Genomic DNA, 142,025 nt, shown 5'->3' with positions numbered 1-142,025 from the left:
TATAATTGCAAATGAATTTTGATGTAAAAATATTCTTATAAATAGTAGATGTTTTTCTCCAGAAGTTGCAGAGTTGTTTTTCAGAGACTTAAAATGTTAATTCCAAACATGACGGTATTCCCAACAGAAATGTGAACTAGTTGAATTTGTTGAGTTGTGTTGTGTTTACCATCATCCACTGAGGCTGCTCTGATAAATATGGAAATGTACCAAAGATTATAATGCACTTGGCACTTCATCACTTGGTGATTGGAAAATGGCAGGTTTTGTCTTAATTTTTCATATGAATTACCTAAACTAAAGCAATGCAATTTCTCATGTAAGGTGTCTGAATGGTTTTTGTGAAAAATAAAGATAGACTGTACATTTAACATTTATAAACAGACTACAGGCATTTGACAAATGGCTTTTAACACACCATAACACTCTTTCGTGTAGTTGTAAATAAATATGAGATTATTTTTTGCAGCGCACTCTAATGCCAGATACATTGAGAGGGCCAGTAAAAATGTTATGGATTTTTATGATGGTCCAACAGCCCACCGGGATTTGTCCCAGTATGTCTGATGATCAATCTTATTATAGCACAGGGGAAGTGGACGAGGGACCAAAGAATGCATTTCCTTGTTTCTTGCAATAGGGGTGGACACCCCAGCGTTCCGGTAGTATGCTGCCCCCTCTTTGTTTGGAGTATGAATTCGACAGCTGGCCAATTCTTACACATTGAACAATGTTAGCTGATTATACCTACATTGCTGTGTGTTATAAATCATTTATCAAGTGTTAATAAACTGCTTATAAATGCTAAACAGGAGGGTTAAAAACGGCACCGTTAACGGCATATCTTATATTCAAAACAATGTCAAGCAAACCTCAACATTTCAAGCTTCATAACAAACTCATGCTGACTCTGCCATCACACATTCTCCTATCTGGACCAGGGTCAAACAAGTCCTCCCAGAGTGAGCAGCAGGTCAGAGCAGGGTAAGTTATGTATGAGCTAGGAACATACCGAGGGAGAGAGCAGCAGCTGCATGGCACATCTCTCCAGGAAGTAACCTTGATGAAAAATTCAGTTGTTTGCAGCTCCTGGCGTCCCTCAGGCATGAATAAAGTGAGGCCCAGACAGAGAGAAAAGACCTGGGCTCAGCTTGAAACTACTCACCGACCCACTGCTTAGGAGCACACACACTGGCTAGCATTAGGAGATGGGCACGAATTAAAGTTTAATCACGCCTCAAATAGATTAAGCGACAGGAGCCGAGTCAGCATTTCCAAGGCCTTGCTCTGCCTCTGTTGACCATCCTCCTTTGAACTCCTGCTAAATTAAATACCCACAAGTTTCAGTTTCTCTGCACCTCAGATTAGCTTCTAGGCAAAAGAGGTACTTGAGATAAACCTGGGGTAGAAAATAAAACCTGCACAGCAGCCCAGTCCTTTATGGGATATTACACATTAGTCATCTCATTAAATGGCTGTTCCACTCGTTCATTATTGTATTTCCATGAAGTTGGGGGACTTGCAAGGGAGATATTTTTAAAAGAATTGTCAAAATCAGTTCAGCAGATATTCTGACTTCATAGTACGTGTTCAGTTGCAAAAACACTGACTTTTTCAAAAAATCTACTGGTTACAATATAAACACTTAGACCACCACAATTTGAGCGCTGGATCACTCTACAGACCCAAACTGTGTTTTTGTAAGAAACCTTGTGACTGAATCTGATATTTCGACCAGCAAATGTTTAGTTTAGCAAGTGTATAGTTACATTTCAAAACATGACTTATTAATTTGACCTCCCGCACAGCTCTGTTCAAAGCTCAACAAACTACATCAACACAAGACAATCACGGCTCACCACGTACACTATAATGGAGACGAAAAACTATTTTTCCATGTTAATGCGAATAAGGCATTAGAAAGATCTTTCCAGCGACACAGAAAACAACTGTTTTAACAGGCTGAGGAGTACTGCTCAAGAGTAAGTGGATCTTTATGAGTAAAACTGGTGTAGTGCCCCTTTAATTTAGGCCTGGCAGTGATCATGATGACAGTTTTCACACTAACCATTTGTTCCCAGTGCAGCTTCCCTTGTTTCAGTAATTTTCTAGAAATGACTCACTGCTTTAAATGACTCATTGCTTAATTCTTTTTTTGAAAATGTATTCTGGAAAATTTTTCTTGTTTACAAAAGATACTTTTTTCTTAAAAACAAGTGAACTAATGTTGCCTCTGTTTTTGTGCCTTTGTTTAAGAAGATAACATTTTAGGGCTCGAGCACAGGCAGGTTAGGATGGAGATTTTATTTGGTGTTTCCTTGTTATTTGGCGTAAACAGATCTCTGCCTCTAACACGGCAGGATTCAGATGTATCTTGTAGCTAATGATCATTTTTAGTGTGGAGGAGCTGGATGGGTCTTTGTGCAGCTGAGGCTGGGTCAGGGTGAAGGGTGACTGATATGAAGGGGTTGACCTGTCACATAGCATTTGACTTACTATCCTTGGAACAGGATAAAAGGGGAACCAAATGTCAAGTGATACAAGTGACGCATCCTCATACACACACATCCACACCGAGAGGGATGGGGAGATGAATGTTTTATAATAAAACCTCAAACCCACCAGCCATTCTGTGGATGGCATGTAAAAACAGTAAGCTTATCATTTTCATGAAAATAATAGTCACTGGTGGCACTCGCTGTGCGTGTCAGCCACAGGATTTCCATGCCCTTTTCCATGAGTGTGTCTGTTCTTGCTGTAGGGCCCCTGTAAGCCCTTAGACCTCTTGGCAAAGCGTGGGATGCGCCTGGTAGGGGGAGATGTGACGGATGCCGGAGCCTCGGAGCCCGCTAGCTGCTCTGTGAATTTTCCCAGACTCATTTGCATTCATAAAGAGCCTACTCCTTGTCACAGAGTGTTTTCTTTTTTAGTCTGCCTCCAAAAATCCCGTGCGACTCCTGGTGGGAGTGCGCCGGGAAAATCCAACTGTCAAAGACGACAAGATGAATGAATCCCTGTGTCAGACGCGTGTGGCTTCAACGATGACAGATGGAGGAGAGCTGTCCCTCCGTCGATCGGCAGGCTTCATTTTGGAATAAATAAATCTGAATTTCACCCCCTCCCATAATTACAAGTGGTGCTTTATTTGACAGCTCTGTGTTTGTTGATGGGAGTGTGTCCGTGGATGTGAGTCTGTGTGTGTGTGTGTGTGTTTGGTGGGTGGTGGCACTGACCAGGTGACAGCTTGATTTAATTTGACATGGGCATGACTGCATTGTGGTGCAGTGGATTTCAATTCTGACTTTTCATTCTAGCTTTCTAATGAAGCACCAGTGTCCACCTGGAACAGCAGGTGAACGTAAACACGCAATTAAACACAATTAATTTCCAGACTCTCCTCTCTCCCCACACATCTGCTCTGCTCAAGTGTCCTTCCACCTTTAGTGAGGTTGTTCAGTGTGCAACCCTGCACTCTGACCTCTTGTGAAGGAAAGGGCAGGGATATCACGAGGAATTCTTGGGCCCCTGAAGGAATATTACCCTGGGTCCCCACTTCCTTAATAAATTAATCCTAGTGGACTTTTTGTGTATTTCCAGCTGTGGTTCCCTGGAGTCATCACCACCTTTCACCTCACTGGCAACAAGCACTCAAGATTGGGGATGGGAGTTTTAAGTGGCTAATAAGATAGTAAACAGTTGCTTATTTACACATCCAGCAGTTATGGAGCAATGTTATTTGGAGTCGTGTTTCTGAACACTTGGCAAATATAAGTACTATAATCATCATTTTGTTTATTCTACCAACATCTCAAGGAAACATCATCATGGCCGTACAGCTAAACAATGAGCTGAAAGCCACTATAAAGGTTGAAAGCTGGATTCTCGGTCAGCAAACAATTTGTTTACATTTCCAAGACTGTGGTTGTGCTCTGATTTCTCTCTTATCTTCCCCTCTGCCAACAGTTTGAATTGGTAAGTATTCCCAAAGCCACACTGCCCACTCCACCCCACCCCTCAAATCCCCTTTTAAACGGTCCAATCAAATGTTAAGGACCTGATTTAAACCCCTCTTTTATTTTATATGCTACCTATATATTCCATTTCACTTGCAAATACAGTACGTTATATTACAGAAGATAAAAATGCTCTAAATTCCTTTTATTGGGACAGTAAACAAATTACCCACTGTTCTGTTTAATGTTTTGCGTATAATGTTGTTTTTTTTTACATAATTGGTTTATTGTGTAAATTTGGTGGAGAGTCATTCAATTAATTATTATAGCATAAGTGCAATTTGTTTATTTTACCACAAGAAGAGTAGATACTGCAAGGAGATTTACGGATGGGTGTCCAAATAAAAAATAATACTATATCTTTTTTCCTCAAAAAACATAAATAAAAAGACAACAAACTGCCGCTACTGGAGGACCTGAAACATTAATTTCACAGATTTTTTTTTATGTAAAAAAAAAAAAAAAAAAGAAAGAGCTTGTCGCTTTCCCACAAAACAGCAGAAAACAACAGAGCAAGTTGAATGTGAGCGACACAGATTCCCTAAACCTCAAAGAACACGGTGCAAGTGGAGGATGATAAAAAAGGAGAACATCTGGTGAGCTGAGCTCGGTGCCAGGACAAGACAAAGCCATGTGTCTGGCAAACACATACCTACACACGTACCTTAACACACACAAATGCACACACACACACCCAAACATTTATTCATGCATGCACACTCAAACCTGCCTGCCCCCGAACTTGCAAACAAGCAAAAAAAAAAAAAAAAAATCCCCCCTACACACACACTTACAATCACTCACACACACACACGCACATTGCATTCATTGTGCTTGCACTCACACACAGCAGGGCGCAGTTAGAGAGAAAGAAAAAAGAAAAAGCTAAAGTAGGATGTGATTGGAGAGTCCACTGTTCAGACAAGACTAATCTGCATACTCAGAGGCTTAGAAGTGAATATGCATGAGAGAATAAAACGATATGCCTTCGAGCAGACCACCCGCTCTCTTTGGATTACTGTACCCACCTCCGAGCCTTTTATCTTCTTGTTGGCATGCAATCAAGCTGATTTCGTGTGCACTGGCTGACGGTTTCACACAATGAATTGGACTTAAGAGATGTTAACCTGTTGAGAAAGACAAAAAGAAAACACTGTCACAGAAGCAAAAGGAAAAACTGAAAAAGGGTGATTTATGTTTAAAATTTCACCGAAAATATGCACCCGAATTATCTTAGAAGGTGTTTTCGTGCATGTTTTTTAAGCCTGATTTGCTTTGCTGTAAGTAGATCTAACCAGCTGAAGATGGAGAAGCACAACAGAGAGAGAATGAATATTTGGAAGAACTGTGCAGTATTAGACACAGAGCTCTGATGACCCATCAAATATTGAAGAAATGTCTGCTGGAACCATGAATTCACATTTCAGACAGACTTCCTCTAAGACTGTCCTCACCAATGAATGAATATTTCATTTCAGAAAATAGAGTGGCCCTGAAAGGCACCATTACCAAACCCTAATGTCAGGAGGAAAACATTCTCCACATTTAGTTGAAAGTTAGGGTGGAATGATAAGAGCCGCCCATGCGTAACACAATCTGATGGGGTAATGCATTGGCATCACATTAGCATGACTGTATTTGACTGCATGGCAGAGTGTGTGTGTAGGTTTTCCCAAATGACTAAAATGAGAAACTGGGGAACTTGAAGCACAAGGTTTTCAATTTATCATCTTGCTCATCTGGTGAGAAGGAACAAAACTCAACTCACACGCACTCAGTGCATTTACATATGGAGCAGCATTTAGGTAATAATCTAATTTTAGGTAGTAATGTGATTTCAAGAGTGATTTTTTTTTTTTGTTACCTTTTTTTGTTACCTTTCAAGAATCTCAGTGAGAACCCAGCCAAATGTAAGAACACACGTTTATTGCAGGTTGCATGAGAAATGCAAGTGAAGAACCACACTTAGGCTTAGGTTCAGAGTTATCAGCAACACTAATCCAAGGGTGGAGTAGAGCATGTCTAGGAGGCAGGTAAACCAGAGGTTACTGTACTGTATGGCTAATACTGCAAAACAATGTGCATGTGCTTGAGTTTGCAAATAAAGGTATAAAGAAAATTTCTTGAAAAATAAATGCACAAAAAATACAAACTTTTTCTTTCAAACTTCAGAACTAATAGAAGAAATACAGAGCACTGTACAGGTAAAGGCTAGAGATGTTACTACAGTGGGTTATCCCCCTTCTTAGTTAAGTTCACCAAGAGGAAATTTTTGCCAGCTATTTGACAAAACATATCTCTTACTAACTTTTTGCAGAACATTAATCTATATCTCACGATCTTTATCAGTGGATGGAGTATGATAAGTTGTCATGGAGATGGTTCAGTTTACCAGACATGCTAAAAAAGAAGTTAATAAAAAATAATAATAAATAATATATTTATTTATATATATATAAAAAAAAAACATTGGATTACAACCACTCCAAGGGTTTGATTGCAATCTATGTGCAATTACACATTAGAAAATGGAAAGATGTCACATACAGTAAACTTTATGTTAGCAATAAATTTGTAGTGGGAAGGGACATTTAAAAAAATTAATTGGAGGATAATATTTTGTTCCATGTCTCTTTCTAGACTTTGTAACTAAACATTTTCTTCGAAAAGTTAGAAAAATGGTTAAAATGTTATCTAGTATTATAACTAAAAAATGTATATACATTCTAAATCCATCATTATGTCTCCATCAACTTTGGTTAGGTTTGCAAACTAGGTAGCTACACAGAATACAAACTGATGTTACAACAAGGACGAGTGACAATGTGATACTGAATGACTCATTTATGTTTTCATCTGCAGTGAGCTTGCACCACAGAGCTCTCTAAATCTGTGCTTGTTTACTCTCTCTACTGGATGGGATCAAACTATTAAAAAAAAAAATTAGTTTCAGCTTTGTTATTACAAACCATGATGTTGGAAGAGATATTTTAGCTTTCCTGAAAGGGTAGGGTTAATAACCATGTCATCTATATGTGTAAATGTTGATCTAAATGCAGCCAAAACGTGTTTCTGTCTAAAATGTCTCAAAATTGGGATTTTAGAGTAACCAGACTTATGTGACCAGGAGAGGTCAGAGAGTGACAACACCTGCAAAATCTGCTTCTCATCCATTCTTGAAATTTCTCTGCACATAAAGAAAGACAAAGAGAGGGCAAGAACGACAGACAGAGATGTCTGTGGTGTGGAAATAGTTAAAGCCATAAAGACGTACAGTACCTCAGCCCTGACCCCGTGCCCTCCTAGGTATCCCCCTGCGCAGAATTCTTATTCCCTACCAAACTGACAAAGTGTTTTTAATCTTTTCTTTCCCTCTCTCCTGGAGATTGGGGAAACAAAAATCAATAGCTCCTGGCAGGCGATCTAGCAGGCTGGTGAATTACAGGGTCTGCGCTGCAACCAGAGCGCTGCATCACACGGGCCTTGGAATGAGAGACCTTGGAAGAGGCATCAGAGACACGGAGGTTGCGGGGTCACTCTGGGTCCGCAGTCTGAGGAGCAGGGTATTTACTGCCTCGGCCAGCTCGCTGCGATGAAAAATAACTGCCACACAGCACAGAGAGAAGGATGGCTGGGGCGAGAAAGATGGCGAGGGAGACAGACACAGAGATAAGACAGACTGAGAGGAAAGCTGGTGGTGTGTATACGAGCAGCTGAGGTCTTGGGAGAGTTTGCTGTGATTTGTGTGTACTCACATCATGTGCTGTGTGCAGTACAGGTATGATGTCAAGCAGAAGACTAATGCTTTTTTCCTTCTCTTTCCCAAATGGGAAATGATTCATTAGCGTTTGGTGATTTAGAACGTGGCAGCACTGGCCGATCAATATGCATGGGCCCATCTGTCAATACGTGATTTCTGCTGGTAATTAGCTGATGTGGGCCAGTGGTTGTGAATATTGCCTGGCAACTGACAGCCTGGTTGTTTCTGTCATCACTGGGGGGTGCACAGGTGGTAGTAGCTCATTGCTGATCGATAAAATGCCGGGCTTCAAGTCCCAAACCAGGTTCATAAAGACATTCTCCATGATAAAATATGGGGTAAAGAGGCATTTCTAAATTTTCAGGCATTTCCAAGAAGGGTTTAAATTTATACTCAAAGAACAAACTCGTTCAATCATGAATCATAAATAATAACAAGGAAAGTCGTAGTTTTGCATAAACCTATAAACTAAACAGCCATTTTTTGTGAACATGCATTTGCTCCAGAGGTGGAGGCTGCATCTCAGGCACTATTGAGAGAATGTGTCAGATCACTCAATTACAACAACTCGAGACAGCTGGCAGCGAGACAATTAGGAGTGTGAAGATGATAATGATGATTATGATGAACAAAGTTTTTAATTGCTTTGTTTTCAAAGCAAGCAGATATGTATATGCTTTAGAGTGCAACCTTTTGTCTGTTTCTGGCTAATGGGAATTTCAGCTTTAGCTTACCATTAACTACAGTAATTTCAACAATGATCAAATCATCACTGCTGATAAAAAGCCACATGTCTCAAAATTTGGACATGTAAAAAAAAAAAAAAAAAAATCAGATAAACTGAACAATGAAATGTTCCTTTATGAGTCGTGAAGATTATCCTACTTGAGAAGCAAAACAAACTGTTTAAATATGAGAATCATCTAAAAAATATATTGTCACCATGGATGGATTACTGAGCAGGCCTACTGAGCAGAAGCCCTGAGGCCTGAGGGGTCACAGGGGTCAGGGAGCACCTGGGCAAGAGTCTCTGTTTGAGGCAACAGTTAACATTGCTTGGTGGAAAGTCAATCCAACATTTGGGCTACAAAGAGACATAAAACAACTAGAAACATACACAGAATGGCCACATGGAGACACAACATGGAGGGGTAAGGAGGCTTTTACACTACTGTCTTATAAACCATCCATGATTGTCACAAAGCTGAAAACAGGATAGTTTTTCCTTATTCAGGGAATATCTGCTTTTAAAAGGACAACAAGGCTGCGGAGTTTGCAGCCTAAGAACAACAGCAAATCACAGATGATCATAAAATTCACACAGTTCTTTTTCAGAAACTACAGAAACCACCACTATCAGGCAGACACACCAGAAACATTTGAATCCTTTGAGCTCCTTCCATTTAATCAACAAAATCTAGCTGGCAATTTATACGTATTGACTTTGTCTTGGTTTCTATTTGCTCCATTACACTAGTAGCAGCTCTCTGCGGAGATTTTTTTAAACTGCACTGTCTCATGTCAATAAAACAATGCCATTCATTAAACTCTGCACATTAAATCCGGTTGCCTTTGCTCTCGAACAATTTTTCTTCAGTGCATCACCTGAGCTGTGACATGTCTTTATTATTATATATATTCACTCATTTTATTCACACAATGTGTGTCCAAGTTCATAAGTTCACTCTCACAGAGAGAAAAGCCAACAAGCAGAGGTGGTGTAAACCCCTGCAGAAGGATGCCTCTCTGTCTCTCACTGGCATTTGCATATTAGAGTGTTTTCTGGGGAAAATGAGCTGTAGAAATTAATTCAGGATTAATTGGTGCCTTTATCTCGTTAGGACAATCTAATTTAGGGGATGATGGAATTGTTTAGACTCCCTTTTGCATAATTGGATTGCGGTGAATGGCTGTCATTACCGTCTTTTTAGCATCGTCTGTGGGTCCCCTCTCTCTCTTGCAGGCCCCAGCCTCATAAAAGGCGATCATGTGTTACGCCAGTGTTTTGCTAACCCCTGGAACACACCAACCATGCTGCAAGAGGCAAGCATGTGGCTAACCGCGCAGCAGTGATTAACTCTCTTTTCAGAGCCATTAGCATCACAGCAAACAGCACGGCGTTGAGGAGATTTCACATGAACACATGAGCATGTGGCTAACAGCACAGCGATCATCGACTGTTAGAGACAGCAATTAGTTTTTGGTCTGTCACGGTTCGTGGTTTGTAGTTCTGACAGGATTACTTGACCCCCTCCACCAACATGACATCACAAAAACTCTTCAGTGCTTTTTAAGAGGCTTTTCTTTTCTTTTCTTTTCTTTTCTTTCCTTTTCTTTTCTTTTCTTGTCCAGCACATTTCCGACATATTTCGCCCTTTCATTACTTCCACAATATCTCTGAGACAGTTTGGAGTAGTCTTTTTTTTTTTCTTTTTTTTTTTTTTCCTTTAACGTGGGATGAAAATCAATAGGAGCGAAGCAAAGCTCATGTAAAGGATCACTCACTGGAATACCTGATCTTCTCACTTCAACAACATTGATGTAACTATGGAAACAAGTTCCCCAGATGAACAGGGATATGCCTATCTCCTGACTAAAGGCTTTTTTTTATATATATCTCTCCCAGCCGGTTACCCTATACCACAACACAGGAGAAGCTTATATCTGCTGTTCCCCACTATGATATCATCATCATTTTTCTGAAAGCACAAATTGTATAGATATTATTCTGTGGGCCGCTCTCTGGTAAACAAGGCAGAGTGAAATCTAATCTATGGTGCTGATACTCAGGCTGTGCCAGGCTAATTGAGTTGATGTAGTCTGTCCCCGGAGGAGCTGGACATACAGTAAAGACAGACTCTATCAAGTCATATAGCTCATGTACTGTACTTACTGGAAGTGACTTGTTTTCATAGGGACACAGTTGTCAGTGATCACCATTCACATAAAGCTACTTGTTTTCTAGTTAACTACAATCTGACTATTTGCATGCTGTTAAATAAACTGCAGAAAAGAAACAACAAGCTATGTCTGTCGTCATTCTCTATGCCCCCCCGTGATGCATACTGTGTCATGCTTTTGATGCATTTTAGCCCCCATCTCCCCGTCTAGTGCCATTTCCATTCTTTGCATAAATGCAGTCTAACAGTATTAAGTATTCATGCGTGTTGGGGAAGGTGGTGCCTGTCCTTCAGGGTAAGTGTCAGGCCTGCGTGCGGCACAAGAAAAACCCCGGGGAGAGGAGAACATTAGGATCCATCAGCCTGACAGACAAATCATTCTCTCATGTAAACATAAATATGAGGGTATGTTTCCACCGCCATCCCACTATCTGTTGCTAGGCTACCTTGCATTAAGCAGTGTAGCTGTCCCTGTTCATTTTGCTCCAGGGATTCCAGCAATACCATCATATAACCTGCTGAGTCTTAATGAGAAGGCCTGCTCATATGAGTGGATATGAACATGGTGAGATGTGAAATTTATTCAAAACACAGGAATTCAGCTGTCTGTCAGCGTAGTAGTGGCACGGAAATGTTTATGAATTTGAAGTGTTTTGGAAAAAGAAGCTTTGAGGGAAATATTTCTCTGCACAAACACACCTGACACAAGAAAAGGTCACAATGGATCAACACACTCACACACACACACACACACACACAGGTGCATGCATGCACTGATGCAATGTACAAAGACTCACACACACACATGCATACACACTCACACAACAAACAATATGTGACGCCGAGCTCTATAAAGGTCATTTGTTGTTGAGAAATCACTGATCCCCAAATGCATTAACAAAGTCAATTAACTATTCTCCAACAAAGAAGAAAGGAACCCATCTCCAATAAAAATAGAGCACTGAGCAGCGTCCAAGCACCCCCACAATTACAACAACTGCGTCCCCAGATAATTATGTGAGCCATAAATGGAGAGAGAAAGACAGTAGAAGGCAATGGTCACTGAGAAGAAAGAGCAGGGAGATGAGGGAAAGGAGCGCCAACAGCTGGTTTGAATAGATTGTGTGTGGGATGAATTAAAAAGTTGAACCTTTCCTTGGCCGTATTCAGATGTCTGCCTCTGGGTGATTAATCATGGCCGTCAGGACCTGTAATCCTTTTCAATGGGAAACAAATGCAGCCACTGTCCTCTCTTCTCCAAAGCGCCCAGGGCCCAGGGCCACCAGCCCGCCTGCCTGGTCACAATACCTGAACCACAGAGAAGGCACCCTGGGGAGCGAGGATGTGTGGACACACTGTAATCTGCTCCAAACATGATAGGATGAACAAAAATGCCGGATTTCAACAAAATTGTATGGCACCCTTTATTGGTTTTGTGCATCCTTTTTGTATCTCACAGTCAATAGTTGAGGCAGGTGGCACAACTACAGGCCCAGTTGGTGAAACGTAAATGAAGCAGCTATAATACCACACACACACACACACACACACACACACACACACACACACACACACACACACACACACACACACACACACACACACACACACAGACACAGACACAGACACACACACACACACACACACACACACACACACACACACACATACACACACACACACACACCTTTTGAGCTACAGAAAAAAAAGGATTTAAAGAAGCTTGTGACTGTGTTTCAGATGACAGTGGAGTTTTGTGTGTGTGACTGATATCAGTCCTTTCTGCTTGCAGCTGCTTTAGTCAGAGAACTTCCTGTCACGTTCCTACATGGTGGTAAACAGCTGATCTAGTTTAGAAAAGACAGTGAGAAAGTCAAGAGCCAGCAACGCTGAGAGCCCGGGAGAAGAAAGTGTGTCATCAGCATAAAAATAGAAGCCCGCTAACGAATTCCTAATCATATCCCCCATTTCCTCGAGGGGCTATGCTAAAGAGGTTAAAACACCAGCCGGTAGATGAGAATATGTGGTGCATTAGCTCTAGAGATTATTTCTTGGCATTCCAAAGATTTTTCAGTGTTATTGATTGTTAAATTCACCATTATCTCCCCCGAACTACAACACATGACTATTCTCTGTGCAGCTATGTATCCTTTCTGCAAATGTTAAAAGCGCAATAATGGGGAGTAATTTCTCCTCAATTTCTAACAGTAGTGAGGGTATCAGGGCTGCTTTGTGCCTATGCTGTCAATCAATCAGGTGAAAATAATATCTTAAAAGCGAAATGCACCACTTGCACATCAAAGGCAGTGGAAAAGCATCAATCTTGACTTAAGCTTGACTGAATCAAGTAATGCCTGTGTGGCTTTTACGAGTGAATAAACTGAATGCCCTTCAAAATAGCGCCCCCATACTGATTCTAATGGTGTATATGACCTCAGACTAATCACCTAAAAAAAACTTAGTATTAAAAAATCCTTTGTATCCAACAAAAGACAAATGTCAGTGTTCCCACTGAGTGAAAGAGCGTATATGTGTGAAAGGTTGTGAGGGTAGTAATTCAGCGCGGCTGCAGAAGGTGGTGTATGTTGGCAGCATGGCAGACTGTGGAGAATGGGCCACGGCCAGCCGTTTCCAGAGCCTTTGTGTGTCTCTGTTTGACCAGGCGTCTCCTGGTCCACAGGAGCACAGCTTCAACACATCTAGCAAAGGAACAAAGCAGCCATTATCAGCTCTATCTCATCCCCACCCTGCCTCGACTCACTGACACCCTGGGACAAACAGTGGCAGGGCCCAGCCGTTCAGTTTTGCTGGGGGACTCTGACGCGGACACTGAAGCGGACTGGGAGGTCCATTAAACACATAGGCGACACCTTAGCTGTGGACAAACATCAACACAATAGCATGCAGCGCTGGTTGCCACGGAGATGGGAGAAAACAGAGTACAGCGCCAGCGGTGACAAAGAAAGGGAGGGGTCAGGCATCATGGGCCACTGGCAAGTGAAAAGGCTCTGCAAACTGCCCTGAGAAACACAACACCCTTTCTAGCTTGTGTCACAAACACTGTATACTTAAAGCATCCATTCAGTGACATGTAGAGAATAACATTAAGAACAAGTCTGCTGTGTACAGGTCTTCATTATTCTGGTGTAATGTGAGCTGTTAGCTAATAAGAGTAGAAAACAGAAAGAAAAGAAAACAGACATATTAGCAGCTTGGAGTTGATAAAGTTTTAGTTTAAAAGCATCATCATGAGAAGGTAGAAGTAAAACCAAAACTTTAAACTGCTCATGAGTCAGTCTTTTTGTTTGTTTATTTGTTTGTGTTTTTGAGATAACCCTCTTATGAGATATGGTCCAAATATCAGTGGCTTTCTGTTTGCTAATAAACATTGCACAGCAAATGAAAACAGGCTGCGCTGTGTAGCAGACCTGCTATAAACCAGTTGACCACTCATTCAAATACAAGAGTGACACCTAAAACACTACACATGTATCCATGCATGTTGAGAAATGTATGACCCTTGGTTCTCTTCTTCCTCACTCACTGGTCACAAAAAACAAGTATTTATATTTATATTCACATTACATTATTTATAAGTTAACATAAGTAAAAATGAATGTACTAGCTCCATGTCCAAGTCAAATGGATTTTCATCTGAGCATGACGATTGTGCTCTCACAAAGGACTACACGGTGGAGAGTTTAGACACTAAAGTAAGTTTCTGCAATGGAGGTAAGTGTATAGATGCTTTGATTTTTCCCTTTTTGAGTGGAGAAAATTCTCCTTCTCCTTATGCTAACAGACTGTATTCAAAGAAATGCACTATTGTCTTAAAACCTCAACAAGGCTTTTTTATTTTCTTCCTGAAAAGCTGGTATTCTGGAAATACAGGATGTCACAATCACACATGCTAAGGTTGTGTTATCAATCTGTTAACGGGAGCTGTTTTTGTTTATTAATGATGAATGTCTCACGTTGCCAAATGGTCTGACTTTGGTAATGACCACAGGTCGGTGTGTGACCACGTTTCTGATTTTATGCATAAATTGTGACAGTACAAATGAGGGTAGTGGAGAGAGAGAGATGAGTGAAAAAGTCAAAGCCGTGGCATAAAAATGTGTGTATGCATTCATACACTCAAAGAAGAGTTTACATGTGTCTGTCAGTACCTTTAGTGGATGCTGATGTGAATGAGGGAAATCCAGATCACTGAATTACAAAGCCTATTATTTTCACAAACCCCAAGTGAACTGGTGTTATAACATTGTGCAGCTGCTTAGCATATCAGAGTGTGATGTTTCTGAGGCTGAGACGTTTACAACTTACCAGTTATACGTTGGGTATCTGCCTCAGATTTCATATACATTAAATTATTATATCCTCTTGCTGGCATGCTACAGTTAAGTACTCTATGTCTAAATCTAGAAATGCCAATTTTTACAAACACAAATCATAATCATAAAGTAATTCCAAATGTGTGGAGTTGAGGTTTTGCCTTGAGATGATGATTCCATGTGTAAATCCAATTCAAAACAACATGGGCCAAATTAAATTGGACATGTTAGCTGAGTGTATGAATACACTTGAGTTTATTGAGAGTATAGGAAAATTGGCCACATATTCAGCGGCTATTCTTGCTTTAATTCAGTTTTCATTCAGCACAAACTGTATGTGGTGATTTATGGTGCTTTTCTGCATCACAAGCTCTTGCTGTTCAAGCCTGCTTTCCGTCTCTTTTTCACTTATGACTGGCGAATAAAACCTGTCGATACAATCATCCCCTCTGACCTCTGAATCTGACAGCATGTCTGCTAAACACTTCAAGTATAAGACTCAGAGAAGCAAGTCAGTTTTCCCCTCTCTCCCTCCCTCCCTCTTTCCTTCCCTCTCTTCTTCTCCTGTATTGCTTGTGTGCACAGCTCTTCCTTCTCTCCACCTGCCTGAGCTGCTGTGGCCTTGTCTGAATCCTCTGAATTCCCAGTCCACTGCAGTGTATCCGCCTGGAAACACCACAGATGCCAGCACTTGGTAAGTTGCAAAAAAAAAAGAATAGAAAAAAAAACATGAGGAAAGTGATGGGATGAAGATGTCAGTTATGGCAAATAGAACTCTGTCACACTCCTATAACATCTCTGTCACTGATTATCAGACCGGAGAGTCGAACACACACACAGTCATACACATACACAAACAATGTCAGCGTGATGATCATAAGCACAAGAGAAGCTCTAATAACACTGAAGGCACCAGACAGCACAGATTTGGAAATTAAATAGGATGTTTTACTGAAGAGACAGGGGTGTCACTGTGAAAGGGAACAGTGGAACTAAGTTAAATTTAAAAATTAAAAAAAATAAATATGCAGCATCGCATCCCTAAAACACTGTCAGACTCATAATCGACAATTTAAAAGAACAAAGGATCAAAATCAGTCCTTCATAACCAGTGGTATTACTTTCTATATTTCACACATTGTTCTTCTTTGTCAAAACCTGGAGCCTCAGGTATGTTATACTAGTAGTGGGCTCATATTACCTTGACCGGCTAGCTTGCAGCAGAGATCTGAGATCAGAGATTGCTACAGAGGTCTGGCAAACTCATTTCTTTTTTAATCCACGGCCCCATATTTTTTTATTTTCAAATTCAGTCTTCAGACCCAAGAGATTCAGCGTCAAGTGACATCACTTGAGTCAGTTTATCCGATTTTGTGCAGCTGCCTCTGAAGCAAAAAGAGGCTTCATACAATGTTTTTCACATGTGAACTAGTGCTCCTGGAGACCTGTAAACAGACATTGCTGTCTTTCAACTGTTTAATTTCATGGACAAGAATTGTTTGACTTTATTTCCAATTGTATTTTATTTTCACTTGTAAAGCAGTTGCAGGTTTGGTTTTCCTGTGAGCCACACTGCTGAATCACTATGGCTTTTGCTGTACTGTTAATATTGTCATTTGAACATGATCCAGTGGCTCATGGTTTGAAATCTGTGGTTGAAAACAGGCAAGGCCTCAGCATGGATTTCATATCTAATTTATTTCTGTCCAGACAGCGGTCTGAGTGAAGGGAGGGTCTTAAAGCACTTGGTTTGTTTTTCTTTGGTCCTTTGGATTGGGAAAGAAGGATCACGGGGTGAGGAGTCAAGGGGAGGACAAGGTGACTGATTGAGCCGAGGCATTAGGTCAGAGTCGAGCAGCCGCATCAAACCGCACTAAGACTCTTCTCACAACTAACTATGATCAAATACATCATCCGGCTCTGTCAACACATGTCTCCAGCTGGACGCTATATCACTTCCACATGTGCATATGGGCCTGGCTACACAGCAACACACATTAACGGTCTTATCAGCACGCAGCTCACAGAGGACCGCTGACAAAAGCAGCGTTTCAGCGGAATAATGGATGCATGAAATCAATCTGTGAGTTTCAAAAGGTCATCATGTGCAAGGGAAACCATATCATCTCTAAAAGGGTCCACAAAAAGAGATTCAACAACAGGACATTAATTGAAAACGGGTGAACACGAGTTGAGTTGTTTTAAAATTCGAAACATGTGTGCTTTATACATTAGCCAGAAATTAATGCCGCAATCATCACTAGTCGCTATTGGGATGAGAATTAATCTACACCAATCGCTCCATTTCAAAGAAAAGTATCACAAAGTACATGATTCTTTTCAGTATTCTCCCAACATTCATCCACAGTATTTTCAATACAGAATTCAATTATGCAGAACACCTGAACAAACAATATCTCACAGCCAATTATTCAGCACCTTGGAAACCATTGGCAAACAAATTAGCAATGTTAATGTGAGAGAGTGTCTTGATATTTTTGGCTCTGTGTGCGCTCACAAAGGCAGCAACCCCCCCCTCCCCCTCCTCCAATCTGTTAAACATATTGGACTTGATTTGCGAATAAAAAAGAAAATTTCAGGTGTCAGTGTGCCCCCTCTTCCTCAGACGAGAGTCATCTTCAGACTGCGATTGCCAATTTCTACGTTCATTACAGTCAGATGCTTCTAGATCATAAGAACTGATGTTTTTGACTACAGACAGCCGTATTTCAGCTTCAGTTTGAGTAGTGCTATTCTGGTTGACATTTCAGCTTCCAGACAGAACAATGAAAAGCTACCATGAGATATCTTGGCAAGGCTACTGCCCTGTGTATTGATTGGGCAAAGGCCCAACTTCCCCTCACTAAAAAGAGATTAAAATATCAGACTTGTCTAAGACATTTATGGAGTCTGTGACCTCAGCCAATGCTAAAGTGGAGTACATACATCATAGTCCATCTCTGTGAACGGCACTGAGGCCTGAGAAGCACTGACAGAGAGAGGAAAGAGCCTGAACATTCAACTACACCTTCATGGGCTGATGCAGAGGGGATTTAGCTACAAGTCGTGGGTGTAAATCAACTTAGTTGCTGTTTCATTAAAAATTCACACCACGTTGTTGCATGTAAATGTTTAACACTGTGAGTGTTGTCTAGGTTGCTTCTCTTACACCTTTTTTTTTTTTGTTAAAATGGATGAGATAGATTCTGTGGGAAAGGCAGGGAGACAAAAGCGTGAAAGATGTGTGTATCCATTCACAGCTCCAGAGGACCTTCATTATAGAGCGAGCAGGTCCTGTCAACGTCTTTTCATTACATGGTCCCATATATCCACCCCTGGTGTCCAAACGGTCCGCTCTGTCGCCTGTCAAGAAAAGGCACTCTCGGGGAAAGTCCTCTCCCCGATCCCCCTCACCACGCCTGATTCCAGACTGCGAGGCGGGAGAGGCCAGGCAGAAAGGGAGGAATCGTGTTTGCCATCAACAGCTCAAGAGAGTAGCATGGCAGCAAGATTGATGACACCCTCCCTGAAAGTAACAAAAGAACTCCTGTGCACGAGGGCCCGCTTATGGGGCTTGATAGAGTTGTCATCCTCTTAATAAACAGCTCTGATATGTCAGTGGCAGTGGCAGCAGGGACTATACCACACTCACCCATCAAGCCATGGGCAGGACCACCTACTGGCATCACAGCACTCACACCCGTGGGCGATCTCTCCATATGGAGGCCCGTGTGGGCGTGAGCAGGGCGATTACTGGAGAAGAATAAATAAATGACAAAACAACGCGTGCAAAATTGAGGACGTAGTTGAAAAATACTGTGCAACTACTGTAAACAACTACTTTCAATGGAAAGAAGTCAGTAAACGCTGTTTATGATACATATACACATATTCATGATGTCATCAAATTCCTAATATAAAGCTGTTCTCATTTACATGTTTTTATGTTTCTGTTGCCAGACAACAGCACAAATATGAAATGAAATGCGGCCCAGTAAGACTGCATGTTAACCAGGGGTCACTGCCATGCTATTTCCAGTCTAAGTTAAAAACAACAGCTGTTCTGCAATTTCGATTATATTTACAATTATCACTCAGAGAGAAAGTCTGAGGTGCACCTGCACAGGGAAAGCCCGACTTTGCATTTGCGGGGCAATACTGGCAACTCTCCTCTATGGAAAGTAGCTAAGGTTTATCCGAAAAGTTGTTAAGTTTGTCACCAGGAGGTACTTCATAAAAAAAAGTGTGTGTGGGGGGTCTGAAAATTTAAAAACTCAAGCTACAAAGGCACTAAGTTGGTAACACTGCCTGTGAACACTCCTGAATGATGTAGTAGAAACTGCTTGTGCCAATTCAAATTTCATTTCAAAAGAGCAAAAGCCAATGGGGAAACTCCTACACTCAACCGGGCCAACCAGTGGTGTAACCTCTTCACTCAGTCAGTCAATAAGCAACAGACACTCACGTGTATAGGGGCTTTCCGTGCTGCTGTGGGCCAGCCAAACATCTCCTCAGTCAGTGTGAAGATGGTTAGCATTGTTTAGCTTAGAATTAAACCCAAAAACAAATTTAGCAGAAGAGTGTAACCATATACAATTTACGAATGCAGGTAAAAACCATAAATAAAACTAACACTGTAAAACATAGAATATCAGCTATTATAATAAAGCATGATACAACCATTAGCACTTAAAACTGCAGTTCACGGGAGCATGAATTCTGTCTTCACTGTGTAGGATACAAGACCAAATTGAAAAACTGAAAAACAAAATAAAGGCAGCCAAGTTTTATCAGCTGTGGCCATCCCACGTGAATTTGAGAGACCAGGATGACAAACACACAAATTCATGCCAAGAAAATGGAGCAAAAAATCATTTTATATAGTCTGCCACTTACAATTTTCACTTATTTTTCACCAGAAACGTTGTTGTCTCTGTCACGATTCAATCTGCAGCACACTCCCCACACGCTGTATAATACCTAGTTAAAGCCAGCAGGGTGTGAAATGGTATTTGGAAATAAATGAAACTGACTATGAAACAGTGGAGTTGGGAGATATTGCCATGTCAAGATGACAGACAAGTCCTGGAATGGAGCAAAAAAGTTATTATCCCACAGAAGAGCCAGGCTGGATTAAATATAACCCATGATGCCTCACGCTGCTCTGCCTTCATCCTCGCAGAAACTGGAGAGAGAATATAGACAAAAATCACACAAAGGCAACGGTCTCAGTGGTGCCTCGTGCTCCTGTTGATTTTCATTTGAACAATCGATAGTATTTCATGCTGCTGCGCCAATAAGTGTTATTGCAAAGTGTTTGGTTATTGATGCTCCATATAAAGTGTTTTGAAGGAGCTTTAGAGGAACACAGTCCCTCAGGGCTCCTCCTGGCCTGATTTACAGCTGAACTGATGAGTCACAGAGGACATGCTGGGCATTGAAATAGCGACAAGTATGTTGTCAGCCTTATTAATTTTTAAGGTAGAGTGTTGTCCTGTGGTTTGTAGAGGACATGAAGATATATGATGTCCAAGGGATCGTAGGGGTTAGGGCCTAATTGTAAAAAGGCTGAATGGGGTGAAGGTGTAAGATTAGCGGATGGATATTCATCAACCTCTGTGCTGAGTGACGAACTTGCAAACCAGGCAGGGAGTTTTAAAGTGTGGAGAGAAAGTTTGAGGTGCACTTCACTCAAAATCCATTTCTGAAAATATGCACCTGTAAATTACATTTCCACAGCAAGAGTCACATAGTCAAAACATCCTTAATTTGTATCTCTGACTTTAGAAATATCCCCTCAATACGTTATATTGACATTGGGGGTAAAAAAAAAAAAAAAAAAAAGGAGCACCTGTCTTGTCTGTTCAATAGTCTCCATAGAGGTGTCCGGTTATATTTTGACAGCCAGATAACATTACATCATGCAAGATCTGACACGTGATCATTTTTTATCAAAGTTAAGAGAACATTAAACATTGTAAAAACTGGTTTTGATTGAATGCATGGGTTGTCTACAAAAGAAAAATGTACAGGTTAAGGTTAAAAAGCCACTGGCACAATGACTCAAAATAGAAACCATGGACCACAGTTCTGCCAGATGAAGTATTATATTGGTGGCTGCTGCCCTCTGCTGGTACATCATGTGATTCTCCAAAAGAAAGAAACCTCAGTGTTTTGTTTTGTCACACTACTCTTCACTCCTAATCTTTCAAATTCACAGGCGTTTGCATGTTTGATTAAACATTAAACTGGTTTAAAGAATTATGAACCTGTTTCCAACAGTAGAGAGGAACCTGAAGACGATGGCCTCACATTAGAGAACGATATGGCATCAGACCTGTTTAAGAAGAAAGAATTATACTACACAGGCCAAATTCACAAATCCTGTAAATTATTTTAATTACTATGTTCTCTAAAAAAAATCTAAAAAAAAAAGTGACATTTGGGATATCTCCTACTGTCTACTGTTATGATTCAATTTATTATTTTTTGGTTTGGTTCTTGGCTAAAGTTATGACATTTAATTTTACTATTACTATTTTACTGCTTTTTGTTCTGATATAGACAAAGCAAAGGAGTTGGTGATGAGAACAAGTTGAAAGAAACATCTACTCTATTTCTTAAAATTGGCATATTGGTCCAAATGGCAAACAGCTGACAGTAATGGGGAAAATAAAACCCTGAAACAGAGACAGAATTGTTGTTCTCTATTTACTGTATGGCAAAATGCTAATTTTTGAGCTGTGAAAAGCCATTGTTTTTACATAAAATTTCAATGCAACTATTTAAACTATTGCAACTATCTTTTTTTCACATATTCTCACAAGGGTATTCTAAAATAAATCAAAATCAGAGATGAGAAAAATTAGGACAACCCTCTCTTCAGCAAAAAATAAAAATAAAATAAAAATTTACAACCATTTTCTGAACCATCTAATAACCTAATACTTTTTGTATAGTCCCTTACTTTTCAGTACTTCTTCTCTACTTCTTAGGACAAACATGAAATACCTGTGCCCAGATTGTCTACTTTGATGGACTGTGACAGTACCAGGGAGGAAAAGAGTCCAGTAATTATTATTTTTTCAAGACAATGTCTTGCATCTTGCATTTTACAGATACATTAGAACAAATAAAACCAAACTAAGAAGAGAAGGAGTCAAAGTCAAAGAAAGTAAACAGTTGTCAGTGCTTTAGGTCACACATTTTCATATAAGAGGAGGTGTCTTTATCAGCACCCAAGTATCACCCCACAGTACAGGTGGAGAAATAAGTTTGGCAGCATTTGACGTAGCACCAACATGTATCCTCACACTTCAAGTGAAATTGTTGAAGGACATACAAACAGCAAGAGTTAGGCCAGAGATTCCCAGAAAACTCACAACAGACTGGTGGAGCAGCTTGCACTGTGCCCTCAGGCAAATATGACAATGATTAAGCTGTGAAAACTCGACATGTTTTGCCTGAGAACGGCACACATTTCTTAAACATGGGCTGTCATTTCATCATTCACTGCAGGCACAACCTGAATCTTTGGGAACCTACAGTCACAACAGTTACTTGAGAGTATTTCACAGTTTTCTGAAAGCTATGATGGGAACTGTGATAGGCTGACAACAGTTTGACAGGTTCACCTCCTTTACCACAACCTTAGGGTACATCTGACCCAGTTTTGAAAGGAAGGTCATAATAATAAAAAACATTATATTTTAGAATTACAGCTCAGATAAGACCTAATATGATAATTTGTGGACTTCTCATGACATCGTATTTTGACCATTTTATAATCCAAATTATTAACTTTAAACAAACCATATTTAAAAACAATGTGAAAAAGAGGTGAGTTATTTAAGTTCTTATCTACATATGTGAAGATTTGTCTAATGTAATGTAAACATTCATTTGACAAAAATCTTGTCTCAGAGTGAACTTGCTAGCTTTTTATCCAGAGCTTTCAGCAACATCTCACCAAACATGGAACCGTGGTCACATGACAGCAGGTGGTCATAGATGGAGGGGAGATTGTAATCCCTGTTTCTGTTCAAGGTTTGTAGGTCTTTGGTGTCAGACAATCTCCATGACACCTGAGCAAAATCCACCCACCGTTGAAGATGTGGTTAAAAGCTCTTGGTAAAGCCAGTAAGTAACCTTTGAGAAAATTATTTTTTCAGACAACTGTTTCCAACATTAAAAGTGAACTTTTGTGCTCATTAATTATTATATGTGTAGTATTTTACATGTGACTTTGTATACATTTGCAGTATAGTAATATCGATGATGGAAAAATATTCGTATTAATATATTTGGAATTTCTCTGCCTTATACAGAATGAATATAAATATTTCTACAAATTGTATGATTCCTAAAGAAAACCAATGAACCACATTTTGTCTTTTAGACTCACTGACCTTAACATAGTGCAGACACAGGGAACTTCCCCCTCTCAGGTCCTCCAGAGGTAAGAAAACCCAGGTCTCTTGAGGGGGATTCAGTCAGTGTCACCTGCTCTGGAGATCTGAGTCCACCAGGTGGTGCTGTGCACTCACTGAGCTGCAAAACTGAACAGACAAACATAGCAGAGGTTTACATAGGATAATGATTTTATAATGTGTCTATTTTTTCAGTACATTGCTGTTACAGGTTTAAGTGACAATTTTGATTGATTTTTTTTGTCTTTGTTATCTGAAAAAATATAAAAGGAAGCCAGAAGCTATTCAAACTCAGAACAAATGTTTGAAGAGCATAAGAACGGATTTATTCACAGTGGATGCCACAGGAAGGAAATGTAATTCATGTTCAACATTTATTCATGTTAATATTAATGCTGTTTTGTGACCAAATTCACTTGGCACACATCATGTTCACCAGTTTAAATCCAGGGCATCACTTGCTAGAGGGCTGCAGGCTGATAAGATGCATGTTTGCAGACGTGGTGCGCTTCTGTCTCTAATGACAACACAGAGATAGACTGCAACAACATTCATGCCCAGAACCTGCTGCAGGGCTTTGATGGGGGCATCCTGTGTCTTTAGAAGCAGCAGGTTCAAAGAAGTGTCCAGCTGTTGCTACAGCCACAGGTGGTGCAGTGTGGTATTTTTGCCCTAGGTCCACATAAAGTCCTCATAAGGACCTTGAGCCATTGTATAAACAGACCAGACTGGGAAAAAGTGTTCATCATGTCAAAGTCTGATCTGGGGAAAAAAGGAAAAAGGGAATGACAATGATGGAACAAAGATGATACAACTGTCTGTAAGGAAATTAGTATAATGTTTTTCACTACTTCATCTCAAGGCTGGGCAAAATTTGGAATATAAAAGTGGGCAGGAAGATTTCTCAGCTCTCATTCAGAAACTCTGTGAGAGCAGTGTGTTTTCATGGGCATGCCGGCATCAACTGTCCCATCATCATTTATTCATCGGATGTTCAGAAGTAGCCACTGTCAGTGTTTTCCTCCTCAGATCTGCTTCTGGTGTACACTTTGTATTGTGAGTGGTTATGACAGATATGTACACTGTCTCCTCATCCCTGGTCTAGACTGACCACAACAGCACCCTAGAGTCAAGCTTAATGCCATAAGGTCTGGAGGTTTCTTGAGGAATGAGGCCTGAAGTGACTCCTTTGTGCTCTTTGGCAAAGAGGGAGGAGCCATTTCAGGTTGCTTTTCAGCCACAGAAGGTATCCAATAGGACCTGGGGCTATGAGCTAGAACTATGAATCTCCTCTGGAAACTGAAAACTATTTGTCCCCTCAGTGGGAAGTGTCAATACAAATTAGTAATTAGTTATTCTGAGTGATCACCTTCATTCTGTGATAAAATATGGTTCTGCTGACAGAAGTGGTCTCTTTCAGGATGACACTGTCCATGTCAACAGGGGGACGCAGGGTCACTGAATACTTTGAGGAGTATGAAAATAATGTGAATCATATGCTATGGTTTTCAGAGTCACCAGATCTCAACCCAGCTGAACACATATGGGTAGTTTTGTACCTCTGTTTTGAACAGTGCTCTCCACCACCATCATCATCAAAACACCAAGTGAGGGAATATCTTTTGGGAGAACGTTTCATCCCTCCTGTAGAGTACAGAGAGTTGGAATCATTACAAAGAAGCATTTAAGCTGTTTTGGAGGCTTGCGGTGTCCCAGCAGCTCACTAACACACACTTATTTTCCTTTAATTTGTCACCCATATGTACTGTGTTTTAAATCCAAAGAGCATTGAGTACAGTACACATTCAGTCAAAATTGAGTTAAGACCAGACAGATCTGCCTCTTTTAAATTTGTTTAACCATATAAAATATTATTATGCCACATGCTGAACATCTGAACAGCATGTAATATTTGCATAGGTATGAAACGCAGCTAAAACCAACTATGTTAAAGTTAAACTAGTTGGTGAATTAGCCACAGCTAGCACTGGCTAAAGTTAAATTTTCCCTAACAGCATCTAAACTACCTAACTAAACTCAGCCCCAGACCCCCTTAAAAGGTTTGGTGGGTTTGTTTCCTACATCCTTAAAATTTATAAACAAAGAGTTAAAAACAAAACTCTCTTTATGTTCTTTTAGCTACTCTGATCTCTACTGTCAGTGATTTTCTGGCCTGTTTGTGCAGGGTTCTATGCCCATTTCTAAAACTTAGGCAATTAGACCAATAAACTATGGCAATTATGCAGTTTATAAACAAAAAACACCAACAACCACATTTTATACTTCAAACTCCTCACTATTCAGTTGATAAATAATAAATACAATTAATTTAATACAGAGAAGACAGAAGAAGTTAACAGCTTTGATAAAACAATCTGCATTTTTATCGTTTGTTTTAATGGCGATTGTTATGGATGCATTTCTCACGTAAATCTGGGCATCCTGTGCAAACCCAGACAGTGATTGCTCTTAGTGGGATTACATAATCTCTTCCATTAAAACCAGTATAATCTTGCAGTAAGTGATTCATACCACACGGTGGCACCTTGGACAAAGAACTACCTGGTTGTTTTGCGCTGAGGGGGACGCTGGTGTACATTTTGTCCCACACACGGTTGAGTCCGTCTCCGGTAAAGAAGCACGTTTTCACCGAAGCGCTCGGCCTCCGTCTGAGGCCCCGTTCACACTTTAATTCCTCTGATCATGTCTTAGTGTGAGGATCGGTAAGATGCCCACACACGCGTACACACACACGCGCACACACGCACAGTGTAGGGTCACGCACTATAACACGCGGCAAAGTTCCTGCTAGAGGGCGTTTGTAACTCCCCCGTTTCCAGCCTGTCCAATGACCGGGCTGCGTGTGCCTTCAATCACCCTGGGGAGTAAACGCGCTGCAGTCCCTCCGACCAATCAAAGACGCGACGTCCCAGTTCTGCTGTTATAAATGTGGCCTGATCCGGACCGCAGGTACCGGAGAATGAGAGAGGCACTAGTGAGACATCACACGACAAGACATTGGACCTGTCAGTCCTTTAGTTTTTATTTCAATTTCCTCGTTTCTCCAGGTAATTGCTTGCTCGTTTGCTTGTTTCCTGTTTTACTCAGTCTCGGTGGGGAAGTCAGCCTCTACCTTTTTTTTTCTTGTACAAGCTTTTTATATTTTTATTGTTACAGATTTAAAAGATTTAATTCTTATTTTACATATATCTCACTTCAGTGGTTTCAGCTTGTGATTTCGTCTGTTCAGATGTTTGGTTATTGTTTAGACAAGGTTTTTATTTGTAGGTAGGTAATGAATTTCAAAGAGGAAGCTCATCTAACTCTGATCGTGCGCTATGGTAACCGAGACTACAACAACAGGCGTATTGTCAACAGGATGTACAGTAGAGATGCGTTCAGGCTTAAGTTTATCACATTGTGTGTTATTTGGGGGGTGGGGAGGATTTTCTTTGTGGTTTTCCATGAGCCATCCTATGTGAGCTGACTTGTAGTGTTTAAATCAGCCAAAATAGTCATGCACATGAGGTGGATTTTTTTTTCTTTCTTCGTCACTCAAAGTGAGGAAAATGATGGAAATGTGCCGCGCTTTTTTTTTTTTTTACATCCTCAACGCGTTTTTCACCCTTTCTCCCTTCTGGAAGAAAAGACAATGGTGGTGTGTTTTTGTTTTTGCGCCCCCCTCCACCCCAGCCCCCCCAAACCCGGTTACGCAACATGTGATTCAGAGAGATTCGCGGTCTTATACCTGCTCTCCTCTTCTTATCCTCAGGTGTGTTATAGTAGTAGGAAATAAGATGGCTACGTCCGCCAGCTCCAGCTTGAGTAAAGCTGTCAAGCAGCAGTACATGGAGCTCCCTCAGGGGGATAAAGTCCAGGTCATGTACATTTGGATTGATGGAACTGGAGAGGGGGTCCGATGCAAAACCAGGACGCTGGATTTTGAGCCCAAGACCATCGAAGGTAAGCAGCCTCCTGGGTCTTCCAAGAATGTCTCACTAAAGAAGATGATGCTTTGTAATATATGCATATGCATTGTAATATAGCTCCTTCATCCTCCTCCTCTTGTAGATCTCCCTGAGTGGAACTTTGATGGCTCCAGTACCTACCAGTCTGAGGGCTCAAACAGCGACATGTATCTGATCCCTGCTGCCATGTTCCGTGATCCATTCCGCAAAGACCCCAACAAGCTGGTCCTGTGTGAAGTGCTGAAGTACAACCGCAAACCTGCAGGTAACCAAGAAGCTTGGTCTCTGTGAAGTTGATTGTTTATGAGTTTACATAACCTGCTATAATGCAGCAACATTTCAAACTCTTGAGAGTTAAATAGTAAAAAAAAATACTGTAACTGTAGCAGTGGGTCTACTTGACAATAAGCAGTTACTTGATTGGTCTGACAGTGTGAGGTGGGTGTGGCATTACTATATAGGGAGAATAATGAAGACCACTGCTTGTTTTGGATTTAAAAATATCTCTACTCAAGGGTTTCTTAAGGTATCGTTTCATCTTGGATACAACAATCATGTAAGCATATACACATTCGTGTGAACAAGTGTGCACACATTTGCATGATCAGACACAGATGCACTCATTTGTGTTTGCATACACCATCATCTCACTGATGCATTTGAAAGTTGAGGTTTGTACATGCAGAAGTGACAGATGGACCAGTAAATATAGCTTAAATAAGTTATTGCAGATTTTGGAAAAAAACAAAACAAAACAAACAAGAAAATAAAAGAGAGGTAACCAAAATTAAACTATAAATGCACAGTTTCTATTTTAATTTGTTTTGTCTTGGAGTGGGGCATCTCACATAATGTGAAAATCTGGGACCCCAAACCAATTCTTCAGTTGTTGCATAACTTCCATGATGGAGACCAAAGTGTCTGTAAATTATTTGGAAGTCTTGTACAAATTGCATGGCTATTTTGAACAGTGATTTGCAAACTGGCCCAGGTAACTGGACTTGACTGTGCTGGCATTGGTCTTCTAACCTGAAAGTTTTTCTCTCTGCAGAAACCAACCTTCGAATTACATGTAAGAAGGTGATGGAGATGGTGGAAGACCAGCATCCTTGGTTTGGCATGGAGCAGGAGTACACCATTCTGGGCACAGACGGACACCCATTTGGCTGGCCATCTAATGGTTTCCCTGGACCACAAGGTAAGCAGCTAGTCTAAAGGTCACACCTTGTCTTAAAGGTGTTCCCTCTATGGGAACACGAATCAAAGTCTGGATAGTTTTAACAACTTTCATATTTGCAGGTCCATACTATTGCGGAGTGGGAGCTGACAAAGCCTATGGCAGAGATATAGTGGAAGCCCATTACAGAGCTTGTCTCTATGCTGGAGTCCAGATTTGTGGCACCAATGCGGAAGTGATGCCTGCTCAGGTAATGACAATAGAAATCCAATCATGTTCAGACTTTGCACACCTTTTTATTGTTACAGTCAGTTAAAAATTGAACTTATAATGATGATGATGAACTTATGTGTGTGTTCAGTGGGAGTTCCAGATTGGACCTTGTGAAGGGATCAATATGGGTGACCATCTCTGGGTGGCGCGTTTCATCCTGCACCGTGTTTGTGAAGATTTTGGCGTTGTCGCCTCATTTGACCCCAAGCCAATTCCCGGTAACTGGAACGGTGCTGGCTGCCATACAAACTTCAGCACAAAAGACATGAGGGAAGAAGGTGGATTAAAGTGAGTGTCAAAGGCTTTTCTGGGTTTGACTTGACAGCTTTGCTAATGTGGTGAGTTGCATGAATAATTTTAATGTTTCTGATGGGAGTCTTTGTGATTTTTGCTTTCAGATCCATTGAAGATGCTATTGAGAAGCTTGGGAAGAGGCACCGCTATCACATTCGTGCCTATGACCCCAAAGGGGGGCTTGACAACGCCCGCCGTCTTACTGGCCACCATGAAACCTCAAACATCGACGAGTTCTCCGCAGGTGTGGCTAACCGTGGTGCCAGCATCCGCATTCCCCGTAATGTCGGCCAGGAGAAGAAAGGCTACTTTGAGGACCGCCGCCCATCGGCCAACTGTGACCCGTATGGTGTGATCGAGGCCCTCATCCGCACCTGTTTGCTGAACGAGGAGGGAGACGAACCTGCGGATTACTAAATCCACAACTCATGGACTGCCTCCCACTGCCCTCCTGACTTTCTTTTCTTTTAAACTAGTACTGTATTTTTTTTTTCTCCCATTGAGATGATTTTAACCTGCATTTTAATGGCTTAAAGTTGGCTGGTCAACTTAAAACATGACAAGGTAAAGAGATCCTTGGTAGTTATGAGCAGGTAATGGCAGGGTATGTCTTTCCCTCGGCTTTTGAAGGGATCGGCTTTTGTAACACGGTTTTATAGCCCATGTCATCTTTCCCTTTTTGTCTGTAACTAAAAGAACTAAAGCACATGGACACTGAACAGTAGAGCTGCTAAGGCTGGACAGCATGTCTAACTTAATAAATCTGACTAGTTCATGTTCTGTTAATGTATGTTGACCTGCCTTTTCAACTATCCAGTCTTTGATGTTACTAATTCATTGATTTTATGAAGTGTCTATTTTTAAATGGCAACGTTTGATGTCATCAGATTTTCACACACTGGGTCAACTTGTATGGTACACTTTGTAGATGTCTATACCCAGACGTATGTTGTTCAAATGTGGTGGATCTGTCCATAATGCCATTTGTAGATTTCCTCAAGGAGTTTTATCCTTTTGTTAACTGCGATATTGTAATGCACCTGATTTGGTAAAACATCAAGTTTACTGAACCTGGTGTTTTTTATTGATTACATTTAAAACTTTTATTTTTATCACAACATGGCTGTATGACTCGTGACTTTAATATTAAAGAGATAGTTCAACATTTTGGGGAAATATGCTTCTTTGCTATCTTGCCAGGAGTTAGGTGAGAAGCTTGATACCACTCTAATGCCTGTATGGTCAGCCAGTTTAGCGGAAAGAGTGGAAACACTGGGGAACTGCAAGCCTGGATCTGCCCAAAGGCCTTTAAGGATTCCTAATTAATGCACTGTAGATAAATTTTGTTACCTTTGGGCAGAGCCAAGCTAACCAGCTGCTAGCTGTGGCCTAATATCCATTATCAGATGAGTGGTCTTGATGATCTAATCCAACTCTCAGCAAGAAATTGAATAAGCTTATTTCCCAAAATGTCAAAACAAGAGCTTTAACATGGTAATAGGATGGGACTGCACTTTCCATCTGCAAGGTGAAAACATTAGCCTGTCACTGGTTTAGCTCAGTGTAGACTGAGTGATTCATATAACTCCACACTCAGGAGTCAACACTGGATTGATAATGATAGAGCAGACATCCCATAAAACAGTGGTGCTAAGGTCATCTTGTGAACACTATAATAGATGCAGAAGAACTTAGCCTTTTCTAGTTGACTGCAATCGATTCTGGCCTCCAGTCTGAAATGTAAATGTTTCACGTTTAAAAGTTGTTTAAACAGTTTGTAACACAGTATTTTCTTATGAGCAGTACACAGAAAAAGTAAAACAAAATGTACCAAGAGGTAATTCTAGTAAAGGCTCTCTGGCTGTGCTTTTGTTTTGCCAAGTGTTCAGATATTTCAGTCTGACTTACAATCTTGGCAGAAGTTCAACAGCTGCTTGGTTCTGGCTGGTGTTTTTTAGGACCTTGTGGGACGTAACTGGAAACCGATTTACTCACGAGACAGTTCTTAGGCTGCATCAGCCTGAAGCCAATATTCCCTGAACCGCTTTGTCATAAACAACTACACAGCCCCACAAACTGTTGTGCCTGAGAACTAGACTTACCTTGTCTTGATTCTGTTATTTACTAAAAAAAAATAACAGGAAAGCATATTGTCAAAACTTAGTTACAACTGTAAGGTCAATCTCTTTTAGCTGGATTACATATATGTATTATCCAAATATGGACAAAATGTAACTCTAAAACTGTAAATTTCCTTTCCTTAATACTTCAGCACATTTATAGTGTCTGCACATGATGTTTTTGGCCATGCCTCTGGAGAACATACCTGCTGAGTCAGCAGTATTTTAAGTCAAAGTCTTCTTTACTAAAGAGCTGGGAGTCAGAACTTCACAGTTATAAACAGGGTGATTTTTTTGTTTCCTTGCCAACAGAACAGAGAGACGTTTCAGCCACACTTCACAAAATGCACGTGACATAAACATTTACTTCTGGTGTGCTCTCCCCGCTTGGGGGAAGGGAAACAAAGTTTGCTTTGAGACCTTTCCCCCACATCCTCAGTGCCCTCACAACAGAGTGTTACTCAGCTCACTGATTGGCTTTGCTAGGAACAAGTTAACCAATCATAAAGCTGAGGGCAAGATCAATCTTGCTTTAGAGGATGTTGCTTGGCCTGAAGCCAACACATGTACTCTAACTTTGTTTTGGTCTGGGGCTTTTTTTCCCCCCCAGATGTGAAATCACTCTGCCCTTTAAACTTTGTTTTGTGCATACCTTTGCAGGTTTCTGAGAATTTGTGTCATCTTTTCAAGTAAAAACTTGTGTCACAGAATGCAAAGTTTGGGGGTAAAAAACAGCTTAAAATGTGGATGTGTTATGTTTGTTCTAGTACTTTATATGGAACAAACATAATTCCAAAATAACTCATAATTACAATGGGGATCATCTGGAACCAAGATATTTCTGTTTCTGCCTACATTCATGTTGTTGCCGCTGTGCAGAACAGCTAGAAAACTGTGGAGGATAATAGGGGAAATGTTAAAGTTCCTCCCACACACGTGCACTTATTTTTGCCAAGATGACGCAAACCTAAACCCAAGAACCTCATCCCCTGAATGCCACACACAATTGCAGTGGAATTAAATTGACCCACATATTGCATTACAGTCCATTATTTCCAGTAAAACTTCCTACATTCCCAGAGGCAGACAGGGACACCATGTTCTTTTCCCTAACCCACCCACTGTGGCAAAATTTTTTTTGTATCCCTTTCAACACGTGGATAGTCAGAGCATGACAAAAGGCATATGTTTGACACAGGAGCTGCATGGAGCTGTTGAATGCAGCTCTTCATTGGGTGCTGACTTCCTCTTCTTTATCACTTGAAATTTGTAATGCCATCTCAGGAGGTGGGGAGTTTACCACCTCGCTACGATGTGTGAAAGCCACCCCATGACATTCAGTTACCATCTAAACATCTCTTCCGCTTCCTCGTTTCGAGGCTCAGTTAGGGGGGTTCGATTTGCATGCAGGACCCAAACCACCTTCTGCCTGGGAAGCCCAAACGATGGGGGAGACACCGGACAAAGGATGGAGAGGAATGATGCCCTGTTGCTATGACAACCACCGGAATGTACAGGCTGGATCGAGGTGGTTCTTGTGTGGAGCGGGAGAAAAAAAAAACACATCCATGTTATGTAAGGAAGGAAAAAAAAACATGAAATGGGGTCTTATAAATGGGGCTGCACAATAGCCCCCTGGCCAAACACAGCTTTAAGATGCTAGTCATTTAGCATGCACTCACACTATGGCAGTAGGGTGTGCAAATACACACCAACTTGGTGCAATTTTTGCATCTTATTAAAAACTGTGGTGGGCATTTTGGTCATCTAACATATAATAACACATGGAAGTGCAACAAAAACAGCATGTGCACTTTGCATCCATCAGTTTTAAAGGTTACGACTTTTCTGTCAGTGCATGTACAGTATGATTGTCCTCACTTGTGCTGCGTTGTGTAACCCATCATACTAGTTCAAACCAGTACTAGCTCTTCTTTCCACAATGTGCAAGAGAGGAAGGGAACTCTGCATTAAAGCCACGCTTTAGGGAGGACGAGACAATGATGAAATGAAACAGCTTAGTTTGGAAAACTGCAGCTTGTTGTCTTTTTGCTGTATATTTTGGAAGCATATTTCCCCAAAATGTTGCTGCATAAGAAATTTGTGGGACATAAAGAGGAAATGTCAGTGACAATACTGTGTCATGGCACATTTCTTGGCAAGAAGCATGTATAATCCTGTTAAAGAGAAAAAGAGACATGAGACATGGATGAGTTTCTGAATGCTTGAGATTTTTTTTGTTTTTTAGATAACAACAGTGTCAAAAAATATAGTTGTTTATGTGAATGTGATTTGATATGTAGCTGAATCTCGTTTTCTGGGAATAGCTTTAACCTTTTTTGCAGATCCATCTCCCACACAGAACATTCACTCTCACATGCATTTTCACAAAACGATCACACGTGCTCACATCAACTCTTGGAAACATGAGCTAACTCAGTCCTGTCTGCGGGGGCAGAGAAAACAAGCTGCTGCATGTTTACATCCACGGCACAGTCACACATTCACACGGTTTGTATTTCACACAGACAGATGCTGTGCTGTGACTAGAAGCATCCTGACTGGCTGAGTGCTGTGGTGTGATTGGGCTGATGCTAGATCAGTTTCAGCCACCAAAGCTTACCTGCGCCCTGATTGGTCACATCGTTGCGTATGACACAGTGACACAGTTTTGACTGTACTGCTGCAGCACAGACACAGTTAGTCTGCCTTCATTTCTTAAAGACAGAAGAGGCATAGTAGTAATGATCACTGATTCTACTGCTTAAAATGGTTTTTTTTGTTTTTGTTTTTTGTGCAGTTGTGCAAATACCAGTGACGTTACCAGAAAAGGGAAGGAAAGGTTGATAGGAAACAATGACGCAGTATGTGACATCTGTTCAGATATTACTAACCAAAGTAATTTACACATCTGCATTTAAATTCTTTGCACTTGAGTAAACATTTCTTTTGCATTCTTTTCTTTTGCATAGCTCCATTGTACCAAATTGTCTCTTAAAGCATTGGTCATCCACTCTCATTTGCCACTTCTGTGAGGAAAACAAGTGGTGAATTTATAATTAACCAAGTGTCTCTTTAGCGCTTTAGTTCACAAACTGTTGCAGTCACAAAAACAGGTCTGCGCAGTTTCACTAAAATTCAAACAGTCCACACGTTCATGACTGAATAGCTGGCCAGATGCCAGTACTCTTCCGTCCCCAAATTCACAAGAAGCACTCCCCTCCCCCCAAAGCCTCCTGCTGATTTATCTGAAGGGGTTGTGCCTCCTTTAGCCCGAGAAACAATGGCTGACCTACACCCCCACAAGTCCACTTTTAAAGAGAGGCAGGGAGGCAAAAACACCAATGTTCAGACAGAAATTTTAGCATAGTGACAACAGCTTTTGCTTGAACATTTTGTTCTCATGTTTGTCCGGGAAAACTGCTCCACTTCATCCTTAAAAACTGATGTAAAATGAAACTTGATTGCTTTATGTGGGGACAATTGCCACTGCCACAGTAGACAGTACAAATATAAAATAACAAAGAACAGAAATTGGAAACAAGGGTCATGAAAAAGAACATTAAAATTCACAAATTATGAAAATCCATTTTAAAAACACTCATTTACGATTATACAAATATATCACAGATTTTTAGATATTTGAAAAAGTAAATAATTGTTCAAAATGAGGATCCTTGATTTCCTTCACAGGCATCATAACATTAGTCAATGAAAACAAAAACCTCAAATATGAATCAAGCAAATCCAGAAATGTAGTAATATGATCCTGTAGCATTCATGTGTGAGGGTACAATACTGGTTTTCAGCTCTACAGAGAAGTTATGTTTACACCATGTGATGCCAACAGCTCCCTTTCACGTGGCAGCCATTATACTAAGCCTGTTTGCTTAAAACACCTACCCACAAACAGGTCAACGTTTCAGGCCAGCTCCAGCAGTGAAGGGACGCTTCTGCCAAACAGATGCTTAATGAACAACAGCACCTTAAGATGATTCAGCCATAAATTCCGCCACAACTGAAACACCCACACCAACCCTCAGCATTAGTCACAATTGTACACACCTAGTGTAAATTAAAAGCTGACATCACACGTAAGTATTGCACTTAGCTCTTTGTGCGTCATGTAAAAAGCATGAGAACCACTGGTTTAAGCTTTTAAAATATATTCTATTGCTAAAAGTGTTTCATATTTTTGGATGTAAAAATGAATGAATAACTATACTATAACTGTCAGACAAATGTTGTGGAATGAAAAGTACAATATTTGCTCCCAAAATGTGGTGGAATATAAAGGAACATAAAAGAAAGGAGCTTGAGTAAAGTACAAATACCTCAAAACAGTAATTAAGTACAGTACTCAAGTAAATATACTTCTTTCCACAACTGGAGAAGGGTGAATCACTAAAACCACAGTAACATATTTGTCTAGTATCATCAGGTATGACTAAAGGCTGGGTGAGACACAGGCAGAGAGTGAAACTTGATTAAAAATGATTGGCATGGTTGTTTGTATGGAGGAAGAGAGTTTTTGTAACAATAAAGGAACATGCACAAACTTCTGTATTTGCCGTAAGACAGATTTCCACACTTGGAAAGCAGCATTTTGCTTTTAGACAAATGTGGTTATTCATCTCAGCTCCTTCAGATGTCATATGATGAACTTAAACTGATTCAGATCCTGATTACAGGTCACTATCTGATGAAGTGTGATACGAAACATGTTTTCTTTTGTGCTGTACGCTGACTTTTTTGTCTACTACGTCAGCAAATAAAAAATACCCTTGACGAGCTAATGATAATTATCTACGTGGGATTTTTTCTGATCCTGGCATTTGCTTTCGCACTTCCTTGTTTGCTCTTTGCTGGCTGGCTGATCTTGCCTGTCAGTATGTGCTGCTGAGCAAACAATAAGAGCAATAAAGTTATGACTAATATTGAAAAAGGAGTGCATACAGGGGAGTGTGTGGTTTAGTCAACAATTTTTAATTGTCCACTTGTTTTGGGAAAAAGTAAATGGCTCAGGTGAAATATTAGACAAGATCTGGGCACAGTTACTCAGGGCTTATAAGAAATCAGTGAAATCTGATAACTTCTGCAGGGACTTTCTTCATTTTCCACTGCTCAAGATCAAATGTTGACTCTTTTCATATTTCTCGGTCAGACAGAAGAGGCATATTTCTCGGGCTATATTTGGTTATCTACACAGGCTGACCAAACGTACCTGCTAAGCCAGAAATCTTTACTGTCTTCTCTCTCTTCATGTTTAAAGACAATCTGATACACCGGTTCCTCCAGCTGCAGCTTCAATCAGGTGCATCAGTTTTAGAAGTGACAGCAATTGTATCCAGACAAGATGCGTAAGTACCATCATGTTTGAACACACAGGCGAATCTGATCTAAATATAATATAAACATCGGTTAATAACATGTTCATTTGGATGACAAAAAATATAGCTATCTTTAGTCACTCTCTGGCCCTCCCTTGCTTCCTAGCATGTTTACTTCTCTTCCATTTCCAGTATCTCAAAGTTGATTTGTTCCACACAGGTTTTTAATTCATCAAAACCAAAGCCTGGAGAGAATTTGGGTCAGTGCTTGCAGTCAAGAGCAAGATATAAATAACAAAGAAAAACACACACACACACACAGACAAAACAAGTGTAAGTAAACTGAATACAACTCAGTAACAAACTAAAGTAGATATACGTGTGGTAGTGCTTTCTAAAAAGAGGTGAATGAAAAAGTGTCAGAAGTGTCAACATATAAACCTCATTTTCTGAGGTGATGTCTGATGGTTGTCTACTCATTTAAAACCACAAACAAGACTAGGTCAAAACCTAGTATATGGTTGGACTGTGTATGGTCCAAACTCACTAAATGATGTAAAATGTTAATGGGCAAGCTGATGATGTTGTTGCATCATATTTACACTCATGCCTCATGCAGTTTCAGTCCTTTATCTGTTTGCTTCTGTCCTACTCTCTGTGCTCATATAAACAGTCCTTTAACACAGCCAAACTGCCAATAAAGATTTTCTGCTTTACATGTTTTTCTGTTTCACTTAGAAAGTGGGGAAACTCCAACATTCAGACGGCCGTCCAGTGGTGGAAGTTCATCAGTCAGCTAGTCATCGACATTCTGGTTCACAGGGCTGTTTAACAGTGTGTTAAACGTTCACTTGTTCACTCATTCACTCATTCAGTATTTCCTCTAAAACAGATCTGTAGTGGTTTGTTCTATAATATTCACACCCAGGATCCGGACACTCATAAAACTGCAGATAGGAAATATAGTTAACTGTATAATAAAAAGACTGCGATTTCAAACAGAGCTTTAGTGTTTTTGATCAATTAAAAAGTTAGACAACTTCAGACAAAAGTGCTGTTGTACAATATTTGCAGTATCTTCACACTTAACTACAGTTTAAAAAAAAGCTATGACTAAGCTATAAAATACTTCCTGATATTTGAATGCTCTGCTCTTGGCTCATAATTCGTGGTAATTCTATGGTAATTCTACTGACGCTTATCAAAGCTTTATGAGCAAACAAAAGCAATCAAAATGTTTCTGTAGCAACAAGGAAACCAGCGAGACAAAGAGAAAGAATCTGGGAGCTGATGACGTAATTTATAGACACTTGCTAAAAACCATGAACCTATTCTTTTTTTCTTCATTCTTTCAGCCAATAAAATCAAAACTGTCAGATTTCTTGCATAATCACTTCTTTCCAACTGAGGGTAAAGTCCATTGTTAGTTATGGTGAACAGGCACTTCCTAAGGTCCAGAGAATGGCAGTGGTGGGACAGAGAGTAAAAGCACAACTGCTTTGTCTTTCTTTGTTCATCCATCCATATGGTTCTAGTCCTGACCAGCAAAGACAGGAGAAGCGCCCGTCTGTCAGTTTCCCTATTGAACACCTCTCACTATTGTTTATAGACATAACAAAGGGAATGCCTTGACCTGTTTTTCACCTCCCCCTTAAGCACAAGCATACGTATAAATTGATACCATCGTGCTCACACGTCTCTGGCTATGTTAGGTCCAGCCATACTGAAGTGTGTTTATAAAGTCAGCTCATTAAAGGTGCTAAAAACTACAGGGGCACACCACAATGTCAAAGTGTTTCTTCATCATTATGAAAATAAATAACATTATCCTGTATGCCTGACCTGAGTCTTGATAAGGTACATCGCAGTTGGATAGACAACAAGAGAGATTATACATTATATTGCTTTAATCTTCATTCTGTTTGTTCTGGCTTTAAGGCGGCGATATGAAAAGTTGTGTTAAGCAAGATGACGAGGTGACGGGGTGAGGCAGAGAAGTATGACGTTACTTTGTCATGGTAAAACAATTAAATGTTCCTTGAAGTAGCTGCTTACTGGCAAAAATTAGCCAGTTAATGTGAGAATTTTGTAGGCCATTGATATACTTCTGCATCTAGGAAAAGTCTTGAAACATTCTGGTTTGTTTTGGATGGATACATTTTTTAAAGTATTTAGATCTTTCTCTAAAGTAAAAGTAAAAATACCACAATGTAAACATGCTACATTTTTTAGATAAAAATACATAAATATTAGCAACACAACATGTAACCATCATATTCATGCTGTAAGTGGACAAACTAGAGCCAGTTTTAATTACTTTAGATGCTCTTGGGTATTTTAATCCATAATGGATGAAATTTTGTACAGGCATTCCATGGTCCCCAGAGGATGAATCCTAATAAAATTTCTGATCCTCTGGCTTTTTATCTACTGCCACAACTCAGTTTTATTCAGGTCAGTTTTGTTTATATTGCCCAAAATCACAAATCTGCCTGTGAGCGTGTAGTTGAAAACCTCACAAAGATGCTAGCATGGCTGTAGACACAAAAGAAATATCCAATATTTCCTTCTATAATGTGTTGAAGTACAAGTATAAAGGATTTTAAAAAGATTTTAAATGCTCCATCACAAGTACGTCAAAACTGCACTGAAGTACTGTAAGACACACCCCTGTTTAAGAGGTAAGGCTTGTTTTGTGTAATTTGTCACCTAATATGAAGACAAACTTCCCTTATGTTTTTCATTCTTCCATTGGATAAACATAGAACAGAGCAGTTGAGCCATGAAGAAACATAAGCCATGACGGAGGGCCAGCAGGGTTCCTCCCCAGTTAAACATGCTGGGGCGGATGTTTCAAGAAAGTACACCACTCCTGAGTCATGTCAACCGGCTCAACAAGGCTAACGAACACAGGCGATCCGAGGACAACCTATGGTGAGAACAGTTGAAAGACTAAGGGTCTAACCTCAGATAACCCTGTGGTGTAAACAGGCGATAAAATGAAATCTGCAATGGTGAGATTAGAAACGATAACAGAAGTAAAGTGAGATATTTTGAAACATGCTCTTTCTGCTTTGCACCTGCGTTAACTTTCTGCCTGCCATGAGTGCTGGTGACCTATACTGTGATTATGTAATCTACAAGATGTATAGCCTGCATGTGTGTGTGCGTGAGTGAGTGTACTGCAACACATGAGCAGATTTTATAAACATGATTAGGCATGCAAAACACACTGACCCTCTGTCTACAGCTGCTGGATTGTGTACCCCTTCACATAATTGTCATGTGCTCTGCCATTCATGTTAACATAATGTAAAACAAAATCTCAACTGTTGTGCTACTCATGAGTGAAATGACAGACATCATGGTCATAATTTCATGATTACATAACAATTGTGACAACAGCACATAATTAGTTCCTTAGTTACTGTCAGTGTACTTGTCATATATTTTCGGTGTTTTGGTTTTTGTAAATATGCTGACCAAATATGAATCCGAGTTTCTATTTGATACAATTTACTTCAACTTTTAAGGGAAATTCCTCCGATTTTACGCATAAAGTCAGTTTACTAGTTACGGAGAGTATTAGTCAGGTTTTGAATAAAATTGTGTAATGTCCTCTGTGCCCATGGAGGAGTTTTGTTATTTGCCGAAAATAATCACAGCTTGTGCTTGGAGAAAACTGTTTTTTTAGCCATAGCTGTCAGGATGGATTGCAAAGCAATTTGGTAAAGGCATTCATGGTCCCCAGAGGATGTAGCCTACTACTTTTGTGATCTCCTGACTTTGTTTTTTTTTACTTTGATTTATGACCAAATGCCTGCAAATTCAAAGACATTTCCATCAGGCTCAAGTGAACTTTGTGTTTAATGGTAATGCGCAAGCTTTTGCCTTTGGGTTATGGCATGAACATGTGTCTGAACATGTATTTACTGGATTCATGGGTTTTCACAGAAAAAAAGGTGAATTGGAAAATTAAAAAAATCTAAAAGTTTTTTTTAAACTAATAGTTTTTAAACTAATTTGCATTCATAGTTTTGTCAATAATTTTTGATTATTTTTATTTCTTGTTCTTTTTCTCGTTCTTATTCTCGTTCTCCAGTAGTGACACAGTTGGTGTGAAAATCCACCAGACTCACTAATCTTTGTTCCTATCAGGCGCTGATTCAAATCACAGAAACAGAGTGGTTGCTGTTGTTGCATAATTGCCAACAGCATGTCAGGATTAGGAAGCCATCACAGACAGACAAAAGCTCCACACAAATGGACAAATACACACACGCACACAGATGCAAGTTGCATGCAAGTTTCTAAATCCATTGTTGGACCCTTGCAATCTGTCTGAACTGCATTTGTCTCATTGTTTACTTGATTTGAATTGCTACAATGAAAGAATTCAATATTCTCTGAAAATGTAAAGATGACGACAACAGCAGCAGATAAATCACTTGCTGAACACTTAAGGCCTCCCTCCAACCTAGAGATTTAAAAATGATTACACGAAAGCAGTGCCCTTTCCATCCCCCACACCCCTTTGAGCTCCAGTAAGATTAAAGGCTGATCATGTATCTGATGGTGCCACAGCAAGTTTCTTACTGCCATTAGTCTGTTGCAAGGGCCTAATCCCAGCAAATCCGTTATTTTCCTCAGTACATCCAACACACACTACAGCCAGCCTTGACTGAGTCACAACAAGTAGGGTAAATGAGCGAAGTAGGAGCAAAGAATAAAAACTGCTGTGTTACTATTCAAGGGATTGTCATCATGGCGAATCAGTTTTCTTCTAATCCACAGTCAGTAATCAAAATAGAACGATGCACAGCAGACGGGAATGACGCATTTTCCTATAAGGCTCAGTTCTTGGTGTCCGTCTGCAACCTGTTCAGAGTAATAGGATCACTGCAGTGGAGGGCAGAGGTTTTAGGGCGGTCATGAAGCAGTGGGGGGTGCAGCATGCTGCTGAGAGACCAGTGATTGGACAGATGCATGTCTAGTCCTCTTTGAAGTCAAAAAACGTGCCTCAAAGCATGTGTGTAGAGAACAGTGCGGAGAAAACACTGAAGCCACATTCTGACAAGGTGAGTTTCAATGAGGCTGCTTTTTGCAACACACAACTGTTTGGATGTGCTAAATTACAATTAACACAGTCTGCAAGTAACAGAAGTAGTAATAATAAATAATCTTACTGAACATATTGATCACTTTATTAGTTATAATAACAAATAAGTCATGATAAGTTATGTCAACATCTATTATTATAATTATCATAATTATTTGGTACAAGTTTTTATGGAACCTTCATATTATGATAATAACTGTGGTATCTTTGCGGATAGCTAAACAACCATAAGGGATCATTGCTGTCATCTTTCCTCTTCTTCATCAAGGTCAGTTTTCAAGCCACTTACTTTTCCTTCAAGTAAAGTACTAACCTTGAGGGCTCCTCTGAACGTGCTGTACAGATTCGAGCCGAGTCTTTGCAAACTAAACAAAGCAAGTACATATCACATTGATAATCAGTCTTGTGAAAAGCCAGGCAGAGCAGCTGTCTCTGCAAGACAGCCTACGTCAGCATCAAGGTGAAACAACTGAGATTACAGGGTGGGTAGACGGACCATAATCGTTCCCACGTCCCATGTTTGACTTTTACCAGCTTAAACAACACACTAAGGAGACAGGGTCATGCAGCTCTGCCCTTTCAATAAAGACCTCTTATCAGTTTATCGGTTTCATAACAAAATTATAATAAGTTTTGTGGTAATTACTCCAGAGAGTCCCCAGTTGCCGACACTACCAAATTTGTTTATGCTGTTGTAACGAATTTGTTACAACAGACCAAAAACTCTCACACTGAGAGCTGCTCGGAGGCTGAGGACTGATAAACATGAAGAGCGAAGGCTTGTTGAATCTCTTATTTACTCTTCCAGAGGAGGTTATGTTATTGCACCTGTTAGCTTGTTGTTCTGTCAACAGGAGATCTCCAAAACTTTCCATAACATTTGCTGGACAGACTCTACCGAGAGACAAAAAGAGTCAAATTTTGAGGTTTTGTGATTTGCATTTCCAACAACTGAGGTGGACACGAATGGACATGATTATGCATATTGAAGATATACTTTAAGGGTAAATAAATCAATACAATATTAAATTTAAATAGTTGAATGGATATATTTTTAGATGTAAGAGATATTTAGGGCATTGTTCAGTATTAGCAAAGGGTCTTTGCCTCCTGAATGCATCCCCAATCCCAAAGCATTAGATCAAATGGAGTTGTGATTATGTGGCAGGATCCTAAACATCATCAATGTCATTCAACAATCTGTGTCAGTAACATGAACAGTTCATTACATAAAAACACTATGTGCAAGAAGCAGTGCACTCACTTAGCAAGTATTCAGGCCAAAATCAGTGAAACCATGTAAAGAGCTGCATTGGGCGAGGTATGCTGCTTCAGATACCGAAAGAAATACAGTTTGAGTGAAAGATCTGTGACTTTTCAGATGCCAAAACCCTGCAAAGCAATTTTTTTTCTTGCAGAGCTAAGCTCAGTGTGAACGCAGCCATGCTCACAATCTCAACAGAAATAGTTTATTTAGTCATACTTTGTAAAAAATGTGCAGTCTGGAATGTACTGAGCACACAAATGGACTTTGGAGAAGTACATCATGCTCCATAAGTTATTTAAAAAGTTCCTTTGACATATTCATACCGTGTCACATTGTCACCATTGATGTCAGTGTAACAACCTCTGCTCTCAGTGACGTAGGAAACTACACCCTTTTTGCACCTGCTTTTCACATGCAAGGACTGAGTGTGACACTCAAAAGATTTTATTTTGAGTATCACTTCATAAAAACTTACTGACTGGTCTGGATGCTTAAAAATGCTAAATGGGGGGCTTAAAGTAAAGTGTTGCCTTATCATGCCGTGCATGACTGCATGCTGACAACATCATCAGCCATAATGTTTTAAATTTATCAACCCATTTCAGGCTAGGTATGTTAATGTGCTTATTTGAATGATGAGAAATGTGTAAGTAGTGGGGCAGAGAAGAAATTGTAAACCTTTAGAGAAAATTTAACTTGTGGCACTGATATAAGTGAATTACAGCGGCAGTGATCTAGTTTACTGAAAAGAGCTGTTTGCCACAAAACATCCAGCATACTTGGCATGTTTTCTTATTAAAGTAACTGATAATGATTAGAAAATACAAAAAAAAAAAAACACACATTTAATTCAGAACTTAAGCTATTTGTCTTGTTCAGCTCTAGTATCTGATATGCACAACTTGAGGTTTAAAGGTTCAAAAGCCAGTTAATCCACTGTGAACTCTGAAGCTAGGGATTGCCCTCCAGTGGCCGGAGGAGAGGAGATTTGCAGAAAGAAGGTATAACCTCAAACCAGCATTGCTCAGTGATATAATGCATAAAGGGCCGAACAGTATATTTGCATTCACTCATTTGGCAGATGCTTTTATACAAAACGACTTACAAGTGAGGGACAACACTGAAGCTCCAGTACAGTAGGAGACTTTGGAGAGTGCTGAGAACTAAAACTACTCTGTAAGACAAGGTGCAGGGAGATCAGGGGGGTAAAAAGGCACAGTAAGTACCAGTTAGGCATGTTAGGACAGTAGAGGTGTTAAAGAGGAGGTGCTCTCAGAATAAGTGGTCTTCAAGAGAGTTCTGAAGATAGAGAGGGACACTCCTGCTCTGATAACATTTGGTAGCATATATCTTCCTACAACAGCATAAACAATTACATCGTTGCAAACTTTAGCAACAGCATTGCAGTTATGTTTGGCCTAACTGTGATTAAAACACATAGCTGTTCTGCACTGTAACAAACAACGAACATACAGTGTAACTCTGAAAGAGTGCAAGAGAAAACTTGACAACCCGTCGGCAAACCATCTGAACTTTTACTCTGAAAACATCAGCAGTTTGGTACAACTTACACGTCGGTATCTTTTCTGTGGTATGACACAGAATGTCATTTCTACTTCTATATAACTCTATTATGAACCTAATATTTATAAATCTATAACAAAAGACTGTCTGAGTCAGCATGAAATGGTTCACAAATACCTCCAAAATAAAGTTGCCAGATGGGAAATTCTTCATTTTCAAAATACGAAGAGCCTGGAAACATATTTTAGGAGAAACACACACCTTGAGTGTCCTGTTTCTCTCTTTTTTTCTTGTCTGGGCCAACTTCCTTTGCAGCATTTTCACATCTTCTTTGTCATTTTGGTTCCTCATGGTTGTCAAAAGAGCTTGCCAAAATGTCCATTCACTCCTGCCTATTAAAGCCTCACCCATGTTTTGAACTCTCATAGTGGCATTTTTAAAAAGGCATAATTGTCTGCTTTTTATTTTTCATCTAAAACACATCCCTGTCCTCTGGGTGACACAAACAGACACTCCGGTAAACACACACCAGCGCTTTCTTACAGCGTGAACCACACAGTCTGTCCCAGGTTGCCCAGCGTACCGTGGGAACTGTGTCTGTGGAGACCAGCACATTGTGGCACAGGAGCTGTCAGGAGGGACAGCGGGATAAAACAGGAATTGTCCTTCGTCATGGACCCAATTCATCCAGTTGGCACACAACGTCCTGTTCGTGTAACATCACCCGACTCGACCCAAACCGAGTCAGGCTAGAGGGATCTGATTGTTCCCCTCTGGGGTGCAACAGTGAGTACAGACTGAAGGCCCTATTATTCAACCTACCCTGTTTCAATGTAGCACATGCACACACTGACAGAGACGTTTAGCTGAGGCATCTTAATTAAAGTTTAAACATAAAGACAACAAATGTCCTCTTTATGTTCCCAGAGCAGTAAACGAAATGCTCCTGAACAGGAGTCACGATCAGGTTAAAGTTCATGCTGTCACCTGCCTTCTGTGGCAGGTGACAGAGCGTTTTCAGTCTTTTCCTGTACTAGAAATTAAACTGGAGAATAAAGCACTCTATTATATTTTAAGCCTGGATCTATGGGTACAAAAGCAGCCTTGTTTTCAGTTTCCTTTTTACTGTCAGCTTTCTACTCTCATTATGTTATGATGATGATAAACTTTATGGAAACTAATTCTGAGTTTTCATAAAGGAGACAATTCTGTATCATTGATGGACATCATAAAGTACTGGTACATTTTGAAGTATAACTTTTATTAAAAGAGAGAAAACCAGTTCATTAATCCATAAATCAAAATTATTCAGCAGCTTTGTTTAATCCAGTAAAAATGGTTCTAGCCTTCTCATACTGGGTTTAATCTAAATGATTTTAGATTAAATATCTTTAGATCTTGGCTAGTTGAACATTTGAAGACACCACTATGAATTCCCATAATGTTTTTGTCATAACAATTTTCTCTATTTTTATTTTTTTTTTTTTACATTTTAAAGACAAAACAGTCAATCCATCAGTAGAAAACAGTCCATACATTAATCAAAAGTAATAAAAATAATAATCATTACTTGCAGCCCTACCTATATGTTACTCATCATTTGACAATTGCTAGACTCAATTATTACATATAATTTTTATTCAATTCCCATTTATTCTCTCAAGGAACCATTTCTTATGTAAAAAGGTCCGAAAACTGTGAAAAATTATTATTTATCAAAATTGTTGCCGATTAATCTTTGGTCGATCAGCTAATCTATTAATTTAGCCCTAGTTGAATTTAAACAGTTTACCTTTGTCCTCATTTGATTGTGTGCACCCTGGTTGATGTGTTATGAGGTTAAGGAGAGGTCAGGGCTAACATAGAGGAACCTAATCAATAACTTTGTTCTTGGACTACTGACCTAAGTGTTACCTGCAAGAGTAATGACCACAAATGGCAAGGAATAATGACCTTGTGGTCGCTGTACTGTAAGACAGCGCAGGGCGGTACATCTATGTGCCTTAAAAACCCTTAAAATCGGAAATACTTTCAAATCAGATCAATACTTTTTAATCCTATTGCTTTTCAGTACAGCATATGTACTTCCTCACAGAGGGATATCATGTGCAGCTATGATTTCATGATTGTATCACGCTGCAGTGAAAGACAGGGAGATGTCACTAAATGTCCACACCCATCATCAGACAAAGTCCAAACCAATTCTGACACCATGAAATTTAACTCGGAAGCCCATTGTTTGTGGCTGTATGATAATTAGAGCTGGCCTTGCTAGCTGTTTATGTAAGAGGGGCCTGTTTATTCATAGTGGGTTCAGTTTGTGCGAAAGCCCCTTTGGATCTCAATGGCTCCATTATTCGGAGAGTGGTTAAAGCCTCTTTCAAACTTCAAACATAAGAAGCCTCCTACTCAGGCAAACTGGCTTGGTGATCTGCAAAAACTGAAATGTAATCACTACGCATATGCAGCTATGTGCAGAGCACAGGGAAAATCGAAATCTGTGAGGCCTCTATTATTGTGTCCTAAACTGTTACGCAAGTTCTGTTCTCCATTGAATAATCAGTGAAACACCTGAGAACGCAATGTTCCTGATGTAGTCTGTGCAGTAAATAACATGCAGCCTTGATTCATCTGTGGCCATCACACAGAAAATATAAATACGACCGGCTGAGGACTCATTACATTTCCACTGACCTGTTAACAGAGCTTTCCATATGTTATACGACACCAAAGAGAAAATGGCCACGCACAGCTGGGCCATTGTTTGTAACAGTGGACCTGAAGTGTGCAAAGCCTCATTAAGAGCGGATGGCTATAAGCCTCTTTGACTGTGCTCTCTGCGCCGGCAGACACTGAACCAGGTAGAGTGGAGCAAGCACAAGCTGCACGGTAAAACCAGAAAATTGCGTGTTCAAATCCTGGTTTGGGGGCGAAACAACTCCGTACGGATATGACCGAAATCTGTGGTACTACACATCCCAACACCAGATCAATATACAGTGTGAGCTTTATTGTTACACTGTGTATGGAGAGGCCAATGCCTATCCCCCATTCACTGTAGTGAGAGCTGGTTGAGGATTAGCTTTCTGAGGAAATTTGAAAATAGAACAAGTGCCCTTCTTCTACCCAAACTCCTTGTGCACACTCCTCTCCACAAAGGCCACTTCCATCCTGTTTCCCTGTGCACAGAGTGAACTTGTTCCAAGTGGAGTCAGCTAAATGCCAAAAAAAAGTACATAATCCTCTTCTGAGCCGCTCAGAAATCTCTTTGTTCTAACAGTTTTATTTTCTTTGGTATAGCAGATGTATGAATCTCTTTCTTATCATTGCTGGTGTAATGCATTAAATAAAAGCTCATGATATTGTCAAGTTGTTTGCTTTGTAATATTGTATCAGTTGCCAGAGGAGCCACAGATCTGAATGATGAAAAGACAGCAGTCATTCATTGCCTGGCTGTGTGAAAGTAGTGTCTCTTTATGGCTTCTTGATTACGCTGATCTCACCATCATGCTGTCTGTGTCACATGGCGAACCATATGCCAGCCATTGGGTAAGTGACACAGAGACCAGGCGCAGTTATCCCAGCATCTCACAAAGCTTCTGAGCTCAACTGAGAAGGAAACTCAGTAGCAGCATGCAAAGCAGTTCTTCTCAGTGTCCTGAATGACTAGCATTGGTTCTTCAAAAAAATTTGTTTGGTGATTGGCTGCAGCTCTGTCTGCGTAGTCCCACTCACTGAAGTAACACTGAGGCCAAACATTCTGTACTTCTGGAACAGGAAGTACTGTCAGTTTGGCAAACACACCAAACTCTGTTTAAAATTGTTGATAGTTGATTAATTTGCTAGTTGAATATCAGAGATGAACACTGGTTTTTGAGTTCTACACATCGGCATTACTCTTGTTGGAAATGATTTTGGTTTGAGCCTCTAACTATCAATCAGGGCTCATGTTCACTGTGTAGTACATTCAGTGAACGAGTCACTGAACATGCACCGATCCCTCGCAGTGAAAGGATCTGAGATCTCAGGAACTGCTGAGTATCTCTGAGTTTTTTTCGGTTTTTGCCTTTTTTTGCTCACTATTCATGTTGTGTTCTGCCATCCATATATTCATTGCCATGGATATATTCAATATATTTATATCTCGTTCCCTGTCACCCTCTAGTCTAGATTCAAATGTTCAATTTCTGTGTAAATTCAACATGTCAAAACTCAAAGTCCCACCTTTCTTCCCTTCCCCTTTTTGGAAAAGTCACTGTAAAGTAATGACATCTACAAACATGTAAAAGTAAAAACCACCTCCTCCAGTGTCTTCGCAGTCAGACTAATAAGTAAGCAGTATGTGAGCATTATGCAAAGGAGGCGACTTTGCTCTTCATGAGTCAGCTGTGTCGAGTCTGGAGTCAGGAAAAGTTGAGGAAACAGCTGTTTCCTTGTGTCGCCTGACTTTTTTATTTCCACTGTGAACCAGTAAACCTGACTACCTTTTAGTGTAGTTGTAAAGCTGTAAGCACACACTTTCTGTTCAGCAGGGTCTGCCATATAGCCATCCACATATATAATGTCATGCGTCACGTTATGAATTATTCAGAGGCAGTCGGATCTCCAAAAAGGAAAAACAGTAAAGAATTTGGTTTGACCTCTGAATGACCAGGTGTTATAACAATAGTCCCTTTAGGTTGTCTGTCTGGATTTTGATGTGTTTTCCTTTGCCGTATCAGTTACACCTCCTAATGTCTGGTTTTCAATTTCACGCATTTCTTTCTTTCCTTCTTTCTCTCAGCCTTTCTACAGTACGGTGAATACACGTAATCAGATCAGGAAGAAAGGAGGACTTGTTCAAATTTGGACAGGAACAGCACAATAACTGGTCTGGCCAGGGAATTGATTTCAGAGCCTGTTGTTCAGGGATAAACTTATCAACTCTCAAGGACATCTCTTCTTTTAGTCCCTGTTGTTTGCGTTCCCTACCAACCACTGCCAATGAGAACGAGATACCTGTGACCATCAGAGAAACATCATGCACGAAATAATGAAATACACATTTGTGTGTAGCCGCCCGGTTAGCTCAGTTTAGTAGAGCACAATACTCAATCTCTTGGAGTCATGGGTTTGAGCCCCACTCTGGGTGGCACCGCCTCCCATAGGCCCACTACCTTTGGGAGGTGCTGTGGGACTTTGGTGCATTGTGGACTGGGCAGCAGTCGCCCCTGCGACCTGGACCCAGATAAGTGGCAGATGATGACGTGATGACATGATGACATTTGTGTGTCCTTTACGGGTATATTTCTTTGCACATAAAAGAAGACATTTTGTCACGGGGGGAGGCAAGGACTTGGACCCAAATGCAAAAAAAAACTCAAAGAAAAGCAGAATCAGAGAACTAAAAGTCTTTTAATAAACCAAAAATCATCCACATGGGAGAAACAAAACCTCAGGAACAAAACTAAACAACAAAAGTCCTTACTTGAAACAAAACTAAGGTAAGTCCATGAGGGGGAAAAGGCAAGACACAGGAACATGAACAAACACAACATGAACAGACTCGAGCACAGACACTGACATGGAAACACGCATGGAAACGACGAACCAACAAGAACAAAGGGAAACGACGAGACTTAAATACACAAGGCAATGGGCAGCAGGTGAAACCAATTAGGGCTGGACAGACAATCACCAATGGAGGGAAACAAGACAAAGACAGGTGAAATGATGCAAAAAGCACAAGATGTATAAGTGAAATGACTTAAGGAACTTGGCATGTTACTCATATGACATTTGGAGAGACCAGGCTGGAATGTCATTAGTTTTATTCATAGTCATAGGTGTTTATTTATAAATTAAACTATTGGCTAAACAGATACATAGATTTAACTGAAAGTAACTTAATAAAAAAAAGAATAATTAAGAATTAATTCTGCAATTAAATGAAATACGTACATAGTTAATCATTTCATCATGCTGCCATTCAATCTTATTTGTAATCCTTTTTATTCAGGGATAAAAAGGTGCTTTAGGCAGATAACAGGGTAATGTTCAGGACAAGTCACCTGTCAATCACAGGTTTTCAGATAACAGCTTTAAACGCACAACACAAGATTAAATGACCTGGTTATGTAGCAGTAGATATAAGGTGGTGCTTTGTGTGTAGATTTTCAGTATTTGAATACAATGCTGGAAATTGTATATCGCTGTTGTTTCATGGAAAAGGTTACACAGTACACATGCTTAACATTCAGACCCCCCGATTGGTTATAATACAAACAGACTCACACACAACAGGTTCAGTGAGGATTTACAGCTACAGCCTGGAATATATTTTATTACACACGCCACCACTAGCTGTAATCCTCTTTAACAGGGTCCTGTTTGCTGACACTTGGCAGATAGGACATACAACTGAGAGAGAGAATTATTCCCTCAGTCATGGCTAAAATTAGCATAGTTAACCTGTGAAACATTGACCCTGCATCAGCTATGATGACAATTTTAATGACATTTTCATGCTGAATCACCAGCAGTGCTGGAGCTGTCACTTCTCAAACCAGGTGTTTAACAGTTGAATAAACAACAAAACAAGCCTCTGTTTTCCTGCTGTCTTCCCTCTTTTACATCTTATTTGGACACAGATTGTGGAATTGTTTGCAATTAAGTCCTTATCTTTTCAATCCAAAAAAAACTTCCTCATAAAGTTGATGCCTTGTAATTGTGCAGAACGAATAAATGCTTTTAAATGCTGATGAATCGATGAATGAATGACTGATCGTACTAAAGAAGGCAGGTTTGAATAATTTAGAGGAAATGTGAAACATTTTAATAAAGATCAGATCAAATATTGTCCACGGACAGCAACATGATAATCTTCATAAAGTCTCAAGATTAAAGTTGGAGAACGAAACCAACCGTGCACAGCACTCCACTTCATACATCTCAGCAGTTACATAACTAGCTTCGAAACCAGCATTTGTCTTGTGGTGCTGACGTGTGGATTGTGTTTAATGTTAAGTTTGGAGCAACAATTGTTTACATTACTTTCCTGTTTCCATTTAGTAGACCTGTGTATGTGGGTTTGCTTGCAGCATTACACCGGCAGTGTCAGACTGTGGTAATCATCCATTTGTTCTTCTGTCAACAGTCAACTCCAACAAAACAGAAGCTTTTTAAAGGATTATTTGCTTTCATAAACCTGCCAACAGAAGATCTAAACAAGAACAAGTACCTGGAAAAAGACTTATTAAATTACATGAGAGAACACATTGCCTCATCTGTTTGCTTTAAACTGGATGTCCACTGGTTGGTGGGTCAGAGTCTGGTGGGTGAAGTAGATGCACAAACCCTAATTTGGGTTGTGTGGGTGTCTCAACGTGACCATGTGTTGGATCCAAAGGAACAATCAAACTGGGATAAGGGAGGGTGACTGTGGGGACAATGCTAAGGCTGTCCGCTGTAGGCCCCATGCCACATAAAGAACTGATTATACCCCCCTATTGGCTGGCCTTGCCGAGTGGACAGACAGTGGACTCAGTATTTCCCTTCCTCTGTTGAGCAGTGGGGACTCTCCTCCAGTCTCAGCCAGGGCAAAGCAATTTAAGGGGAACTGTTGTTTTGGAGAGCCACTGTGGGAAAGTCATTAAAGTGTAAAGCATCTCTCTTTTATTTCTTTCTAAAGGACTCCTGGAAGAGGCATCCACTAAGGCGGTGGATGGTAATGAGTGCTGACACAGACCGGCCACCCCCACCGTGCCGTGTGTGCAGATAGCCGCTGCCATGGCAAACTGGTTGTCTGCTAAAAAACAGGCCTGTCGGACGCACACCGAGAAGAGCTTCCTCTCTTCCACAGGTGGCCAGTGTCTACAAGCAAACTACTAAATCAGGTCTTTTCTTCCAACAGGAAAAGGACTTTCACTCACTTTGGTGGCTGCTGGTGGTGTGTTGGTGTGGTGGGTATTCTGTCATGTTCTCCTTACATTGGCCTGTCATTATTTATTCAAAGGGGACTTGGTGAATACCTGATACGCAACACATGGCCCTTAGAGGTGCTGAGATAAGGCCTTTAATTTAATCAAGGGTCATTCCTCGACGGTCTCCTCTTACTGATCATATCATTATTATACCATGCAGTATATGTTTAAGTGGTGAACTGCACAGTGCACAGGTGAGTACAAAACTACCTATCATCCTTTCTCACACTGACATGACCCACATGGCAGGCTATTATCATGGCATTACAAAACCACAAAAGCAGACGTAACAGCACCCTGGGACAAAGGTACAATAAGTAGCTATCTGCTCTGCATTGTAATGACAGAATATTGCCTTTTCTGCAAAAGCACATCATTGGAGTTCCCTTTGTGCAAGTTGAACTGCTGCATATAAAACAGTCAGGGTTGAATCAGCAGGTGAACTGCGTGCAGTAAAATGATGGCAGACACAGAAAGAGCTGACAAAGGTCTAATGTTGAATTTCAGAGTATGACAACCTCCCTTAAAACTGGAGCACAGAAACCGGTCTGAAGCAGTCTGCTGAGGAGAAGTGTTTTTCATTCATTGTCCTAGACTTTCTTTGAAAAAGGGGGGCCTCTGCTGGAAACCAGTGGTACCACATGTTGTTTACCAACCCATTTGCACTGCAGGACATCCCAAAACAGTATTCATTTGGCTCATTTTGCTCTGTAACTATAGCATGCAGTTTTCTCATGAAACATAATCCATACAAACATTCTGTACTGCACATAGTATCCTAATGTTACCCCACAGATGAAATGTGTAAGTCCCCTCAGGAAGACTTACAACGCAGTCCACTCACCACGAAATGTTATTTTGGCTTTCTGGACTCACGAGTTAAATATTTGACCAGTAGTCACCCTTAAATATTAGCACACCAGTGTTCTATTTTCAGTCTGTCTATTGATTAGTCTGGTCAAACAGTGGGCCACATGCAAAAGGATAACAGTCACAGAACAGGTCAAAGACATGCGGCCGAGGTGAAGCGAAACAAGCGTAACTGTCCACACTGTGGTGCATGGTAGTATGACGGAAGCAACTGAAAGCAACATTGATCAGCTTGGCTGATGGCTGCATATAGGAAAGGGTGACTGATTTGAAGGCCTCTGCATTAATGCCACTGACACAAAGCTAGATCCTGGTGGTCACACTGTTATTTGCAAAGTTTTCTTGTGCTTTTATATTTTCCCCGGAACTGCACTGGGATTCTGTGTCTGTACACTACTGAGTACGTTTCCTTCTCCCAGGGCCCACATATAAACTTGTGAAAAGCGAGGTTATGCAACAGCCCGGCCACTTGAATAAACTGCCATTTACTGTGGGTGAATGGAGGAGTTAAGAATGGTGAGGGACCCATTGTCAGCGGTCATTGGTATGCAGAGCACTGCAGCATCACGATTAGGACCCTCGTTGGTTTTAATCGAAGTCCACTGTATCTTTACCCCTGATCTGTGAGGCGCTTTCTTCTCCATGTCGCTCCCAGACTGCTGCTGTCACAGAGACCAACAGAAAGAGCCCAGCAGTCACGAGGCCCGCCCATGCACGGCACATGGACAACCAAAACACCCCTGTCAAAAATGAAGCCAACTTTGTCTGATATGTTTTCCGACCAAATCATGTGTTCAAAGGTACTCAGAGACCAATCTTGAGTAAACACTTCACTTGCAGGGTTGCAGGGGGGGGGTGACTAAAGTATGTTGCTGTGCTCACCAGTACAATGAAGCAATAACCAAAGGTGGACACTTAGTCAATAACAACCCAAATCAATAGAATTTTCTCCTGCACTAAATAAGTCAGTGCTTTTAATCTAACAAAGCAATCTATAATCTCTTTGTTGATCCCGGAGAAACAGTGCTTGAATAAGAATTCAGCACCTATTGTCATCTGAGCCAACAGAGCATGCAGATAACCAATGGCCTGGTTCATTTCAGTCTAAACACAAGGATGCACCCCAGTTCAGTAAATCCTCCTTCTCCTCCCTCCCAGCCTGTCTTTGGAAATGGAGTGAACTGGGTTAGAGTTATATAACCAGTGTCTGCTCTCATAGATCCTCAGCAGCTCGTCTTCCCCTAATCTTTTCAGCTTGATTACACCCTCCATCCCCCCTCCTCTGCCGACTCATTCAACTGAATGTTCTCACACACACAAACACATCCACACAGCAGCACATGAACAGAGCGTCGGGATCCGCCATGCACCGGTTTAGAGCGGATGGAATGCTTCTGATTGCAGGTGTGAGTGTGTGTGTGTGAGTGTGTGTGTGTGTGTGTGTGTGTGTGTGTGTGTGTGTGTGTGTGTGTGTGTGTGTGTGTGTGTGTGTGTGTGTGTGTGTGTGTGGCTGCAGCAGTGTTCTGTCAGCGTGCAGCATCTCGTCATGACAAACAAGAAGACGATGATGAGGTGACTGCATCCGAGGTTAGCTGTGCATGTTCGCCAGGCTTACGCCTGAAATTTCCAGACCTTTCCGGTTGTTTGCACTGCATCTCAGCATCACGAGCAATCTGTATCAGTCATTACTGCAGAACAATCTACTTCAAGATGTCAACAAAAAGAGAATGTACTCTGATAATATTTGACATGTTGACTGCCTCTGCCTTGTCAGTGGTTTTGTAACATGCAGCGACGCTGAAAGGAGGCTGCTGATATCGTCAGTATGGATGCAACATACAAATAGAGCTTTATGAAAGCGTGTCAGCATTTACTTCTGCTGGTTTACAGTGTGTCTCTGGCCCTTTAAATGATTTTTCTCTTTGATTTTCTGACAGAAATTCAAATATTGCTCTGTTCTTATTGTTTGCTAAACAACAAAAGCCAACATTTTGCAGTCACGGGGCATATTTGATCGCTGCAGTGATAAAAAGGAAAGCCGGGTCAAAGGATTAGACAGTGTGTCGGCCAAACAAGAATTGTAATTTAATTTTAGCAATAAGGAAGTCTGCATGCTTATACAGTGGCACTGTAAAAGAGCCATTTGGACATTGCATAAAAGGATTATAAAGGCAAATCTTTTTGTTTTTTACTTACAGTGCTTATAAAAATGGATTTTAAAAGTAGTCTGAGGTTCAAAGGGCAGAGGTTGATTTCCATTTCGTCCTTTTTTTTTTGTGACAAGTAAGCTAAACTGCAGCTTTAAACCATGACCCTTCTCCCTGACCTTTGCTCACCAAGAGCATAAACATGTAAATGTGCTCCTCAGGCTGCAGCTTACCTGCAAACCTGTTCACCTCCACAGGGCAGTAAATCTTCCAGTCTCCAGCTGGCTAAACATTTAATATGTTTTATGAGCCTCTTCAGTCAAGGCCAACAGGCAGAAGATGCAGGAAGTGGGCATGTTTGACAGTGGCCCCATGGGAAATGTTTTGTGTAATGCAACAGAAACCTGGAAGCAGTTGAAATTTGGAGAGGAGGGGTGGGTGAGTGGAAGAGGGGGTCAGTAGTTTTCATGTTTTCCCACAATATTAACTTTACTGGTGAAGGCTTAATCACAGAAAATCCCATTATTTTCTGTTGATATATGACAGCCTCCGTGTCTTGGCTGAGTTCCCTGCCTGGCTCATCCAGTAACGGTGACCATCCCCAACCCGCCATCTGCTGCTAGAAACTCTTACTGACAGTTTTTTTTTTTTCTCATCCTTACTGTAAACTTTCGTCAAAATCCACCAGGAACCCAATCAGACACAATCTTGTTGTGTTTTCATATTACAAAACTGAAGTAAACAGGATTTGTAAATAAATCAATACACCTAAAAACATACAATACATCTACAGCCTTTTATCTGTAGCATTTCATGTTTTCATATGGTCAACCAAGACTCAGTAGATGTAAAACTCACACTGATACTCAAGTGTTTTTCCTTTATCAAAAATTCAGCTCTGAAATTGAATGTCTGTAGTTCTTGGAGCCTCTCAAAAAAAAAAAAAAGGTCCTGAGTCAGTTTTGTCATCTGTGAGCTGCCTCAGAAAGTAGGACACCCCAGATCTGTGCCTTCATCATTTCATGAGCACAAGGGAGCTTTATCAGCATCGCGGATTTTGAAAACGATTCTCTCATAACATTGACGTAATTAGTGCTATCAGCTGACATTGCCAAGCACAACCAAGTGTCATATTTTCAAGCAGTGATAAGAAATCTTCAAGAAATATGATGTGGACAATCAACACTTTTATCTTGCAGACTTCACAAAGCAATGCTTTATGAAAACAGCAAACAAATTTTAATGATTCTTATTAACACCAATAATCTGTCATTGTGGTTTGCAATATCATCAGAATCATTTGAATATAATCTACTACACCGTTTGTTTTCTGACAGGCTAAACAATAGCCATCAGGAACTTGTTGTGATCTACTGACATCTGTTGGTTTGATGTAAAATGACATTTTACATAACTTTGCCTAAAGTCATACATGTGGATCTAGCGCCCTCCAGTGGCAACAGCTATAAACTCACACATAAGCACTGGTAGAAGAGCCAGATGGAGCTCATATTGAGTTCTTTACTCAAGGCCATCTTGATGTGATGGGACAACATTTTCTGTTCTTCACACCAGAAAATGTGTGAACTAGCCCACCTTACATTTTAACAGGAAAGTGGATGTATCCAGCGCTGAGACAATCAATCGACTATTCGATTAGTCAAATGACTTTTTCTTTTTCAGACAAAACAAGTAAACTGAACATCTCTGGGACTGTGTGGCATGTTTCACAATTTCACCATCTGACATTTAATAAACGAAAAAACCCAATTATGAATATAATAGCTGATTGTTTTGTTTGTTTTTCTGCCATCTTTCTGCCATCATGGGAACCATTCACTTTTTATGTGTTGTTGTTTTCCCTCAAACTGCTCTGAAATAATCTTTTTAGACTAATTTTTGGAATAAACTGATTTAAAGATAATCAAGCCCCAAAAAACGACTCTTATCCTACAAGATCACACTGAACTTGTCTGAAATGTTAGTACATAATAACTCCAGTTGGGCATTTGTATTCATTTCACTTCATGATGACACAAAACGCAATGTAGCAAGTACATGGTGTCAAGCCACACATACATAATGAGCAACCTCATGTTCTACTGAAAGAGTTTTTTTTTTTATTTATCTTTTGAGGGATTCACATTTGGATCAGTTACTTTCAAAATAAACAAAATTATAATCTTCACAAAAATATTTTATCATTTACATTTTACAGATTTTTGTATAAGTGCTACACAAATTAAAATACACAGATAACACCAATAGTTCACAACCAACAGGGTGTTTGCATTTCCATAATTCAGTTCTCTGAACATGCAGAATTAAGCTCAGCACTCTAATTTGGCTTGAGAAGCAGAGCTTAGACAGAGGAACTGGTCCTTTTGAAGAGCTGTGTCACAGATAATCAAGGATAATACAGTGTAAGGGAATGCTCTGGTCAGTGGCTGTATGTCTGCGGGAGCTCATGCTCCTGCTACATCATATAAGTTTCTGAGATGGAACATTTATAAGCCATTTGCATGCATTTGTTGTATCCACAAAAACAGAAACCTGTTGAGGCTTTCCTAACAATATGGAGTAGAAATCCAGAGCCAAACAAAGGCTTTCTGAAGAAAACTGCTGTTGTGCACTTTTATATAGCCCTCATTAGTTTGATCCTGATATTCTCAGTCTAAGGCAAATTTCCTTTCAAAGGAAATCAGGCTTTGAATGTCTTTTTTTTTTCACCAGTCAGGTTTTCTGACAAGAAGACATCACAGTGATGGGGAACAAATATTTTTTAGAACAATCTGAATATCTAAACTCTGTCTTGGCTTCCCCATATAGTGTATACTATGTCAAGTCGAGGTTAACTTCTGCTGAATATCAAGGTAATGTTTGTCATATCAGACATGAAAAAATGACAATTCACATGTTCACATTTGTGTGAACTGTGACAATACGCTGTTTTTGTGTCAGACCACACTGTGAATTCATCATCATGACACATTTTTATACCTTACAGTGAAGTAAGTCTCTATTCCACCTGGATTATGACCTCAACTGAATTACACTGTATAGGAACTGCTGAACAAACTCTGATGAATGCTACCTTAAACCTGCGATTTAAGTTGCAGCTACCTTCAATAACAAAGCGCATGTGAAATCAAAACTGTCAAGACTGCAGCGGGAAACAAAAATATTCACAGTGTTATGTTTGTGTGATGACAAAAGTTTGTCAAACTACAAGAATAATGCTCCCACAAGCCAACATTGTACATAGTTACATGTAAACTATACTGTAACACACTTTTCCATATGCACCATTGGTCATTAAAAATGCACTGGCTGTAGACAAGTAGTGTGTAATCACTGACTTAAAATGCCAAGAATTTAAGGTGAGACAATATTGCTTTGGGACCCCTGTGACCTATAATATTTCATGCCCCCAAAACAAGCTTAGCACTGAAAATGACAAATGCCAAATGTCACTACTCAGGAACCTGTACAGTTCAACTCTGGTTTTCACTATCGACCTTTCACATGTAATCTTTAAATGTTTCAGAACAAATCAACAATACATTTTTTCAGGAGAGCCCTCTCAAACCACTGCTGACAGCTGAGGTTTCCAATAGCCAGAGTAACAGTGACAGATAAATGCTTATGGTTTTAGTTTGATTTCTACAGGAAAACTGTTCATAATGCCCCACGTTAAAAAACAAAAGACCTGGAGGAAAACAGCACAAGAGAGGTAGGAATTTGAATTCCAAAACCTATTACCCACAAATACTTGGACGTTTCATTAATTTTGCATGCTAATTACCAGTTGGCTGCACAGCAAGAGAAATCAAAAGCATACTGTTGAGAACTTGTCACAATCAGAAATATGGCACTATGTAAACTAGAGGACACAATCACACTCAGCAAGCCCTCGACCCAGAAGGATATTTACACTGCTAGCACTCTGGCCTTGGAAGAGTTTCTGCTCTGCTAGGTGACCACTTCTTCACGTGGCAGGTAGAGCCTCACCTCCCCTCCTGCTGCTGTGGAGGCTGAGTAGGTTGCAGTAGCGGAAACTGAAGAAGGGCCGTTGGTCTCCATGGTGAGGAGCTTGCAGGAGCCCGGTAGGGCCGCGTCAGGAGCTTCCTTTTCAGGGCTGGATGCCCGGGATGATCCAGGGGAAGATGTGGGGCTGAGCTGCACAGCTGTAGTATCCTGCAGCGTGTGCTCACTGGTCTCAATTTCAAATGCTGCCCCACCAGTTAGCCCACCATGTCCCATCAATCCTGTGCCCCGCCCGCCCACCTTAGACCTCCGTGAACTGTGGGGAGGGGGAAGGCGACTGCACACACAACAGGCCCCGAAAAATGAAAAGGCCACCAGCAGTAGGATAGGTCCGATGATGATAGGGGGGTTGGCAGAAGGCACCAGTGTCCTGAAGGCGAATGCCCCCACCAGAGTGATGTTGAGTCCTGCCAGCATGATGCATAGTCCACAGGCACAGCAGAGTGCCGGAGAGGGCAGGCCATGAGGGCGAGACTTCCTCCTCTTCTTCTTCTGCTGCTCCTTTTTAGGTACAGGGGTGCCGGTGTTTCTGTCAGTGATGACCATGTCTTCACCTCTCTCTCGCTTCCTCAGTGTTATTATAGCTCCCGGTGTTTCAGTCCGAATTCTTCCCCATGGCAATGTTTAAATAAACTGTGTCCAATTCACAGCATGGAAACATCTTTGTCTGTAAATGACAACACATTACAGGTGTAAGATTTTTTATTTTTTTTTTAGATAAACACATTGATAACAAACTGTACCACTGATAAGTGCACTCATTACACTGCTCTTGCTCTGTGGACTAGTAACACTGGACGGCTATCACTGATGATCATTGTGGGCACAGTGGAGTGTCCTCCCTGAGTGAGTCTGTATAATCCGTCAATGAGCTCTGCACATTCATCACTCTGTCCTGCTACTCCTCTAAATTACAAATATCTGGAGTGGCTGTGGCCTGACATATAATGATAAATATCTGATAAACTACAGGTAGAAACCACTGGTCACCGTGTCAGTTAGACCTAGCATTTGAAGGACACTTATAATATACCTGTGTTCCATACTGGTGACACCTGAAGCCTTGCCACATGATCTTAAACCACTGCTGAATATTGAAATTGAAAAATAATCTTAGCTTCAATATCTATTTTACATTGATAAAGATATATAAAGATGAAATTAAACAATAGTAGTAGCACAGTTTAGAGGCACTGGTGGGATCATGGATCACTGTTTACACTGTAGCATAATAAAGAATTCACATTAACTAAGCCTCTGTATAAATGAGATCCATGCACCCTGTGACTCTTGCAGCACCATTTCTAAAAAGTCCTCTGCATGACTTATAATTTAACATGACTGATCAGAACTCCTATTTATTTTTCTCTTGATGTGTGAATTAAAATGTGTGCAGTGCCACTGCAGCTGCTTCATTCATGCCAGCTAGGCCACTAGGGAATAACATTTGATTATTTAGTTGCAATCAAATCAGTCCTTTCAGTACTGCATGCACCCATTCAAGATCATGCAGTGCCAATGAAGAGAGAGGATGAGGAGGAAAGATGATTTTTTTTTTCTGTAAATGCGTGTGTGTCAGTAAATCTATGATCTTGACCATATCAAGATCAGTACGTTTTAATGAACTGGGTTTTGCTCAAAACAGATTTAAATGCATGCTCACTGCACTAACATTGCATTCCTGTAAAATGAAAACGTAAAATCATCTTACCCTGTCGATTTACTGAAGGTCTTTCCATTGTTTAATCAGTAAATTTTCAACGCGATTCTCAGCCTAATTACTGGGTGTAATTGCTGAGAGGTTGAAGGACACATCAACACCAAACGGGGGGTTTTCATCCTGTTTTCGTAGCTTTACGGTCCTGGGGGCACAAGTCATGACAGTCATTCAATCAGTGGCCACAGAAACGCAAGGCAGTCAGACCCACTGAGGAATATAAAATCCGAGAGCGGAGAGAAGATCACTTAGGTGAGATGGCATTTCTTCTGAGTTCACACACGGACGCAACACCGCGCGCTGCTCCTGATATGGAGCGAGAGACGCACGTAGCACCTGACAGGTCATTCTGCAACGGAGATGAGGGGGGGGGGCGGAGCTAATGTATGCAAAACATCTCTCCGGCGGTCGGTGTGAAGTCGTCCTATTTCATTATTTCATACTGGATCAGCCGCGCAGATCCAGCCCTCCTATATGGACCTCTGGATGTGCTGTCTCCCCCTCATCCATCCTGTCTCCCCTTCACCCAACCCTCCTTTACCACTGTTCAACCTGGTGTGTGTGTGTGTGTGTGTGTGTGTGTGTGTGTGTGTGTGTGTGTGTGTGTGTGTGTGTAGAGGGTGATAAAGGTGAAAGCTGTTACTTTCATTTTACTTGTTGCTTACTTTTCAAGAACAACACGCAGAATTCGACTTTATTTCTTTTGAAAACCTCGATTTCCCCTTTGAAATATTTTTTTTTTAAATATATTTTATTTTTGATCACTGTCAGGCTACAGTTCCCTGATCAAGCCTTTGATGTATATTTGTGTGGCTGGACACCATAAGGGATGATTGGGGAGGTGTATTTTTGGTGATTTGGATGAATTGACCCTTTAAATGTTACTGGTTTCAAGGGGAGATGTGGCTACTCGCTTGAAAAAAACGTGAAATTGTTTATACCTTCTGGTTTTCATTTGGGCTTTTGCTTCGATGATTTTGTAAAACCATATATATTCACGTGGTTTCCATTGCCAATCACTTAAACCCATTCTGGATGATGTTCAATTAAACGTTCATTATGTGTCCCTCCACTGTTTAACTCCATGCAGATGCAGAGGGATTGTGGAGAGGCATTGTGATTTGAGGCCTGACAATCAAACTGCTGGTTGTCATCAAGGCACCGCAGACTCCTCGGGCTCCTGTTGCTGAGACCCATCAACACAGCCCGGCATTATTCAGCCTCACAGCACGTCACACTTTTTGTCAGAGCACCACGTCCTTCCCCATGCCACTTCTCATGCAGCAGCCATTCTGCCTGTGTTGTCCTGAATATCAATGTATTATGTTTCACTGCAGGGGTGCAGTCCACTGTGTGCATGCATGCTATTTGTGTGTCTGTACACATGCATTTGTTTTGCTCATGACAAATACAAGCCAGGGAACCTGGGCTAAATTGTGTACAAGCCCCATCATCACATAACAACTATAATAATTTCTTAATTTGTGGCTGAGAATATTGTGTGATGATGAGATGAGCTGAAGGCAAGTGGGACTACTGCACTTAATTTGCTTCACTCACTGTCAGGAAGAATGCATTTGCTTCACCAACAATCACAATTGAATCCTTGGATATGTTTATCAGACCACATAAGTACAATATCATGAGATGATCTCTACAAATAGGACAATTCACAGAACAATTCTACACAAAATAAAACCCACAATGAATCAGAATAAACCAAATGATAAAGATTAGTGGGTCAGTCAGATCATGTGATGACGTCAAGGCAGGTCTTGATCAGAAGGCGACTGCTTTAGCTTCCGTCTAGATAAGACGTCTGGCATGTCTGAAGACGTTCTGCAACAGACCAAAGTATGAATCACATAAGTAATACTGGATGTCCTCCTTCCATTTGAGACAGCCTATATTACTTTATTCCCTCAAGTCATCCAATGGTTGATACAGAGTGAAATTTCAATAACTCTGCATCAGGCATTTTACAAAACTATGAAATGACTGAACTCTATATATAAATAGCATATTAAAGCATTTTCTGGCTAATTTTGATAGTTTAACTTAGGACTATACTGTCTAAAGCCTGACCTGAACTGACCTATTAAACTATGAGGATTTTAAACTATGACGCATTAAATTTCAGTGGCTATTTTCAAGTACATTCAGGTTGAGCTGTTGTTTTATTCAAAAGCTAGAGAGCACTAGTAGAAACTGTCTAGAGCATTTATTTATTCCATGAATGTAATGATCTGGATGATTCCCCAAACTTTAAAATGTACTTTTCCAGCTTTCAAAACATCAAGCATTAAAAAAAGGCTTTCTTATAACAAGTGTCACTCAAGGATTTGTGAAAATGGTTAGTTGTGAAGTCCAATGTCTATACATATATCGTGTTTGGTGTCACACTCCACAACACGTGCCGCACATGGTTGATGAATGAACTAATCAGACATGAGTGAAATCTATCCGGAATCTGGGTTACCACAGCAACAGCATCCAAAGTTTGACTATTGTTTGGCTATGAAAAGGAGGTGATACCTTGTAAGGTTTGCTATTGAAAGTCCCTCTTTTCTCCTGCAAATGGCTTGTACAGGCAACAAAAAAGCACATGCTCTTATGTAAGGTGTTTTGTTGGCTATTCTACAATTTTGTTATGATTAAAAACTTAAATAAATAAAATATGAAAATAAATAAATAAAAATAAAAAGTTTACCAACAACCTGTCCTCAGATCAACTATAAACAAAAAAAGTGCTGCAGATACAAAAATGCTGAGGTGCGATTCACTTCCTCAAAGAGAATACTATTTTTTTTTTTCATTAAATGAACATCATGTCATTTATAATGAGCAATTAACTATTTTGTCCATGAATCAGCGTAACAGCTTAATCTTGTCAAATTATGTTTTTGGCACATCATCATATTCTAAGTCAGCAAATCACATTTTCTATCGTACTATGGCATAAAATACATTATTACTGGACATACCAATAAAGGAGCAACACAGAACAAGAATAATTTGAAACCAAATCATGTCAATCAGTCCACTTTAACGCCCGCCTTGCAGTGCCTGCCTCAAACCAAAAATTACCTTTGTGAGATGAAAGAAGATGCACATCTAAACAGTGCAGTATCGTCTGGATCTGTTTGTCAGTGACCTCCAAAAATGATTCATGCGACAGTTCTTTTTTTTTTCATGTGTCACTGCAGTGATTAAAGGTTGGTGAAGTTGAGGATACTGAAAAAGGAGCTACTTGGTTAAGGTCAGGGAAAGACAAGAAAACAGTGTTAACTGCTGGTAAGAAATGGAAGAGTGGTCTCCTGTCACATTATAGCATTACCAATGTTGATTTGATGACAGATTGCTTTATGGATCAAAGCTAAAGTTAATGTGTATTCTGCATAAGTTGGAAACTGATATTGTAAGTGAGAATTAGAGGTTTCCAAGAGGCAATATGTAAATTCTGAATACAACTGACTGACAAATATTATGTTTTCATCAACAAATCAACAAAACACTGACAGTTAAAGCACTTTGAGATTAGGGAAACATTGCGATCTTTAAGGTTAGCGCTTGGAACAAATGAGATGGCATGAATCTTGAAGGAACCAGTGCTGAAGTCAGCTGTATCACTGTCCACCACCCCATCCTTCTCATCCTAACCTTTTCTGTACTATATGAATGTCTCACCACTGCTGGCTGTAGTATGTAAATGACTAATCCACAGCTACATGGTTCGAATATGATTCGAAAGAGACAGACACTGTTGGCTTCAATCTCATACCCCTCATCTGGGTTGGTCTCAGCCATTGGTCCGCCCTCCACAAAGGTTCCCATACGACTCTTAGAACGTTCCAGATTTAGCTGACTCTGAGTTCCTGCAAGGCCACAAGAGAACAGATAAACACACAGCAGCAGGCAATATAACATGTTCATCTGTTGAAATCTGGATCATAATGTCAAGTAAAAAGGCACACACATACTTGGACTGCCCATTATCTAAAGCTGATTACAAGCTGTTTAAGTACATTGAAAGAAAGTTTTTGTTGAATTTACTCAATTTTAATGTTGAAAGTGGTTGCACGCGATACATTCATCTAAATCCAGACATGTTTTTTAAGTTGGCTGTACTAGTAATTTCAAATTAATTATATAAGCACTTTCGGCACTAAAATTCTGAGCATTTGTTATTTTTTTGTATTTCCTTAGTAATGCTAACTAAACCCATGTTTAATTTACTTAAATTCATTGTGTAATTCATATATTGTGGTTACATAATTTGATATTGTGCTTTAAAATAAATTGTTTTATTCTACATCATTTAAATAATCAATTCACAATTTTATTTCAAGCAATCAAAATGCATATGTACATGTGAGGGTGGCTGAGAAACCCGGTATACAACAATGAGTTGTAGCAGTCTGGAGCAATTTCCCAATTCCATTTTATCTGACAAAATTAGAGTCTTGTTCAAAAACTCCACAGTAAAAAATGCACATTGGTCCAACCAGAAAGATAAAAGTAAGCAAAAAGGGGGGAAAAAATTCTCAAGAGCACTTCTCAAGAAGAATCAAAATAATTAAATTGTTTTATGCTACTGTCACAGGGAGACCCTGTGCACTAAAGTGAGGCACATGTGCTACACATGTGCCTTACATGTGCTCTTTCTCAGGTAGATTTTATCAGAATGTTGATCCTGGTGTGCTGGTGGTGATGTGTGTGGTATGAACATTTGGAGGAGGGAGTGAAGGAGAGAAGTCACACTGTGATCGTGTATTTGATTTATTGAATTTAAATTTTGTTGACCTGTCTCCTTTGTTGCACTTCTTCCTCTGTCAGACCAGGAACAGCCAAACCTGAGCTGGAGCGGTCCATTTGGTTAAATAGGGGGGTTCACAGGGGAAGAAACCAACTGTGGTAGAGTGGGAAGGGTGTTTTGTCTTTTGTGGTGAAATGACCTGTATAAGTATCTTGTTTAAAAAGAAATATGTGTGTTAAGTAAGTTTAACTGAACTTCTATTTGATAATATGTTATTTAGTATGGGATTATTGTAAGTATTGTAAGTAACTTACTTTTATCTTTCTGGTTGGCCCAATGTGCATTTTTTTACTGTGGAGTTTTTGAACAAGACTCCATTTTATTTTGTCAAATAAAATGGAATTGGCAATTGCTCCACACTGCCACAACTCATTGTTGTTTACCGGGTTTCTCAGCCACCCCCACATCTACATATGCATTTTGATTGTTTTAAATAAAATTGTGAATTGAATTAAAATATTTTAAATTATGTAGAATAAAACAATTTAATTTAAAACACAATAACAAATTAGCAAACCACAATATATGAATTACATAATGAATTTAAGTAAATTAAACATGGGCTTAGTTAGAATTACTAAGGAAATCAGAGTAACAAATACTCAGAATTTTTGTGCTGAAACTGCTTACATAATTTAATTGAAATTACTCAAAAATATTAAGTACAGCCAACTTAAAAAAATATGTCTGGATTTAGATGAATGTATTGTGTGCAACCACTTTCGACATTAAAATTGAGTAAATTCAACGAAACATTTTTTTCAGTGTATATAAGTACCCATCCAGTGAATTCTAACAGAAATTTTTTGAGTTTCATTTACAGTTTTTAATTTGAATATACACATTATTTTTATGTTAGCCTACTTTTTTCTTTTCATTAGAACCCAAACATGTAGGTCATCCTTTGAAACCTCATTAATATATTCCTTATGGCTGGCTGCTCAGCACAAAAACAGCATCTCATGATTTGTAATTATAGTGCGTTGCTGTACGATGAAAATATACAGTACGGTAGTCCATGAATTTTGATGAGGATTCATACAAAATGTTTACAAGATGTCACAAGTAAAATTTCATTCAAATTCTCTCAGAACAGTTTATGTTCTCTCTCTTATATCTTTCCTTGATCTCACAGTATTTTCTATTTGGGTCAAGAAAAAGTGATTATGAAAGAAGAAAGCATTTTTTTTTTTTTTACTATTCAGCTGAGCCCCATGAGATTTTTAAGAGATGTCTGATGCTCTGCAATAACCACCTTGTCACAGCATCTTTCTCACTGGTGTTAGCTATTAGCTCTCCGGTGTACAGACAAGTGTCAGATTTGTTATCAACAAATATCAGACACAGGCACGATGGCTCGGTATCAACTAGCTGAACACTATCCCTTTGAATGTTATGTGATCGCAGTATAGATTAGTGGCTTTTTGGTTTCAGGAAAGGCTGGCTCAGATGCTCATTCTCACCTTCTCGTCTGAGCGTTTCTGTGGGTTGTTCAGGAGCAGGATTGGCGGCCGCGGGGTGAACTCTGAAGTTTCCTGAGAAGTTAAGAAATACTGTGAGCCGAAATGTTTCTTGTATAGAACAAATTGTTCCTTAAACAATGAAGTGAACAAAGTTAGGCTGACATCACAGCATGGCTCATGTGACGGAGCAACAAGATGTTGAAGTGCAACTCAATTTAAAAGTCTTTGAACTGAATTTTCAAAGAATGACTAAAAAAATATCAGACAACCCACCAAAGGATGGCAGAATGTGGTTGATGTTCAGCCAGGCTTTTATGAAGGGGTAGATCGATATGAGCAGGCCTGGAAAGCAGAAGCCATGATTAATTTGATAAATTATACATTTATACTGGTCTTACTATAGTGCTGTCATCATTATTGGTGGGATAAATGCTCAGTAACAGACTGATTGCAGTATTCATGTGAATACTTGTCACAATCTTTGGTTCCAATGAAATAATAATTACATTTATTTCTGGCGATGTGTGCTATAGTCAATGGAAAAGAAGCCAGGAGTGGAAGAAAATATTGTGAACTGCAGGCTCTGAGAAAAATCTCATTATTGAGGGATATCAAATGTCAGCATGATATATTAGCATGAATCTAATCACTTGCACATTCTAGTTTATAGCAATCTGCTAATTTCCAAGTGCTAAGTGCTTTCCAAGTGCTATTAATGCCTGTGAGCCACACCAGGAGGTGAAAAAACTCTTTTCCCTTTTTCATAGAAGTTCTCATACTTGTAGATGTCACGACCAACAATAAGATTGTGTGATGAGATATCTATTGCCAAACTGTAATTGCCTTGGCATAGCTTTCAGATTAGTTTTACTGTTTCAGATACAGCTTGTGATGTTTCTTCCCGTTCAACTCCAAGCATACAGTAATATCTGAACCGCAGGGCTTGTGTGCCTCTCAGTGGCACTCTGCTCCAATTCAGCACCGTTATTGATTTCCCTTATAAGCCAGAAGAGCTGGCATTAAAGCCTAGCAGGTCCTGAGGGTGGCTGTGATGCATGTCAGTGCCTAAAATGTCATGAAACTGCAGAAGGAGTGAAAAGAATCTGCCGAGAACACTCTGTTCATACTCATTAGTCAGCCTATGTGTTGGAGGAGGCATCATGGCACACAAGCCCCAAAACACATAATTAGATGCTACTTAGCTGCACAAGTGCTGCCAGAGTTAATGTCGCTGTCAAACTGCTGCACTCAGTTTTGATTTGCCAAATTCTTGTGCACATTAGAAAGTTTAATTAATTATTGAATGCTGGCCAAATCATCAGCGAGAATGTACATCACATTAGCCATAAGTGTTGATGTTGTCTTCCAGAGATCAAAAGCCCTGTCCTTTACTCTTTCTCTCCAGGAAAGCAGTTAAGGCACTCCTTTATCTTGGCAGTGCAAGTCCTCCGGCTATCAGCTGGCTCCAGTTACACTGTTGTATCAGATGATGACATGGTGTGTTTTTCAAGAATGGTGGATGGAAAATGTCACAGACCACAGATCTTTCTTTCTCTTTTCTTTTTTTTTTGTAGCAAACTATCCATCAGTTTGTCTGATGGACGAGTGTGTCCTCCACTGAAGGTTTTTATAACCCTTGAGTGAAATTGACACTATCTTCACTTCCTAATTGAGCATATATATATATGTGTGTGTGTGTGTGTGTGTGTGTATACACACACACACACACACACACACATATATACATATATATACACATATATATATACATATACATACATACATACATACATACACATACACATATACATATACATATATATATACACACACACCTAATTAATAATGCAGAATGTAGTTAAGTAGTCAGAACATTACAGTTAATCCGCTATCACACTGGCAAATCTTCTATCAATATTCAGTTAAAGTTACTTGTGAAAAAAATGGGATCAGAGGATAAAAGCAAAAAGCAGTCAAGACAGCCAGTAACTTTAACGATTTAATACCTTTCCCAAAACTGGGTCAGTGGTTCCCCAAAAAAAAGAGAGTTTCACACACACACACACACACTCACCGAGGCCTCCTGCTCCCAGGAAGATACCTCCTACAGCATCAGCGTCACACTCCCTGGATACCCCAATGATAATGCAGCCCGCCACGATGCTGAGCAGGGCCGAGCCCACCCGTAGCCCATGGTACTCCCCGATGCTGACGGGGTTCATTCAGTAGGTGGAGAAGCCCCACCTGCCCCACACACACTCACACACAGTGACCAGTTCTGACACTGAACTCTGCTTCGACTTGCACCCTCACCACCACTGGCAACGTTACTGTCATCTGCATGAGTCTCGCCCCTCCCTTGTTTCACCGTGTCTCTGACACAGAAACACTTTCTCTGGCTAAGCCTCCATCTCTATTCTCTGCTCAAGACGTCTCATGCATCTTTAAAGATGGAGCTCTGGTTTCCATTGCCACCGAAAATTAGAAAGCTTGGAGCACTGACTCTTATGACAGCGATACGCATTCTACAAATCTGATCACAGCCCTCTTCCTACCAGCACTGGCATCCAGTATCAGTGAATGCCTAGAGTCTAATTTAAAAAAAAAAAAACTGAACACAACAAACAGCTGTGCTGCTGTCTCAGGACACATGCAGTGCGTCAGGGAGTTAAAAGAAAGACACAGTAGTATGACTACAAGGGCAAAGCAGCAGAGAAAGAAAAAGGAGAAGGGGGAGGGCAGAAATGGGGTGATAGTTAGAAACAGAGTTAGAGTATGTGCTACTTGCGTGATTTGCCTGCGAGCTTGAAGGGAATGTATAATGAAAGGTTCTGAGAGTCCTCTACGGTGGGGGCCCGAGGCCATCCACAAAGGCCTGCAGTTGCCATAGGAATAGCATATCCATGGCAACAGAGGGAAAAAAGGGTAAGCAGGATTAACACCGGTGAATAGGATAACAAATGAACTTACTGGGTAGAGAAGAAACAGTGACATATTTCCTGTTCAACAAGTAAACCCCTTTCATGTTTCTCTGGAGCCACATCTATTGTTAATCAGGGCTGGTAATATGGAGTCTGTCTGTGTGTGTCATAAATGCAGTCCATTCCCCTTGAGTTATGATAGTTATGGTAGTTTTTGTGGCTTGTGACTCTTGAACACAAAAGTGTATCACACAAAGTGTGTTCTTTGATGCTTCAGAAAAAGGTATGGTCTTTCTGACAAGTCAGTTGATGGGATAAAACCTGAACTGCACATCCAGTACTCTACAGTGGTCCTGCTTTTTATTACGTTCTTATATGTTCTCTGCTGTCTATGAGAAAGTCGAGCACAACTCCCCTAAGGCATTTAGACAACTATATTATCTTGAAGGAAAAGTGGTGTTATGAGAAATTCTGGGAAACTAAAAAGAAATATGTGGCCTTGTACTCTGGGAGGGAACACAGCAATATGAAATGGGCATTTAGTTATTACAGGTCTTGCTGTCTTGTACTGAAGTTACATTCTATCGCCAGCGTTCACACAATGAACACAATAAATGGCTCATTACCCTCAATCACCACAGAAATTAGAAATAATAACAAACATTCATTTTTGAAAATTAAGGCAGATAATGCAGTAACAACCATCTAACGGTGCAAAAATTGCAATATTAGCAGGTACTTGTTATTTTTATGTTTTTGAAAAAATAATTGTAATTATAGGCATTTTACTTTCCAAATTAGCATTGCACTATTTCCTAGTGCATTAAAATGTATGTACACAGGATGTGATTAACTATACAAACCCATGAGCAGGTTTAATGGTGCCCCTTTTGGTAAGACCACCTTTTACAATGCAACTCCTTTAAAGTTACAAGACATTATTATTAACAGCAAAAGTACTGCATACACAGCGTTAGCGTAAAATTGCACAAGAAATAAGAGAGAAGAGGGAAAAAAAATCAGATGCGTTGGCCGGGAATCGAACCCGGGTCAACTGCTTGGAAGGCAGCTATGCTAACCACTATACCACCAACGCCATGCGAAAGCAACGGGGGGAAGGCCCGTAGTTCACAATCACTACTTTTCAGTATAATACAAATATACCTTAAATAGCAGGTTCTTGTTGTGAAAAAACCCATACATAGATGAATGTGAGAAATGCATATGACCTGATACAAACCATTTCAGATCATATGACTTTGGAGAATTAGTCCACATAAAAGAAGTGGCCCGTACGGGGATCGAACCCGCGACCTTGGCGTTATTAGCACCACGCTCTAACCAACTGAGCTAACCGGCCATACATATTGAAGTCACAATTATTACATATATCCCCTTACTCCATATGTCACAAACTGTATTGTTACAACACAACAAATGCACAATAAGTATTGGTTTCTGTAGTTCCTGGCATCCTTATGTCCAATAGATAAACAAATAAAAAGAAACCATGATGGCCGTTGCCAGGTTTTTCTACCCCATTATTCAACCGTATATCTCAGACCTCGTGGCGCAACGGTAGCGCGTCTGACTCCAGATCAGAAGGTTGCGTGTTCAAATCACGTCGGGGTCAAATTTTTTTTTTTTTTTCATTGATTTTACACTGCCTTCATAAAGTGTATCATTTTGGACATGCATTTCTTCTACGATATAATCTTGTTAAATAATTTCAATTACTTTTCAACAATTGTGGTGAACCATTTTATCGTTCATACCTTTTGTTAAAGACAGGCAGTCATTTCAAAGATTCACATGAAAATTAACATTTTTTGCGAGGTTTAATGAGGTTTTTCTGTTCTGCATTGACTCATGAGTCTAAACACTCAAGGATAGACACAGGAAAGTGAGAAACAAAAAACTAAGGGCTCGTCCGGGATTTGAACCCGGGACCTCTCGCACCCTAAGCGAGAATCATACCCCTAGACCAACGAGCCAGCTGGAAAACATCATCACTGAGAGTCTTCAGAAAATTCCCAAATGCTAATAAGTTCAGCTTTTATGTAAAATGTTTTATGGTGAGGTTCTTAAACAAACAAATAAACAAACAAACAAACACAGAACTCAAATCACTGTCTCCAAGAACCTCCAGTAATTGCTACCTAAACCTTGTTAGTGTTTCCATGAAATGCTTCTGACTTATTTACCTGTCAGCGCAGAAACTGACACAATAAATAAATAACTTATTTTAAAAGCTATGTAAAGAGTATGGAGAATGTTTGTTTTGCTTAAGATTCAATCATTGCAATCAGTTTTTATTGTAGTATTTTATACAGTTATTCTGTGGAGAGGCATTTACACATTCACAGGGCGCATATGTGTAGGGAAAGCTTACATTACTGTGTACATTGGCTTCTTGGGGGGAGGGTGGGGGTGGTTTGTATATCCCTTCCTGAATACTTTGTATGTGTGCAAAAACAAAGTAATGCTCGGTTTAATTAAATCGTATTTCATGCGACATGCCTGATGTGCCCGTGTGTCCTGTCCGCAGCGTATAACGCGTATAACATGAGAATGATCAATACCTCGCTCATATTCACCTCGTTATCTGGTGAATACGTACCAGTCAGCAAATCTTACCACGGCATACGGGTTTTATCTGCTGTCATGTGACCCACACTCAGCCATCTTGTGGAAAACGAAGAGAGAGAGAGAGAGAGCCCAGAGAGAGCCACACAACTCGCATACAAACCTTGTGCTGTCAGAACAAGCAGAGGTAAGACAGCCAAAGTTTAATACACTAGCAAAGGAAAAATAGTACATTTAAGTAAAGTGCCATGTCAGGGAGTTATATTCTGACGATCTGACTCGTGCTTGGGACTGTTGTTAAACCACCATGTTTACTTGGCCTTGCAGCACCGGGCTCCAGTGTCTGTGTGTGCGTGTCCGGGCCGTGTGAAGTGCGGGACGGCCTGACAAGGAAATTTTGTTGTGGATCCAGGCTGCTCAGCAGGCCGCGTGTAGCTAGGTAGCTAACCTGTTAGCGCGTCAGCTGTAAGTGTTGAGGATAGGGATCTACCAGTGGTAGAGTAGTGTTACGATTGTAAAGTAGAATAAATGAAAAGACCCGTCCTCCTGTGGGAAACTAAATTAGTGTCAACACGTGTATACCTTGAGGTACGTCAGAGATACTCGAGCAACGTTGTCGATAAACGCTGCTAGCTAGCTAACGCGCTGGCAGAACCACCGTTGGCTCGCTAGTTGAAGAAAATACCCTGGTGTGGCACCAGCAGGTAGCACTCAAACTACACATATGTTGCCAAATTTCAACATAACTATAACCAAACTGTGATTTTTTACCCGTTAGGAGATATGCTGGCTAATGTCAGTTACTAGTATCTTGTGATTTGTCCATGTTAGCTGTTTATTTGACTGGTTAGCCTGCTGCGTTAGCTAAGGCAGTGTTGTTAACCGGCGTTGATTTCCACATAACCTTCCCGAGTGATCGTCGCGACTCGAAGGGTGGAATTGTAAGCCATCTTTTAGCATGATTCAGTAATATAACCAACGCCAACGTTAGCTTCAGGAAGGGCCGGCCTGATCATGCTGCGGTAGCTATGAGCTGCTCCTTTCCTCATACTAGCGTTAACACTACGTGGTTAACTCAGCTTTTTTTAAAAAATATAAGGTAACAATCCGGACAACTTTACAAGAAGTTATTGTTCAGACATTTTTTACACTGACTTTAGCTGAGAATCATCTTATCAAAACTGTAAAATTTACTTAACCAAACCGGTAAAAGTTGTGTTGTTTGGAACAGATTGGCCAGTTGGCGAACACTGGCTCTTTAATCGTTGCAGACAACTCATAGCATTATGTAAACTCAGCCAGGCGTTTGGCTTTCACTTTATTTTAACACTGGAAAACGTGCAAAACTTCCAGGAGAGTTGTTAGAGATGTTACTGTCTTCAGTTGAGTTTACTTTAACTACCAACTTACACGTGGCTTACCCTGACTTCCATATGGTCAGTGGTATTGTGAGTCTACTGTCGCCTTTTGAGCCCGATATTTGCGAAATCCTGACCGTGTAATAAATCCTTGCTTTCAAGCCTGAGGGTAAGGTAAAGTCGTGGCAGTGAAGACACCACGTAAATAAACCACTAATCCTGTTGACATAGGATAATTATTTTTGATCATCTTATTTACTGCACTAAAGACTATCTCCGTTGTCAATTACAGGTGTCTGACATTCCCTCTTTGCAGGCTAGGAGACTTCCTAAAATAGCTTTAGCAGATTGAAATTGTACACTGGTTGTGTGCTAGTGGGATGGGCTATATATTCTGAGGAGTTGGAGTACATTAAAATGGCTAACAAAAACTTCAGTGTTTTACCAAATTCTGTCCAGCAGAATTTGGCACGTATGTGCTGTGGTAGATGTAGTATGTCAGTGAAATTTAAAAAAAAAAAAATTAAGTAACAATATCTTGATATAAGTTGATTTCTGATGTATTTGAGATTATTCAGTCTCTAACAGTCTCTGATTGCAGTTTCTCAGGTGTGAGGATTTGCTGCTGTTCTGTGTGTGGTGTTATTTTAAATTGACAGTCTTCTGGTTTGGACTGTTTTGGTTGCACAAAACAAGACGTTTTGAGTTGTCACCATGGCTCAGAACTTTTAAAGGGCATTAATCAGTTTTAAAAAATAGTCCATGATAGACCATTAAACCAAAGATATTAATCAGTATTTGGTATGAAAATGGGCACAATAAGTATGTAGGATTTTTCTTTGTAGTGTAAATTGTAAAATAAATTACAACATAATGATGCTTCATTTATGTCTTAAAGGTGTCGATTGAGTGATTCTAATCCTTTCTCTCACTTTTCTTATTTGTAGAACTTCAAGGAAGAATGACCGAAACCCAGACACTTAACTTTGGACCAGAATGGTAATTGGACCTGCATGAATTCATCATTAGTCTCTTTGAAGAGATTTGTAGGTTGTGAAACTGGTTTTCTCTTTGGGGCCTAAAGCAGCTTTTCCATACATGTTCAGACATTCCAATTGCCATCTTGGCTTTAGTGTTGTCTCTTCTTCTTATGTCCCTTCTGTGTTTACTATCCTTTCTCTCTCTGAAGGCTCCGTGCCCTGTCTGGAGGTGGTGGCAGCAGTGGCGGTGGAAGCAGCAGCACTGTTGCCTCTCCACCCCTCTCACCTGCATTGCCAAAGTATAAACTTGCAGACTATCGCTACGGGAGAGAAGAAATGTTAGCACTTTATGTAAAGGATAACAAGGTGGGTGTAACATCTATATCCTAGCTGTTGTTGATTTGCATACAGATGATGGTACTGCCAAGATTAGATTTACATCTTCCTTTTTTTGGTGTGTTGTAGCACATTCTGTCAAAGCCTCATGCATTTTAACATTGAAGCCTGTGACTGTTTATTTTTCTTCTGCAGATCCCTATAGACCTACATGATAAGGAGTTCCTGCCCATATTACAAGAGGAGCCCTTGCCACCTCTTGCACTTGTGTCTTTTACAGAGGAGGAACAGGTAGGAGAACTTGTCATAATATCTGGTCACTATTTTGATGAGAAATGCCAAGATCAGAAATTGTTTCTGACTTAGGCCAGTTGGCTTATATTCCCGTTTCTTACTGGAAATGGGAATTACTCTTGGTAGTTAGACTATCAGATACAGAACAGGTGCCAAGAAGAGGGCTGAGAGCTGGCCGTTCATCCTCTCTTTCCCCTCCCCCTTTTGTATTTGCAGAGAAATTTTTCCATGTCTGTAAACAGTGCAGCTGTACTTCGGCTGACAGGCCGAGGAGGCGGTCCGATAGCAGGGGCACCAAGAGGCCGAAGTACCTCAAGGGGTAGAGGTAAGAATTTAAATAAGTTCATACATGGATGTGTCACGTTGCCTTTCTCATGTCACGGATAAATAGCTGCAGGTGGAGTTTAATCTGTGGAGTCAATATGGTGGATTTCATTTGTCAAATAAGCCTGTTTTAGCTAAGTAGATATTCTGTCTATGCAGTGTCAGAGTCACAACAACTGCAGATAGTTAGGATGCCTTTGAAGAATCCTACGAATTCGGCCACAGCTTGGGACAAGGGATGTAATATTAGCGCTCTGTAGGTGCTCTGCTCACTCAGCATACTTTGACCCCAGCAGCCTAAACTCATTATTGATGTGCCTTAAACATAGAAACCCCTGTTTAAAATCAGAGTGCTATTTTTCATGAACACACCCAGACACTTGTTTGTTTGCCAGCTGACAAGAAGAGAATAAGAAGACATAAGACTATACTACAGTCAAACTTCCTTATCACTGCTGGAAGATAGTGTCTGTGAATCATGGGGAGGGCTGATGAATTAAAAACCACAAGAACTGGTTTGTCGTACATCTTCTGGATGAAAAAGGAAAGGGAGGCCACAGCATCATGATTCAGCAGATCATGTGCAGTGGCTGGCGGTAGATCATTAATACTTGTGTGTTCGAAAAAAAATGTGAACCATTTAAAATGCAGCCGATTTACTCACCTAGGCAGCCATGACTCCTAGTTACAGGAGGTGGGTATAGCCTTTCTGATCATCTGTTACTGCCATTAGTTGAACCACATTTGGTCCTTTGATCGTAATATTAAATATTGCATCGATTGTGTACTTTGTGCTATGCAGTTGCACTCAGTCATGAGCAGCTAGATCTTATCGGGTCTCATTAGGTCTCTTCAATTTGTGATTGCTTTCAGGCCGGGGGAGAGGAGATGGAGGGTTTTACCAAAGAAGTTTTGATGATGTGGAAGGTTTTGGTCGTGGAGGGAGAGAGATGCATCGCTCCCAAAGCTGGGAAGAAAGGTAATTAAAGACCCATTTGTGACGTAAAATTCTGGCCATGCACAGATGACGAGTTTTGCTCTGAAGCAGTTAAACATCATTTTAGGCATGACTTAACATAATGGGTGCTTTTTTTTCCCTCTCCAGGGGGGACAGAAGGTTTGAAAAGCCAGGTCGAAAAGACCCAGGTTGGTGTTACATTTTGTTGCTCAAATAATCAATACATGATGTACTCTGCACTGGCTTACTACTGCTACTTGTTCCTCTCTGTGAAACTGACAGACGCTGCTCCAGGGCATTTTCAGATGAATCACAGTAAGTTTGTTTAGTTACTTACTGTATGAAGTTCAGATTTTTTTGTGTTAATTAGACAAATGGCAGTTTTTGTTTTAGTTGACCGTATTAACCGTATTAAGCGAGTTTGTTAATCTGGACTAAATTTTGCTTTTGTTAATGGAATTTATGATTGCTGCGCATTTAATCACCCTACCCTGCCCACTACTCTTTACAGTCCGAGGAAACTACGAGGACGGCGTGACAGGCCTACCAAGGAAGCACGACTTCACACGTTCAGAGAGTGAGAACTGGCGTACTTCTCGCGATGAACAGAATGGTGAGGATGATGAGGGGGGCTGGCGACTGGCAGGTTCTCGACGGGACAGTGACCGGTGGTGCCCCCCAAGCCCAGGTGGGCACTGCACTGACCACGTTACTGATACATTTATCTTTGATAAATGTATTTGTGGTGTACTGCCATGTTTGTTGTATGGCCTGTTTCTGAATGTGGTGCGTTTGTGTGTCACAGCCTGTAAACTGTTGTGGGGTTTATTTTTTTTCCATTGTAGTGAACAGGAGAGTAGAAATTTTACCATACGGCCATCTTGAATTAAGAGGTCTTCTCCAGCTCTGCGTTTTCTGTCTGGTTTGTGGTTATCAGAATATTATGACATATAACAGGTACTTATTAATGGCACATGTTTTATGTGAGAGGGATAATTCAGTGGTACACTGGTGTCGTCTTTTTCTTTTTACTTGCACATGTTCAAAAACCATACTATTACTCTGTGTGGATAAGATAAGATACACCTTGCACTGTGTTCAGTTGCATTACTAGTGGCTGGTAAAAGTTGTCTGTCAGTCTTACTGAAACTCTATCATGTGATTAAGACTGGCTGTACAATCCTAATTATTTTCCTATTTTCTCCAGACGGGCCTCGGTCTGCAGGGTGGCGGGAACACCCAGACCAGCGTCGCCGCTTCCCGTTTGATGCGAGAGAAGATGAGCGTGGATACAGAAGGCCACGGTCAGGCAGCGGCAGCCTGGAAGATGAGAGGGACAGCCTGCCAGAGTGGTGTCTGGAGGACGCAGACGAGGAGGCAGGCACCTTCGACTCGTCAGGAGCCTTTCTCTCTCTCAAGGTAAGAGGAGAGTTTTTAATAAATCTTTGAAATTAAGTATTTATGTGCCATTTATGTATGTAAATTGCTCCTTTTCCCTAGATATTCTATAACTTATAATATATATTATAGTTATAATTATATAACTTCATAAATAAATCATGGGATGATACCATTGTCAGATTTCTGGAGTATTGTTCTTTGTTATTTTTATCAGAAAGCCTCCAAGGAGCCAATCCTGGAAGAAGCAGAGCTCGACTTCAAGCCCCTGGAAGAGTGTGAAGAGGGCCTGGAGGAGGAGGACAGTCAGCCCAAGGAGACCAAAGAAACAGAAACAGAGGCCAAGAGAGAGGCTGACCGGAAAGGTCAGTCACTTCCATAGTTAAAAAAAAAACAGTTACTAGCATTCACAGGCTTGGATATGAAAGGATATTGGCTATGAAATATTGATTATAATCTCATCTCATGACTTTAAAACTGTTTTAGAGTTGCTCAGAGTGGCAGAAGAGGCTCCACCTGTTGCTCCACCTGTTGCTCCCCCAGTCTCAGAGCCTCAGGCCCCTGTTCAGTCTTTGCCCCCAAGCCAGCCCAGCAGAACAGAAGAGACTGAGAGGCCAGCTGAACGGCAGCCACCCCTAGAGCTCCCGCCAGAGCCCTGCAAAGTCCCCCTGCACGTCCCCATGTCTAACAGCATGCTGGAGTCCCTACCCATGACCCACATTTCTACTACCCTTGCAGGTGGGGTTTGGTTCTTCGATTTTTCAGTAAATAGAAGAACTTGTCTAGCATTTGGCTCTACATACCATGCAACCCAACTAATATTTGCTATTCACATTTCCTGTTCTGCAGAAGTATCTGCTCCATCGCCCAGCATCCAGCTACCACAGCAAAAGCCCATGGAGGTTGCTGTGGCGATGAACAATCCTTTGCCTTTCCCTTCGAATATAATGGCACCTATTGGCAGGCCCGCCACTGTGCCACATGACACAGATGAAGATGAGGGACTGAAACACTTTGAGCAGGTAAATTAGTAGACTTTTTACATGAAACTGGCAGTGGGCCGTGGGGGTGCTGTCCTCAACCGTTGATCTACCAAGATAAATTTGACTGATTTGTAAGGACCTCTTAAAAAGGACCATAAAACACATTGTCAAAGAAATTCTGTCCTTTAAACCCCCAACAGTCAGGTAGTTCATTTATTAATCAATTAGTATCAGCCAAGAAAAGACAGGCGTGTTGTGTTAGGCTGAATTGATTTAAACAGGGTTATGAGTAATGTATAACATTTTAAAATTCTTCTCCAGGAGGCAGAAAAGATGGTAGCGTACCTACAAGATGGTGTGTTAGATGATGACAGACTTGCAGCAAAGGCTTCAGAGAAACCCAAGCCTGCAGGCCTGCCACTCACCCACGAAGCTGCTCTCAAGTGGTTCTACAAAGACCCCCAGGGGGAGATACAGGGTGAGACTGGAAGAAATTTTATGTGCTCAAAGTGGGACTTAAATGCATTTATTTTTTTAAAAGTGCTGCTGTTTCCTTTGAACCTCCAATGCTCTTTTTGTGCTCCTTCAGGTCCATTCAGTAACCAGGAGATGACTGAGTGGTTTCAGGCTGGTTACTTCACAGTGTCTCTGTTAGTCAAAAGAGGGTGCGATGAAGTATTTCAACCACTGGGAGAGATCATGAAGATCTGGGGGAGGGTACCATTCACTCCAGGCCCTGCACCTCCACCTCTACAGGTGTGTGTTTGCCTCATTTCTTACATCCAGAGGTTTGCTTTGTAAATCAGCACTAGCAATGACCTGTAGGTGGTGTCATAATCCACTGTTTTTACCAGTGTGGTTTATCAAACGAATCCTTCATGAATCAGCTGCTCAGTGTTTCAGGGACCTTCTTCTCCCTGACTTAACAGACTATATGGAGGTTTCTCATGTGGTAAATGCAATTTTTCATCAAAATTGTGTTTATATATTTGGCATTTCCTATCTTAATAATAAATGCTCAGAGACTGAGTAAAACAGTAGTCTTTATGTCCAGACTCTTCCTCAAAGCTGCCATCAGCCCTACAAAGACATGTATTTGTAGCTCCCTTTTTGCTTGTTTGACCGTTACTATTTATTCTGACTGTGTATCTCTTGATGTGATGCAGGGTGATGGTGATCAGGAGAGGTTGAAGAGGCAGCAGGAGCTCACTGCTCTCAACCTTTACCAGTTACAGCAGCTCCAATATCAATACCTCCTCAGGTACGCCAGACCCAGATCTGACACTTTGATTAAGTGACACTACTTGAGGCAGTTTATCACATTTCACTCAGCTCTCTCTGGAGCAACCGAAGTTGGAGTATGTATTGATGGGGTGGGATTTAAATGTCCAGTAGTGAGTGTACATAACTGATGGGTTAATATTCATTAAAGCTTAAGTTTCCCTTTCCTCTTTTCCTCTAATTTCTCTTATCCCCTTGTCCTCCCCCTTTCAGGCAGCAGTATGCTCAGGCCCTGGCCCAGCAGAAAGCTGCTGCACTTAGCTCAGCTCCTCTTCAGCAGCAGCAGCAACACCAACAGCAGATCAACCTGCTACTACAGCAATACCAGGCTCTCAAGATAAGGTTGATACTCTCATTATTGCATAACTCTGCCTTCCTACCTGTAAATCTACATCTGCCTGTCTAGAAATCTTGCCTTACATTTACATGGAGCGAGCATTGCATTTATGAGTGTTTATTTGCTTATATAATTATAGAGCGTCTGAGAGCCTCCTACCTCCTGTTACCCGGTCCCTGTCTGTACCAGACTCTGGTTCTGTGTGGGAAATGCAGAACCCATCCTCTCAGGCTTCCTGCACACCAAACCTCCAACAGGCTGCTCCAAGCAGTGAGTCTCAGCCATCAGTGTCCAGCAGCTTTGGTTTCTTCTTGAATGACATGAAAGCAAAAGAAAAAGAAACATATCATGTTATAACAGGTGTAATGCATCATACTCTGTCGTTCTCAACAGCGTGGGATGGCAGCAGCGTGTGGGATTTACCCATAGACTCCATGGCACAGGCTCCAACCATCGAGCAGATGCAACAGTTAGAGAAGTCTAAGGCTGCAAAGGTAAGCAGTGTTTTATTTGTCTTAGTGGAACTACGTCTTTCATTTTTCCTTCAGTATAGATAATAACAAGAGCGCGTTTTTATTCTCATCATCCAACAGTTGGAGCTGGAGAGGCGTGAGGCAGAAATGAGAGCCAAAAGGGAGGAAGAGGAAAGGAAACGTTTGGAGGAGGCCCTGAGGGCTCGACAGGAGGAGGAACGCAAACGCTTGGAAGAAGAGGAGCTGGCACGGCAAAAACAGGTTGAGCGTTTGAACAATATCAATCCAAAGCACTTGAAGATTTGAGCTGCTGTTCTGCTGTGAGTGACTTTTCTTTGATGGCACTGAGACTGACCCAGTGTTGTAATCCTTTAGGAGGAGGCTTTGAGGCGGCAGCGCGAGCAAGAAGAGGCACATCGCAGGCAAAAAGAAGAAGAGGAGAGACTGGCACAGGAGGAAGCTCTCCGAAGATTAGAGGAGAGACGGAGGGAAGAGGAGGAGAGAAAGAAACGGGAAGAGTTCCTTCGCAAACAGGCAAGCTAAGAAAAACATGTCCTGTACTTCAATGTTCTTTCTGGACCTGTGAAGTGTCTCCTTAATTTGCAGTGTTGTCTCTCTACCTCACCAGGAAGAGGAACGCAGAAAGCAGGAGGAACTTGAAGCATTGAGGAGGCGTGAAGAGGAGAAGCGAGCGGAGGAGGAGGCTGCAGCTGCTGCAGCAGCAGCAGCAGCTGCAGCTGCTCTCGCCCAGCAGCAACAGGAGGAGCAGAAAAGGAGAGAGCAGGAGGCCCAAAGACAGCAGGAGCTGCAAAGACAGAGGCAGCAGCAACAAGAGGCCCTCAGGAGACTTCAACAACAGCAGCAGCAGCAGCAGCTTGCACAAATGAAGGTAAGGAAACAGGATTAGTCAATAAAAATTTGACATTGTAAAATATAGGTGAAGTTCACAAACCTCTGTTTTGTAGCTTCCATCCTCTTCTAAGTGGGGCCAGCAGTCAACCAACACTTTAAACCAGGCTCAGAACGCCTTGTCTCTGGCTGAGATCCAGAAACTGGAAGAGGAGAGAGAACGACAGGCACGAGAGGAGGTAAGAACAGCTTTTTATTATCATTATTATCATTTTGTAATTGCACCAAATGGCTCTACGCTATCTAGTTCCCATCCTGCCTGATCCTCCTTTTCCCTCCTTGACCCACAGCAGCGACGTCAGCAGCAAGAGCTCCTGAAGCTGCAGCAGCAGCAAGCCCTGCAACAGGCTCAGCAGCCTCAGGCCAAGCTGTCTGGTTGGGGTAATGTGGCCAAGCAGCCGGTTATTACTAAGTCTTTGCTGGAGATTCAGAGAGAGGAAGCCCAGCAGATGAAGCGAAAGGAGCACCACCAGCAACAGCAGCAGCAGCAACAACAACAGCACCCCACCGTCACCCAACAAACCCGGAATCAAAACAGAACTGTACGTGACATATATGATTCTAAGTTTCCTGTTGGCTAAAAGCTACAAGCCTCTGTAGAGCTGCATGTGGATTTTAAGGGAATTCAGCACCACAAGCAACATTTTGACATTAGAAATTTAAAAATTAGAAATTATTGCTTAATTCAGTTTTCATTTTGTTTTCAGTATGAAAGCTTAATTATTCTGGGCAGTTTATAAACATGAGGGATAGTTTCTTGACAGTGTGTGAGAACAGGCTTTGTTTTCCTGGCTCTAAACAGTTTCACTTCACAAATCTTTTAAAAATGTAAATAATCATGTAAATAGAAAACAAAGCCTTAGTGATCTTTGGGGAAAGAAAAGCTGAAACCAAAAGTGCATTATTCACTTTGTCGTTTGAGACAAAATGAATCAGTAACTAATTTGATAATCGATTGTTTCAGCCACTTTTTAAGCACAATGACAGAATGTTCTCTAGCTCCAGCATTTCAGTTTCTGTGGATTTATTATGTGATAATTAGCTGAACAGCTTTAGGCTTTCAACAGTCCAAAGGAAATTGTGATGAGCATTTGTGTCCATTGTCTGACATTGTATAGACCAAACAGTCAACAGAGTAATAGGCAATTTAATTGTTAAATAAGTGTCCCTTGTTGCCCTAGAAACAAGTGTCATGCCAATAATAGTATCTCGCTCTCTTCACAGACATCTCTGAGTAACTCAGTGTGGGGGTCCGTGAACACCAGCACCTGCACTAACTGGGGCTCGGACTCCAGCAGTATCTGGGGTGACACCCACAACTCTAACATGGGCTTCTGGGATGAGGCTGTGAAGGAGGCTGTTCAGCAACCTCCTCAAACCAGGAAAGGCAGCACGCAGAAGAACAACAAAGGCAACGCCAACCTCAGGTATTTATTAAGAATGTCTTAGTCACAACTTCGGATGAAAAGCATGACTTTACCAGATGAAGGATATGAGTAATTCACGGCTCTCAGTTAATTTAAAGAGAATCTTTTTTATCTTCATCCTGCTTTTGTTTGTGCATGTAAAGTAACTCTTTGAGTGGGCGAGCCAATAAGAAGGTAGAGGAGGAGGAGAAGCTGCTAAAGTTGTTCCAGGGGGTCAATAAGAGCCAGCAGGACACCTTCATGCAATGGTGTGAGCAAACCCTGCACACCCTCAACACAGCCAACAATCTGGATGGTACGTCTTTAAAAATATGTTTTGCAAAGGCACTCCACCCACCACTATTGATGGCCCATTTCTGGAAGCCAGACTAAAATATTCTCCATCTGTTTCCCTGCCAGTTCCTACGTTTGCTTCCTTCCTGAAAGAAGTGGACTCTCCATACGAGGTGCACGACTACATCAGGGCCTATCTGGGGGACACTCCCGAGGCCAAGGACTTTGCCAAGCAGTTCCTGGAACGTCGTGCCAAACAGAACGCTAACCAACAGAAACAGGCACCGCAAAACCAACAGCAAGCCCTCAAACAGCAGCAGGTGAGCAGTTATTTAAAGGCTCAGCGCGTGGATACCAAATGGTTTGGTCCCATTTGCCTTGTGAAGCTATGCGAGTCTTGTAATGTGATCAAAAAGAGAGACGTCTGTCCCTTTTGCTCCCCTGAAATAGTCTGCGCTCTGAGGTATTTCTGCCTCTCATGTTAAAACCAATCAGAGCAAGTCATCTGACATAATCAGTGCGGTCATATTCCATCACCGCCACTGTTATTTACATTTATGGTCTATCTTGCGTCACTCCTTTGGATCAGCCCCAAAAGAAGTCATCGCAGTGCTTATTCCTCATTTCCTCATGAGGATGAAGACTATATTCATCCATATGATCCTCTTGCAAAAAATAGTTGTTTACAACACAGTGCAGCTCCACAACCTTTTTCAATTATGTTCTAAATTTTGCTCATTGACCGCACATGGTTCGCTATTGACCTGACCTGTCATTGACTAAATGATTAATCAGGGGAAAAAAATGATTTCAAGAGTAATCAATAATAAAAACAATCATGAGTTGCAGCCCTAATTGAATGTTACAGCTGATCTTTGTTCAGTTGTGTAGATGTTTTTCTTTCATTGTACCAGAAAATCACTTTCAGAGTAACATTGAATAATCATGAACTGAGCTCCAGCTTTGCACAGTTTGGAAAAAAGTGATTTGTATAACATCAGTGTTGGTAATACTTTGAATTTTCTGATGTCAAAGACCAGAGCTTCACAGAGTGGCTTTTAAATCCACGTTTTTTCTTCCCTAGGATTCTGTATGGGGTGGAACAGGATCTTCGTCACTCTACCAGTCCAACCATACGAGTGGCCAGCAGCAGCGCTTCGAGACCGTCACCTCAGGGAAGAAGAAAAAGAAGCAGAAGATGGTCCGCGCAGACCCCAGCCTTCTAGGTAAGAGAAAACGCCCATCTGGTAAATCTGGGTTATTCTGCAGCGATGTATCATTACAGCTCATCTGCTAATTGGATCTTTGCACCTTTTAATTTTCAGGTTTTTCTGTGAATGCATCATCTGAGAGATTGAATATGGGAGAGATTGAGACTTTGGAGGACTTTTAAGGGACTGCAGCCAAGTAAAACCCCACTGACTGTATCCGATTTGAACAGCAGCTGTTTTACCCAAACTCCTGCCCCGGCCCCCGACTGCTTCCACAACTTTCACCTTTTATTTTCAGTTTCTCATTTATAAGACATACTCTGGTATCCGCCCCACATAAATTCTAAATTGTGAATAAACAGGGATCTCTGAGGCAGGGTGTGTTTTCCTGTTGCTAAAGGACCGATATCCTGAGAAAAACCCTTGAGAGAAATGGACTGGAGCAAACTGGCAAGTGGAACATCCAGCCAGAACGTCCAGGAGAGCAGTCCCCAAATGAACGCAAGTTTCTGGACAGAGTCTGCAGAGGCTTTGACGTTGGTTGGACATCAGCTGCTCGGCCTCAAACCATATCCTGTTGTAGAAATTTACAGTGACAGCAGATTTCAAAATTTGGCCTCAGTTGTATGGGATTGTTTTGGGGTTTTTTTGTTTTTTAAAGTGTGGATATATGGGGGGGGGTTTTGGGGGTATTATGGGAAGGGTTAGAGAGATTATATCCATTGTTTTTGTTTTATTTATTGAAAGTTTTCCCCTTACACTTTAAATCCTCCCCCCTTCTCTTTCCCCTCCCTGTTTTCTGCTGGGTGTTCATGGATAAATACGGCAAAGTAGAGCCCAAGGATTCGTGCCCACTTATGTCCTGTTTTAAGGACATGGTCAAAAGTTCCAAGTAGTTATCTATTTCTTGTAAAATACTAGGCTGTTTAAAGAATAAACTTTCAACTCTGCATCTGTATTATAATATATGAAAATGATCCGCTGGAGTCATACTTTTTTATTGCGGTATGAAATAATAAAACAGTCTGATGTGTGGGCTGTTCACACCTGTGTCTGAACCATTCAGAAAAACTACAAATGTGCAAAATTCATTGGCTCTGCATTCATTCAAGCAGTCACACTACACTAAATCTCATTTTAGAGATCCTATTAAGAGCTGGAAACGTACAGATGAAAATTAAATGTTGCCAGGTGTTTGAGAGAACAAGAGAGTGAAGCCAGCGATCAGGATTTGTAATGTAATTAAACTAAAGAGCATTTTTAAAACCTCTAAGCGTGAGAATTTAGTTCCAAAACTGAAAATGAGTGATTGTGTCACATGCCTTTTTGCCACTAATCTGCTGCGTATTGCTCTTTTTTTTTTCCCCCCCGATCATATGTTTTGTCAGTTTGTGCCATGGTGAAATAAGTGTCCAAATTTGAAACTAACCGTTAATTTTGTTATCCCTCAAAAACACGACTCTGGTGACTTTTCAGGAAGTAGAAGCTCATCCTCTCACCACTCTTACTGTAGTGCATACCTACCAAAAAATTAGTCATGTTTTTTTAAATCCACAAAGAAGAACTGAAACCCAACAATTCCTTCTAATGAAAGGCAACATCATATTTCTAAGCACGCACGAAGATGGTCAAGTCATCGTAGGTTGACTCACAGAACCAAAAGCTCTGAAATTGACATTTCTTTGATCAAAGTGAAAAACCCTGAGTTCATTTCTCTCTCCAGCTGCTACAGCAGCTTTCATGTCAACTGAAAACAACCTTGGTGGCACTGATAGGTCAAGGCAAAAAACCTTTTGCTTCTAATAATTCTATGCTTCTGTTTAAGGAGGCAGGACATGTAATGAATTTATTTTTACACTGCGATATTTGCACTTTTGCTCAACTAAAAGATCACAATACTTGGACCATCACTGGTGTCTCAAGCTTTTGAAAATGAATCTCTTTGCTGTCAGATATCAGATATTCCCTTCAAAAGTAAAGCCATAAAATGTCCAGCGGAGATCTTCATGATGCAACTTGGCCAAGGTCAGCGGCTTCCCAATGTTTACCCCTCACACCCAACTATGTGGCTGGAAGAGTTTGGAGTGGGTGGGCCCTGCGATGATGTGCTCACAAAGTCTACACTGTCCAAACAATCCTGTGCGCACCTAGTCCCACCCCTTCTCTCACCCCTCAGCTGCCTACCTTTCCCCCTCCTGTGCTCCCCTGTACTCTTCCCCTGCTCCTCTGCCAGGCTGAGTTACTGAAGCCACCACTCGAGGAGTTTCAGAGACGTTTTGCCCTGTCTGACCGTGATCCCTCTCAGCCACCATGGTTCGCAGCGGCAGCAGTATCTGCAGAGTCCTCCTGCTCATGCTCCTTGGCCTTTTGGTAGCCTTTGTACATACAGGTAAACTTCCTGTCGAGTCTGACTGATATTTTTGTCTCACTTTTGTGGTTTCCTGATGCTTTTGCAATTTAGCTTTCCTGCATGCACAAAAAGCACAGTCTGTTAGGCCTGGCTGTTACATTTTAAATGGATGATGTGAGGGAAGTAGTTTCTTTAAACCAATGCAGTGACAGCAAACTATCAGGAGTGCTCCTGAATCAAGTCACTAGCTTGTTATAGAAGAAAAGCTCTTTTTAAATCATTGCTGATTTTGTCTGCACCGCAACACGGTGTCCTTAGATTTGTGGAGCATTTCAGAATGTGGTGGTTTAATATTTTATATTCTGAATGCTTATGAGTATTTGCTTATCAGCTGATAATCAATGCGATGTTGAGTCCTGCATAGGTTATGAAATCAAAAGTGTGTGTGTACGTGTCATTTTTGCCCTCTTTCACACACACACACACACACACTGAGGCTTGGATGTGTGGGCCTGCAGCCTAATGTAAATGATGCAGTTGTTGAAGCTGTGCGAGCTGTGAAAGCTGCTCTTTGACAAACAGGATGACTCAGTTGCTTTCATGATGTCTGCTGTTTGTACGAAACTGAAAACCCACTGACTCGAGCTAGGCTGAAGTGATTCTGAGTAGTATTGGTTTGGGTTTGAGGTAGTGAAACGTTCACAGGTGCTTCATATGTGTGAAGAGATTTTTGGAGTTGGTGGTAAAGAAGCAAGCACAGATTAAATTATTCTGTCTTTATATATATATGTATATATATATATTTGTGATGTAGAGTGTTTTTATACCCAGCATCTCTGTGCTATTTAAATGATGACTCATCAGGACACTCTCTGGTCTTTCACTTTCACTTACTTTTGTCTTCTACATCTCTGGTGCACAGTTCTTTTTTCACACCTCTCAAATCGTCCTGGAAAAAAATGTCTGGTCACAGCTCTCAGGCCAGAGATCGGAGTAGAGGTCAAGATGGCAGTGGGAATATAACCAGTCGACGAGCCTATCCTGTGGGGGGAAAAAAAAAAGAGAAGGCTGTGACCCAAAAACCATGGCATGGTTTCTAACACTGTGGTGCTATGACCTGCGTACACCATCTTAAAAATATCTCCTTCCTCTTCTTGCTCTGAATTGTACAATTTTAAAGTACAAACATATTTTAATGCCTCAAAACACTTAGAAATACCTGTTTTTGTTTTTGAAATGTTTAACTATCTGGATGGACCCTAGAGGAGATTTTTTTTTTAGATCATCTAAACAAGACCAATAATCTGGAAAATACTTCACAATTATATAAAGTTTAAACACACTGCACACTCAGTACCCACTCTGCAGCCTCATCTTATCACAGTTGTCTGTTGTGACTGATGTGGTTGCCGTGTGCGGGATGTTTTTCAGGCAGTGCCAAAGCCTTCATTGCAACACCGACCCAGAGACTGAAACAGCATGACATACAGCTAAACTGGTTGATTCACCATGGGAAAAAAAATGACATGTGTCAAAGTTTAAGCAACAGTGTGATAGTTACTCACACAACCACTCTTTGGTCTTCCTCAAAATAACTGATCTGACAGTGTGAGAGTAAAAGACTCAGAGCCTTGTTCTTCAAAACAGAAAAGCTTTGTAACTAATCACGAAGACCATTTCTAGCAACCGAACCCTGATGCCAGACATGTTGATTTTGCTATGGAAAACGAGGCCGCACACATGTTGAAGTTACATGTTGAAGCAGGGACACAAAACGTCACAGATGTCATGTTTGGTCTGCATCGTTTGCAGTTTCAATGCTTGGCCAGGTTGTTTTTCACACACACCTGTCCATGCGCTTTGTCATCTCTCTGGTCGGTGTGAATTCCTGACCAAAGAGGTTTGAAGTACAAATAAATGGCCCTCTGTGTTTTTAGAGTCTGAAATCAACCTTCCTTACAGTCTGCCAGGCGTTTATGAGCCTGGATTTGAGTGGTGTAAGAGAAGGAAAGTTCATGATTGACATCTGTGACCTGGTGCCATGATTCCCGACCAGGGGTACAAGACTGTAATAATAATAACAAATTAACTCAACTGTGTGTGTGTGTTTTGAAATGGACAAACAATTAAAGTAGTTAGCTGAAACTAAAGAATTAACAGCTAGCTGAAAGTAATAAACAGTTAAAACAGTTAAACATAATTTAAACATTTAAACATCCAGGTTTTGTCACTCCAAACTTGGCCAAAGACACCTGAACAATGGAAATTCAGTTGCATGAAAAAAATACTGCTAAAATAAAATAAAAGATAAATAAAATCCAGATTATATAATTCATTCATAAGAGCATATGTGGTACATGAAGGGTGGTGCTGATGGAGGAACACAGTGGATAAGGATAATGGTTTTTATGGAGGCTTCAGTTATGTTAATTGCACGTAACAGAAATCACAAGCTTGAGTAAACCCCTCTTTGTGGAAACAAACACCAACGGAAAACATCATGTTATTATTTTTTGCCTTCTTATTAAATCAAGCCGTCCATAAGGCGCAGCCTTTTACACACAGGGACTATTTAATAAACAAGTTTGTTTGACATCCAGTGCCCAGTCGATGCCTGGTTTGGGCCTGGCCGGTTGTTACTGGTTGTAGCCCGCCGCCCTGCGTGACCGCACAAGCTGCCTTTTGTGCCCCTCGGCTGAAGGCCTCATTGATGGCTGAGCTGGCCAAAGGCCCGCGCCTCCAAACCTTCAGCCAGCTACAGGACAGGAAGCTGCACACGACTCTGAGTCAACACAGCAGCATCAAAATACAGAAGAAGTGCGTATCAGAATTTTTGAAGATACCACAACTAAGAAGCTGACAGTAAAGATCTGAGAGCATACCACGTGCATTGGTTTATTAGTAATCGCGTCATGTTTTCCTCTTCTCTAGAGACAATAAAATGAGGCTTCTTTAGTAATCACAGAGAAATGATGTGAAACAGGGTTACAGAGTTTACCGAGGGCGTCAGAGGCTACAAAGTAAATACGTAGCGTCAAATAAGCTGAGTGTAAATATGTTTGGATTATGGTTTTGTTGGTATGCGCAGAGCTGAGGATAGGATAAGAGAATCAGTGAGTGCGTGAATGGGTGGGCTTGTGAGTGAAGAGTTTGTTTTTTCAGGGGAGACTAAGATCAGATTTTCCCCTGTTCCTCTGGATTTCAAAGGAAAAGGTGTGCAGCTGTTCAATTAGCAGAGAGACAGCAGCAACGGCAATCACAAAGACGTTTTGGTGCTTTCAAATCAGCATTTCCAGAGGTTAGAGTTGTGTTAGGAAACACAGAACTGTGGCCCTGAGAGAGACCTTTCTTTTCTGGCTAATGTAGAGGTGTGAAAAGTCTCAGGGTAACTTCATGCTCAGATGAGAGAAATGTCAGAGGACAATTTGGGATGGAAAGAGAACAGACGACTGAACAGCAGAAGACAAGAGAGCAGAGAGTGGTACAGAAACTGAGCTTCATAAACAGTCAGCAAATCACTGCCTCCCCTAAAGCTGTTTGTGCTAAAGCATAAAATATCTACTGCTCCATGGAAATAATCCATGACCAAACACTGGTTGTAGGAGTGTTTTTTTTTTTAGGTAGTAGACAAGCTTGGTTGTACCCTTGTGGAAAAGAGAAGCATGTCTAGAGAGGCTACTTGTAGCTCAAATGGACAAAATGTTCATCCTTTACAAAGACACCCTTATGCCCAGGTCTGAGCCGTTAACCTAGTGAGACAAGAGAGAGGCTGTTGGAGTCACTACAGACGGGGCCATGTACACAGCTATGCCTTGCTATTCCTAAGCCCTAAGTATCCAGAGAAAAGTCACACTCCTTGTCAGTGAAATTACGACCTTAAGAAAACATACAGTAAGTCGATATTGCACTGCAAGCGATCATTGTCAATACAGGGATTATGTCGTTTTATGTCCACGTTAAACAGAAGCACAAGCGGTGAGTTGTTTTTTTCTTGTTCTGCAGAGACAGTTGCAGACCCTGCCTCAACAACCAGGGACAACCAGGACACCATGTCTGGAGAGGCACCCAATGACATCACCACCAAAGATCCTATCCAGGACATGACAGAGCAGTCCTTCACCAGTGACTACGAGGACACCACACCCCAGGCCATGGACGAGGAGGAAGGTGAGGCTAACACAAATGATCTACCAAGTACAACCACTAATTTTTTGAAATATGTATTCAGGTTATTAAAACTATATTTCTGTGCATGTACAGGGGTTCTGGGGCCAGGGGCCATCACAGCCATCGTTATAGCAGTCTTCCTGGGAGCGTCTGTCCTCCTCGCCCTCATCGTCATCACACTTAGAAAGTTCACCGCATCCTAGAGTGAATGCATCCCATATCGTGTCTGTATGGATGTGTAGGTGTTTGTCCAGCATGAGTGTTTGTGTGTTTTGCGCCTCTCGGTCTCAATCTTTGGACTCTCAACTCTCTCCTCATCTTCCTTTCAAAGATAGGTTGTGTTATGTGCTTCGCCGTAGATGCTGAAAACTGTGGCAGGTCCCCTGACTATTTACGGATTTACTCCTGTAAACACACCCCAACTGTTGCTCAGCATGCCCACTTATTCCTGAAGGTATAATGTTAGAAACTGGCTGGCTCTTCCAGTGGAAATCATAGCATGTCCATGACATTTTTATTTTCTTCCGTTTTTTTCTTTGCTAAGCTCTTACATGCATGTTCTAAAGGGTGTTAATGTTTGTGAGCTGTTTTCTTGTCTTGAGAGTTGGTGTGAAATACATGAACTGTGTGTGTGGGGGGTGGCGTTTTCGTAGTCTGTCTCTTACTTTTTCTATTCAGTAAGAAAGATGTTTGAGTTTTATGTGCCTACATATGAGGTTTTTATTAGTCTTTCACAATGATTCCACCTTGCTCCAAAATAATTTCTAAAATATTCCCTTGGTGTCACCCATGTAGAAGTTTTGAAGTTTGAATTGCACCATTTACAAACATTTGTAGAGTCAAAATAAGAAGAAACTTTTTTTTTTTTTAAAGGTTCCTTCAATGAATGTAAACAAGGTAACTGGGTTGTTTGTTTTACCTGCAGAGCAAATATGAAGTTAGAGAGTGGATGAATGTCTGTTGTGCACTCAAGTGAGTGTTTGTAGTTTTTTGTTGTTGTTTTATTCACAGGAGGAAGATTATTTTAGTAAAAACATTTTATCCTTTTCTATTTGCCTCAGAGGCCCCATGCCATATGGCTGGATGTTGCCATAGTAATTTCACTGCCCAGTATTTTTATATGGTTTTATTTTTGAGATTTAAATTGAATAAATTAATCCAACAAATCAGGTGCTAAATGTCTGTGACTATAAATAAATTTCTTACTGTAAAAGGTTTAGTGTGTCATAAATAACTTAAAAAAAAAAACTCTCATAGCCCATACACGCACTTGTGGTCCCAAAACACTGAGGAAAATGTCATTTTAAATTAGACATTATCCATAGATACCTCTGATCCTTACTTCATTTGCAACAGTAGGTGGCAGTGTGGCTAGCGTCTTCATGTGCATTTACAAAGGAAGCAAGGGTTTTTCCAAAAATGAAAGCAACATCACATTATTGTACACTAAACCTTTTTGGCCTATTCCAGTTCAAAAATATGCCCCTGCTGACTGACAAGGATAAATTCAAATTGTTCTCGTCATATATTTTGCATTTTATGTCCGATAAAAGGGGGAAAAAACATCTTCTCACAGTTTAAATATGACTCAGTCATCTCAGCACCTGAAACCAGGAAACCCTCAGATATAATCACTGTCAAAATCTGCCTCTGTAGATTCACGCAGAATTCAAAGGCTGAATGCTTGAAACGCCTCAGCTTTCAGTCTTTTTGAGACAGGAAGACCAGTCTCCAGAGACTCAGACTTGCTGTACTAGTTACAGCAACAATGTTGAAATCATAGTACTGCAGACATCAGGCTTCATCAGTGATCACTGCAAGATTCATACTTGATAAGGAAATGGAAACCAACTATAAACAAACCAGACTTTGATATAAAAACTAGGAAGTAAAGGCACCTGATCCATGCCTTGTCTTCACACGTTTCAACATCAGGAGACATTATTTTTTTCCAAATATCCTGGATGTGGTGACAAGCATTGAAATGCTTAATTCACATGGTGCAGTGAAGACTCAAACCTAAGTGACTTTGTTTTTATACAGTGATGGAAATTCCAGTCATAGGAAACATATACCACAGGCTTACAGAAATGCAGACCTATGGTGTTAGCCAATACTGCAGTTTCCTCAATTTTATTCCATTTTACAGGGTTTAAAGTTGTGTCCGTGATAGTTGTGCCAATCTCTTTTTAGTCTCTTCCGTCTCTCCCTTCAGTCTTAGCCATGTTAGCACCATGGTGCCATGTTGGTCAGTTGGTCTGTCGGTTTACCACTTTGGTCTAAACTGAGACTCAAGACGACATTAGTGGTTTTAGAAAACAGGCATTTAGTAATTTAGCCATTAGCGTTTCAGTGCTTATATACTTTGGTATATGACCAAATACTTTATGCTTTGTAAACTATTGACATTCCTATCAGCCTCTCCTGTACTTTGTGTTTAGTGCTCATTAGCAAAGGTTAGCATGCTAAAAACACTAATGGTGAACATGGTAAGCACTGTACCTGCTAAACATCAGAATGTTAGCATTATCACTGTTGATGCATGATTTTGTTAGCGTTAACCTCAAAGCACCACTGTGCCAAAGTACAGCCTACAGTTGCTAACATGGCTGTAAATCTTAAGAGCTGCTTGTCCAATAATTCTTGTCGAGTTTTGTAAGTATCCTTTTTTAAAAATCTTTTGTTTTCATTTTATTCCCAAGGCTGCAGCAAGTAATTATTTTCATTATTGGTTAGTTTGCCAATTGTGTTGGGATTAATCAATTAGTTCTTTAGTCACGAAATGTCAAAACATAGTAAAGGATGCACATTACAATTTCTCAGAGCCCAAGGTGACACTGGGTCTGTTTTGTTTTGTCCAAGCAGCAGCTCCAATGATACTCACTTTGCAATGATATGAGACAGCGGGGAGGAGCAAATCACATTTAATTCCTCAATTAATAAACTGCTTGTATCATCTGCATTGTTCATTTTATGAGGTGAAACATCTCTTAGCGCTTCACTGTCACTATGAGTATTACCTACATGCTGTTCATTTTTTCAGAAATTTACAAATGAAATCTACTGTTACAGCAGTTTGCAGTGACCATGCATGCCCTTATCTTCAAAAAGCACATAAGAGCAATAAGATGGATAACAGTAAAACTGGCTGGACAAGTTCACCTCTGTTTTGATTTTAAACGGCTGTATTGCATATCTGAACACACATGCATGATGTGTGGCATGGCTCAGGAAGTGGTGATGAAACAACAAAGGTAGAAAAGCAGAACTACGTCTGGCACAGTCAGTCTGGCAGACACTCTGAACGTTCAGTGGAGAGACTGGCATCTATGAGGTAAAGACACGACTACATTTCATATTTTCTGCTGCACTGGATATTTTCTGCTGCACTGGATACCGACTGTTAAACAGCACCAGGTTAGACTTTTAAAACATTAGTGGCGAAGCAAATACGAGTGTAACCATTTTATCAAGACACTTAAATAACAAACCAGACTTTCAGTGAAAAAGAAGGGGTTTGAAAATATTTAAGACTTTTTCTTTTACTGGAGATGACTTTAACTGGAAAGGGCCTGCGCCCTTTTTGATCACTCTATAGCCAACAACACAATAAATATACTGTACATGCCAGTCACGTTTAGCATGCAATACGTCTGGTAGACTATGTTGAAAACTGAGCTGTTAGGATCGCACCCTAACAGCTCAGAGATATATCTCTGAGCATATCTCTGAGAAGTTCATTCTGACACCTGCCTCGAGTGACGACTGTAGAGTAACTCGGAGTAAGAGCTGAATTTTTGTATTTGTACAAACTTTGTACAAAACATTCAGATCCCTATGGGACTATTCTGTAGCATTTAATCAAAGACAGGTGCACTGAAAATCGGCCAAATAACCAAATATGTTAAAATGTGCAGTGAAACCACTACATTGGTGCAAGTGCCTCATTTGACAGATCAGGAGTCAAGATCATGCTATTTCTCTCCAGATCTTGGCAAATTCCAATTACATTAACTGTCCAAATAATTAACTAATTTAGAGCATGCGATTTAATGTAATACATCAAATACATGTTATCTTGTTGTCTTAGGCCTTTACATCAGAAAGTAGAAACACAAAACAAGTTCACAGCTCTTGTACCCACACAACTAAAAGGTTTCAAGAGGCTTTGTACAGTGACACATCGTCTGTGTGAGAACACAGAAATGCATCACAGGAAATTAAGCTTCAATTCTCAGACATTTTCAGGAAGATGTTGTATTCATATCAAACCAATTATTTTCCTGCAGTGACACCATGACAACCAACTGTTCATTTAATGAGGTGGACAACCTGATGAAATCTTTAGAGCTTGCCATCTACATACCCATATTCGTCTTTGGTCTGATCCTGAATGTTGCAGCGCTGTTTGTGTTCTGCATCCTTTTGCGAAAATGGACGGAGTCAACTATCTACATGACCAGCTTGGCTCTGATGGATCTGCTCCTCCTCTTCCCTCTTCCCTTCAAAATGCATGCGACCAATCAATGGTGGCCTGGCAACCTTCAACCTCTCTGTTCAGCCTTGGAAAGCCTGTACTTTGTTGGAATATATGGCAGCATCTACACCATCGTGTGTATTGCTGTGGACAGGTGGATGGCTATCTGTCACCCATTCAAAGCTAAGCAGATGCGTTCACCCAAAGTAGCTCTGGGCACCTGCGTGTTGGTGTGGGTGCTGGTGCTGGCAGTGATCTTTCCAACCATGTCCAGCTTCAGGGATGAACAGAAGGAAAACTTTCACTGCTTCCACGGGTTTTCAAAGAATGGCTGGCGCCCTGGAGTGATCATCTGTTTGCAGGTGTTTGGGTTTCTGGTGCCTGCACTGGTGGTCATTTACTGTTCGACCCAGACCATCCTGGCACTTCGGCAATCTGGCCAGCACAGCCGTCAGAGCCGGGCCTGCGTGAAGATTATCTGCAGCAGTCTGTGTGCCTTCCTGATGCCTTTCACCCCGAGCCACCTCGGTATCCTTCTGCAGTTCCTGGTGAGAGAAATTGCAAGTTCATTTTAAGTAAACTGACCTTTGAAGTGAAAAGAGTGAAACAGGTTAAATTACATAACAAATAAAGGTGATCAAACAATCTCACCTCAAGGTCCATTTCGTAAGTGTTCTGGAGCTTTCGGTGATATTACATAATCTTAATTAGAAGATAGGCTTTGTACAGTTGTCATGAAATTGTAGATGTTTGAATTTCTATTTTTTTCTGACCACGTAGGGGGTCAGAATCCCCCCCAGCTCAACAAATGAAGGGTTTCATTCCAAAATACAGTAGATCCATTAAAAATATATTGAACAGTGTCTAAAAATCCAAATAACAAATGATCTAAATTACTGTTTTAAATTAGGTCAACAAACAAGGGAATGAATTCCCAAAAAATGTCACCTGAGCAGTGTACCTTCATTTTTTTTTTTTCCTATTGGACAGTATTTGTCAACCTGTGCTCCAGGTGCTCCTGCTTTATGCTAAATCACTGTCAGATCCAAGTAGTGCTTCCTCCCTTGTTTTTTATACTGAATAAAACAAACTCCTTAACTTTTATGGCAACAGGCAGATGCGACAAGGCCGTAACCAGGATTTTAGAAATACTGAGGTCTTTTATGACTGATGCGTATTTTTGGCCTGGTTTGGCTAAAAAAATGGCAAACCAGTACACCATACTATTTGATCATTTTTAGACACATTTTAGATTCAAGATCTTATTGTTCATTTTAATTAAAAAATGATGGAGGAAAAGCCAAACAGATGGTAAAGTATATAATCAGTTTGTATTTTTTATTTGTTCTTTTGTTTTTTGTTTTTTTATTAGACAAATGTGGCATCTGTCAATCTGTGATTTTATTTCAGCCACAAAAAAGGCTATATAATTCTATATAGTTTTCCGAGGCGTGAATAAATAATACAATCAGACTAATCACTTTTTTTAGCATATTTTTGTCACCAGAACTGAAAGCGACAGCGGTTGTTTAAGCCCTGATATCTCTGTGTCCTCAGTACTTGCAGACCTGACACTGAGATGTGGGGTGTGATTTTTATTCAAAAGTTAGACCTCTCATTTTGAAATGAAAGTATTACAGCAGAGTCTGACATGACAATATGTAATAGCGGTGCATGGAGAGAACATCTTCCAAAAAGCCTGATGAGAAACACACCACTGTGCTACCTCTGGTGTTATTGTAAGATTTTCAAAACCATTATTCTCATACATATATGCAGGATGTACTAATGTTCCTCTAATCCTTCACACAATCCCAGGTGCACCAAGACGTGATTCAGGAATGTTCCACCAAGACCAGCATCAGCCTGTTCATACAGGTAGCTATGTGTCTGTCCAACATCACCTGCTGTCTGGACGCTCTATGCTACTACTTCATCGCCCATGAGGTGAGGAGCCCCAGACACTCATTCAGGATGTCAAGGACCAGCCAAAGAAGAGCCACTTTCAGCACATCAGAGGTTTGAACATGAGACAATGACAGTTCAAGTTAAAATATAATTTGTCCTCAAAGGACCACTGGTAGTGAATGCAAGATCTGGCTTCTTGAGTTTTAGGAGGACAATAAAACAAGGGAAGAACCAGTACCTGATAGGCAATGCACTAAGAGAAATGGGTGGCAGTGAAGCAGGTCAGAGTGCAATCTTAATTAAGCACAGAGCTGAGAATAAGGCTAACCTGTTGTGTAGGAAAAGATCTGACAAGCAATGATATATATTTTGGTCCGGTGGCAGGAAGCCAGTAGGCACTTCTGTAACCTCAAAGAGCTCCAATACCCAAATGTAGGGTTGCAAAAAGAAACTCCTGTAACAACACAATGTTTTTCTAGAACAAGCTTGTGAAATGGCTCAAAACACGGCAGGCCGTCCTCAGTCCTACACACCCACAATGAGAAACTGATGTGGGCTATGATTAATTTTGAAGCACTGGCATATGTTTTCACAAAGTCAGACACAGAGTATGTAAACTGCGCTTTTACTGAAGATCTCATTAAAAGACAAGATCAATCACGTAAGATAAGAGCAGATACATTTTGGACCAATTTGGTTCTATAGATACCGTTCGTAAATTATGAAACGTCTTATAAGACACAGATAATATCATATTTATGTAGTATTGATATATCATCTCTCATACAAAACACAGATGTACATAAAAAGTCAACTAGAAACAAATAAAGAATTAAAACTGACAAGAGTAACTACATTATTAACAATGACATATTCATTTAATTATTAATTTCCATACTCCATTATCTAGCATATGAATTATTCATAATCCATAAATCTCACAAACAACATCACCCAGCTGTGATCTTGTGTGTTGAAACACAAGAACTGAATTCATTATTATCATTTAATTATCTTTGATCACTTGTTTAATAACAGCTGATTTTATAAACCTTAAATGATACTTAAAAACATTTTATTTTAATTGTTAACTTTTTCTTGGTTTGTTCTTTGGCACATTGTGACTTCTTTCTTGTAGCACAAGTAGCCTTATCTATCACTGATTAATAAGTAACTGTAATTATAGTATCAGAAATATATTTAATACATACAAATTTAATCTTTAGAATTTGATGCAGAGAGAAGTTACATTTATGGATCCATCTTGTTAATCACTGTATATAAATAAGGTCCACGGCTGCCCTGACCTTATTAATGCAAACAAAAAAAAATATTCTGGAGGATTATATTTATCAAATAATCCTGACATAAATGATGAGGCAAATAAGTGAGTCTGCTAAAAGTTTTATGAATAGAAACTGACTGTTTTGTTTAGATATTTATTTTCTTTATGTCCACATGTACTTTTTGTTTGAATTTCTTTTTTTAATCTTTGTAACATACTGTAGCTTCATACATGTGAACTAGTCTAATGTGAAATCATGCAAGGCAGCTGTTAATTATAGTCGGCCTGAGCTGTATATTTCAAAACTGCTGATAGGACTGTTAAGATATTAGTATGTTTACGAGGGGGTGTAATTTACATGAACGCTCCCAAAGCTAAACCCCTGTTGGGAAGTTGTGCATTGAGTCGACTGCAGCCTTATCTTGCTCACGTTGAACAGAGTCACCATGTGATAACAGTGAAAGATTTGGGGGATTTACAGTACATTAATGCCGTTTTTATGATATAGTATAATCTGTGAAACGATCTCCTCTAAAACCAGAAGCAAGACGTGAATCTGTCATGAGCTGATACTTTCATTTTTGCACCAGCCTCCTCTTTGTTAAGTTTCACTGTTATTTGTTGGCAACCAGTTCTGTTTAGTTTCTGTTACTGTGATATATACATACTTCTTTTCAAAAAAAAAATTTTTTGAGTGAAATTTATTTTAGTGACGTCATGGAGCTTCCTCAGCTGACCTGCACAGTTTGTGTGGTTTGGTTTTGTTTTCTTCTCTCTAGTCTAGTTAACTGATGTAAACCCAGACAAAACACAGTGATGTAAACGTAAACTCAATGCTTATCACTGACAGGAGGACAGTGTAGATTCTATTTGTATTTTAACACAATAAGCTTTGCTGATATGGCTTATATTATTTCTGTTCTGGCTCAAACGTTATGACATGACTCATGGATCACTTTGGCCTTTGAAGAAAATTACAATAGTAATATCTCTACTTCTCAACTTTTATTTTTGCACCTAGTTGCATTAATTTTGAAACGGAAGAGGGCAATTTGAGTTCTCTTCCTTTTTTAAAGTGAAACATGACTAACCACAAAACGTTAATCAAGTGATACTTTTACCACGATGACGCTGCATTTTTTCTGTTCTGTATTTGAAAACATGCTGCATATCCTGGCTGAACTGATCAAAACTGTGTGTTTGTTTCAGTGACATTATGTCTATACTTGCTGTGAGGAAGTTGACAGAGGAAAAATAAAAGTCTTTGTTTCCCTTTCTAGCCAAGACTAGGTCCCTTTTTACATTGTTTATGCTGGAGTGTTGTTGGTACAATCCCCAATTATTATGACGCCTAATAATCAGATTTATCATGTGTACGTTGTACTGTGTGTGTTGCTGATTAACATACAAAAGACAAAACTAAAGTTTGATCATTTATTCTTAAAGCAGCAAGATATTACAAGAAAAATCGACTGTACAGCCAAATTAAGTATCCAAGACGATGAAATATGAGCACATATCACAGGACCCTCTCAACAGACTGATTTGCTCCAGGTTGCACATTAGAAAGACACCCCAAATCTTTTTTAAATTGGGACAAATCAACATTGTAGAGATAATAATGGCAAGATAGGAAAGATAGGGAACCGGCAAGAGCTGAAGACAACAGGCAAATCCAAGAGAAGAGGAGGAAGAAAGTTTTAGCCTTTGATATCATCTACAGTAAGTGATCTAGACTATAAAGCATTCTTACTAAATATTTCATATATCCATAACACTAAGCATAGCATCGCTGACTGCAGACTTCCTTTGGTTCCTTTTGTCCCTCTGAAGCACTGCTACTAATTACAGTCTAAAGCCATTTATATCCAAGGAGTAGGAAAGTGTGATACCAAAGGAAATATAGAGACAAACCATTAAGAAATGATCATTCGCAAAACAAGTCGATTTCAGATAAAAATCTATGCATGTAACAATATGAAATCCAGAAGAAAATCAATTTACAGTATATATTGCTTAGGAACAATCAAAGTTATATACACCATTCATTAATGATAAAAACCAGCAAAGAAACATCTAAACTACATGAGGTATGTTTTGCCATTTTCTGACCTTCAAACAAAATAAATTAACAAACAAAAAATAAATATTCATACAAGTGCACAGTGAAAGCAGCTTCCAAGTTTCCTTTCCATCACCCATAGTGCACTGGGTTACTAAATAACAATAAAGACAAGTCTAAAATTAAATCAACTCCTCTGATGAAAATATCACAAACTGACAAACATTAACTTTGTCTGCACGACATGACAAGCTACAGGTATATCCAAACACATTTATAACATCATCCAAATATACAGACTATCTGAATAAAAAAGACTAACATTGTACATGAACAATAAAAGAGTATTCCAACTTGAGACAAAAAACAAAAACAAACAAACATTAAAATTGAAACTGTTGGACAAATACTTGCTCTTAAAGTGCAGTTAAAAGCCTAAATAATTTAAGAGGTATGGTTTGAAATTGGCTTCAGTGTTGGATGGCTGTGATTTCCGCCTCAGATTTAGACCCTGTTGCAGATGACGGTCTCAACCACAAAAGTGTTCTCGAAGTGGCGAATGCTATGGCACTTCTTTGTCTCACGCCTCTCAATACCTGGAAGAGAGAACACATTTAGAAAATCTGTTCAGTACTGAGGTTTGCAGTGTTCATATTATCTCTGCAGCAACCATGCTTACACTGAACATTTTGAATCAGCAGAAGTGATTCCCTCAGCGCACATCCATATATGTACTCAGGGGAAGTTTGTTGCATCATTTCTGAAGCTCTCACACCAATCAAAGGAGGCAACGACACAGATATCACTCATACGCATCGCTACCGCCTCCACAGTATGTGGATGTGTCCACAGTACTACAAGTGACTCACATAGCAGGAAGTTCCCAGGCAGTGCCCACACACGCGCGCACACACACACAGATATAATCAGCCTGACAGGCTGTTAGAGTAGGATTTTACACTGCAGACACACTGTGTGAAATTTTCACTCGGAACCCCCTATTTGGTTCTGGTGGTATTTGTTTTCTGCATGGTCATTCTCAGTTTGCACCTACACACTAAAACCGATTCCCTGTGACTCACTGGAGGAATACTTTCCTTCATGGGTACAGAGAGATCACAGTGACACAGCAAACATCACATGACTCAACATCTCACAAGAGTTGGTGTGAAAGAGGGTGATAAGTTAGCGGAAGTTATCAAGCACTCATCACTCATCATTTAGCATCTTGTAATGAATACTGTAATGAATGTATACTCACGTCGGTGCTGGTTACGGCGTCTGAGGCGGTAGGTTTCTTTGCCATAGCAGAGCCTGTGGATGAATGGGCCCAGCTGTCTCATGTTCCTCACCCTCCCTGTCACCACCATCTCCTCCTGGATGATGTAAGTCTGAGGAAGGTACGTCCCTCTCTGTGGCAAAGAGAGACACATGAATCACTCAGTCGATCTGTCTGTGGGAGGAACACTGCAGGCAGGAAGATGGGAACATGCTGTCCTTCGCTCTCTCAGACAGCCATTTATCTCTAACAATGCTTTTACAATAGCTTCACCAGTGACATTAACATTGAATGTAGTGAGCGAGCGAGTGCCTTACCTTGACATTGACAAGCAGCTCCCACAGGTTGCGTGGAGGCATCACCAAGGTTGTGTTCAACTCGGTGATGTAGCATTTGTCCAGAGCAATGTCATGATAGGCTGTGAGGCCCTGGAACAAATAAAGAAATGGTTAAAACTTGAGCCATACAAGGAAATGCAAAGAGAGTAAACCATATAACATACAGATGCCTTAACCTACCCTCTGAAAGTCGTGGATGATATCAGCGGGGTCACTGCCTCCAAAGTGTGGCACAGGTACACTGATCTGTTCATAGTTATCATCAAGGTAGATGCCGACGTTCTCCTCGAGTTCTTGCCGCCCCCTCAGAGGAGCATACACAGAGTCCTCATAGACAACCCGGCAGTGGAACAAGCTGTCCTCCGGGATCTGCTAATGGGACACAGCGGAGCTGAGTTAGAATGTGTAAACAGCTTTTTATATTTTGTACTGTTCTTAAAATACAAAGGGGGATGTAGACTGAACTGACCTGAGGTATAAAGTAGTAGCGATAGATGTAGACAGAGGCTAGCACCAGCCCTGACATGAAAACCACCAGGCCAAAGGTGAGGCAGCACAGGCCAGTTGGAAATGGCTTCTTGGGCCTGACAGGAAGAACCAGCTGCTCCTGTAAAGGGAAAAAACTGTTTGGTTAGAGGACAAGTCAGGGTCAACAGGGTAATATGAGCTTGTTAGCCAGGAGACTGTGGTGAGAACTTAACCTGGACATTTTGGCATAGTATTGCATAGTATTTTGTTAAAATATTCAGTTTTATTTTCAATTCTAGGACTTGCTGGATTTTCCATTTCATATAATGATGCAGACAAATTTGGGAGAAAAATCGGTAACACGGTTTAGTAGTTAATTAGAAATGAATCATATCCCTATGATAGAGGACCAGTGGACGTAATATCCTCTCATACTGGCATGCTTTCCTGTACAAAGTCCAAATCGTAACAGAGTTAATTCTGAAGAGAGGGATTTGCCAAATCGTTAGTCAAGTGAGGAGATCTGGTAGACGTAGGATGGACTGGAGTGAGGCATGCCAGATGCCCACCCACAGTCTCTCAGTCAATCTGCTGCCTCTCCCTACTACTGTTGCTATGGAGAGCGGAAGCAGGGAGAGCAGATTGTGCCAGGCTCTGACGAAGATGCTGGCACGTGGCCGTCTGGGTCTATTCTTAGAGGCCTATTTCCACCGTCCATATTTGCAGTTAGTTCTCTCGCGCCCGAAGTGGGAGTCAAAATGAGAACAACTACGTGGAGCAGGAGTCCCTCAGCAGAGGCAGGCATATTAATAGATCTACACACATTGGCTCTGACGCCTAGCCTACTGTCACAGCCAATCAGAATCCACACAGCCTTTGAGATCATGTGTTATACTTATGTTGACGTAACAAATAGGTGAAAAATGTGTTTGCAGAGGTGATGGATGCGTCATTAAGTGGTATTCATTGTGTACAGAGAGATAGGAAAAAGGATGAGGCTTAGACAAGCATGCATCCATGCCAGATATCTAATTATGTATAACTCCTGGGAGGTGGCCCAGAAATGAGGCTAGAAAAGCTGGACTTCCTAAATAGTTAAAACTTTTAACGGTTGATTCAGGTTTAAGCCATTCTACAAATCCAACTCAGAAACAAAGTAAAGTCAAGATAACATCATATACAAGCTAACTACTCTACCTATCCATCTATCTACCTACCTATCTTCCTGCCTGTCTATCTACTTTAAAGCACAGATTCAGGTCCTGCAGGTAGCGCCTCTCAGGCGCTACCTGCAGGATTCACGTGGTATAACACGCCGTGACGTCACTGACTGCAGCAGTGACCCCATCTGACAGCTTTGTTGTTGTCTCATTTCAACAAAAACGGGGAGGGGGGAACTGAGGCTATTTCCACACCTGCCACTTACACTGAGTAAAGGGGAGCGTTTTCTTTTCTATATGAATACTTTATAAACCAGTAAAGAGTGATGGTGTCATATTCTGCTGAGGGCACACGCTGGACAGCCATCTGCAGTGTGTCCTCGGCCAAACAAGGTGACGTAATGTCAACATCCCCAGGCTGGGCTGGGGTGATCTGCAATGTTGGGTCTGTTCCCTTGTCATTATAACATTACTGCACTGTAAGATTTTTTTCTTTCTGTCAGAAATACTGTCCAATTAAGCGCACCAGCAATAAGCAGGATAATACACTACAGTATTGACGTGATTTTCATTCAATCATTTGCATAGCTTTTGTCCATATGTAAGTTTTTTTACATAAATAAAACGACCATATCTTACCGGTGTAAAATGAAATCGTGGTGATGGATGAACAGACAAATATCACAGGTAAGAGTAAAATAGTTTAGCTATAACCTATGCAAAACGAGAAAAGGCTACTACATTGTACTGAGACACAAGACAAATGGCACATCGCGAAATAAAGAAAGACAAAGTGTGCAAACTCACGTGAGCCTGAGGTATAATGATCTTGTCTCCATCGTTCTCTTTTTCAGGCTTCTGCGCCGAAACTGGCTGGAAAGTGATCTTCACCATGTTTGTATGTTCAATGTATATTTGTTTGTTTCTCGTTTCTGATTCAGTGCGCTGGTTTCATCCACCGAGCCGGGAAGATTATATAGCGCCGGACCAGTCTCGCCCCCGGGACTCAGTGACCTCAGAACAGCGTCTTCTCTGACGATCAAGCACTGTGTGGGTCTGAAGGAAAAGCCGCCTCGCCGCTGTCAAAATAAGAGTTCCGGGACGGCTGAAACGCTTAGATTTGACGCGAAATGCACAGCTTGTGGGTTCTTTGGTTCACAGATAAACATACTTAAATGTTTAAAGCTACCTTTGACGGGAAATTCCCGTTTTATCTCTCGTTTTATTGATAGTAGAATATACTATGCCCTTATTGCGAAGGCAAGTGCCAGATATGGTAATGCTTTCCGTATTTTATTTAAAGCTGCATCTCCTTTTTTCAACAGTGTTCTCAACACTATCATCCGGAAATGTAGGGATGTTTCAAACTCTTATCTAGCTATACCGCAAAAAAGTTAGCAGTAGGTCACTACTACTGCTACTAATGATGATGTTAATAATAATGTTAATTTATTTATGAGCTCGTAAGGCATGTAATGCATACAGTTTTGCACAGTAATATGAATTATCTGTGCTGAAATTTGAGCATGTTGTATAATATCAATCTGTAAGTGGACATCACATCTTACATTTATTAAATCGGCCATTGGCCGTGGGTACAAAGTGGGGTTTTAAGACTGTAGATAATTTACAGATTTAAGAATCTTTGTCATGGTTAAATGATCAGATGTAATTATTAATTTTTTCACTAACTAAACTAAAACCTTACAGCCACCTTCATTCCCTAACACCCATCAGCAGTGTACTGTACAACTGTAAATGGAAATCACTACAAACCAAACTACATGTACTAGTGCATATTCCCCCTCCAAATGCAAATTACACAACACATGCAAATTTGCACAGACATACACAGCTCTCGTCACCATATGTGAATAGTCATGACAGTGTGTCTATATGACTCACCACAGTCAATGCTCACTACAGACAAAAGCCACACTGTTGAATTTGGACAATAAAGGACACCTGAGTTGATGATATAATAACATTTTTTGTTATTTTTTGTAAAGTGCTACTTACAAATGAAAAGAGGCAATGGAAATGTGCGCTGAAACGTTCTAAAAATGCCACTGCAGTAGACCCAGCACGGCTTTAGGCTGCTTGTTCATTTCTACAGGCTCTTTACACTCTTTACACATGGGAGTGATGTACTTGACAAATGACTCCTATCATCCAATTCTTTTTTTTTTTTTTGTAGAGAAGTGGAGCATTAACCTAGTCCTCATAGGTGGACTGATGGCTCACAATCAAGCATGAAATAGGCCTAGCTAACTAATGATGCAATGTGAGAATTGGCAGATATATGGCCCATAGTAGTAAGCACTCTTAAAAAGGCAGTGCTTAAAAGTGTGAACATTAAAACGCAAATGATTCAGTGTGATTATTATTTATTCTTCCTGCAAGAGGAGATTGCTAAAATAAGCTGTATTTGGACCCTAAAATGTAAGTTTAAAAAACAAAACACTGCTTTCATCCAGAAAAAAAATGTTTGAATAAATCCACTGTTTCAGTAGTGGGGCGTTTGTTTCAGTTGTAGCTACAGAAGTTGCTGATATTATTTGGGCCTCTTTAACTTAATGATTTTCATCTGTTGAGACAAAAGCTAACACGACCACTGGCGATTGGCGGGTACGAGCGTTGCGCGCCCTCGATGTGTCTTGCTCTCGTAGCCAGTTCACCTATTCACATGTAAATGAATCCGTCGTATAAACCTAGTACATGCCCCCTCGGAGCAGCATTGACGAGCCCAGTCTCTCTGCAAGCTTTGTTAGCTGCTGGGATCGCCCAGCCATCTGTCCCCATTGACTAGCTTTAACGGCTCTTTGGATTACACGCCGACCTCCAGTCCAGTAGGTTTGTGGCAGCGCCTGGGTTAAACTTCAACAACATGGCCCCCATCCGTAACAGCACAGACGGAATGGACAGAGGTGATAACTGCAGTGGGGTCAAGTCTGACAGAAAGGTAACGGCCCATGTGAGCACTTAACGTTAACGTATCTGTTCTTACCTGGCTTCAAACTGACCAAGTGTGTTCCTTGCTGTCCTGGCAGATGAGGAAACCTCTGGTCGAGAAGAAAAGAAGAGCTCGCATCAATGAAAGTTTACAAGAACTCAGAGTCCTCATTGCGGACGCAGACGTAAGACATTATGGATACATGTTTAGGTTTTTTGTGGAGTTTTCCCTAAAAATGAACTAAATTGGTGTGTCTTGGTGTAAGCTAGCTTGTGTTACCAGCGCTTGTTACTTACTCTTTATTGTCACTATTTGCAGCTTCAGTCAAAGATGGAGAATGCCGAGGTCCTGGAGATGACAGTGAAACGAGTGGAGAGTATCCTGAAAAACCGTGCTCAAGGTAAATTGTTTATGTTTACGTTTACTTGGGAACACGCCATTCAGCAAAGGTTCAAATTATGTTTTACGTTTCATCCAGAACTACTAACTCTTACTGTTAAAAGCTGCTTTCTACTTACTAGTCTTGTCTTCTTCCGCCTAGCAGTATAGTTATTCAAAAGTAACAAAAAGTACTTATTACCTATCAGCGTATTAATATTTTAATCAACTGTACTGCGGTCGCAGGTGCGCGTGTGCATCTTGGCCAGCGGCTCAGCCAATCAGAACAGAGAACCGAACGTTTGTAACTGGCTGACCGTTGAGTTTTACTAACGGTGAAGCTGACCGTTGTTTTTCTGTATCTTTCCGTAGAAGTGGACGCTGTGAACCGGGAGGCCTGTGAGCGGTTTGCGGCAGGCTACATCCAGTGTATGCACGACGTGCACACTTTTGTGTCCAGCTGCCCGGGCATTGACCCGACAGAGGCCGCGGAGTTGTTGAACCACCTCCTGGAGAGCATGCCGTTGAACGACGAGGACCGCCTCCGGGTGATGCTGCAGGACACCGTGGCGGACAGTAACGGTACTTGGTCTCTGTCTGAGAGCATGTACACGGCCCTGGTGTCCCCGGCCCCTTCCACCACTTCCACCGATGACCTCTGCTCAGACCTGGATGAGACGGACTCAGAGCAAAGCCATGTTTCTTCTTCAGAGGAGGCTGACGGCCAGGATGTTTTGAGCTTGCCTTCTTTAATGTATTCTAAGTCAGTGTGGAGACCCTGGTAAACCATTTAAGAAGGAGTAGCATGTTTTAAACTATAGTAGATGATTTAATTCTTTGTGATAGGATGTTGTGTGGGATAGGCCTCAGTACATGAAAAAAAAACTGCTGAGATGACAACTTTGAAACTTGTTGAAAGGCATCTGAGAAGCTCTTTGTAAAATTATTCTGAAACTACGGTTAAACTAAAATGTATTTAATAAATAAATAAAGTATGTAATTAAATCTCATTGCAGAGGTCAGTAACCTACAGGGTCTTCATTTGGAAGTGTATTGGCCTTGTATAGGCCTGCCTTCAGTGAAGGGGGTAAATGCATATGTAAATATTTACTTGTTGAATATGACTGGGCTGTATAGAAGATAGTTGTCCCACTAGTAATGCATTTTTAGCCAAGTGTAAATTATTTCTTATTTAGGATATCTTTAACTTTGTATTTATACATGTAGGCTACCTCATCTGATTTCCCTAAGTTTCAACTTTTCAATAAATATCTTTTTGACAAATTACATGTTTTAAATTCTATTTTTCAAGCTGCTTCTTCTTATGAAAAACAAAAAAAAAACACACACGTTTCACACACACAAGGATCCCACTAACCACCCACCCACGGCTGTTTTCAAGATATTAGTTATTACTCTGCAATTGTGGGCCATTTGTGTGCACTCTCTCTCCAAGATCCCTTAGCACATCGTAGGCATTTGTGAGGTGTGAAATGATTAATCCATTCACTCCTTATATAGGCCTAGTAGAGGACCTGGCAAATGGGTTTTATAACTTCAGCTTTTTTGATGTTGGAGTTTTAAAATAACATGGACACAAATAACTCGCTCAGTCATGACTCTGGGCTTTTCAGTAACAAAAACACCTCTGTTTCAGTTTGACATTATATGATACTGTATTGTTCTGTATGAGGAGTTTTCATGCTGCAGAGTAAAAATCTTTGCTGAATAGTACAGTGCTTCAATAAAATGCATTCTCTTACTAATAAACTATAAAGGTCTGTGCACACCACCCTATACTAGCAAGAGAATGGGGTCAACAGATCAATGCTAATTCACAGAGACACTTGAGAAAGCTTGTGTCTGCATCTTCAGACATGGCCTCTTTTGGTCCTGGTGAGAGCCACAGACAATGTTCTGCCTCTGCACCATCGGCTCCCACAGCTACAAATGAATAAGAAAAGACAGCAATCCTGAACAATCCGTCTCTAGTCAGATGTCTCGTCTGGTGTTCCTGTGATGTCCACGCCAAGCGTCACTTCTTACACTGTCCACAGTCTTAAAACACCCCTACTGAGAGGGATCTTTGGTGAAATGATAAGAAAAAGATTAATACAAGGAGCCTGGGTTTATCAGTGGAGTATTTCTCCTGTATGACATGACACGTTTCCAGTGCTATGAATTAACTAAGTACTCAGGTGCTGCAGTTTAGTTCAGTTCTGAGGTACTTGTATTTTACATGTGTACTGTTTTTATACTTAACACTCCACTACATTTCAGGGAGCTATACAGTGCATACAGTGGAGTTACTTTGCTTGCTGCTTACTTTGAAGATTGAGACTTTTGTGGATACAACACATTATGAATCCAGTCATATAAGATACGATCATCTAAATTTTGAAAGGCGACATTTTGCACAATGTGAAAACACCAGAGAAAGATCTAATTCCAGGATGATGAACTTGATTCAGATGCGTGTCGGTTGTGGTGACTGGACCGGATTTGCGGGTTCCTAGAGGTGCAAATGGCCGCTGCAGGAGGGCATGTTGTAAATTGTGGCACCTCAGCCTCAACTTGGAACAAGGTGTGAACAGTGGGGATGGGGGGAGGTTGTCGCTTTGATCAGGATCGCTGAGACGAGGAGCTGACCGCCTGTCTGAGTACATCTCAGCTATTGTTTCAGTGGTCGAACAGACAGACTTGCATCGAGAAGGTGAATGTCATGACTTTATCACCTTTTAAAAATGCATCGCAGTGAATGTTATGTCTCCTTGGAGGCTCCACTGTTCGACTTTAACTAAAGAATATACCAGGTACTTACATTTTTGAGTTCAGCGCTAAGATCAGCTTTTTCATCCAGTCTATGCCTAAATCTACTGCTCCCTTCTTACCATTTGTCAAGCATCGATGTGCTCCAAACAGGTAATAGTTTTTAAGTAGTTCACGCTCGTTAACTGCTCTCAGATCAGTCCATTGTTTTTGCAGCAAGCGCTGAACTGTCAAACGTCGATATCGGAGGGAAAGACACGCATTTAACTTTATTGTAAATTAGGCAACATTTTATTTTGAGAAAATTTAACCAACATAGCAGAATAAAAACAAGGAAAGGGAAAAAAGAAACATAATAAAAGGTAAAAGGTGCATTGCTGTCAGTGTCTGTTCACATAACAGAAAGACAAATGACAAATTCAGGAAATATTCAAGTCGCAGAGAAAGAGCACCTTCCTCTCCTCCAATTTACAGCATGAGCTTCAAAGTAAAGGAAAACTCTCCACACAGTCACCTGACATCTGTCTGAGCTGCTTTATACCCGTGCAATAACCCTAAAATCTGACTTCTGAAGTGACCACACGTTTGTTCTGAACGGTAATGAGCTTCAGTCGCTTCCACAGGATGCTCTTCTCCATATTTATGAGGGGCAACATCAGACCAGTTCAAGTGTCATATGGCACACTTTTAAACTGGGGAAAACATCAAATATTCTCTTCAGCTTTTTATTTGCCACCCACCATGAACAGCATACTACTCTGGTATTTTCCAGTTCATGGTGGGAATTGTCCTAATGTCGATTACACAACTCACATTTAAATACTATTAACATAGCATTTACAGTAAATGTTATTACTCTTGGTCCTGCTTGCTTTTTAAGCTGGGTTTTCCGTCATAACTTAAAAACACATAAATGTTTATACAGAAACACGTATGTTAAAAAAAAATATATGTATGTGTGTGTGTGTGTATATATATAGGTGGCATTATATATATATGCTCAAGGACTTACAAACATTCACACAAGCACTGGACTGCATTAAATAATCTGTTTCTATAAATGAGAGGCATCTGAGAAATAAAAGTCAGTGAAAGGTTTCACAGCTGATATCGAAAGAAATGCCACGAAACTGATGCATGAGATTATGCAAAATGAATGAAAACTTAAAGCTGCATTACAGGCTGCTCTAAATGTTTGAGAGAGGGGAAATTTAATTGTTAAACGTCATTTAATTATTTTAATTTTCCCTCAAAAATTTTATTACAAGTTGGGCTGGTGAGTATTTGGAGCTTATAGGATGTGTTGCATCTGATTGTCTTTTATTTTCTCAGTGTTTTCACCACCTCCATCATGCCTGGGGATCAGAGTTATAGCATGAAATATGATAACAAATATGATATATTGTCGTCAATTAAACTGCCTAAAAGTATATAACATAAGGAACACATGGCCTGGCAGTGACCAGCTACAAAATGCTGCTTACTTGTTGCTGCATCAATAAAAATAAACTCTTTAATAATTCAATATAAAATTCTGAAATGGGTCTTTCTGCACAAATCGCATTTGTGATACTTCAAGTATATGCTGATGATACTTCTGTTCTTTTACTTAAGCAAACATTTTGGATGCAGGATGCATCTTTGCATTGTGATTTTAACCACTTTTATTTGAGGTAGGTTCTGAGTATGTCGTCCACCACAGGTGAGGACGGAGGAGGTGAAAAACTTCAGACACTGCGGTTGAGTCCGTGCCTGTTCACTGACAACACTTTATGCAACATCAGAAACAAATCTGAGCAAACGCAGCGGACATACAGCCGTCTCTGTCATGTTTTTTCTCTTCTTCCAGTGTAGCCCGCAAAGTGCACTTGTGACAGGAGTGAATGAAACTATGTCAAAATACGGCACCTGTTCTTGCCACATGTTGACGTAACGTAGTGTTGAAATAGAGGAAATAAAGTGATTGAAATCCGTCATAGCTAGTACACTACTGAGCCACATCCTGGCGTGTGAATGAAGCAGTCTCCTCTTGTTTGGTGTTTGACCTCAGCAGTGCTGTCTGGTGTAAGTGGATATATTTTATTTCCCTTATTCGGCTCTGCATCTCTTTGTCAGTGCATAAAAGTCTTCACCTTAGTGTTGCGTATCAGTAAGTGCTACATATGAAACAAATGAAAGAGCATACTCAGTCACAGAGCCCAGCAACCCCTGCAAGCACCAAAAAAAAAAAAAAAAAATCCTGCCTGGTGCAGCTTTTAAGTGTATTAAAATAAAATAAAATAAAATAAAATAAAATGTAATTTAATGTCCATAACATATATTCACATTTTTTTTAAAAAGTCTTGACTGTTTGAGCCAGTTTGAACCCTGGCATCTTAAAATGTACAACCCATAAAACAGCAAGACAGAGACAGTAATGAAGAATTTTTTGTGAAGAGCAAAGGGTCTGTATGATGCTTTATGTAAAGCAGGTCCCTCTTCAAACGTTGCTCGTCACAGTTGTGGAGAACAACGGGCTGGTGGGTAATGGCAGTCACTCTGAAAACCATGAGCAGTTCATTGTCTGGCTGGCTGCATCTGAGAGCTGGAGCCAGGAGGAGGGCCGTGGCAGGAGATGGCGACAGTGTTCGAAGACTCTTCTCTGGGCCTCTGTGGGCAACCGACTTCGTCCGTCTCTGTATCACCAATGTCCAGGTCCGGCTGATCCTCTGCTGATGCTGCTGCTGCTGCTGCTGCTGCTGCTGCTACTGCTGCTGCCTCTGAGGCTGTATCACAGCAGGAGCACACCTGGAAAACACAGACAGATTTAAATGAGGCGTTAAAATGAGAGGATGAGAGCAGGAGAGAGAAACAAAGAAAAGACTTTGACATTCTTAGACTAGTTTTATCTTGAACATTCATAACTCTCTTTAGATAAATGGTGGCGTTTTCAACTCAGTGGAAATTGATTGAGTAGAATGGGCTTAACCTGAACTGAGATAAATATTCTTGTTCTACCTTGATATCTATGGCCTTGGGTAGACCTCCCTTCTTGATCCAGGGGTGGACCTCAATCAGCTCCTTCTTCTGCTCCTCTGAAAAGCGCGGCTGACTCTTCTGCAGCAGCTTCAGCTTCTCTCTGTCCTCTCTGAGCACTCTCTGGATGTCACTGCAGATAGAAGCACCAAAAAACAACACAGCCAACATTGAGTACACCACCCAACAATCATATCTTTATGTGGGTTTGGTTAAAAAAAACAAAACAAACAAAAAACACTGATTAGGCTGATTATCTTGAGATATTTGCTCCTGCCACTTCTTTCAATGCTTTCTGAAAAAAATCACACATTGCTTATAATCATCTACAGCCTTTCACTGTCTGCTGGCTGGCTCGACAGTATATTCCTATTGGAACGCCACCTGGTGGCAAAGAGCCATCACTGCAACCCTGAAGTTCCAGTGTGGGACATGTACACTGATTCTTGTTTCTATGTATTTAGTGACGTTGACCACCGCAGAAAATCAAGCACTGTCTCTCATGTGCAAAAGAGACAATGCAACCAGGATAAACAAACAGCTTAACTAAACAAGCCTACAACACTCAACCTTTTTTCCAGAAACTTCTGAGAAAAAAGCGGGACTCAGGAACCAGTCTATCACTGAGGAGCACAGGACAGTTTTCCTGTATGTAAGCTTAGCCATCCCCTTCCATAACAAACAGAAGGTTGATAAACTACACAACAGTAGCGTCTACAGGGCCACTATCCTATTCCTCATTGGCTACGCCCCCTGTCCTCCTACTCACCGCGAGGGCAGCTGATAGGTCATCATGACCTTGTCATCTGTGTTGGCCATGAGCAGCCACAGCGGGTCCTGCAGTACATACTTGATGAAGTGTTCGCTCTGCTCCATCTCCATGGGCCTTCCCTCGCTGCTGCTCAAGTGACCTTTGACCTTCTGGCTGTTCTGGGACGAGTCCACGCTGCCAAAGTACTTACTACTGTTGTTGCTTCCTAAGAACACCCAAACAGCCAAGTATTACAAGTTTGTATAAAGATTTTCTTAACTACAACAAGCAATTGAGCTTTATATGATCTGGCAAATTTCTAACACACTTCTGTAAACATGTGCCTCCATCAGCTAGCATTGTGATATAAATAGCTATCAATGCACCTTTGAGCAGATCAATCACAAAATGTGAATATCCAAGAAGGACTCTTATTTTGGGCTGCATATTGGGAAACCTGGGACTATAAACATGTTATTCTGCTAAAAGTCAACAAAGACAACAAAACTAGGAACTGAGTATTGAAATTATAGTAAAGCTGATTAAACTAGTAGCTGCTTTGTACTGTTGATTTACCCCTGTGTACATGTGAGGTTGACTGTATCTCATGTTATCCTTAACAGGTTAAAAGTTAAGTTCAGACCTGCTCCGCTGCCGGAGGTTCCACTAGCCGAGGCTCCACTGGCTGACGTCCTGCTCTTAGACGTGCCACTGTTGGACGTCCCACTGGCTGAAGTTCCACAGCCGTTGGACCCTGAGCCCATGGACCCCGAGGTGGCCGAGCCTGTGCCTGAACAAGAGTCCTCGTGGAGAATAATGTCCAACATGTCGCTGGACGAAGAGTTGGCATCACTGTTGTTCCCGTCACCGCGTGAGCTTGCCTGCAAAAACAAAAACATTAAGGCGATTCCATTAAAGAGGAGCTTGACTTCATAATTCTGGCCAACAGAGTGAAGCACTCCCTTCATCTGGTGCATCTTTATAATACAGGCAGGTGCAGTATCATGAGCTGTATTGCATCTTGCTCCTGCATTTTAAGACTCCACTGGGAGTATACTTCTGCAGTGAGCATGGTAAACTGCCCATCTCACCAGTCACCCAGTACACAATACCATACTACTATGGCGGTCCTGATCCTTCTCCAGCCGATTTAAAGGAAGGCAAATCATTACATTTATAAATAGGAGCAGTTACAATGTATTATGGAGTTTGGGAAAAGATTAACGCGTAAAAGAAGGTAGTTTCAGACAACTTACTTTGTGCGTTCCTTGTCACGTCTCAGTACAATACAATACAGAGAAAACAGTAACATATCCCCAATGATGCTAAAATAGGGCTTCACTGCTAATGTTACTGGCATGGGTCAGGCCTTGGAGGCCCAGTATGCAAAATCAAAGAGTGGATGTACTGTATGTGTGCATAAAGGCACACACACTGTGTACTACTGTGTACTACACTAAGTAATTCAGTACATCACTTGTTCTAAAGCTTCTCAGTCTCATGCTTTACAATTCAAAGTCACCCTATGCAATATGCTTTTAATGCAAAGACAAGAAAACTAGAAACGTAAATCAGAAGTCATGAAAAGGAAAAAAGAGAAACTGTTACAGATATAATTGACATATGGAATCGGGGAGGAATGGGATTGGAGAAGTGTGGAGGTTTTCTGATGAGTCGCCTACCTCTTTGCTGTAAGCCCTCAGTCTAGAGCACACTTTATCCCAAGACAAACGCTCACAGACACAGGGCGTACCTTCGCAATACAAGGGTCCAGGTGGACCAAGGAGACTGAGAGATGGCTAAAGGGTGTAAGGGATAATAACATCATGTGTTAACACCCTGGGCCACATTTCATCTGAGGAGTCTAGACTGACTTGACTTTACACATGGCATAGCAATACAACAGCAAATAACTGCACTTTAATACTGTGAATAATGTGGAGGAATCACTGTGACAAATGCATTAAATGCCAAAAGGCTGAGAGACTTATGACTGTATTTTGGGGGACCATGCCACAGCCTACCTACGGGGGTCCACACAACCCACAATGATATAGGTCAGCGAGGCATTTACATTTTATCCTGACAGTATAAGAAAGTAACAGGTGAAGAATATTAGTCATAGGCATTGGAAGACTTGGGGTGGAAAAGGAAAGAGAAAGAAGACAGCAAAAAAAAAGTTTAAATTGGTTTCCCTGTTTACCTGCTTCAGTTCCCTCTCCTTGGCCTGGTTGCCACTTGCTCCTTTCTCCCTTTCAGTTGTATTATTCCCTTGTCCTCCAGAGGGCAACACTGTACTGTCCTGCCTGTCCACAGACAGCTCCAGCTCCAGAAGGTTGAGGGGTGAGCTGCAGCCAGACTGGAACAAAGGTGGGGATGCCTGGCCCCCAGCTCCTCCAGACTGTGGCGTTGAGGAGCGAGACTGGCCCTCCATGGGGGGCTTTGGGATTTCCGAAGATGGAGGGACGCAGTAAGGTGGGTTCAGGTAACCTGCTTGAGGAGCAAAGTGGTTTTGGGAGATGAACTGATTCTGAACACCAAAGGAAGGTTGAGCCATGAAGGTGCCCTGGGCTGGAAAGGCAGCCTGTCCAAAATGCTGGGTCTGGGCAAGAAAGCCCCCAGTCTCTGCATGGTACACTGGCTGTGATGGCGGAGGCCCCGGAGCCATTGGAGAGTACATATAGTTGGGCAGAACTAGAGCCACAATGGGGGTGACCAAGGGTGCAGTGTAGGGAGCAGGATGGATGGATGGGGGGCAAGGTGGGGCTTGGCTTGGGTTGTCCCCGAAGCCTGTAAGAGTGGCGTCTGTGCGGGCAGCTATGGAACTGGCTCTAGGGTAAACCTGGAGGGGGTAGCCTGGCATCACAGCAGGGTAGGCCATGGGAAAAGTGGACTGTGAGGTGTCAGAGGGAGACCAAGATGTTGGGTTAAGGCCATGGTTTAGGAGAGGAGGCCGCAGCTGCTGTTGTCTGTGATGGGACACAGTGCTGTCCGAGGACTCGATCTGCTTGGCTCGCTTCGACTTGGTTTTCTTATTCCGCGTACCTCGGCGCGTCGTGGGCTCTGCACCTGGTCCACCCTGCTTGCAGAATCGACCAGCAGGTACAGCTAGAGGGTCAAGAAGAAAAAAATGTTGAGTCGTTTGTGAATTTGAAAAGAAGGAGTGTGAGGAAAATTCCAATTTATTAAATCTTTGGTCTTATTTTTGTAGTTTTTGCCATCATTTCTAACAGATTTGAAAACACCCTGGTCATCAATATTGTTACAACAAAGTCTGACAGGATAAGGAACATAAGCAGTAAGCCACTAATAGCCAGATTATCGAATAGTTCCCTCCTTGCTCAATATGAGATTGGAGAGAATCGAAAAGAACTGAGCACATTGCTCTGCTACACCAATTTACCATCATTTTTTAAAAAGAAAACCATCTCTTATCTTTGTTGTAAAATATTGAATTCTTGAACTTCTTTGGGCCTCTGGAGAAGCCCTTCAAATTCAACAAACTGGGGAGTTGAGAAGAAATTTGTTTTTCTTTTATTTAGTGTTAGAGCTGCACAGTTTAATGATATATGCAGGCAGCCTGCAAAAGTGGACTCATTTTCTTTTCCAAATATATTTGGCTACCTTGGACCACTTGCCCCATCTGACTTCTTTTTAGTGATGCCACCACGTACCCACATCCTACAAATTAACTTGGTGAGTTCAAAATTGTTAATAGAGATTGATGTGATGCCCATTAATTGTAATAAACTGGAATTATTATTATCTTATGTGATGTGTCGGTGTGTTGTTCAGTGGTACCATCGCTGGCTGTCTGTTCCCTCTGGCGCTCCAGGTACTGAGAGCAGTTTGCTTTGTGTGTTGTGAGTCCACGAAGCTCTCTGAAGCGATACAGAAAGGCTTGCTCCTCCTTCTGCGTATGGGCTGCCAAAACCTGTTTGGTCAACCCCAGTTTCTTGTAGGACTCCTTCTCCTGACTGGGAGGTGAAACTGCACAAGGAGGAACCCCGGCGTTCTGATTGGATTCTGCAGTCTCTCCTGTTCCTGGTACATCCTCTATGATCTCTGCATGGATGACAGCGGGGAAACAACTTTAACATACATAATGTCATGAAAGGTGGAGTTTTTAAGTGATACAACATTAGCAGTGAAAACAACAAAAGCAAACCACAAAAGCAATGTAGTGGCTTGTGTTAGAAGACATAATGGACACCATTTAAAAAACACTTCGACAATGAAAATAAAATTAAAAAACCCCAAACAATAAAACAACAACAAAAACAAATTACTTTTTATAGACACTTTATCAGTGTCTGTATGTCCGTTATGGACTGAAACTGTAACAATTACTTTTTTCAGTGAAGGAAACTACAACTTGATGGATGACAAATGAAAAGGAGAACTGCCACTGATGTATCACACATTGTTTTTACAGTAGGTTGAATAGGTTATTTTGGACGGGACCCAATAACCCTGCAAATATTTGGGTGCACTGACACGAACTTAGGTTTTTCCATAGTGAAGAGAGACTTTTTCTGTGTTTGAGATATAGATTGCTATTACTGATAAACTGGACACACACACAAAGAGAAAGAAGCGTACACACATACAGGTATAAAGTTACATTTACAGTGCTGTGAAAAGCCATCTTCCTCTTCTCCAATTTCTTCTATCAGAGAATATTTGTCACACTGAGTAGTTTCAAATGTCCAAAATGCAACAAAGAGATCAAAAATACTAAAACAAGCTGCTGACGCTTCAAAACCTACAGCTGCGTTTGTTCAATGAAAACATTACATAATAAGCTAAACAGTAAACTGGGGTTCCTGTTGTCTTAAGAGTACATTTTGTCTAAAGACAAAAGAAGACATCAGGTCAGAAGTAAATACTTTTTGTGGCACTGTACCTGACTCTGGTTGAGGTTTCTTGTCCCCAACATGCACTATAGTGCTACTGTAGCTACACTGACTGGTGATGGACACCACACTTTCTGGTTTGTTAGGTACAGGTAGGGGCAGCGAAGTGCCCACTACCGCTGTGGCTGCGTCACTGGACTTTTTGTCTCGATCATCCAAAGCGGAGAGACCAGACTGATCCTTCAACAAGGCTGGTTCTGCCAAAGAGAACAGAGAACAAGAGATACTGACAAGGTACTGGCATTGTAGAGTGTGAGAGATAAGTTTAAAGGGCAGAGTGTCATGGCCTTGGAAGACCGTAGCTTTGTATGATGAGGTGACAATAAGTGTCTGGTATCCTCTCGAGCTATGAACTAAAGCAGTGCCACGTACCTTCAGACACTTGCATGTTGTTGGATCCTTTCTGTTTGTCCTCATCTGAGTTAGAGGAGGTGGTGTTAGAGGAAGACTGACACTTCCTCTTCATGGTGATGGGAACATTACAGCTCTCCAAATACCTGCAGGAATCATAACAATACACTGATGAGTTTCTGCAATTTTACCATCTGTTATTACCAACTAGTTATCTGCAAGAGTAAATTAAAAAAAGAACAGAATATGAATATATTCACTTTTTATGACATATGTAAAGTAGACAGCTCATAAAAAGGAAATTAAGTTTGACAGAACCACCATGAGAAATATTTTGATGAAGTTTTGTGCCAAATAGTTTAGTTGTGGTTGAAAGACATGTTGTTACCATTCCTCAAAACCATGACAGCTTTGTACCTGATGACACTGTCCAAACAGCTGATCTGCTGGTAGGAGTAGACAGACTGATCATTGAAGGCCAGCTCCTCCTGGAAAGATGCCCTACTCTCATCCATAGTCGACCCAGTCTCCCTCCAGTTGAGTGGAGCGGCCGAGTCTTTGGGCCGCACCACCGCTGGGCTCTTCTGTAGAGACTCTACTGAAGAGAGGCCAGGAGTTGGGGGGGGGGGGGGGGGGGTGAGTGCAAGATGGGGTCACTTTTACAACAAATATGACAATTTCTCAACAACTGAGTCACAAAAGGACACATCAGATTTCTTTCTGTATCTATGACTTAGATACACTTTCTCAACTAGTTACACACAAATATGTAGGCAATTATCAGCTACACTTACTGCCATTGCTTTTCTTGTTTTCTGTTTTAGTTGTCTGCTGTTCCTGGCTCTTCTGAAGATGAATTCCCTTGCAGATTTCTTGAAAGGTTCGCTGTGAAATAGAGACACAAGACTCAAGAGTCAGCACAACTTGTTAAAGAATCTCTACTCTGTTGTACTGAATTTAAAATATGATGTTCTATTGGCATTTTATTTATTCCAAACAGTTGGATAATATACAGCTAATTGAAGTTACTCACGGGTCTGGCTTTGCAGATCACTTCCTCCTCCTCTCGTCGTATCGTGCTCTTATTTAGGCTCTCACTGGAGGAGGACATGCCCAGAAGGTGGTCATTGCTCTTCAGACTACCATAGCCACTGGACCCACTGTTATGAACCGGCTAGTCACAGATGAAGAGAGGAAAGAATCGGTCAACTAAAGTGTCGGTCAACTATTCTGGTTAGATCTTTAGTTTCTTTTGGGTCTGAAGGTGTTAAGGCTGCTCTTGTGTCTTTTTTTTGTATTTATTTAATTTAATTTATTTTTATTTATTTATATAATTTATTTATTTTACTTTTTATTTTTTACTTAACAAATTTCTTATCCTCTCTCACCTGCAGAAGGAGGCGGTGGATTTGTTCAGTAATTTCCTGGATGCCAGAATCCATGGCCTTCATCTCAGCAACAGAGGAGGGCGGGGCCACGAAAACATCTTCATTCACAGGGCCCCTGTTAGACAACAACAAATACCAGTTCATGAAGAGCCATCAAACAGCTTCGAACTTTAGTTCAAAAACTTGTTTCTGTCTTCGTGATTCACATGTATGACAGATTATGTATCTACTAAGATATTACAAGACTAATAATCACATGCGGACTTTGTGTCTCCCAATGACAAATGAGACTTTGCGGCTCCAGGGGTTGACAAAACTGGACCAGCTGGTGTCTAAGATGATGTATTCTCCGTTTCGTGCACAGAATCGGATAGATGAGTGGTCAAATGGCTGCCCTGCATACTGAAGGACTGCAGAGACAAAGGCAAAAAAACAAAAAACAAAACAAAACAAAACAAAACAAAACCGAGTTAGAACACTGGAACACTGTGGGGACAGATTTCCTGTGCAGACACAGGAAATTCTTCATTCACTTTTTTAATTCTGCGGACTCACTCTTTCTGTGAATGGCCAGCATAATCGGGCGGTCATTGGGATGCAGGTGGAGGAGGACTGGTGTGCCAATCAGGTCCTGGGGGAGGTACCCAAGGAGAGGAACAGCCCTAATACAAACAAAACACATATCATCGTTGTTAGTTTGCTAGCAACTATACAAATTGTACTATCCTTATATAGTTCAGTGATCTCTGTGCAAATACTATAGATTTTTTTTAAGCTCAGCAGTAAAAGCATTCCAGCCATGGCTTACCTCTCATCTACATCCTGGAAAACACAGCTCGGAGTGTGTGTGGTGGTGAAGATGCGCTTATCCGTTGGAATTCTTGGTGCTTTAAGGAAGAGAAAAGATTGCAATAAAATAATAGTAATTAAATACAACTGGGACTAGTTTTATTATCTAAGTCATGATCCTTCAGCAGGGATCAAAACTGGGGGTAGGTGCTGATTAAACACATATTTTCTACTTTAAATGAAACTCTACGTTCCGGACTGACTATTTAGATTTTGGCTAAATGTATGGTAATAGAGAGTGTGCAGTATGATTATTTCCGACAAATTAAGAGAAGTAACGGTGGCTAGAAAACTCTGTTAATCAAGCAAAGATATGATATTAAAAGCCATTTTCCCTGATGCCTTTTTCAGATTACTGTCTGAACCACAGCTTGTCTTCTAAAATCTGGGGTCAGGTTCTTACCATCATAACCAGAGTGAACCCTCTCAGCCAGGAGGAGGCAGCAGAACTGGTCTTCCGCATGTACTGTGTCTTGGACCTTCATCAGGTAGGGTGTCATGCGGAACGGATAGTACTGCAGGTCACCCTCACAATCCCTACCACCACTGTAAATTAAAGAGAAGAAGAATTAAATTAAACCAAATAAAATAAGGGTGCTCTGTTCCATTCAAGTTTTCACAAACACCCTCAATCAAGGTTCATGGATTCTGAACACATGGGGGCGCTATGTAGCCATTTTCCCATTTATATCTGAGTACAATTAATGAGTGAGTAAATGTTGATGTGTTCATTCTTAAATTTTAAGAATTTACTTAAGTTTGGGATCTCAAGTGTGAGGATGTTTTTGCAAAGATCAGTCGTTTGTATATCAGACGACCACTAAGATCAGATTTAAAGTGTGTAATGAAAAAAATAAAGTGAAGTGAATAAATACAGTAAGGTGTGTGTGTGTGTGTTTTAAATGTGTGTGTGCCTGTCTGCCTATATGTATAACGGTGGCCTGGAAAAAGTATCCAATTGTAGTTTACTCGCTTGTGATGTCACAAACTAATTGAAAAGCATCTAGAGTGGAATGAAAGTATGAATAAAAAACACAAACAGGTACGAGCAGCAGATGGCCCGACGTCGCGTTTGAACCAACACCCACTCACCTGATACGACAGAAGAAGGATTTCTCCTGCATGCAGTCAGGTGGAGATGACTCTGAAAAGGGGGGGAAAAAAAGATCTAATTTATATTCAAAAGCAACACGATCCAGCCGAATGCTAGTTGGTGTCTCAGTTTCCACAGGCGATTGGGTTTTGATTAATTCCATCAAAAAACATTATTTAGGGGCACAGCTCTGCACTTAAATGCAATGAATTTACACAGAGCTGAGTTCTTTATTTGTGTCCAGGGTTATGGGGGGACAAATGACAACAGAAAAACTTCAACTCTGGGTCTTGTGTGTAAAAATGATTTATGGCAACAGAGCAACAAGTCAGTCTGGCCATTATTAGTTAAACTGGAGAGGATATGATGAGCTTTCTGAGGTGCTGAAACATACACAGAAAATCAGAAAAGTCAATAATCTTGGCCATCCGTACCTACAATCACAGTGTTATTAAGCTATAATTTCAACATGATATAAAGACATAATTTGTTCTGCAGACAGTAGCTTTCCTAGCTGAAAGGGCCATATATGTTCAGTTTTATGAATGACTGAGGTCAGGTTGACCTGAACTTTTTGATGGCAGGCTGTGCTGTCCAAAATCTCAGTCCTTTTTACATCTCCTATACCCTTTCTTGTGTATACAAAGTACAAAGACAGAAGAAACGGAGTAACAAGACCCTCTTATCTCTGTTTGGAGGCACTGTGGTCCAGGTGTTATTGCTTGGCAGTATCTGGAAGCTGCCTGATGACCCCTCTGATAAATGTTCTTCATAGACATTATTTTCCCACTTTTTTTGCTCTGTTTCTCCATATTTTCACAGCTATTATACTTTGTAACATATAACATCTACTGAGAATCTCTCTACTTGAGAGTTTTCACCTTTTGTTTCTTATATGAATTGAGGGTCTAAGGATAGAGGGTGTCCTCTGTTGTAGACAGATAAATTTGTGCCATGTAAGTAAAACTGACTTGACTTGTTATTCTCATAAACACAATTATGACCCAAGATGCCCTCAGTGGGATACCTGAGATAGTGTCAGCAAGAGCTGTGTAGTTTTTTTACCTGCTCCAGTGCACATGCTCCAGGAGGGCAGCCGGTAAGGCGTCGTGAAGCTGTAAAACACACTAACATCCTGCGGTGTAAGGAACTCCACAAACTTGGTGTTCTTGAACACGTCTCTTTTGCAGTTGAGGATGGAGGCAGCCTGATCAGAAATGTAGACGATCCTTCCTGTGATGAGGGACACTGCCACTGCAAAAATGTCCTGTAGAAGACACAAAATCCAAATTGTGGGATGAATGAAAAAAACTTGTACCCAGTCGCACAAACAAAATAAATTTATTTCTTCAGTGATTAAACAGATCTGACAAAACATCAATTAACTGTTTGAAAGCAGAAGTGCATTTACTGACTGGTCAAATCATTCATTGGTATATACAGCTATAAAGAACTTAAATAGCAATGAGATTGTGAAAATAATCCAGTAACTCACATTGTTTTTGAGGGTGTATTCAGAAGTAATACTGTCTATTTCTTCTATTGTATAGGAAGATACATCCAGGCCTGAAGGTTGACAGTCATTGATCATCAGAAGCTGGTAATACTCCTCATTGGCTGCAAAAACAGACACAATGACTTGTCAAAGATGATATGTGGAAACCGATAGTTTTATGAAAACAATGGTGAACATGGGTCACACTCATACAGAAATCACAGACATTTTTTAATCATGACAAATGTCTCAGTGTTGCGTCATTTTCTTTAACAACCAAGCTGACAACTGTATTGTTGAACCTCTGCCCACCCATTACATGTGTAAACATTTAGGCAGGGTAGAATTAAGCCTTTACGGACCATTACCCATAGAAATGCCTACAGAAATGTTCCCTCCTGCTCAAATTATGTCTTTATTGCTTTTCTTTTATTGCTTCATCACTAACTGCCAAGACATTCTCGTGAAACAAACGGCTACATTTATGCATTTACTCATGAGTGTCTCATAAAAAATACAGATACAGTTTAAATTTAAAAATATCTACATCCAAACTGTGAATAGGAACATACTACAAGGTTTATAGTAACATACAAGAAGCACAGAGAAGAGTGATGCTGAGTGCACTTTACCTTCCACCTGTTTGACACAGCGCAGTGCATATTTGAGGGTGTTCAGCGTGGAGGACTTGTTATTGTGTCTCTTCTCAGCAGGCAGGTGAAGCTTCAGTTCTTTCAGTGTTTTAATCACCTCCTTCTGGGTCTTGGCTTTGGCGGACTCCTGACTACTGCAAGTTGCATAAAGACACACATGTGCAGTGGCAAGTCAGATATTGTAACAAGGAAAAAGGGATTAAATAAAGGAAATAGCAGATAAATTACCATGTATTATTTTTGTAAAGCAGCACTGATGATAAGCTAAGACTGAGACCACTGCCCTCTGAGAGTATTCAATTCAGTGGTCACTGCACTAACCTGCAACCGCTGGTCGAGGGGTTGTCCTGCTCTGAGCTCAGCAGACTGAAAGCATTTGAACTGCCAGGAGGAGATGGACTGTGGGAGTTTGAGCTGTGGGAAATACAAGGACAAGTGAACATTTTGCAACAAAGCAGAGATAAAAATTTACTTAAATCACCTCAAAGAGACACACAAACAGAGAGGTCCAGACACACAACTTCCTCTGATTTAGTCAAACTGATTTAAAATCCCCCCTCACAAAATCGAAGGTACATATCAAACAGTAGACTGACAGGTACAAAAATGTTGCCATGATTTTCTGATATTTCTGAAGCACAAATTTCAAACATTTCATACATGCATATGTTTCTCACCCCGCTGAGAGACCTGAGTTGCTAAGTTACCGGAAAATACTAAAAAAAAAAGGGCAGTAATAAAAAAAAAAAAGGGAAAAAAAAAAGTATATTCAGTTTCACAATATGGGGTGTTGTTAATGTGGGCCTAAAAAAGATCAGCTGATTTCTGCTTTTGTGGAAAAGAATCAGGAAGAGTGAGGATGGAGCTTCACCTCTCATTTAGGAGCCAGGCAATAAAAGAAACCACACTCCAAGTCTGAGGTCAGTCTCACCTCCTCGAGGACCTTAAGTATATCTGTAGCTCAGAGGGTTCACAGCAGGAGATCGCTAATACAATAAGAATTACACACCTAAATACAACTGGGAGCAGGGGTGCTGCTGGAAATTGTGGGGTCGAGTGTTTGTTCCTGGGCCTGTGTCTGATTCTGGGCCCCCTACCTTTCAGTGAAGCAGACCTTAAGTATATCTGTAGCTCAAAGGGTTCACAGCAGCAGATCGCTAATACAATAAGAATTACACACCTAAATACAACTGGGAGCAGGGGTGCTGCTGGAAATTCTGGGGTCGAGAGTTTGTTCCTGGGCCTGTGTCTGATTCTGTGCCCCCTACTTTTCAGTGACACAGACTGGGAGTATTTAGGCTAAAAAAATATATGAATTACTCGTTCCACCAAATAGAATTGAGTATGCGTTAAAAAAACAGTTCCAGAGTCTTCTTCTGCAGGTGGTGTTTGCTTGGTTGTCATAACTTCCTTGCGTCATGATAACCACTACCATGGCCCCAAAACCCGTTATCACATGACTGAAATTCCAAACTTAGGTCATGTGATGACAACTGAGAAAACTTGAGAGAAAGACCGTGAGATCCTCAGGAAGTGGACCTTGAGTTAGCATACTTTTGTCAAACTTTACATGTTCTGTATCTTTCTCATGCCCCGTTTCTGAATCTGTAGGTCTGTTAAAAACATGTGTCATTAGTGGAAACAGAACAAGGCCTGCATGCAGCTAAAGAGTGTGTGTGTGTGTGTGTAATCCACTGCATTAACCTACAAGCTTAACGTTGCACTAATACACTAAAATCAGCAGCTCTCAGAGACATTGACTCACCTGAGCTACAACACAGGTTACTATGAATAACCTGCTTAAGTGGCTAAGAATAGAATACACCTTTACAAATAGCCTCTCCAAGCACAAGCAGGTATCTAATTCTATCAAATATAGCCCTCAGTACTCTAGAGAGCAGCAGCTGGTTTTAGACTGGACAGACTGAACCTGTATTAGTGTGAAACCCTTCACCACAGTAGGCTAATTCACTCTGTGGTAGTAAGTCTGTGTGCCACCCTCTGTGGACATGTGTTACCAAAGCTGGAGGAGTTTCTGTTTTAGCTTCTACTTTGAGTTGGCTGCTGATGTACATTACTGTCCCACACAGGGAAAAAAAAATTGCGGCTTGACAGATGTATTACATCATTTCCTGTCAATGCAAAAAGTAAAGTACAAACATAAATAATGATATAACAATAATTAATTCTGGGAAAAACTAAAAGTTAAAGTTTGTCTTGCCCCAGAGCTGTGTAATAATTTTGAGCAGCACTCCCAACCCTATCACTGACAACACTGAGGTGAACAACAAACTGGTTTGCACAGCGTGCTTGGCACCAGGGGAGTGGGCAGCATCAGCAATCAAAAAGTTCTAGGAAATTAACTAACTGAAACACACAAGACACCACCCACAGTTTCATCCAATTTAATTCAAGGCCATGTGATAGCTGGACTCCTACAAAAATACAGACAGTCCAGTGAAATATCTGAGTGTGTGAGTCCACTGTATCAGCTGGCAAGCTTACCTAAAGACTATTAACAGCTGTCTGAGTCTCTGAGCTCTTCACCTGAGCTACAACACAGGTTACTATGAATAACCCGCTTATCAGGCTAAGAATAAAAAACACCTTTACAAATAGCCTCTCCAAGCACAAACAGGTAATTAATTCTATCAAATATAGCCCTCAGTACTCTACAATGCAACAGTTGGCTATAGACTGGACAGACTGAACATGTATTAGTGCTCAGTAGGCTAATTTGCAACGTAGTAGTAAGTCGGTCTGTCGTGGAAACAAGTTGCCAAAAGAGGCAGAGGAGTTTCTGATTTAGTTTCTGTTCTGTGCTGCATGTGTTTCTGCTCAAGGTGAAGATCAGGGCATGGTGGCTTTGTTTAACTAAAAACCTTCCACTGAACATTTGTCCTCTTACCACATCAGTTGTGTGCATCAGGCTCTTATTACACAGAAGAGACATGAATAACACAGTGAATCTACTGCATATGAAAACGGCAAAGGGAAGCTCCAGTGGGCAAAAAGTCTGGTGTGTTTTTCCATTCTGTATGACAAGTATAAACAAACTAAAAATGTCTAAAAAAAAAAAAGAATTTAGAGTAAATCTCAGAACAATACATGCAAACTAAACGTGTATGAAAGATTGTTTTCTTTTGGATAAAATAGTATTTTTAGTAGAGTATCTTAAATCCCTCAATATTCACCGACTGAGCCTATAAAATAAGCTCAGTTTTTTATTTTTTAATAAGTTTTCTGACAATGATATGTTATGTTACAATTATTTTCACTCTGAAGCACATGGACATGAAGCTTTTCTTATTTGACTACAAAAGAAACCTTGACACTGGCCTTGACAAGCACGTCTAAGTTCTAGTAGAGAAACAGGCTCAGGTCAACAGTTTATTTGTTCAAAACATTTATGTTACACATTTAGCAAGGCATTGGTTCATTTGCCAGTAAAGTCTGCATAATCTAGCCTCTGAAATCCCAATAGTGCACAGTGAAGGTCAGGTTTGTGTGTATGTGGCCCACTGTATTAACCTACAAGCTTATCAGTGCACATTGAAATCATCAGCTCTCCACAGACAGTGACTCACCTTTCAGATACAACATGTTGCTATAAATAACAGGATTAAATGACTTAGTATAGACACAACAGTTACAAATAGCCTCTCCAAGCACAACCAGGGACCTAATTTTACAAAATACACTGAGCTATCAGTTTCTAAGTATGAAACCGCACAAGCTCTGTCAAGTTATATGGAGACTGTGAGTTAGCAGGAACTTTCAAGTACTGCCACAAATTTTGAAGTAAGCTAAGGTCTGGACTCTGCTAGTGTTGTTACAAAGCCACTGCTGCGTAACTTTTGCTTTATCTTTCGTGTTGTTGTCTTGTTGGCAAATGACCCCAAGTCGCATTCCTCCTGCAGACCACAGCAGATTTTACTACAGATTTCTCAGTATTGTGCAATAATCATATACATGCTGCACAGAAGTATTCCATCAGCATGATGCTGCAACCACCATGCTTTATGGAGGGGGATGCTGTGTGTCCGTTATCAAGAGTTTACACCAAATACAGCCCAATTCTGGTCTCATCAGAACACAGAATGTTCTGCTCTCCCGCACTTGGCAAATGCTAGCCAAGATGTCTTTCTGTCACAAAAACAACCGGCGCGGCAACCAGGCAATGGTTGTACAAAGAGTATTTCATTATTAATTTGTTTGTTTCCATCCACAATGCTTTTAAATTATTTTTGTAATCCCCCAAACACACTATAAGGTGTATTATAGGTCTTTTTTCACAGCAGATACGTTGACGTCATAGCAGGAAAAGCACAGCTGTAATTAATGATGTGAATAATGACTGTGGTGTGTTAAGGTAACCAGTTCCGGGGCTCTGGTATTATGTATGCTCGCTCACTGGGACAATAAATGGAACTGATCCGTTATTAATGTTATTAGTTACAAGCGTGCTTTTCTTGCTATGACAAGTCAAAATGTCTGCTGTGACCAAAAGGTCTTTTGGTGATAATAACTATGAAAATGTTTATTTTGTGTTTTACATTTATGCTCAATCACACTGTCCAAAATTGGGATTGTTTCTGAGGCATATTAGCCTACATTGTTCTGACACTAAATCAACCACATTCTCGCGCTCTCTCCCCCACATACACATGAGGAAATGGTGCTTATGGCAGATGCTATGGTTTTTGGCCACAGGCGCCATTGAGGGAGTGGTTTATAAAAAAATGGGTACAAAAGGTTAGAAGTTCAACCGAATAGAGGGAGGGCTGAGAGACGAAAAGAAAGTAGTTAAAGTGATCCCCGTCGGCAGACGAGGGAGGGAACTGGGGTGTGTTTGAGATGTGTGTGTGATGTACTATACAGACAGGAAGAGGGAGTGGTTTTGAGAAAAAAAAGATCTGGATTCAAAAGATCAAGTGAGGTAAGAGCTGCAGGGATGGGAGTGAGAGAAAAAGAACGTGAAAGCACGCAACTCTGCTCACTCCGCCCAGAAATCAACAGAGACAAACACTGTGTTGCCGTGGCAATAATGAGGACCTGGAGAGCGTGACACAACCCATCTGGCATTAAGAGAAAGCCAGCCTCCAGCCTCAAGAGTCCCAGATGACATCAATGCAGTCTTCCTACAACAGTCTTTTTATTTTTTCCACTGCCCAAGATCCCATTTTTGGTCATACCGTAGGCATGTCCAGACAACAATTAGGAGTTCTGGAAATGTTTTGTACTTGTTATTCAAGTAAATTCCTTTGTCTGTAGTAGAGTTACGTGATGTACAACTACACTTTAGAGTTACTAACATCTACAAGTTCTCAAACAAGTTGGCTCAACAAGCTCAACAAGGATTATTCCAAGTTCAGTAAAGTGAAATTTGTGTTGCACAGCTAGACTATATGACACTAGACACTAGATGAAATTTAGCTCTCACTGAGAAGAGTAAATCAAGCGAACTTTATCCCCTCACTCACTCACTATACTTATGTGGTGCACTTGAGACTCTTTAGAAAAGTGGAACATCAGAATGTGTCTGTAAACATATTGCCACAGAAAACACGACACCAGTTCTTTGTAACAGTACTGTACTGTAGCCCTGTACCAGTGTTGAATTCAAATCAGTGACCCTTTAAATTCTGAGATACTAGATACTACTGTGAAAAAAAGACTGACTTCAACTAATGTCATTATTCATCTATCTGGCAATTATTTTTTCTATTAATTTTTGAATTGTATTGTCTCTAAAATGTCAGAAAATAATGAAAAAAACATGTATGATATGAAGAAAAGCAGCCAATCCTCATATTTGATAAGCTGGATTCATTCAGTAAATATTTGACTTTTTTTTTCATGAAAAATGACTGAAACCATTGATCAATTTTCTAAATAGTTTCCAAGTAAGTTTGGGTTATCACCTGATCAATTAATTGACAAACTGTTTCAGCTTTAGACAAGCCGACAAAATACTGAAAGGGGGCAAAGACAAACTTATCCACTAATGATCAACAGGTTCTGCTACTACAACCAGTCAGAACATGGTCTTATCTAAATACCAATACTTCTTTGTAAAAGTAGAATTAAACTCGGCCTTGACACAAGACACAAAACACAAAACTGGTTCAGCACAGTGAGACAGGATGTAGGCTGAAGCTGCTTTACTCACCACATCTGACACCAACCATTCAGTGTCCCTGAGTAAATTAATGTCTGGTTTACAGTTTATGGTGCCTCTGAACCTACATATATCAGAAAACATCAGATAATGTTTGCCATGTTGCAGACTTTCACCAAGATGAATATTTTTGTATCAACCATGCTACAAATTGCCAAAAAAAACAAAACACCACCAACTGTCTCTACTAGCAGCAAAACGTGAGTCACCTGTATGTAACATGAGCTTGCCTGATAATCTGGTTTAGTGAAGTCAACTGTCCAGAAATTAAATGATGTTCAATTTGTCCTGATTTGGCATAAGTCCCAAAATAAAATGTTATGACGAACAACATGCAAATTGGACAGGTTTGCTTTAATGTCACTCGCTCAGCTGGCAGGAAGAGTGTCATTGAAAGCAATATAATTTAAAAGCTATTATTCAAATCAATCTCTGTTCACATTTTTAGCTTTGAGGGGAAACTCTCATGGTAAAAAAAACCCCAATGAAGTGGATTCATTTATGTTTCAAATGCACTTCCTGCCAAAGAGTTCAATGGCCGTCACTGAAGCCTTGGCTCATTCATATCCAGACATCAGTCAGCTCTGACAAACACATCCGACGCTGATAGCTGCTGTCATTATGACCAGACTGCGGTGGACATTTTTCACGTCTTAAACCTAGGAGACGTCAGTTTTTATGAAAATGAGAAGACTAACTGTCTAACCTGTTTTTATGCAGCTATTTTAACCACAAACAGGACAGTACTTAGTTTACAAAATTGTTTTCCTGTAAGCCACATAAACTGTTTTAAAGAGTAACCTTTGGTCTTGACACCAGTTAATAACTCCTGCTGCTGACTATTCATTCTGACTGTCCTCTTCACCAGAGTTTTGGAATTGTTTGGATCAGGAGATTTTTATCCAGAAAAGGAAAACAATATTTGATTTATTGTCATCCAAGAGGGTTAGACTGCTGACCAACCCAATATCACTGGATACAGGGAGGATTCATGCACAGCATAGGTGCTAACAAAAACAACAGCTCTCCACTCCAGTCTCTCTCTTTTTTCTTTACACTTGCAATCACAGTGAGCATGCCAGAAAAAATTTCAGGCCAACTAATGGCGTCATCATTCCCACAAACGCTACTGACCTCTTGTTGCTTTCAGAAGATTCCAGCAGAGCGGAATCTTTGCTGTTGCCATTGGAGCTGCCCGATGAGTCATGACCGTGACTCTCGTTGCCATGACTCTCGTTGCCGTGGCTTTCATTGCCATGGGATTCGGTACCACTCCCACTAGAACCACTGCTCTTCATCTCCACGTCCTCCTCCGGAAGCGAGCGGGAGCGGGTGTTCTTGCGATGATTGTGCGGGGAAGCGGGAGGGTCCTGGCCGCTGCTGTCGCTGCCCTCTGAGGGGAGGCCTAGATCAGGCCCACCTTGGCTATAGCCACCCATCCTGTGCAGCTGTGCCATGGAGCTGCACCCTGAGGCCCCCCTTGGCACAGAGCTGCATGAGCTGGACGCTCTGCTGCCTGAGGCTCCATCCTGGTCCTCCAGAACCGGGAAGCGATAGGGCTTGGAGTCTGAATCTTCTGACATCAGGAGGTGTGCCGCCCTGGGCTTGCTCAAGGTTAGTTAACTGGATGATGAAAGAAAGCAATCACCCCATTTTCACAAGGGTGTCACTGCAAGGAATAGGGGACAAAGCCGAGTGATCTGTTGAGAGAGGGAGATCATACAGTAGTAATTGTTAATAAAGTAACCATGACACACTGCAGGTTATGCAATTTAAATATTTAAAAATCTTGTGATAGAGTGGATATATGATAGAATCCTGTGACAGATAATTACCCTGGTTAATTGGTTTACAAGAGAAAATAAAAAAGTTCTGCTAACTACAAATGCATGCATCCTTTTGGCTTCATAACCACATGGTGACAACACAACTCTGTCTCTGCAGGTATCAAAATGTTGACTGAAACAAATAACCTATGTCAAATAAATTTCAAGTTTTAAGTCTCAGTCTCAAGAGCATTTTAATGCCACACTGACATGAACTTTATAGTATACTTTATAAAATGGTCAGCAATATGGAAAGTATTGATGGTTTATATCACATTAGTCAAAACATGCAAAAACACGGTCAATGTTCTTCAAAACAATAATACAGTAATTCATTTGCATCATACATTTGCACACAAGCTTCTACACACACACACACACACACACACACACACACACAGTTCAAAAATGTTTCAAAGAGACAAATCAATGCTGCACCAATGCTCCTTAAAGTGTCTTTCTGTCTTTTGTCTGGTGCGATATCAGAGCACAGAGCAGGGTTTAACCCCTGACCTCTGAAGACTCCTGCAGGTGTTTCTCTGATGTACAGTGAAAAGGTTCACTGGTACAGACAGTGTGGCCTTTAAGAACAGCGGGTCTGTTCCATCTGAGCCTTACAGCCCTTTCAAAGGATCAATCCACTCTGGAACACATAAAACACCAGACAGCATTTATCTGAATGCCACCACAGGTTGATAGCCAACATCTAGCCCTGTTTTCTGTGGCCTCAGCCAGGGTTTTAAACACACTGCCCTGTACGGCACCAGCGTCATCTATCTGTCATCTCATCTCCGACTTCAGCAGAATGGGAAGGAGAAATACAGAACTGTCTGTTCACACCACCCAGTGTTGTATAGGTCTTCTCTAGTTAATATCCTCTGGTTACTTGAGGTGATGTGTTAAATATTCAGGAGCATCAATAGTGGCATGTTTGGAATAAACACAAGGAAAACTGGAATGTTGGGCTGGGTGGTATGACCTAAAATTTATATGATGGTATAATATGAAGCACGAATGGTAACGGTATATGTCACAGTGTATTCCGTCATCCCACACAATTTGAAAATTAACATTTTTTGCTCATTGTCTGACTTTTGAAACTTGAATTATGTCCATACTATGGAGGTTGCACTGGTCTTTTTTTTTTTAACCAACTTCTACCACTACTGGGAGGTATCCATAATCAGAGAAGGCAACTTTCAACAGATCATACAGAACAAGACATTACAACAGTGTCAGAACTGTCATGTAAGCACAAGCTAAACAACAAACTAAAGAGAAATGGAAGAAAATGAGAGACAGACTGAAGACAGTTGAAGTACAACATGTCTGGCATGAACCATTTTGTGAGTTACATGTACTAAAAATGCAGGACCAACTGACTGAAATGAAAAGGTAACTTAGGCTGCTTTAGCCCATAATGAGAATGAATTATGGTAATTATACCATAATGATGTAGTGCAACCCTGTGTTTGTATGATTGTTTCTCTGTGAAGCACTTTTGTATTTTATTCTTGACATCTTTGCAATAAAGTCATCAAAGTGAATTCTACAAACATTGGTCTGACCTATTAATTAAGTTCAACTTGAGATTTAGAGTAAAGAGGGAAAAAAAACGTTATCACTCACATAATCCTGTTTCTGGGCAACAAGTTAAGGTCACATGAAAGCCATAGTGTCCCCTGTACAAGTGTCCAAGTATAACCTCAAGCCTGGCTGTTTTCCAGGGATAACTTGACTAGGTGCTGGCATGCCTATCTCTCTGCCCTGCAATGGAAAGATTTCTATTTTCTACTTTGAAGACACACACAGCTCTGTGCCCTCCTTAATTCACGAGAGCTCTATGGAGATGTGTATATGTGTTCCTTCACCAAGTCAGTCTTGAGTGTCAAGCCCGTACAAGCACAAGCATTTGTTACGTAGGCTTTACAGAGTGTTACGCACGTTGGCTGTTCATTTGCTAATGATATGTTGAAAGATGTGAGTTAGACTGCGTGTACAATGCGTCTGGATGTAATGCTCGAAAGGCAGCGGCTGCTTCAAAACTAGGGTTGCGTCCCAGTAGCTGGTTCTACTTTGGATGCAGTTGGTAAGTTGGTGAAATACCCACATACATTAAGTGTTCTCTCTTTAGTTAGTCTCAATTTGCCTCTTTCTTACACTACAGATGACGTATACAAACATGTAACAGCAAACATGATGGACCTGCTTAAACGGTTTGAAGTCAGTGAAACAACTGCAAAATGCAATATTTGCAGGAAGGTTCTCACAGCGCAGGGGGCTATCTACTATCTACTGTCCAACATGTTAAAGAAGAACTTTTTTGATAACATAAGAAGGGAGAGTGCTCAACTTCAGCTTCCCACCGGTGTTACACAGAATTCAGTGACCTGTCAGATTCTCAGTGCAGTGCAACAATGAGTTTGCCTTCAGGTAACGGTAAGAGCTTTGTGCATGGAAAACATCAGTGTTTATTTAATTGATATTACCTGAATGATAAGGGAACAGCCCTCGAGTAAAAAGCAAACTCAGGGTTAATGACTGTCAGAGTAGAGACAAACTTTTTAAGAGATTGCTTCATTACCCACCAAACAAATTACTTGATTTGATAAAGGATTCTAAAAGATTCAGATTCAGCCTGCAGATTTGGAACTGAAGTTGATGATGATGCAAAAAGCCTTGACAAATGTAGGCCTAAATGTATTGTCTCTCCTTATTAAGGGATTTGTCAAAATTCTTGTTTGATTTTGAAGAACGTTTTTATTGACCTTTAAAGTATTAAAGATCATGTGATCTTGGACCCTCCCCTAATTGCTATTTATGGCATACCTGATCAATAGGTTCAGGGCTTCAGTTCAACAGGGGGATATCCCTTCCTCTTTCCCTTTTTGTCTGTATTTACTTTAAAAGACACAAAAGAACACAGGCCAAATTATACAGATTCTACTCACAAGCAAAAGCTGATCACTTAAATAGACACTTTAAGTGCCTACGTGCAGGTGATGACCATTAACACCTGGAACTCAGAGTAAGTCATGAATTACACAACATTAACAATGGTTGTGACTTTGCCAAAATCTTACGGAAAAATGACTGCAGTGAAATTTGTCTGTTAATAATTAACTTATCTGGTGGCCCTGTGCGAGATGGCAGTGAACAGTGAGCTCACTGACCTACCACAAAGTAGGGTTTTATCATTCCTGCTTCTGTGTGAATTGGGTCAGCATATGGTGACAACACTACCAAGACACTTAAGAGGACCTAAGTGAGCTTGGTAAGCTAATTGGAGCAATGAGTTTGGAAATCTTCTGCACAAAGTGCAACACTTGAGATCAGTTTTGTGATAAAGTTAATTTCTGCAGAACAAGATAAAAATCCCCTTCATCGAAAGTCTTCTATTACACAGTGGAATGTCTAACTGGGAGATTTTACTGAGCCAACATTTTTTTTGCTGCACAGATAAGTTTTTTGGCGGGTACTGCTGCAGAGGAAGTGACTACTACTCAAAGTCTGGTCCAGAGTTAAAGAGCTGACTGCCAATGTGCCCAATGTTTAGTCCAAGAGTTCACACCAGTTACAAATTACAGTTAACGATAGACATTCACCTCATTATGATGTCAAATGTTAGCTTAATACCAATAGAAAGACTTAGACTTTCTAAACATGGATCCTATGGTAATGCTGCTATTTAACCAAGACTACCCAGTCCACAAGAGAAAGTATCAGCTGAGGAAATTAACTCTCAAAGATAAAATACTGAGACAGACAGTGACCAGATACTCATTCAATTAGCAATTTAAACAGGGCAAGCGTACATAGAGATACACCTCCTCCTCAACCCTGAGAAATATTCTTCACTTTGGCCATCACCCATCAACGAAATGTTGAGAGTAAGCCAATGACTTTTTGTGCCAGGATTGTCATGGATGGACAACATCTGTGTCTCTTGTGAATCTGTCACAAGGCTGCATTGCTGCCTCAAATCTACTGTACACAGATTTTTATTGAATTTTATCTGGTGACACACAGTAAAACTGTTACTTTGAAGATTGTATTTGCTTCTTTTTGTTTTGGTAGCATTGTTTCAAACCAATAAAAGCCAAAAAAAACTTGAACTGAAGCTGAAGACCAACAGGTACGGCTTATTTGACCTTGCATGGTACACGATGTTCCGTTGCTAAGAATGAACAATAAAATATTTACTCTAGCAACACTGAAAAATGTATGAGATGATTTATTATACAGACCCACTTCATTTCTGTGTTTACAGAAACAGCAATCTTACCCGAGACAGAGCACAGGCTCACTGGCTTAAAAGATAATTAACAAGAACAGTCAATAAACAGTATCCAATGAAAGTCATTAACAATGTTTAAGACTGAACATTTATCTTTTGTAAACAACCTGTTTAGTACTTTTGATAAGAGTCTATAAGTGTGCAATCTATCTCTACAGTAGGGGTTACCTGATGTTACTTTGACATCTGTGATTCAGTTTTTTTTCTGTCATTAACTAAATCTATTTGTCCTGTTGAGCTGCCGCAGGGAAAGGAAGCGGAGATAAGAGCAGCACAAAGTTCCTGTGTCTCCACTAAGAATACAAGTCATCATTTTAAACTGAGTTACAACACAGAGAGCTTCATGCATACTCTTCTCTTCTTCTGCATGGGCTATTGCTGTAATTCCACTTTTACGTCACTAACGTTCACTGGTTTTGCATGACCCATAAATACAGGCTGTGATGCTTTTACATGTCGGTTAGGATGCTCTTCCTGTCAAAGTGCACAGTGGCTGGTAGCATGTCCAAGAAGCAGTTACATCCTACAATGAGGTAGGTACATGGAGGAACAGGTGGCTAACAAGGCAAGAAGAGAAACATAACACAATTACAGGTTATATATTACTCTGCTTGTGCTCTTTCAGTCATTTTAATGCAATCATCGTTCAAGGGCCTGCTGGGAACATGTTGCTCACTTGGCCTTTCCAAATGTTAGGAGACTTAAAGAGAGATAATTTAAAAGAAATAATTTTTTCATCGTAAAAAGATGGAACACTCCATTCAGAAAGGGCCTTTAACCATTAGAGCTAAGATTGTAATCAAGGTTGTAAATTAAAATTTGACAGTATTTGTAAAAGGTCCTAGGTCTAGCCACCGCCGCAGTGGTGAACACAGTTTTCTTAGACTGATGGACACAGTCTGTGATCTTCATCTGTCTCATCCCTATTTTCCAAGTTGTTATTGTCCTCAATCACTGCCACAAGTGACAAGTACAAGAAATATCCAAATCTACGTGGAATTGTAAAGTCATGTAAGAAACAGACAGATACGCTTTTTCTAAAGAAAACGTTTATTAAGGACTGAAGCCTCAACCATACCCAGACAATTTAACCTTGCAATGTTGTAGATACAATTTGCAAAAAGCACTGGTTCCAGCCAGTAAGAGAAAAAAGAGAAAAAAAAATGAATCATGTTAGGTAGCTATGATGGGACGAGACACAAGATTTTATTTTCATTCAAAACAGTTAAATTCTTCTGTCCATGCTCAAATGAATGTGTTAATTTTTGGTTTCAGCAGCTTATTGTCAATACAATGGACTCAGTTTTCAGGGGAACTTTACATAAGTTCTGAGATATCGCTGAAATCAAAGCTAGCATGTGAACTTTGAATTACACATGCCCTTTCATGTGAAGACATGACTGTGGTTGCTCTGTGGCTTGTTTTCTCATTTGCTGACCTACATCTATCTTCAATGAAATCTTAAATAGGCATAATGGATAAGATGCACACTGCACTCTACACACTGTACTGCACCTTCCAAGACCACTTAAGGCTTTATCCATTTTCCTAGTGGCTAAAAAAAAGGACAGAGACCTTCATGTTCAGACTGAGAAGGAACTGTCCCATTACAGAGTGAGGATTAAATCTGCCATTTTTCTCCCCAATTCCCAGACCACCTGAGTTCAGTTAGAGAACTCCACATAAACCTAAAGCAGACTGACAGGAAAAGATATATCCCACACAAACCCATTCAGCCCTTGAATAAAGTTTCCCTGACAGTAAGTGATTTTCAAGTGCCTCCTCTTGGGCTGCAACTGTGGGCAGGGAAATTTGTATTTGGCGGGATGCCAAACCTTCCACCGCCTGCAACAGTAGATAAAAAGGTCTAAATGACTTCTCCCTCGGCAGCCTTACATGCGTCAGTCTCCTTTTCTCCTCCCTTTCCAGTCACAAAAGGAAAGCTGAATATGTCTCTCACTACATCAGACTTGCTGCTGATACACTCTATGGTGCTGGACAATGGTCTTTGACACAGAAATTCAATTTTCCATGTTTTTTTTTTGGGGGGGGGGGCTGGTAAAAACCTTGTATCTCCAGTTTTAGGGGGATATTCATGCTTTCAGATGACCTTGACCGTGCTGCACAGGTTGAGAAAATTATCTTGCCTCCATTTTTAAATCTCTCTACAAAAAGTAAAATATGCCTTGTGTCATCAGGCTAAAAATAGATTTTTGGACATACAGCATGAGGAATATAATCTGTAACTTTGCTTGCACTTAGTCATCTTGCCAGTTTCCCTGTGAGGTTGTCTCAAACATATGATATGCAGTAAAAGTACGCTTTCACAAAAAGGAAACTCTTCCTTACTGCTCACTTCAGCATTAATAGTGCAAACATCATTGTTTATCCTAAGCTCCTCCTTAATACTGAGTGTTAGTAATGAATGAATGCTTCCAATTGGCAGTGTGTCCTTTATGTAAGGTTTTTTTCTTCATAGCAGAGACAACACCACTAACCGCCTGACTCAAGCATCAGAGCATGACAACAGTCTCTTCGGGGAAAACCATGGCTCACATATCGCAAATTCTCTAATCGGTGCTGCATGTGAACTTGTGCCATGTGCTGCTGCAGTACACTCTTTATGTAAGGCGTTATGCCGGAGTTTTCATGTGACAGTGACACCAGAAAGCACTTCTACAATGCACCATATGCGACTTTGATCTCCACCGTGACCAGAGTCATCTCTCACAGCTCTAACAACTCCGTCATACGCTTTACTGCATAAGGCATATTTATATGAATCTCAGTTCCTTATAGCGCAGATCACCTGTAGTATTTCAGCCTACAGCTGTTAAAGGTTATTCCCTCACGGATGGACTCGCGTCCCCGCTGTCATGTGGGCAGGGCTGGTGGCCTGCTGGAGTCTACTGTAGTCTACTGACCGGGATTGACCCTCACACTGACACAGTTATGCAACTTTCACGCTCATACCGCATTTCACAGATTCAGAGCAGAGCTCGTTAAAGGCGGCGTTATCTTCATTTTACACCTTGTAAAACGTACAACATCGATACTGCACGCTAGAGCTCCGGCATACACGTAAAACTTTACCAACCTCACAAAAGGCAGATCCTCTACTGATCCCGGTGTCTCCCTGAAATGAAGTCTTGTCCTTGGAGGTGTTTGTGGTTGAATCCCGTCTACAGATAGAGGATTGGTGCCGCCGGTTCTAGGTTGGTCTGGCACACGGCTCTCTCTCGTTCGGGTTTCCACACACAGCAGGACTCTGTCCTGGATCTCCAGCGGAGGCAGTGACCTCATTTCGAGCTCCACCCTGAGCTCCTCCTCCAGCTCCGCGTCCATTGGTCCAGAGAGCTGCCCATCTCCGCCTCACGGCGCTCTGGACCAATCGCCGCTTCCTACCTCCGCGGGGGAGGATACGATAACTGCCGCTCCGCGATGCGACTGGTCACTAGTGCCGTCAGTCGTTTTACATAAGGGTGTCACCGCTTTCACGTGGAAACCCACGGCTTCCGCCGGCGTGAGAGAGGCGAGAGCAAATCACTACGATGCAGCTGCCGGTGAATGAAGCGATGCCGATGGTTGGCTCTCAGAGGCTCAGGACGGCCGACTGTTATCTAAACGGTTATACAAGTGTGTGTGTGACCAATGTGGGTGAACTGTTTGGTGCGTAAGCATGCACGTAAGCATAAAAGTTCCTTGACTCCTAAAAAAATGTGATATAACAGAAGGTGTATTTGATCGTGACTATTATTTAATTTGCAGTCATCCTTACATAAAAATCAGTGCAATGCTGCAATGTCATTCTGTGTGTCATTGCGTCTATTATATGTTGCGATGCATATAAAATAACAAAAACACTTTTTGTGTGCGCTGTTTGTCATGTCGGATGTGGTCTTTGACGTTTCAGTATTAAAATACTGTGATTCTTTGTCACTGAAACAAAACAGTATTCACAGAAAAATCAAGACAAGTCTTGATTCCTTCATCATCTAATTCAGAGTCTGGGACCACAGATGGAACAGAGTCTGTACT

General features: G+C 40.7%; 10 protein-coding genes and 4 non-coding genes across 23 annotated transcripts in view; 6 read left to right on the top strand and 8 right to left on the bottom strand.

The window, feature by feature from the left end:
- The window catches only part of pbx1a (pre-B-cell leukemia homeobox 1a), a 75,264-nt gene extending 50,206 nt beyond the window's left edge, over window positions 1–25,058 (bottom strand). The window contains exons 1-3 of one of the 2 annotated variants that reach the window (XM_041054404.1): window positions 24,996–25,058; window positions 23,416–23,565; window positions 5,042–5,140 (exon numbers count right to left, since the gene is read on the bottom strand). The gene's annotated coding sequence lies outside the window, so the exon portion shown is untranslated. The remainder of the gene's footprint in view (window positions 1–5,041; window positions 5,141–23,415; window positions 23,566–24,995) is intronic. The other variant, XM_041054405.1, reaches the window with a different exon arrangement.
- Window positions 25,059–26,351: 1,293 nt separating this feature from the next.
- On the top strand, window positions 26,352–30,313 carry LOC121192644 (glutamine synthetase). The gene is made up of 7 exons (XM_041054406.1): window positions 26,352–26,504; window positions 27,209–27,399; window positions 27,508–27,669; window positions 28,456–28,602; window positions 28,704–28,831; window positions 28,943–29,142; window positions 29,253–30,313. The coding sequence occupies exons 2-7, from the start codon at window positions 27,234–27,236 to the stop codon at window positions 29,563–29,565; spliced, it is 1,116 nt and encodes a 371-aa protein (XP_040910340.1). The 5' UTR covers window positions 26,352–26,504; window positions 27,209–27,233; the 3' UTR covers window positions 29,566–30,313.
- A 29,145-nt stretch (window positions 30,314–59,458) lies between these two features.
- LOC121193622 (transmembrane protein 275) lies at window positions 59,459–60,079 on the bottom strand. The gene has a single exon (XM_041056019.1). It carries the CDS (start codon window positions 60,077–60,079, stop codon window positions 59,459–59,461), a length of 621 nt encoding a protein of 206 aa, XP_040911953.1.
- Window positions 60,080–62,842: 2,763 nt separating this feature from the next.
- kncn (kinocilin) lies at window positions 62,843–69,751 on the bottom strand. The gene is made up of 5 exons (XM_041055917.1): window positions 69,604–69,751; window positions 67,803–67,871; window positions 67,530–67,601; window positions 65,032–65,125; window positions 62,843–63,089 (listed from the first exon to the last, which is right to left on the bottom strand). The coding sequence occupies exons 1-5, from the start codon at window positions 69,749–69,751 to the stop codon at window positions 63,014–63,016; spliced, it is 459 nt and encodes a 152-aa protein (XP_040911851.1). The 3' UTR covers window positions 62,843–63,013.
- Window positions 69,752–71,474: 1,723 nt separating this feature from the next.
- Window positions 71,475–71,546, bottom strand: trnag-ucc. Its single transcript has one exon. It is a non-coding gene; the product is annotated as a tRNA-Gly (tRNA).
- Window positions 71,547–71,736: 190 nt separating this feature from the next.
- On the bottom strand, window positions 71,737–71,810 carry trnai-aau. Its single transcript has one exon. It is a non-coding gene; the product is annotated as a tRNA-Ile (tRNA).
- Window positions 71,811–72,011: 201 nt separating this feature from the next.
- On the top strand, window positions 72,012–72,083 carry trnaw-cca. Its single transcript has one exon. It is a non-coding gene; the product is annotated as a tRNA-Trp (tRNA).
- A 289-nt stretch (window positions 72,084–72,372) lies between these two features.
- trnap-agg lies at window positions 72,373–72,444 on the bottom strand. The gene has a single exon. It is a non-coding gene; the product is annotated as a tRNA-Pro (tRNA).
- Window positions 72,445–73,093: 649 nt separating this feature from the next.
- gigyf2 (GRB10 interacting GYF protein 2) lies at window positions 73,094–86,622 on the top strand. Of its 2 annotated transcripts, none has more exons than XM_041055331.1 (29): window positions 73,094–73,223; window positions 75,342–75,393; window positions 75,584–75,740; window positions 75,906–76,001; window positions 76,221–76,329; window positions 77,202–77,307; window positions 77,434–77,474; window positions 77,569–77,601; window positions 77,798–77,899; window positions 78,494–78,705; window positions 78,902–79,049; window positions 79,171–79,422; window positions 79,534–79,706; window positions 79,989–80,145; window positions 80,257–80,423; window positions 80,834–80,928; window positions 81,162–81,290; window positions 81,425–81,555; window positions 81,679–81,779; window positions 81,879–82,019; window positions 82,134–82,292; window positions 82,387–82,647; window positions 82,724–82,846; window positions 82,958–83,209; window positions 83,892–84,094; window positions 84,238–84,389; window positions 84,494–84,687; window positions 85,452–85,593; window positions 85,693–86,622. In XM_041055331.1, exons 2-29 carry the CDS (start codon window positions 75,356–75,358, stop codon window positions 85,758–85,760), a joined length of 3,942 nt encoding a protein of 1,313 aa, XP_040911265.1. In that variant the 5' UTR covers window positions 73,094–73,223; window positions 75,342–75,355; the 3' UTR covers window positions 85,761–86,622. The 2 variants fall into 2 exon arrangements, with proteins under 2 accessions (XP_040911265.1, XP_040911263.1); XM_041055329.1 differs by having other exon boundaries at window positions 77,798–77,974.
- Window positions 86,623–87,576: 954 nt separating this feature from the next.
- snorc (secondary ossification center associated regulator of chondrocyte maturation) lies at window positions 87,577–93,260 on the top strand. The gene is made up of 3 exons (XM_041055493.1): window positions 87,577–87,967; window positions 91,931–92,095; window positions 92,189–93,260. Exons 1-3 carry the CDS (start codon window positions 87,889–87,891, stop codon window positions 92,296–92,298), a joined length of 354 nt encoding a protein of 117 aa, XP_040911427.1. The 5' UTR covers window positions 87,577–87,888; the 3' UTR covers window positions 92,299–93,260.
- A 2,117-nt stretch (window positions 93,261–95,377) lies between these two features.
- LOC121193828 (G-protein coupled receptor 55) lies at window positions 95,378–101,044 on the top strand. Of its 2 annotated transcripts, none has more exons than XM_041056305.1 (3): window positions 95,378–95,429; window positions 96,385–97,120; window positions 98,391–101,044. In XM_041056305.1, the coding sequence occupies exons 1-3, from the start codon at window positions 95,425–95,427 to the stop codon at window positions 98,595–98,597; spliced, it is 948 nt and encodes a 315-aa protein (XP_040912239.1). In that variant the 5' UTR covers window positions 95,378–95,424; the 3' UTR covers window positions 98,598–101,044. The 2 variants fall into 2 exon arrangements, with proteins under 2 accessions (XP_040912239.1, XP_040912240.1); XM_041056306.1 differs by having other exon boundaries at window positions 95,415–95,512.
- Window positions 101,045–101,185: 141 nt separating this feature from the next.
- Window positions 101,186–106,076, bottom strand: itm2cb (integral membrane protein 2Cb). 2 transcript variants are annotated; one of them, XM_041054280.1, is made up of 6 exons: window positions 105,880–106,076; window positions 103,914–104,051; window positions 103,625–103,816; window positions 103,424–103,534; window positions 103,089–103,239; window positions 101,186–102,423 (listed from the first exon to the last, which is right to left on the bottom strand). In XM_041054280.1, the coding sequence occupies exons 1-6, from the start codon at window positions 105,964–105,966 to the stop codon at window positions 102,332–102,334; spliced, it is 771 nt and encodes a 256-aa protein (XP_040910214.1). In that variant the 5' UTR covers window positions 105,967–106,076; the 3' UTR covers window positions 101,186–102,331. The 2 variants fall into 2 exon arrangements, with proteins under 2 accessions (XP_040910214.1, XP_040910215.1); XM_041054281.1 differs by having other exon boundaries at window positions 103,625–103,813.
- A 1,659-nt stretch (window positions 106,077–107,735) lies between these two features.
- On the top strand, window positions 107,736–109,629 carry hes6 (hes family bHLH transcription factor 6). 2 transcript variants are annotated; one of them, XM_041055462.1, is made up of 4 exons: window positions 107,736–108,034; window positions 108,123–108,209; window positions 108,350–108,425; window positions 108,776–109,629. In XM_041055462.1, the coding sequence occupies exons 1-4, from the start codon at window positions 107,960–107,962 to the stop codon at window positions 109,186–109,188; spliced, it is 651 nt and encodes a 216-aa protein (XP_040911396.1). In that variant the 5' UTR covers window positions 107,736–107,959; the 3' UTR covers window positions 109,189–109,629. The 2 variants fall into 2 exon arrangements, with proteins under 2 accessions (XP_040911396.1, XP_040911395.1); XM_041055461.1 differs by having other exon boundaries at window positions 108,344–108,425.
- A 1,822-nt stretch (window positions 109,630–111,451) lies between these two features.
- Window positions 111,452–141,236, bottom strand: per2 (period circadian clock 2). Of its 5 annotated transcripts, none has more exons than XM_041054475.1 (24): window positions 141,085–141,236; window positions 132,999–133,564; window positions 126,005–126,097; window positions 125,663–125,817; window positions 125,031–125,152; window positions 124,601–124,802; window positions 123,535–123,586; window positions 122,846–122,988; window positions 122,402–122,480; window positions 122,149–122,255; window positions 121,850–122,003; window positions 121,594–121,708; window positions 121,239–121,379; window positions 121,000–121,090; window positions 120,623–120,803; window positions 120,227–120,351; window positions 119,845–120,051; window positions 118,740–119,003; window positions 117,142–118,046; window positions 116,621–116,737; window positions 115,582–115,819; window positions 114,957–115,164; window positions 114,170–114,320; window positions 111,452–113,959 (listed from the first exon to the last, which is right to left on the bottom strand). In XM_041054475.1, exons 2-24 carry the CDS (start codon window positions 133,445–133,447, stop codon window positions 113,729–113,731), a joined length of 4,530 nt encoding a protein of 1,509 aa, XP_040910409.1. In that variant the 5' UTR covers window positions 133,448–133,564; window positions 141,085–141,236; the 3' UTR covers window positions 111,452–113,728. The 5 variants fall into 5 exon arrangements, with proteins under 5 accessions (XP_040910409.1, XP_040910411.1, XP_040910410.1 ...); XM_041054477.1 differs by having other exon boundaries at window positions 115,038–115,164; XM_041054476.1 differs by having other exon boundaries at window positions 120,623–120,800.
- Window positions 141,237–142,025: the final 789 nt, after the last annotated feature.

This window comes from Toxotes jaculatrix, chromosome 14 (assembly GCF_017976425.1).
Source record: "Toxotes jaculatrix isolate fToxJac2 chromosome 14, fToxJac2.pri, whole genome shotgun sequence".
Lineage (NCBI taxonomy): Eukaryota > Metazoa > Chordata > Actinopteri > Toxotidae > Toxotes > Toxotes jaculatrix.
Note: the sequence above shows the minus strand (reverse complement) of the source record. Positions and strands in the feature narration are given on the sequence as shown.

Bases quoted from the DNA above. Each gene is read 5' to 3' on its own strand.
- itm2cb (XM_041054280.1), bottom strand. From the start codon at position 105,966: ATGGTGAAGATCACTTTCCAGCCAGTTTCGGCGCAGAAGCCTGAAAAA. The intron at 104,052-105,879 runs GTGAGTTTGCAC...TTCCCTTTACAG, and splicing joins TCATTATACCTCAGGCTCAC to GAGCAGCTGGTTCTTCCTGT. The intron at 103,535-103,624 runs GTAGGTTAAGGC...TATTTGTTCCAG, and splicing joins TCATCCACGACTTTCAGAGG to GGCCTCACAGCCTATCATGA.
- LOC121192644 (XM_041054406.1), top strand. From the start codon at position 27,234: ATGGCTACGTCCGCCAGCTCCAGCTTGAGTAAAGCTGTCAAGCAGCAG. The intron at 27,400-27,507 runs GTAAGCAGCCTC...CTCCTCTTGTAG, and splicing joins TGAGCCCAAGACCATCGAAG to ATCTCCCTGAGTGGAACTTT. The intron at 27,670-28,455 runs GTAACCAAGAAG...TTCTCTCTGCAG, and splicing joins GTACAACCGCAAACCTGCAG to AAACCAACCTTCGAATTACA.
- kncn (XM_041055917.1), bottom strand. From the start codon at position 69,751: ATGAACCCCGTCAGCATCGGGGAGTACCATGGGCTACGGGTGGGCTCG. The intron at 65,126-67,529 runs GTGAGAATGAGC...GTGGCCTTGCAG, and splicing joins AGAAACGCTCAGACGAGAAG to GAACTCAGAGTCAGCTAAAT. The intron at 63,090-65,031 runs GTATGAGATTGA...GGTCTGTTGCAG, and splicing joins GAGACCAACCCAGATGAGGG to AACGTCTTCAGACATGCCAG.
- per2 (XM_041054475.1), bottom strand. From the start codon at position 133,447: ATGTCAGAAGATTCAGACTCCAAGCCCTATCGCTTCCCGGTTCTGGAG. The intron at 122,989-123,534 runs GTGAGTGGGTGT...TTTAATTTACAG, and splicing joins TCCTTCTTCTGTCGTATCAG to TGGTGGTAGGGATTGTGAGG. The intron at 118,047-118,739 runs GTACCACTGAAC...TTGACCCTCTAG, and splicing joins GGAACAGACAGCCAGCGATG to CTGTACCTGCTGGTCGATTC.
- LOC121193622 (XM_041056019.1), bottom strand. From the start codon at position 60,079: ATGGTCATCACTGACAGAAACACCGGCACCCCTGTACCTAAAAAGGAG.
- snorc (XM_041055493.1), top strand. From the start codon at position 87,889: ATGGTTCGCAGCGGCAGCAGTATCTGCAGAGTCCTCCTGCTCATGCTC. The intron at 87,968-91,930 runs GTAAACTTCCTG...CTTGTTCTGCAG, and splicing joins GGTAGCCTTTGTACATACAG to AGACAGTTGCAGACCCTGCC. The intron at 92,096-92,188 runs GTGAGGCTAACA...GTGCATGTACAG, and splicing joins GGCCATGGACGAGGAGGAAG to GGGTTCTGGGGCCAGGGGCC.
- LOC121193828 (XM_041056305.1), top strand. The intron at 97,121-98,390 runs GTGAGAGAAATT...ACACAATCCCAG, and splicing joins GTATCCTTCTGCAGTTCCTG to GTGCACCAAGACGTGATTCA.
- hes6 (XM_041055461.1), top strand. From the start codon at position 107,960: ATGGCCCCCATCCGTAACAGCACAGACGGAATGGACAGAGGTGATAAC. The intron at 108,035-108,122 runs GTAACGGCCCAT...CTGTCCTGGCAG, and splicing joins GGGTCAAGTCTGACAGAAAG to ATGAGGAAACCTCTGGTCGA. The intron at 108,210-108,343 runs GTAAGACATTAT...CACTATTTGCAG, and splicing joins TCCTCATTGCGGACGCAGAC to CTTCAGTCAAAGATGGAGAA.
- gigyf2 (XM_041055329.1), top strand. From the start codon at position 75,356: ATGACCGAAACCCAGACACTTAACTTTGGACCAGAATG. The intron at 84,095-84,237 runs GTATTTATTAAG...GTGCATGTAAAG, and splicing joins AAAGGCAACGCCAACCTCAG to TAACTCTTTGAGTGGGCGAG. The intron at 85,594-85,692 runs GTAAGAGAAAAC...TTTAATTTTCAG, and splicing joins CGCAGACCCCAGCCTTCTAG to GTTTTTCTGTGAATGCATCA.